The 141,346-nt window shown below is 36.8% G+C and overlaps 20 protein-coding genes, 1 long non-coding RNA gene, 1 other non-coding gene and 2 pseudogenes across 25 annotated transcripts; 15 read left to right on the top strand and 9 right to left on the bottom strand.

The window, feature by feature from the left end:
• The first annotated feature begins 4,385 nt into the window (after positions 1-4,385).
• LOC120008084 (60S ribosomal protein L8-like) lies at positions 4,386-6,927 on the top strand. Its single transcript, XM_038858593.1, has 2 exons — positions 4,386-4,911; positions 6,415-6,927. The coding sequence occupies exons 1-2, from the start codon at positions 4,472-4,474 to the stop codon at positions 6,755-6,757; spliced, it is 783 nt and encodes a 260-aa protein (XP_038714521.1). The 5' UTR covers positions 4,386-4,471; the 3' UTR covers positions 6,758-6,927.
• Positions 6,928-18,810: 11,883 nt separating this feature from the next.
• LOC120007178 (probable terpene synthase 12) lies at positions 18,811-21,799 on the top strand. The gene is made up of 7 exons (XM_038857370.1): positions 18,811-19,058; positions 19,153-19,408; positions 20,045-20,423; positions 20,524-20,742; positions 20,818-20,956; positions 21,045-21,293; positions 21,407-21,799. Exons 1-7 carry the CDS (start codon positions 18,873-18,875, stop codon positions 21,704-21,706), a joined length of 1,728 nt encoding a protein of 575 aa, XP_038713298.1. The 5' UTR covers positions 18,811-18,872; the 3' UTR covers positions 21,707-21,799.
• Positions 21,800-22,688: 889 nt separating this feature from the next.
• LOC120007237 lies at positions 22,689-24,086 on the bottom strand. The gene is made up of 3 exons (XM_038857443.1): positions 23,954-24,086; positions 23,746-23,845; positions 22,689-23,394 (listed from the first exon to the last, which is right to left on the bottom strand). Exons 1-3 carry the CDS (start codon positions 24,084-24,086, stop codon positions 22,689-22,691), a joined length of 939 nt encoding a protein of 312 aa, XP_038713371.1.
• An 18,005-nt stretch (positions 24,087-42,091) lies between these two features.
• On the top strand, positions 42,092-44,990 carry LOC120008122 (annotated as a pseudogene).
• A 3,433-nt stretch (positions 44,991-48,423) lies between these two features.
• On the bottom strand, positions 48,424-51,633 carry LOC120007896 (BTB/POZ domain-containing protein At3g22104-like). The gene is made up of 3 exons (XM_038858374.1): positions 51,242-51,633; positions 49,187-50,293; positions 48,424-49,040 (listed from the first exon to the last, which is right to left on the bottom strand). Exons 1-3 carry the CDS (start codon positions 51,302-51,304, stop codon positions 48,582-48,584), a joined length of 1,629 nt encoding a protein of 542 aa, XP_038714302.1. The 5' UTR covers positions 51,305-51,633; the 3' UTR covers positions 48,424-48,581.
• A 4,336-nt stretch (positions 51,634-55,969) lies between these two features.
• LOC120008129 lies at positions 55,970-56,649 on the top strand. Its single transcript, XM_038858658.1, has 2 exons — positions 55,970-56,305; positions 56,417-56,649. Exons 1-2 carry the CDS (start codon positions 56,010-56,012, stop codon positions 56,469-56,471), a joined length of 351 nt encoding a protein of 116 aa, XP_038714586.1. The 5' UTR covers positions 55,970-56,009; the 3' UTR covers positions 56,472-56,649.
• Positions 56,650-59,307: 2,658 nt separating this feature from the next.
• On the top strand, positions 59,308-71,882 carry LOC120006791 (histone-lysine N-methyltransferase ATXR3-like). 2 transcript variants are annotated; one of them, XM_038856879.1, is made up of 20 exons: positions 59,308-59,547; positions 59,750-62,125; positions 62,259-62,315; positions 62,421-63,563; positions 63,796-64,169; positions 64,282-64,839; positions 64,927-65,027; positions 65,598-66,648; positions 66,781-66,852; positions 67,588-67,695; positions 67,790-67,890; positions 68,422-68,521; positions 68,611-68,706; positions 68,850-69,017; positions 69,101-69,226; positions 69,361-69,414; positions 69,858-70,105; positions 70,200-70,308; positions 70,405-70,707; positions 71,399-71,882. In XM_038856879.1, the coding sequence occupies exons 2-20, from the start codon at positions 59,866-59,868 to the stop codon at positions 71,573-71,575; spliced, it is 7,206 nt and encodes a 2,401-aa protein (XP_038712807.1). In that variant the 5' UTR covers positions 59,308-59,547; positions 59,750-59,865; the 3' UTR covers positions 71,576-71,882. The 2 variants fall into 2 exon arrangements, with proteins under 2 accessions (XP_038712807.1, XP_038712806.1); XM_038856878.1 differs by having other exon boundaries at positions 62,421-63,569.
• A 1,973-nt stretch (positions 71,883-73,855) lies between these two features.
• LOC120007236 lies at positions 73,856-75,522 on the top strand. Its single transcript, XM_038857442.1, has 2 exons — positions 73,856-75,410; positions 75,509-75,522. The coding sequence occupies exons 1-2, from the start codon at positions 73,856-73,858 to the stop codon at positions 75,520-75,522; spliced, it is 1,569 nt and encodes a 522-aa protein (XP_038713370.1).
• A 3,111-nt stretch (positions 75,523-78,633) lies between these two features.
• Positions 78,634-79,778, top strand: LOC120006840 (transcription factor bHLH117). Its single transcript, XM_038856945.1, has one exon. It carries the CDS (start codon positions 78,728-78,730, stop codon positions 79,748-79,750), a length of 1,023 nt encoding a protein of 340 aa, XP_038712873.1. The 5' UTR covers positions 78,634-78,727; the 3' UTR covers positions 79,751-79,778.
• Positions 79,779-81,882: 2,104 nt separating this feature from the next.
• Positions 81,883-82,914, top strand: LOC120006945. The gene is made up of 3 exons (XM_038857070.1): positions 81,883-82,217; positions 82,292-82,497; positions 82,588-82,914. Exons 1-3 carry the CDS (start codon positions 82,119-82,121, stop codon positions 82,775-82,777), a joined length of 495 nt encoding a protein of 164 aa, XP_038712998.1. The 5' UTR covers positions 81,883-82,118; the 3' UTR covers positions 82,778-82,914.
• A 31-nt stretch (positions 82,915-82,945) lies between these two features.
• Positions 82,946-84,627, bottom strand: LOC120006944 (annotated as a pseudogene).
• Positions 84,628-84,810: 183 nt separating this feature from the next.
• LOC120007179 (formin-like protein 3) lies at positions 84,811-90,870 on the bottom strand. The gene is made up of 6 exons (XM_038857371.1): positions 90,793-90,870; positions 88,238-88,998; positions 87,698-88,160; positions 87,400-87,599; positions 86,798-87,033; positions 84,811-86,570 (listed from the first exon to the last, which is right to left on the bottom strand). Exons 2-6 carry the CDS (start codon positions 88,866-88,868, stop codon positions 85,707-85,709), a joined length of 2,394 nt encoding a protein of 797 aa, XP_038713299.1. The 5' UTR covers positions 88,869-88,998; positions 90,793-90,870; the 3' UTR covers positions 84,811-85,706.
• A 2,554-nt stretch (positions 90,871-93,424) lies between these two features.
• On the top strand, positions 93,425-93,497 carry TRNAA-AGC. The gene has a single exon. It is a non-coding gene; the product is annotated as a tRNA-Ala (tRNA).
• A 905-nt stretch (positions 93,498-94,402) lies between these two features.
• On the top strand, positions 94,403-95,588 carry LOC120007041 (geranylgeranyl pyrophosphate synthase, chloroplastic/chromoplastic-like). The gene has a single exon (XM_038857206.1). The coding sequence runs from the start codon at positions 94,480-94,482 to the stop codon at positions 95,509-95,511; it is 1,032 nt and encodes a 343-aa protein (XP_038713134.1). The 5' UTR covers positions 94,403-94,479; the 3' UTR covers positions 95,512-95,588.
• Positions 95,589-95,650: 62 nt separating this feature from the next.
• On the top strand, positions 95,651-98,948 carry LOC120007040 (pentatricopeptide repeat-containing protein At3g26782, mitochondrial-like). Of its 2 annotated transcripts, XM_038857204.1 has the most exons (3): positions 95,651-98,002; positions 98,206-98,430; positions 98,577-98,948. In XM_038857204.1, coding segments are annotated over exons 1-2 (2,163 nt in total). In that variant the 5' UTR covers positions 95,651-95,840; the 3' UTR covers positions 98,207-98,430; positions 98,577-98,948. The 2 variants fall into 2 exon arrangements, with proteins under 2 accessions (XP_038713132.1, XP_038713131.1); XM_038857203.1 differs by having other exon boundaries at positions 95,655-98,430.
• A 4,566-nt stretch (positions 98,949-103,514) lies between these two features.
• On the top strand, positions 103,515-104,340 carry LOC120007234 (splicing factor 3B subunit 4-like). Its single transcript, XM_038857441.1, has 2 exons — positions 103,515-103,961; positions 104,200-104,340. Exons 1-2 carry the CDS (start codon positions 103,515-103,517, stop codon positions 104,338-104,340), a joined length of 588 nt encoding a protein of 195 aa, XP_038713369.1.
• Positions 104,341-105,963: 1,623 nt separating this feature from the next.
• Positions 105,964-106,982, bottom strand: LOC120008110 (peroxidase 65-like). The gene has a single exon (XM_038858628.1). It carries the CDS (start codon positions 106,946-106,948, stop codon positions 105,965-105,967), a length of 984 nt encoding a protein of 327 aa, XP_038714556.1. The 5' UTR covers positions 106,949-106,982; the 3' UTR covers position 105,964.
• A 2,059-nt stretch (positions 106,983-109,041) lies between these two features.
• LOC120006963 (transcription factor ILR3-like) lies at positions 109,042-112,077 on the top strand. The gene is made up of 5 exons (XM_038857087.1): positions 109,042-109,288; positions 109,867-109,929; positions 110,195-110,272; positions 110,361-110,523; positions 111,555-112,077. The coding sequence occupies exons 1-5, from the start codon at positions 109,140-109,142 to the stop codon at positions 111,828-111,830; spliced, it is 729 nt and encodes a 242-aa protein (XP_038713015.1). The 5' UTR covers positions 109,042-109,139; the 3' UTR covers positions 111,831-112,077.
• Positions 112,078-114,271: 2,194 nt separating this feature from the next.
• On the top strand, positions 114,272-115,246 carry LOC120007233. Its single transcript, XM_038857440.1, has one exon. It carries the CDS (start codon positions 114,272-114,274, stop codon positions 115,244-115,246), a length of 975 nt encoding a protein of 324 aa, XP_038713368.1.
• A 6,783-nt stretch (positions 115,247-122,029) lies between these two features.
• LOC120007945 lies at positions 122,030-122,854 on the top strand. Of its 2 annotated transcripts, none has more exons than XR_005470272.1 (2): positions 122,030-122,240; positions 122,319-122,854. It is a non-coding gene; the product is annotated as an uncharacterized LOC120007945 (long non-coding RNA). The 2 variants fall into 2 exon arrangements; XR_005470271.1 differs by having other exon boundaries at positions 122,048-122,240; positions 122,339-122,854.
• Positions 122,855-125,213: 2,359 nt separating this feature from the next.
• Positions 125,214-126,157, bottom strand: LOC120007885 (cysteine-rich repeat secretory protein 38-like). The gene has a single exon (XM_038858360.1). The coding sequence runs from the start codon at positions 126,062-126,064 to the stop codon at positions 125,333-125,335; it is 732 nt and encodes a 243-aa protein (XP_038714288.1). The 5' UTR covers positions 126,065-126,157; the 3' UTR covers positions 125,214-125,332.
• A 1,596-nt stretch (positions 126,158-127,753) lies between these two features.
• On the bottom strand, positions 127,754-128,622 carry LOC120008074 (cysteine-rich repeat secretory protein 38-like). The gene has a single exon (XM_038858584.1). It carries the CDS (start codon positions 128,613-128,615, stop codon positions 127,869-127,871), a length of 747 nt encoding a protein of 248 aa, XP_038714512.1. The 5' UTR covers positions 128,616-128,622; the 3' UTR covers positions 127,754-127,868.
• Positions 128,623-130,860: 2,238 nt separating this feature from the next.
• On the bottom strand, positions 130,861-131,781 carry LOC120007703 (cysteine-rich repeat secretory protein 38-like). The gene has a single exon (XM_038858099.1). It carries the CDS (start codon positions 131,727-131,729, stop codon positions 130,998-131,000), a length of 732 nt encoding a protein of 243 aa, XP_038714027.1. The 5' UTR covers positions 131,730-131,781; the 3' UTR covers positions 130,861-130,997.
• Positions 131,782-140,134: 8,353 nt separating this feature from the next.
• LOC120007702 (cysteine-rich repeat secretory protein 38-like) lies at positions 140,135-141,061 on the bottom strand. The gene has a single exon (XM_038858098.1). It carries the CDS (start codon positions 141,018-141,020, stop codon positions 140,289-140,291), a length of 732 nt encoding a protein of 243 aa, XP_038714026.1. The 5' UTR covers positions 141,021-141,061; the 3' UTR covers positions 140,135-140,288.
• Positions 141,062-141,346: the final 285 nt, after the last annotated feature.

Here is a 141,346-nt window from a genome sequence, read left to right as displayed (position 1 = left end):
CAGAAAGTGTGATAAAGAACTCTCCTTCTTCTCCCGCTCTTAAAAAGAAAGCGTTCGTTTTAGCTTTTGTTTGTTTTTACTCGTTTGGGTGATGGCAGAGCCAGCTGGAGAGGTACAATCGCACTATGCAGTGTCACATCCAGGAAGTAAAATAAAATTATTTTCCTCGAATTCTGTGCCATTGAGAATTTTGTTTAAATTATTGGAATGGGCAAGTAAGGTTAGAGAGGAACGGGCCCGTGGGGGTCCAGTATTAGGTAGTGACAGAATTCAGAACCCCTAAAGTGGATGCCATTGCATGATCGTCTTTTATAATTACAACTTTGTATAATTAGAATTTTGTACTTAGTAATAGTGTATTATTATTATTATTATTATTATGCATTAGGTTTGCAGCAACATTTGTAAGCAAAATTTCCTGTTGGTTTTTTCTAAATTGCCCATGTTTTGTGGAAGAATCGGGGGCATCTTTTGGAATTTCAATGCAATAATTAGGATGGTAAAAAATTGATTCCGATTCGGATAACAATATATATTTATGGAATATTTGCATGTCCGAACTCTAATCCGGATTGAATTTTCGAAAGTACTTAATTGACCAAACCCGAATTGATTCAAATTCAGACAAATAAGTAGTACAATAACCTAATCCGAGTTAGGATTCGGATAAATAAATCGAACAAGCATTATACGTTTGGACCCTAATAGTTTTAAACTAGACAATAAATTTATGTTTGGACCCGAATTTCAAACATATAACTTATATCTAACCTTGATTTAATTTTGATCGGATAAATTCGATCATCTAAATCCAACAAACCCATTATCTTTCTTTGTGGATTCTCATCACATCCCTAGCAATAATGGTATGTCCATACTTAGGTGAATAGCTTTTTTAACCATGCAAGATACAAATGAAGGGCATGCACCAAATCCAGAAAATATCTTGTTGTCTTTATATAGTACCTCAGTCTGACAGTCTAATCAGTATTCTCCACGTGACAAAGATATTTTGGAGAATTTATCAGCCTTTCGTACACTGTACCGTTGGGTGGAAAAGAATTTTGAATTGGATTTGAGGATTGGCCTTGAATGCATGGATCTCTCATTTTGGGGGACGGACGTTTCGACTGGGCATTTGCTCTACATTTACAGTCGCAGAGCAATATATTGATGAGGAGGAGGAGAACCCAACATTGTGAAAGCAACAAAATGATTATTATGTCACCCACTAGCCTCAGAGTCGAAATGATTACTATAGACTTGCCTTGCTACAGTGGATAATTCAGCAGCTCACGGAAGCAACAAAAATGTAATTCAGAAAATGAGAGGATTAGAGGTGGTAAAAAAAATCGGTTTTGAATCGGATGACATTATGTGTTAATAAAATATTAATCTATTTGCATCTTAATCTTGATTAAATTTTAAACGTACTTAATTAATCGAACAGGAAATGGTTTAAATTCGGATAAGTTAATCGGACAATGATCTAATCTGGATTAGGATCTAATCATAATATATAATTAATATTCAAATTTAATTTAATAGATTGAATAAATTGGATCATTCTACCGTGACATAATTCCACCGTCCTGTACCATGGCTGATACACGCATGCTAATGTGAACATGTCTTATCGAACTTCATGACTTTCTCCTTTTTTATATTCCTGCTTTTTCATGGGATGAATGAAATCTGGGATAGGGGGCTGGAGTTATTCCAGTAATTTCATCTCATATTCACCATCCAATGCAACAATATATTGATTTGACAATACTACACTTAATGCATTCAATGGTGGAGATGGTGTGAAATTGCTGGAATTATTCCAACAAATCATTTTCCATGAAATCTGTGATGTTCTCTGGTCGAACAGTATTTTTTTGACAATTGATAACATCTCTATTAAATAACAACTACATTAATATCCCTAACATAAATTTTTAAAACATTAAAACATTACTTGTTTAGATTAAAAATTCTTTGAATATTGTGTCCACCACTGTGTGAGGATAGAGTACTATTATATTAGAATTTATGTTTCAAGATTGTAATAGTGATGTAGTAGTTCCTGACACGGGTGTCTATTCAATTTTCGATTCGGTTTTTAATCAAAATAAAAAATGTCTGAATTGATACATTTATGATATTTTAAAATCCATAATCGAATCATATATATTCGGATAACCAAATCAAAGTAATCACAATTTTCGGATCGGATCGGTTTTCGATTTTTGAAGAAATAGAAAAAAATATGATAAATCTCAAATAAAGTGAGAAAATAGCCCATGATCGACTCTAACTCCATCTAATAAAGTTTGATAAAAATTCATGATAATGATAATAAATATATTATCTCATCACAATTAAAGAAAAATAAATTGACAAGACCAAGAGAAATAATATGAGCAAGAAAAGAAAATAAAAGAAAGGAAAAGAAAACATACATGAAGATGTCTTCCCACTTTTACTTTAGTAATAATCAATCTTAATTTATATGAATTTTAAAATGATAAAGCTACCATGAGTTTTAAGTAATCAATCTTAATTTATAATTTGTGTAATATTAGGTTAATTGGTATCTAATTTTATAATTTATTATGAAGATATAATCAAAGTTTTACAAATACTATTTGACCTCCAATAGTCCCATATCCCAATATGTAACTTATATAAATATATATTATATAATATAATATATCATATATGATATATATATAATATAAAATATATTAATATTATTCAGTTTTTTGGGTTATAACTATAACCATAATCGAAAAAACCATAATCGTAAAAATATCCATAAATTTACTAAAATCATAACCGTATCCGAAAATCGAATAACCACGGTTACGAATTGATTTCTCGGTTGAGAATCGGTTGTGGACACCCTAGTTCCTAGAGATTATCATGGTAAAATATCTATTTTACATATTCATAACATATTCTAATGTAACATCATTTTTGGTCAAATCTCTTGTTTTGAGTCTCTTACAGATACTAAATCAATTGCTCTAATGCCAATGGCGGCGTGGCGCATTTCATTGTTTTAATTTTCAAATATATTTTTTACATATTATCCATATTTTCAATAAAATGATATAAAAAATGACAGTTAATACACCACTTTTGATATTATCTATATTGTTTTATTATTAATATTATTACTCTGTGAATGATTTTAAGATGATTGTTCTAAATTCTAATAGTTTAGTTTTAACCATTTACAAATTATTATTAACAATTATTTTGATAGTCGTTGGGTCAATTAATTTTTACGTAATTATTAATTATTATGATAAGATTGATTATTTTAGACAATAATTATTATTAATCATCAATATTGAAATTTAATTAGGAGTTTTTTTGACTGTTTTTTTTTCGTAACATTTTTATTATATGATAAATGTTAAAATTGGTATTATTTTATGATAAAATTAAGAATAATTTTCAATAAGAAAACATTTTCCAGCAATAAACATAACATAATACAATACCAATTACGATAATATATCATACAAACCATGTTGCACCAATCAAACAATAAAATACAATATAATTTTATGTTGATATTTCAGTAGTGTTAGGTAACCCATATAGTGGTAGCCTAAATCTTCTAAACTAAATTTTAAAACGGTTTAACTCATAAAATACACGTTAGATTTTAAAAAAATTACATATTCAGAATTAATGCATAAAGTTATTTTTAGCAAGACCCATTGCCCATGATTTTTATCGGGTGAATCTTAATTCCATTGTTTTTTCAATGAAATTTCAAAAATAATGGATTCAAAATTAAAACAATGAATTATATAATGCGCTTTTAAAAAACAATGTAATCTATATTAAAATACTAAATTTTTGACAATGAATTATGAGATAAAATAGTGTAATAAAACTATTCTATGGACTATCAAACTGAAGGGCCTATATGTCATTTTCGTTGATATTTTGGACTAAACGTTGAGCGTACAAGTGGGCCGGGCTTGAATAAAAGCTTGATCACCAGGCTTACAAATATGAAAAACAAGCCCAACATTTCAAAGGAGCAAACTGCGCCCAACACTTTAAAGAGAAATACCGGCAAGAGCTAGGACATTGGGGACTGAGTAACCAAAAAACACCAGAAACTTCGAGAGTTGAAGGAAGGAGATGAAGCCATCAATTATATTAAGCCGACTGAAAGACATCTGTCTGGGCTTGAATTTCAAAAGCGCATGGGCTGGTCAAAGTAATCAACAATTGTACACATAACTGGGCCTGGACATAAAAAATGAGCCTTTTAACTGATTGGGCTTACACGAAGCCCAATAGGAGGACATATCTGTAATTACATTATATAAACACCCTACTAATCTGTTGTACTGTACTTCAGTATAAAAGCCCTACATCGTCTCTTTCGTTTCGCGGCCGCTCCCCTTTCGCTCACCCTCTCAAAAATCCCAACCCTAGACTCTCAGCTCCCGCGGCGATGGGTCGCGTTATTAGAGCGCAAAGGAAGGGTGCCGGGTCTGTATTCAAGTCTCACACCCACCACCGCAAGGGTCCCGCTCGTTTTCGCTCGCTCGACTTCGGCGAGCGCAACGGTTACCTGAGGGGTGTTGTCTCCGAGATCATCCATGATCCGGGTCGTGGTGCTCCGCTTGCTCGTGTTGTGTTCCGCCATCCCTTCCGTTACAAGCATCAGAAGGAGCTCTTCGTCGCTGCTGAGGGTATGTACACTGGCCAATTCATCTACTGTGGCAAGAAGGCGAACTTGATGGTTGGAAATGTTCTTCCTCTAAGAGGTATTCCCGAGGGTGCCGTCGTCTGCAATGTTGAGCATCATGTTGGTGACCGTGGCGTTCTCGCTAGGGCTTCTGGTGATTATGCTATTGTTATCAGCCACAACCCGGATAATGGTACTACCAGGTAATCACTTTTGATTCATAATTATGTCTTATTGCAAAGCTTTTACTGGCGCGGCATACTTCTTCTTGTTTATTTGCTTTACTGGATTCGTTTGTGTACGAGCATTTAAACTGGTTCAGTTAAGGTTATATGTTTCCAAAGAAAATGATATGCCAGTATTGCTTAATGATCTTGAGCATTTTGTTAGATTATTTTGGATTTCTAGCTAAAAGATGTTTGTTTAAAGAAGGTAATGTTAGTCTTTGGGAACAGTTAGTAATTCTCACCTTTTAATGCTACTAGGACTTGGTAGACCTGGCAATTTATTGTTTTGGCATATACAAATGATCCTGAATATGTTGATTCTATTGTTATATGTTTACCTAGGTGTTCTTTTCGTTTTCCTTGCTGTAAGTGGCACACTTTATTGTGCTTGCAGGAGCTTTTACATTCAATGGATCCATTTTTACCCATTGATGTAATCTTTGTTGAGTATATAGCTTTTGAATGCTCTTCAATCTTATTTTATAATTTAAGTGATGTCATAATATGATTTGCCAGTGACTACATGAGTGATAAATGTTAGGTCTTGTTGTATGAGATGAATGGGATTAAACCATAGGAAGTCTTAGTCGTCAGGGAGAGGGCCAAAGAATATTTTTGATTGGAATTTCAATAAATTGAGAGCTAGCCTTCATGGGCTTGAAGTCACTATTTTGGAACAAATGAAATATATTCATGTTTGTACTTTGAAGGCATGACATTATCTGTGATATTTTATTAACTTGTTTTCTCTGGCATAGAAGTGTAAGCAGTCGATTCTTATTGTGATACAAGTGACCTTCACAACTACAAGGCAAAGATCTTAAAATATACGAATGCGTGTAATGTCGCCCAACATAGCCATTTTGCTTTCTAGTTTTGGTTGTCACACATGATAAATTGATAATTATAAATATATATTTTTCTCCTTCACGTCTGTGGATTTGCTTTGCTTGCGTTTATCTGCCATAGCAAGTGAATGTGGGTGTAATCTGAAAAGGCTGTGGCATCTGATAATCATTTGTTTCTTCTTTTTGGGTATTGTCGATTTTCCATGCTTATTAAGCTATCCTTTTGTGCTAATTAATTCTTAATAACCTGGTGTTGTAGTAGTTCATCAAAAAAATAAAATAAAATGGTGTTGTAGTAATAATTATAACCACTCCTTTGACTACATGCTTCTTTAAGTTCATGCAATCTTGAGAGCATTAATCTAGATTATGCGTGTATTATTTAGTTGGCAGTACCGTCACTGCTATTCTGTACCAGCATTTCAATGTGTAGTCAACTTTTTTTGGATCATGATATTGTTATAGATTGCATTTTCTTTACAGATGGATGTGCATTAGCTGTGGATTCTTTGTTTTGAGATTTAGTTTTTAGTCAATCCCTTCTCTGCTTTAACTGTTGAATTCTGAATTGCTTTGGTTTTTTTATTTTTTCCTGATCATTGGCTCTTCCTTTTATAAATGTACTTTGCAGAGTCAAGCTTCCTTCTGGGGCAAAGAAGATTGTGCCAAGTGGGTGCAGAGCTATGATTGGCCAAGTTGCGGGTGGTGGCAGGACTGAGAAGCCAATGCTGAAGGCAGGTAATGCTTATCACAAATACCGTGTGAAGAGGAACTGCTGGCCTAAGGTTCGTGGTGTTGCTATGAACCCTGTGGAGCATCCCCACGGTGGTGGTAATCACCAGCATATTGGGCATGCAAGTACTGTTTGCAGACACGCTCCTCCAGGCCAGAAGGTTGGTCTCATTGCGGCCAGGAGGACAGGTCGTCTTCGTGGACAAGCTGCGGCTGCTGCTTCAAAATCAGACAAGGCCTAAATTGTTTTGCTTCTATGATTTTATCTTTCCATATTTTTGACCTCTCAACGAAATGCCAATGTGGTTCCTATTGTTCTTGTTTCAAGTTTAGGACTGATTTTTGCTGTCTTTGGGATTTAATGGTCTCTTTTTTAATAGATTATTTTGAAGTTACCAGTTTTGTTCTCTAATTTTTATGGGCGTGAAATTATATTGATTGGTTTTGAAGTGTTGCATTCTTGTTTGTGAGTTTTGGAATGCAGGAAGTTTTCTTGCTTCCAACTCTAGTAGCCTACCGAAGGGTAATCTTGATTTTGTAATATTAATGGGAGAAGAGTTTAGGTGGTCGGCCCTTTTTTTTTTAAAGTCTTATGGCATTCATTTACATGGGGATCTCTGACTAAGAATGGTGGAACCCTCGCGTCTGCCCCTTATATAACATTTTAGAAAGCCAAAGTCTAAATGCATTCATATTTTTACTCTTTTCATCCTCTCAATTTTTTAATTTTTTTCTCTATACACCTCTGACCCCATCTTTTTTATAATTATTTTTATATTGGTATAATTTATATTTATATTTTTATAATTTATAATTTATTTGGTTATAATTTTAATTTATTTGATAAAAAACAATATTATTAAAAAACAATGTTGTTATCAATACAAGCACATTAATCTGAGGTTATGTCTACAATGGGTTAAGATACATTTATTGAATGAACAGATTTCTCTTAATTACGGAGTTGTTTCTTCTATGGTGTCGGACATTCTATTGTATAATCATACTTGTATTAAAACTACTAGATCATAATGGGGGGTATCGGATAATTCTCACTCATAAATACCCAGACAAAGTGGTTACCATTCACATATCCAATAGTGATGACCCTACATTCTGCATGTGGAGGTAGGATGGATCGCAATTGTAAAAAAGTCAAATTGTATATCGCTTATGAGATGCAAGGCGATATTGTATCTTATGCGATAATGTGTCATATCAGACATATTCATTCAACAGTTGTTTGGTACTCGTTCATTTTTCTCGAAAAATGCAAGAGCATTGTGAATATAACATGTCCACTCATAACTGCTAAACAAAGATACATACTCGTCCCAAAATGCCCTTACCTCTTCAATTAAATCACGCATAGTAGAAGACCAAGCAAGTTCACCTCATTCGAGACTTAACAAGCCAGGAATAGCTCTGGACCCACAATTACCGTCAACTACTTCATCGATGACATTCACGACGTATCTTCTCAATATTAGGGGAAATTGGTTGATATAACTTGGTGATGGAACTTGTTGTCCTCGTCTTGATATAGTTAATGAAGCAATGTTAATTGATGAGCAACTAGGATGATGAGGTACGTATGAAGTCTTCAAAGAAGCTTCCACATACTCAAATGCAGAGGGATCTCTACGACTTGATTTATCCTTCTTTCTCAATAAGGGTCGACCACGTGTATTTTGTTTGATTTTTGGTTCCAAAAGTGAGGTAGTGGACGGTTTGATTATCTCTCGTAACTTCCTCAATAGTCCAAATTTACCAGACCGTGGCTTCATTTGAAACTGTTCCACAATTTGCTCCATCTCAATCGTACAACTAAGATCATCATCTTCTAATAATTCGCTTGGCTTGAAGTCAAGTTTTTTCAAAAAAGATCAACATAATATAAAAGATCTATAATTTCCCTGTAAGTTTTGTCGAATATTTCCAGGATCTATGATTTCCACTACGCTCGCATGCCATTAACAATTTGTGACGCTTTCCAGGACCTCCAATTTCCAACCGTAAGATGATAGCAATGAACCCAAGATTTCGTCCAGTATGACCTGTCCATTGGATTAATTGTTCTCGAGATTGGAATATCTACACATATTATAAAATAATTAGTATTTTACAATATAGTGTTTGTAACTATACCATTTACATATAAACATACCGTATCTATTGTAAATTCATCAGTAAAAAATCTTGCTCAACTTGCTCGGATGTTGATCCAACTTCTTCTCGGCTTGGATTATCATGCTTAGAAATGAATTAATATTAACATTAGAAATATGTATATACATATATATGTGTGTGCACGTAAATTTTTTTTAATAAATTGTACAAACAATAATGTATGAAAATACCTCACTTGATCCTCCATTGGATAATCTTAAATAGTCGGCCCATAAACCTATATAATTATCCATAACGTTAGAAAAATATTATAAATAAGTTACTTAAATTATAGTGGATGAGTAACTTAATCTACAACCAAATGTAGAGTAAAATATATCAAAAAAAAGATGTAGTGAAAATGATACTAAAAACATATATTTATAATACTCGAAAAGGGTATTATAGTAATTTAGCATACAAACTAAAACAATTACAAACATACAAAAGATTTCACATCATAAAAATTATAATTCATAGTGAAATGATTACAAACCTATAAAAAATTTCACATCATAAAAATTCAATGTAAGATAATTACAAACATACAAATGAATTCATATCATAAAAATTATAATTCATACTGAAATGATTACAAACCTACAAAAAAATTCACATCATAAAAATTCAAATTAAAATAATTATAAACATACAAATGAATTCACATCATAAAAATTATAATTCATAGTAAAATGATTACAAACCTACAAAAAATTCACATCATAAAATTCAAACTAAAATAATTACAAACATACAAAAGAATTCACATAATAAAAATTATAATTCATACTAAAATGATTACAAACTTACAAAAAAAATTCACATCACAAAAATTCAAACTAAAATAATTACAAATATACAAAAAAAATTCACATCATAAAAATTCAAACTAAAATTATTATTAATATACAAAAAAATTCACATAACAAAAATTTAAATTAAAATAATTATAAACATACAAAAAAATTCACATCATAACACAAAGTATTAAAATAAAAATTCTAATATTATATTTTCAATAGTATTATTTTTGAATAATATTGTATTTTAATAATATCATTTTTTCAAACAAATAAATTTTAAATTATAAAAATATAAAGGAGGTGGGGTCAATGGTGGGATCGGGGGGTGTATAGAGAGAAAAAACAAAAAAAGGGAGGGGGTGTATAGAATAAAAGTATGGGTGCATTTAGATGAACCATTTTAAAAATGGTAATCCCATCCCTTCAAATTGGTAATCCCACCATTCAATTGATTGAATTGTATATTTTAATATTATTTTATATATGATTTGATATTTAATATTTTTTAATATTAATTTTTCCACTCCTTAATTGGGTTTCTCACCCATCAATTAATTAAAGTAAATTTATTATATCACAACAATGTAGAATCAAATGTCAAATCACACGCAAATAACATATAAATAGAAATAATCAACCATCAAATTATATATAAAATAATATTAAAAACTAAAATTCAATCATTTGGTGGTAGGATTATCAATTTGAGAGGTGAGAATACTATTTCTCATATAGAAGCACTACACATCCATAAAATAAACATTTATAAACTTACATAAACATGTGGCATGCATATGTGACTTTTTTAATAAAATTTGTTTATTTTTTTTAATCTATGTGGCATGCCTTTTTTGCTTGCCACCTAGATTATGTAAGTTTATGGATGAGAAAATTATGGACATATATCATTTTGGTTTCTCATAATGTTAAAATGCTAGATTATTGCAAAAATAATGCTCCATCAATATCTGTAAAACCTAATTAAAATCGATACTTGCAATATCCATCTCAGACTCTCTACACAAAAATTTTAATGTAAATAAGTAATATTTTACTGTTGTAATGTAAATAAATAATATTTTAATGTCGTAGAAATTTAAGATAGAGGTATTAATACAATTGTTGTTAAAGAATCTGTTAACAAACTCAAATGTAAAGCCTTCTTAAGTTCAAAACCCCCTCCCCATCCTCAGGGGCAGACCCAACCTCATGAGAGTATGGGGTCGGGTTTATACTGAAAGTGAAAAAAAAAAAATTCTAGGGGTTACTGCCCCTAAATTTTGTTTTAGGTTATTTATAAGTTCTTAATTTTTTGCCTAAATATAATACATTAGCTCAAAGAATAAATTATTAGTTTTGGACCTTTAAAATGGATTACCCCAGTTATTTATAAGTTATGGCCTTATTGGCCTACTAACAAGTAACAATTTACAAGAAATATTAGTATTAGTGGTGTCAAAATTGAAATTTTAATGGCGTCAAAATTACAATTTTAGTTATATCTATATGAAAAAAAAAAAATTAGTGGTGTCAATTGACACCACCATCATAGGCATGGGTCTGCCGCTGCTCATCCTAAAGAAAATACCCATTAGCTCCGGACCAAGGTCGTGTGGTAGCCTTATCAATACCCATAGCTTTCCTGGGGTAGCCTTACCATTAGACTATCCCTCAATCTCATCCTGCATTTGATTTTGATTTTAAACTTTGAACACTCTCAATTGTTTTCTAAGTATTTTTTTTATTTATGAGTGCCTCTCTTGACTATAACATAAATTTTGGATTTTAATTTCTGGATAAATAATGCTTGAGACCCCCAAAATGTTATTTCAATTTGACCTTTAATTAATGTGGAGTGTTGAATGTCAAATAAATCGCACATGTGTTTATAATCAATTGTCTATGAATCATAGATTTAGGAATAAAATTAAAATCTTGTTTTGAGTGGACGTAACATTAGTTTTTTAGATTAAAAAAAATAGCTCACAAGGCATGCGCATCCCAATCTTGATGGTTTCCGGTTCGCATCTGGGTTTGGGCCAGACATAGACTCTTGGGGCAATTGGACAGTCTGCACTACAAAAGTCTACTCTAATCACATGTGTGTTTAATATAACTGATTTTTAAAAATATTTTAAGTACTTTAAAAGTTGATTTTTGGCATATCATGAGTATTGGTTATTTGTGACACCGAAAAATATTTTTAAATATTAGATAAATAATTTAAATTTTGACATAACCGGATTTGTAATGGGTTCGAGTTTTGACATTTCTTAATGAGCCAATCCCAAGTTCAATTTTCTCAAATCCTACAAAGCTCGGTCTCAGGTCAAGCCCGACAAAAATGGAGCGAGATGAACCTTTACCATGCCAATACACTGCTCTAGTTAGTCCATTTACACCACTATTTTGCAGTCTTCAACAATTTTCCCCCTTTTAAAGGTCTTCAACAAATTGTTTGTGCAATTAATCCAAAGAGACAATGGTTGCATCAAATTAGGTCAATTAGAAATATCTCACACTATTACACAGCTCTGGTCGGTCCATTTACACCACTATTTTGCAGTTCTCAACAAATGTTCCCCCTGAGAAAAGGAGATAGCCTGGTTGGTCAGGTTGTCTGTCCAGGACCTTGAGGTCCAGGGTTCTATTCTCACCAGGGGGTTTGGATAGTTTTCCATCCGCAGTGGTGGCCTTCATGCCCCTCGGGCATGGTTTAGCGTGTGTGTGACTTGTGGGCCTTTCAAAAAAAAAAAAAAAAAAAAAACAAATGTTCCCCCTTTTAAAGGTGGCCAACAAATTGTTGGTGCAATTAATCCAAAGAGACAATGGTGGCCTCAAATTAGTTCAATTAGAATATGTCACACTATTTCACTTCTGTTAGGCAACAACAGTGGGCCTTCATGTTTGCTCCAGGAATCAATCGTGGGTTCGGGGGTAATACTCTCGAATTTTTCTTTTACAATAATATAATCTATAAAACCTATTTATAAGGTCTGTTCCAAAAAGATGCATGTGTCAGCTATCTGGACATCTTGATGTCTGTCCGGACAGAGCTAGATCTGGTCTATTTTGAATATGAGCCGATGTCCAGACATGCCTTCATGCTGGCCGGACAACACCATCTGATTTGAACCAAACTCTACAGAATATGATTACTGTGTATAAATACCTTTGATGAGCTTCTCAGGGTTAAGAGCACTTGCAATGGTGTTATTTTGTCTGGGCCAACAAATATGTATGGGGTTTTATATTTTGTTGATGTGGTTGTATTGAGTTTTGTGTTTTGTTGACGTGGCTATATTGGGAGATGTGTTTTATATTGAAAGATTGTGTTTTGGTGTAGTTTTATTGGGGAGAACATGGAGGGGAAGAGAATTTGTTGGCCACCATATTGGGTGGGAAGGAAAATGTATAGAAATTTGTGTTTTGTTGATGTGGTTATATTGGAAGATTTGTTTTGTTGATGTGGTTGTATTGAGATATGTGTTTGACTTGACTTTTTATGTAATAGAAGTGGGACCCAATATAAAATTTTATTGACTCAGCAAATTATGACTACTGCAATTACTCTTATGGCAAATGCAATGGTGAAGTGGTATTGGGCCAACAAAGATATTGTCTTTTGCTGATGTGGCTGTATTGTAAAATGTGTTTTGCTTATGTGGCTGTATTGGGATAAGTGTTTTGCTGATGTGGATGTATTGATATTTGATGTTTTGATGTAGTTTTGTTGTGGATAATATGGAGGAATGAAATGTTGTTGGGTTAGGTGGAAAGAGAAAGTGTGTGGGAAGAAAAAGTTTATAGAAATTTGTGTTTTACTGATGTGACTGTATTAGAATTCGTATTTGACTTGACTTTTTGTGTAATAGAGGTGAGACCAAGCCAACAAAAATGTTGACCCAATAAATTAATTACCATTACATTTGCCCTTAGTATCAACCCCAATAATCTTTGATGCCTCTTGCTCCTGCACCTTCCGCAGCCTTCAACGAATATCACACTCTTTCTTGCAGATTATTCAACAAATGTTTTTTGCGTTGTTGCAATAAATTTTGTAGGGTCTTGTCTGCTGATATTAGAGTCTTAAAGTTTCTATGTTTCCCCCATAGGCCCCACTTGCCTTTGCAGTTGAGGGACCATTTATTATTGAAATTGATTTGAGGATATCCATATCTAGTTTGACTTCAAAGTCAGAGAACTAGTAAAGAAGAAAAAGCTCTCTATAAAAGCATTCGTATTGGTATATCTTGACAAATTATCTAATTTATCTATAAAAGATCACTTTTTAACAGTTTATAAGAGCATCCACATCAGATTACCTAAACATGAGTCTGTCTGTAAAATTTAGAGATTTTGTCAAAATAGAGCTCTGCATCAGATTACCTAGAGGTTCCCTATTTTACAGAATATGAACAGTAGTTCCCTACATCTAGAGAACCACTATTCACTTCCCTAAACATAAAATAATATTTTTTACTACTTTATTTTCTCCTCTCTCCTCTCTCCTCATTTTTTCCCTCCTCTCTCTCCTCACTCCTTTCTTTCTCTCTCTTCTTTCTCTCTCATCTCTTTCTCTCTCATCTCCTCACATTTTGACTCCTTTCTCTCTCCTCACTTTTTCTCTCTCTCTTCTTTCTCTCTCCTCACTCTCTCCTCTCTCTCTCCTCACTCCTTTCTTTCTCTCTCCTCTTTCTCTCCTCACTTTTTCTCTCTCTTCTTTCTCTCTCCTCAATTTTTTTTTTCTAATTTTTAATAACATTAATTTATTATTTTAATTAATATATTGTTTTAAATGTAACTAATTTATTATTTTAAATAGAAGTAGTTTATATGAATAGAATAAATAAAGGAAAGAGAAATAAATATTATTTTAATGCAATAGAGAATATGATAGGTAATCTGATGCAGTGTTGATTGGATAGGGAATCTGTAAAATAGGGGAAAGTGACATTTTGTCTGTATTTTAGGGAATCTGTTAAGAGAAACTGATGCAGATGCTCTAAGTTCTTTATTCAACAATCACTATATCAATATCTCTATTTCAAATCTTTATAGTATTAAAATATTAGTTTCTTCTTATTTTATTATTCTTTATGAATATTATATAATTTTAAGTAACAAGTAAAATATTAACACAATATATTATAGTTTTTTAAAATTTTAGACAAAATAATTAATATTAATAAAAATAAAAATATAATAGTAACACAATATATTTTAGACAAAATAATTAATATTAACACAATATATTGCATAGATTTTAATATTTTAATAAAGATTAAATATTATATTTGATAGTTTTAATGGATAAAATCAAATACTTTGAAGATATTATTTGAGTACATGTCTTTTGCAAGTCTCACCAAAACTGAATATAATATTAATATTTCTTGTTTCAAATCAATTAAAATGTCGCTAGAGTTGTTGAGTCATTAATGATTGTGTGTATTATACGTATTCGTAACAGACACCAATGCAAGTGTGTTTTGGATAGAATATGTACGGGTCAAGCGATAATTTATGGACAGATGAGATTTTATAGAAACCAATGGGAATGCTCTAAGTAGTATTTTTTTTTTTTTAAGATTTAGGCTACAGTTTAGTTTAGTGTAGTCCCCCCCTCCACCCTTCCGCTATCAATTAATAAACCAAAATGATAATGATCCCAACAATTGGTATTCTAGTTATCTCAGCTGTTGAATTTGACCCACATGTTCCATATCAAATCATGCACGTAAAACTCAACAGTAGAGATAATTGAAGTACCGACTGTTGAGATCCCTATCGTAACTGATTAATAAATTTGTTGTTAGAAAGATGTGTATATATACTTGACTTAACGCAAGTTAACGACAATTTGATAATTAACATCTCTTTGGACAAGTTGCTATCCTAAACACAACAAGACGAACCGTGGCATTTCTTCATCATAAGATACGTGTGTGGTGATTAGTTTTTATTTTGCTCTCTCCAAGCCTCACCCAACAAGTCAATTACAATTTGATAACTAACATGTCTTTTGGTTCGTGTATCTCACCATCTCCAACTCATTCTTCTCCGCTCCGCTGACTTCTATTATGTAATGACCAAATGCATAAAAAGAAAATTCAAGTACTAGGCTATTTGGCAACAGTTTTAGTATTCAATATTCTTTTTTGTCTCAATTATCTTAAATGTTCAGATGGATCATATGATTTCATTCTAATCATGTGGAGCCCACAACTTCTATGGATCATGTGTGTCCATATTAACTGTGGATTCTATTTTCTGTACAACTGACACGTCGACACTTGAAGAACAGGCGGCTCTTCATGGCCCGGGAATACTCTCGATACTCAAGTCAATATTCTTCAGAGAGGGTCAAAGTACGATTTTTTGTGCGAACCTTGTTCACAAGTTTGATGCTCCTTTTATAGGTGCTGTGGAGTGTGCTAGTAGGGATTTTCTTATCCCATATTTCTCATTTGGAATTTGAATAGTGATCTATCTTAATCTATCTTCACTTGATTTGAATTCGAACGCTTTGAATTTCAATCCTCCTTGATGTGAGGAAGGTTCACTATCCGCCTGTTTGGTAAGGCGTCGATGTCCGCATTTTTGCTTTGCGGCACGCTGGCATCGAACGTCTCACCAAATGGCATAGCGTCATCACCGGAAGTGCTGTCCACACGCCAGCGCTTCTGGCGACAGAAAAAAAGCTCAGGGTAGGAGCTTTAATTTGAGCGGTTACAGCGTTTGGCGTGGAAAAGTTGGAGCAACATTTTCTTTTTCAATTTATTTTGGGCGTGGGTCCCACCTTTTTAATGGTTTTTTTATTAAAAATAGACGGGCCCACATTTTAACATTTAGTTTAAAATATTTAAAATACATACTTAACATTAATATGAATAATAAATTATATTTATTAAATTAAACTAATTACAAAAATTATTATAAAATCATAAAATCTAATATTTAATAAAAAATAATGATTTTATTTATTTTATTAATAAAAATATTATGCATAAAATTAACTTTAATAAATTATATTTATTAAATTAAAGCTAATATTAAATTTAATATAAAAATCATAAAGTCTAATATTATAATACTTTAATTCAATAGTGTTTTGCTAGCGTCAACTTTTAGTTCGCCAAACACCTCACAACATATTACACAGCTTTAAACTCAGCTTTTTTTTCACAGCTTTTCCGTTAACATTGAAAATCAACCAAACTGCTCTATCAAACAAACCTATAACTCTCCCCTTGTGCTGGAATTTTATCCATCCTCATCTGCATTTGCGATTGTTAAAAGACAAAAATATTATTTTAGAGTATTTGGTCCCATGAAACTATTATAGGGCCCACTTGGAAACTGGTTTCATTGGTGTGTGTTTTTTTATAATTATTTTTATTTAGGGAAATCCTGTGTTTGGCTCAAATGAGTTGGGGAGACCATTAGACCATGAAAGATTTATCAAAAATGACATGTAACCTATCAATTTGGTAGTTCACGTGAGTCCAACAGGTTTATTCATTGATTTAATCAATGTAATAGTTTCATTTCCACTCTCTTATCGAAGAATTCATGGTCCAAATATATTGTTTTAATATAGATTCTATTGTTTTTTTAAAGCACAGTGTATAATTCATTGTTTTAGTTCTGAATTTATTTGTTTTCGAAATTTCATTGAAAAATATAATGAAATTAAGAAATTCCTTTGAAAAAAATAATGGAATTAAGATTTACCCTATAAAATTCATTGACAATGGATCTTGTTAGAAAGAAATTTATCTGTTGATTCTAAATATGTAATTTTTTTTTAAAATCTAACATGCATGTATTTTGAGAGTTAAAAAGAAAGAAATTTATGTGTTGATTCTATATATGTAATTTTTTAAAAAAAATCTAATATGTATTTTGAGAGTTAAAACATTTTAAAATTTCATTTAAGAGACTTAAGATCTCATGGATAAGATTTATATACTTTCTTACCAAACATGACTTTGTCTTTTTAAAAAAAAAAGGACTTCTTCAGTAACTTTCTTTGAACACAGTGTGTGATTAATGAGCTCAGTTCCGTATGATGATCTGTAATATATCTACACACTAAGGATGTGAACATCCCAACGATCCTCTCTTTGTCGTCACTCACTGTTGATTCTTGAGGTCGTCCGTCCTCATCAAACATTGATACTACTTTTCTCTCCTTAACGATTGACAGGGAGGGAGTCAAGAATTTATATGGAGACCGGAAGATTGGCGGGGTTCAGGGACATTGTTTATAAAAAATTTTTATCGTTATTTACGAAAAAACTATTTAATTTTTTTTATTAATCATAGTAAAATCAAAGTGAAAAATAAAAGTATCATTAAATGTATAAAGACCATGTATTTATTAAAAAAAATTATAACGACCACCATTGAATCCATTGGTACAGATTATGCATATGCAAAAAAAATTTCATAAAGTTTTGTAATGAGTTTTAGTGTTGTGTTGCTTCTTTTCATACACACCATGTTTTATAGGTTGGGAAAACAAATAAGAATCACATAATCAAACCACAAAAAGAGATCAAACAAACGATGACAATTGATTCAAGATAACTTACTCTGACAATCCCCTCTTGTTAGCCATTTCTAATCCTGCTAAATCAATGACTTACTATATTATACTTAAAAAAAAATTTTAACAAAATTTAAGAGGCCTGAGCTCCACTGATCCCCAGGGGTGGTTGGGACTTGATGTACAACAGGTCCCGTTGTCTTGGCTCTAAGGCCATTATAATTTTTTTATTTTTAAAAATTATGGATAGATTTTGATCGGGATTACGTGTCTAACGATATTTTTTTTGTATCCCAAACAAAAATCAAATTGAACATGAAAAATATATGAAAATTGTGAACCGTTGAATATAGACCCAAAACACCCTTTGTCTATTTTGTGATGAATTTTATTTTTGTTTGGGACAAAAAAAATACCGTTAGACTGATAAATACGATCAAAACTCATTTATAATTTTATTTTATTTTTAAAAAAATCTTTAGAGATTTATATTTATTAAAGTGGGGTCAGCTTTAGAACAAATTACAGCAGCCGGCACCGGTTCCCCATGTGACTCCGTCCCTAGATATTGATAAAACATTTGAACATCGAACTAGCTACGTATCTTCCAATGTCTCTATCAAACAAGACCGGTACACGTGGTACATGTCTCATTTCTATGGCCAAGCTTGCCCAAAAAAAATTCTCAATTCGTGGCTTCTCGACCAATTAGAGACACCAAGATTTACTATAAATAGAGGCATCCCTCACAAGATGATTACGTATAGCAAACGGAGAGAACGATAAAAAACATAAAGTTGGAAAGTAGGGCGATTACTTATCAACACCCAAATGGCACTTCATCTGATCAACGCCAGCTTAACCCCTCTGCAGCTACTGAAAGGTGATATTCCTCAACAAGTTCCTCCGCCAAGAGAAGTTCCTACGACTCCGGTAGCGAACGAACGACGCTCCGCGAATTACGAGCCAACTAGTTGGAGTCATAAATTCTTGCAGTCCCTAAAAATTGATCAGATGGTAATTTTTCGTGAGTTTAGTTGGTGATATATATTTACAATTATATATATAGTTTTCTGTGACTTTGACTGGTTTGGTTAATTTGGCATTTTAGGATGAAGAATACAAGAAACTAAAAGCTAAGAAGCTGAAGGAGGAAGTGAGGGGTATGATCAACGATGAGGGTGGAGAGGTTTTGACCAAGCTCGAGTTGATCAATGACATTCAACGCCTAGGATTGGGGTACCATTTTGAGAAGGATATAAGGAAAGCTCTCCATAGATTTATATCTTCCAAAGAAGAAACTTCACTTCATGCCACTGCTCTCAGATTTAGGCTCCTTAGACAACATGGCTATCAAGTTTCACAAGGTAACATGTTTTATGACACAAATGTTGTGTCAAATACTTGGTCTTTCATTTGATTAATTTTATCGAGAATGCTAATTATTTAAGTGTTTTTTTGTCTCAGATATTTCAAATGTTGAGATGGATACACATGATCCATGTGAAATCATGGTGATGAAAATCTTGATCTTAAAGGAATTAAGAACAAGATTGGATTGAGAGAAATCTCTCGATTTTGAAAACAAGATCTCGTTTTTTGTTTAATTTTATTGATTGATCCAAATAAATACAACTCTATCGACTTATAAAACCAAAGCACAACCCAAAAGCTACTCAAATTAGAAGACCAAAACTATATAGAAAACTATGTTATACCTTAACGGAAACCCAACTCTTAAGCTAGTCTAATTAAAAGCAAATACGAATAAGAATATAAATACTAAACAAATACTAATGGAAAATAAATACTAATAATATAAGAAACTAAACTAACTAGGACTTGTCTTTCCTTGGTTCTCATCACATGGGCCCCACATGATCCGTATGGAATCTTAGACGTCCATTTTAGTATTTGGGATAGCTGAGACAGGAAACACTAGGATCCATAAGACAGTTGTAGTTATATAGCTAACAGTAGTAATTTTTATTTGGTACGTACAGAAGTTTTCAAGCATTTTGTGGACGATAATGGTGGCTTCGAACGAGGTGTTCAAGACGACATTGAAGGAATGCTGAGTCTGTATGAAGCTGCATATCTTGCCTTGGAAGGAGAAGACCTCTTAGACAAGGCCTTGTTATTCACAACTGAACATCTCAAGGACTTTCAGGGGAAAATGGAGAACGACTCTGGCATTGCAGAACATGTGAGTCACTCTCTGGAACTTCCGGTGCATCGCAGAACGTCGAGGCTCGAAGCGCGGTGGTTCATCGAAGCTTTAGGTAAATCAAATTATGTAAACTCAAAGCTACTTGAGCTTGCAAAGCTGGATTTCAACTTGGTACAATCAGTATTCCAAAGAGATCTTCGAGATTTGTCAATGTAAGTATATGCAACACTACACATACTATATATTTACCATTTAATCGGTAGATGATCTATGTTTTTGACATTATTTTTTGTATTTCTGATTAATTAACAGGTGGTGGAAAAATTTGGGACTATCAAACAAGCTAAGCTTCGCTAGAGATAGATTGATGGAGTGCTTCTTTTGGACAGTAGGAATGGTGTTTGAACCACAGTTTCAGCAATGTCGCAAAGGACTAACAAAAGTTGGTTCTTTTATTACAATTATTGATGACATCTACGACGTTTATGGAACCCTAGATGAATTGGAGCAATTTACCAATGCTGTTGAGAGGTTTGTGACCTTTTTACTACTGTAATTCTTGTCTTCTTTTTGACATTTTTGTAATTTATATGTGTGTGTCGGCAGATGGGACATCGGCGCCGTTGCAGATCTTCCGGACTACATGAGATTATGCTTCCTAGCTTTGTATAATACTATTAACGAAATGGCTTATGACACCCTTAAAGAACAAGGAGAAAACATCATTCCATACCTAACAAAAGCTGTACGTATACATATATATACATATATACAATTAATTGAATATCGGCCTTTCAAGATATTAAAGAAATTCTGGGGTTTTCACTTTTCAGTGGTCAGATATGTGTAAAACATTTTTGCAAGAAGCCAAGTGGAGTCACGGCAAATGCATCCCAACATTTGAGGAATATCTTGAGAATGGATGGCGATCGGTATCAGGAGTTTTGATACTCACTCACACATATTTCTTGTTGGGTCAAACAATATCAAAGCAGGCACTGGAATGCCTAGAAAATTGTCACCAACTCTTGCGTTCCTCTTCGATGATTTTTCGACTTTGTAACGACATGGGTACATCATCAGTACGTATTATGATATTATCCATTTTGGATTTATCGGTTCCATTTCAACGTTGTAAAAGAACAATTGGTCATTCATCTAATTTAATTGACTAACTATGTGTGGTAATTTTCAGGCGGAGATAGAGAGGGGTGAAAGTGTAAATTCAATAACTTGTTACATGAACGAAGCTAGATGTTCTAAGGAAGTTGCACGAGCACACTTAAGTAGTTTGATTGACAAGGAATGGAAGGAATTGAACAAAATCCGAGTTGATGATGATTCACCTTTTGAGAAGATTTTTGTAGAAACAGCAATTAATCTTGCTAGAATTTCACAATGCACGTACCAATATGGAGATGCCCATGGAGCCCCAGATATTACATCGAAGAACCGGGTCAGAGCGATTATAGTTGAACCCATTTCATTGGCTTAGACATTAAAAATATGTACAATTATTCGCTTAGACATTAAAAACATGTAAAATTGTAAATAAAATAATTGATATATACATATGGAACTTCTTGTTTCTCTTTGAGACAATTTTTGGTTCTTACATGTGGGATGCGATGATTGGTTATGAGTATCAAACGTGTCACGTGGTTCGGCTAATCTTATCTACTTTCATGAGTATCAATGATAAATCTTATTAATGAAGTTACGAGCTCTTTCTCACAAACTCTATTTGCATGCAAGAACTTATTATCTTTGGGGTTTTTACAATGAAAATATTTATAGTTCGGATAATGACAAAACATCCTGAGCAGGACTCCTATTAGGTGGCTGGTTTCGCCCGCTATAATTCAGAGGCGAAGCCTCTTGTTTGTGAGGGACTCTAAATTTTTTAAGTAGGCCTAGTGTGTGTATATATATATACCCCTTGAATTTTCAATTTAGTCTCTCTCCCTTGTTATAAAAAAATCATGCTCAAGTGGTTGAAACAAAAAGACATGTGACAATTATTACTTATCCTATTTTATGAACTTCCAATTTTTGTGTTATTTTTTCGTACTTTTAAAGGTTAAATTAATAGATAAGCCAAAAATAAAATTCTAAGAATATTGTCTCTTGCATCTTACTTAGCTTTGCACATCATAACATAAAATTCTTCATCCACTTCCAGCCTACCTAATATAATGTCATGACTTCACCCCTGATCCAAATATGTCTAATCCACTGTCTTTTTTTTGATAAAACTTCAATTTATAACTCACCCAACCGAAAGCTGTCCAAAAGGACCCCTGATGAAAGTTCTTTCCTCCCAAAACCCGGGCCGTAAGACTATTGCCATTCTAACATAGCCTCCACCCTTGTTTAGCCAAAAGAGCTAGGCTGAAATTGTTGAGATCCCGAAACCCCAGGCCCCCACCTGCCTTTGACTCACACATGCGCCTCCAACTCACCCAATGAATAGAATTCTAGTCTCCATTATCCCACCAAAACCTTCTAATCATTGAAGAAATACGATGACAAAGAGACTGAGGCAGCCTTGAACGACTCATTATATAGGTTGGAATTGACTGAATTGCCGCTTTAATCAACACTTCCTTACCGGCCCTGGATAAGCACTTGCTACCCCAACTGTTTAATTTCTTCTGGACTCTATCCATGATATCGTCAAAAAAGCCCCCCTTTGATCTCCCACACATAATAGGAACACCTAAATACTTATCCACTCCCATGACCAACGAAATACCCAAAAAAGTTTGGATCTGTCTCCTTATAGCTGTTGGAGTATTAGCATTGAAAAATAAGGAAGACTTTTGTAAATTCACTTTCTGACCAGAAGCCTTCTTATAGCGCTGAAGGATATTCTGAATATTCCTACATCCCTTCCACTCAACCCGATCATAGGCCTTCATCATGTCAAGCTGTAAGGCCATAAACCCTTCCCTCCCTTTTTTCCTATTCTTTAGAAAATGCATAGTCTCTTGAGCCACCATAATGTTGTCAAAGATCTGCCTACCGGGAACAAAGGCGCTTTGGTTGTCCGAGATGATAGAAGGGAGAATAGATTTTAGCGTATTCGCTAAAACTTTTGCGACCAGTTTATAGCTCACGTTGCACAGACTTTCTAATCCACTGTCTTTTAAGTTATAGCCATATGCAACAAACATTATTTGACTGAATGCAAAATTGAATGGAAATAGAATTGACAAGACCAAAAAGTCGTAGTATAACGTGAAGTATATTTTAAAGATGTTTCACGAGAATCCGTGCATGGATCAATATTGAGCAAAACGTTTCGGAAAACTATCACCTAGGGCTGCACACGGGTCGGATTGGGTCGGTTTTCGACCAATACCTCATCCGACCCATACTAGTTCGGATTACATTGACCCCAACCCTTAACTGACCGTTGGTTATGATGGATTGGGTCGGATCAGTTTCATATGGATTGGGGTCGGGCATATAAGGGTTGTGGTCGGATTGGACAAGAGTGAATTTTATTGACAAGAAAAAAAAATTGCACACCAAAGGAGAGACTGTGGGCAGCAGCAGTAGCCAAAATAGTGGAGGAAAACAAGAAATCCAGCTCCAGCTTCAGAGGCAAAAACAAAAACCCAGAAACCAACTGCCCAACATCAACCTACACGGCTACACTTAAAAAAAACACATAATCCAAGTCCACTCCACACCAAAAGACAGTACATTGACATTGAAAGCTTAAAAAGTAGCAAACCACCAACCTCCACAATTAAAGAATCGCCAACCACTAACCAGCTACCAAAAATCCAAGCAATGAAGGAGGGAAACGTAATTTGGGTTATCGATGTGAGTTGTGATACTTCCACAGCTAAATTTTCAAGTGTCATTTTTCACCCATTGTATGCATATAGCGCTATATTTATCAAAAAAGTAGCATTTCAAGTATTTGAAATACACTCCATTATACCCATTGTGAACATCTAACACTTAACTTATCAAGAAAGTAACATCTCAAGTACTTCAAAATCATCCCATTGGGGATGCTCTTATCGTCTTGTCCTGTGGTGATTTACAAGCTACAGGTTTGGGTTAGAGACGAAGGCGATAGGTGAGATTGTGAGACTGTGAGAGTGATACACGGTGGTGGGGTTGGTAGAGTTGTGAGTCTAAGAGAGAGAGATTGTTAGGGTTATTGAAGGGGTGGATTGTGAAACGTCGATGTTTATGTGTTGTGTATGTGTATTTCATATAAAACGACGTTGTTTTGTTTAAGTAAGGTCGGATTGGGTTCAAATGGGTCGGGTTCGCTTAAATTTATATCCGATCCGTTATATAAATGGATCAGCTATTTCAACCTATATCTATAATCTGATTTGCGGGTTAGGGTCGGGTTTAGGACGAATAGGGTTTTGAAACAACAGGCTTGAAAAACAATGAAGTCGCCACCAATTGATTTTTAGGATGCAATTGGACATCTATTTTGGTCTACGAGAAAAGTGGATAAGAAGGTCTATTGAGCATGGGGAAGGTGTTAGGCACCCCACAACTCCCGAAAACGGTTACCATCAAAAAGTTTTCCTATTTGGCTTTACTTTGTTTTAAGGAATGATTGTATGTCCCAAATGTTTTAATGAGTTTTCTATATGCCCGAAAAATCATGTATTATCAAATGGGTGGAAATGTTCCATTAATGTTAGACCAAGATTTGACTTTAAAACTCTTATTTTTATGGGTTTTGATAAAAAAGAAGGAAAAAGAGTGCACGGGATCACTATGGTCATTCCCGATTTGGCCAAAAATATTTTAAAAAAACTCCACTTGAAGTGGTCTTTGATAAAAAAAAGGGTGCACGGGATCACTATGGCCATTCCAGGCTTGGCCAGAAATATTTAACTTGGTCTTGGATGAAAAAAATCCATATCGGAGTGGGTTTTGATGTTTTTGATGATTTGGAAAAGAGGCTATTTGGATAGGAACATTGGAATGAGTATTGGAATGGGTTTTGGAGAAGAGATTTTTGGGAACTTGGTTGATGCACCAAAAAGGCCCACAATCAATGAAAAAGATTCAATTCAAGCCTTACTCACAATTATGTTCTTCACGAGAAAAGAAAGAATCCATTTAAGGCCCATCGGACAGGCCAAATATCTTTAAACCCCTTTTGGGTCCTTAAATAAATTCTCCTAATCCCTAAAAACATATTTGCTTTCCGGGTCCATGAAATCCAAATGTTTTGGATGAATGCCAATGGAACCCCAATATCTTGAAGGCTCCTTGGTATTTAAACAAAACATAAAGGTTCCATTAGTTAATCTTGGTGTGTTTATTAAAGTGAGACGGCTTGGATTAATTCTAATGACTAACGTGTTGCATTTATTTTCATGGCATTCAAACAATCCTAGCAAATATCTAAGCATCATGGCATAGTGTGAGAAATCAAAGTCCTAAGCATGCATTCTAATGCAATCATTATTCATAAAATCAATTCCTAATTTCTATATGCTTCTAGCATCCTAGAATATCATGTATGCATTTTCTATTTTTACATCCATTATTTTTGCTACACTATTACAAGACTTACATTTTACAAGAATACATGACAAATAATAAAATTAAAAAATGAAATTTATACAAATGTACAAAAACCCAATATTGTCCGCGAGGCCCATTGCTCCAATTCAGCCCAAATCCTCTAAGTATTCCCTTCGGCCCAAGTAGTCCACTCGGTCCAAACCCAACATCAAACACAAAAAATAATGGGGGGATTAAAATGGTGCTCAAATATCATAGAAACTCAAATCAAATTAGGCCCATATATATTATAGATATATAACCACCTATACAAATATGCAAAATGGTATATATTCATATACAAACACATATACAATATACACACACACACTGTATATAGATACACGCACACCACATATATGTACATATACCCACCATACATATATATATGCACGCACAGTGCACATATCATATATATATGCACATCCCATATATATATACACGCATACTGCACATATAAACATAAATATTCTGAACCAAAAAAAAACTATACAGCAGATTCCTAATGTTGTCAGGGATTGAACAAAACAAAACATATATACAAAACATCAAATATCAAATATACTCAAACCGAACATAAAAAAAACAACATATACACTAAGTATATTAGCATACCATATTGACTGATTATGAACAAGTCAAATCCAGATCCAGTATTGCAAAGCCAAGTCCAAATCCAATACTAGTACTACCGATTATCATTCTATATAGAACTTGATAATTACAAGACCAAATCCAGCACAAACCCAGCAAATTAACTACAACTAGCAAGGTAAAAACAGGGAATAACCTCAATCAATCATTAGCAACATCGAACAAAACAAAAACCCACATCATGAACAAGATTTATGAACAAAGGGTTTGAGCAATAACAATGACATATTAGCAACGAGTCCAGACAATCACATAAAAATGAAACCAGATTTGAATTGAGGTATTTGAGTCATTACCTTCTCAAAGAAATGGAAATGGAGAAGATGAAACCCCTTTTCTCTTTTTCCTCTTTTCTTTGTATTGTTTTGTCGCTACCTTCCTTCTTTTCCACCTCTCAATCACTCAAAAACCCTTCTTCTTATCTCGACTTTTTCTTCTCTCTTTTTTCCTCCTCTGCCGGCTGCTCTCTTGTGTTCTCTTTTTTATTTTGTTGTGCGGCTGCTTCCCCCTATTGTTGGCTTTTTCTTTTACAAAAATCTCTCACTTATCTTTATATAATGACCACATAAAACCCTACTTTCTCTTTTTACCAAAATGTTCCCACAAACCCTACTTCTTCTCTCCTTAAAAATACTAAGAAACTAATATTTTGATATTTTCCAATGTTTTTTTGCAAAACCCTAAAAAGGTGTCACCTTTCCTTTTTTAAGGTTTTATTTATTATTTATTTAATTTTCCTATTTTTTAGATATTTTCTAGGGTTTTGTTATATTGGGTTTGGGTTGGAATTTTTATGGGCTTATGGTCCAAGAAATAGGCTTTAGGATTTTTTGCATGCTTGTGGGTCCAAGAAACAGGCTTTGAATTTTTTGTGAGTTTACGGGCTCCAGAACGGGCTTTTGAATTATTATTATTATTGTATTTTTTAATTTTTCTAATTTTTCTATTTTTTTTGGGCCGGACAAAAACCGGGTACTACAGCTGCCCACCTTTGTATGTCTTTTATTTCATAAAAGACAAACAAAGGTGTAGTCAACCGGGTTTCAAACGGGAACTGAAATGCGCGGGATCACTGTGGCCATTCCCGGCTTGACCAACTGTTTGTGCAAGAAAATAAAGGGCACGGGATCACAAGGCCATTCCCGGCTTGGCCAAATATTTGTGCAGAAAAATAAAGGGCACGGGGTCACAAGGCCATTCCCGGCTTGGCCAAATGAAAAGAAATGCATGGGATCACTACAGCCATTCCCAGCTTGGCCAGAACTGTTTGTTTGAATTTATGCAAGAAAGTATCCATGAGTGTATGAATGCATAAAGAAAATTGTATTTTCTTTTATTTTTCTTATTTTGAAAATTTGATTTTGGTTAATTGTCGTAAGCACCATCACCCCTATCATCCTGCAATCATCCATCATGAGAAGACTGCATCTTTTGCCTCCATCCCATCTTGAATCTACCATGTTACACTTATTCTTGTATCTTTCATTATTGTTTTGTCTTGTCTGGTCTTTCCATCGATTTACTGTTCACATCTGATTTCCACCCTTTCATCCTACAATCATCCATCATGAGAAAACTGCATCTTTTGATTCCATCCTATCTTCAATCTACCATGTTAGGCTTATTCTTGTATCTTTCATTCTCTTTTTGTCCAATCTTTCCATCAATTTACTATTTACATCTGATTTCCATCAAATCCGACATGCCTTTAACGCCGAACGCAATCTCTCTAGCTCCAAAATCTCTCTGGCCCCACTATGCCTTTTAACGCCAATTAATTTCTTTTAGCTCTCTTAGAGTTAAGAACACCACACGCTCTTCGGCTCCACCATGCCTTTTAGTGCCATTTAATTTCTTCTAGCTCCTTTACAGTCAAGAACACCAAAATCTCACAGGTTCCTGCTAAGAACAATGTCCTAATGCACTTGTCATAATTCTTTTATTACCTTATTTAACTTCCAAATAAATTCAATAGTATGGCAATGCTTGTACTACACGAGATTTCTGAAGGCAAGATATATAAGCAATAAAAATCGTGAAGAACACAAGCAATGAATAAGGAATTCGAAAATGAACTGAATAACCTCAGAGAGTTTTATTTAGAATAAATAGATAGCAGGAGATACTGATCGAGTATATATATGATTCAAGAGGGTTAAAAATAAAGGAAATAGCGTAAATCTTTACAGGATATAAAATGAGGTAACTTTGATTCCGCACAAAACTGCCCCAGTTTTGTGTGCCCCCATTTTGTAATTATTGAATCTGACTACTTCCATATGAAGCTTCTCCTTCATAGACTCATCATGCATACCCCTGAAAATAACCAATTCACCCGTGTACAGCCTTACTATCTGTCATTCACTGTATTGTCCCATATTCTTCTCAAATCCTCTTAATGGCCTCTGTCAGTTCCCCGTAATTGCTTTCTCCATGCATTTTCTGATCTCAATGTTACTTGAAGCTCCCAGGAAGGGTTTTCACTTTAGTAGAGACTTTTCTATTTTCCTTAATTTTTGCCTGAAGCGCCCACGAGGGGTTTTCACTCCAGCGGGATTTTTATTGCTCTAATTTTTGCCTAGACCGCCCTTTCGGGTTTTCAATTTAGCGAGTTTTTTTTTTGTTTTTTTATTTTTTGAAACTCTAATTTTTGCCTAGACCGCCCTTTCGGGTTTTCACTCTAGCGAGTTTTTTTTTTTGCTATGGGTAATACTTTTTGATGGCATCTGCATTCACCGAATTAGGCAATTCTTCTCCATCCATTCTTGTCAAAATTAATGCCCCTCCTTCAAAGGCTTTCTTCACCACATATGGTCCCTCATAGTTCGGTGTCCACTTCCCTCGGTGATCCTTTTGAGGCGGCAAGATCATCTTCAACACTAAATCTCCTTCCCTTAAACTGCGAGGTCGAACTTTCTTATTATGTGCTTTCATCAATCTTCTTTGATACAATTGCCCTTTACAAATTGCTCTTAGTCTTCGTTCTTCAATCAAATTCAACTGCTCATAACGCATTCGAGTCCATTCTGATTCTTCCAAACCCGCCTCCAGAACTACTCGAAGGGATGGAATCTCCACTTCGATAGGCAAAACCGCTTCCATACCATACACCAAGGAGAAAGGCGTCTCCCCGGTAGATGTCCGTATTGATGTCCAATAACCATATAGAGCAAAAGGAATCTTCTCATGCCAATCTTTGTAATTCTCTGTCATCTTCCCAATGATCTTCTTGATATTCTTATTCGCCGCTTCGACAGCCCCATTCATCTTCGGACGGTAAGGAGTCGAATTATGGTGATAAATTTTGAACTGGTCACAAAAATCCTTCATCATTTTGCTATTGAAATTCGTGTCATTGTCAGTAATAATTCTTTCCGGGACTCCATATCGACAAACAATTTCTTTTCTCAAAAACCGAACAACCACGTTACTCGTCACATTAGAATACGAAGCAGCCTCCATCCATTTGGTAAAATAATCAATAGCAACCAAAATGAAACGATGCCCATTAGAAGCATTCGGCTCAATTGAACCAATGACATCTAATCCCCACATCGAAAAAGGCCATGGTGATGTCAACACATGCAATGGATTGACTGGAACATGTGTTCTGTCTGCATAAATCTGACACTTGTGGCATCTGTTTGCATAACTTATACAGTCTCTCTCCATGGTTAACCAATAACACCCTGCACGAATAATCTTCCGTGCCATTGCATATCCACTGGAATGAGTCTCACATATTCCTTCATGAATTTCCTCCATTATTTGTTTAGCCTCAGCAACATCAATACAACGTAAGAAAACTATTCCATCATTCCTTTTATAAAGAACATTTCCACTCAAGAAGAAAGATTCTGCCAGTCTCCTGATGGTACGCTTATCATTCTCGGATGCCCCTGATGGATATGCTTTCTTTTCAATGTACTGTTGAATATCATGATACCACGGTTTACCATCAGGCTCTCCCTCCAAATTTGAACTGTAACCTCGAACTTCTCGTCTCTCGATTTTAATCACCTGCACTTCCCCTTTTGGGTCTACATCAAACATTGCCGCCAAAGTTGCCAAAGCATCCGCTATTTGATTCTCCTCTCTGGGGATATGATCAAACTCAACCCAATCAAAAAACTTGACTAACTTTTTGATATGTTGGTAATATGGAATGAGCTTGTCATCTTTAGTTTCCCACTCATCATTCAATCGCCTAATCACCAACTGTGAGTCACCATAAATCTGTAGCCTCTTAATCCCCATATCAATAGCAGCTTGAATTCCCATCGTACATGCTTCATACTCAGCCACATTGTTAGTACATTCGAAATACAACTTAGCTGTAAACGGTATAACATTCTCTTCAGGTGATATCAACGCTGCACCGACTCCGCATCCTACGATATTAGAAGTACCATCGAACAACATAGTCCATTTTGCCAAATCCTTCTGATTCCCCCTTCTATCGACACAGTCATGACATCAATATCTGGAAATTTCATATCCATTGGCTGAGTATCATCAATTGCTCCATCTGCCAAATAATCTGCTATTGCACTCCCTTTGATTGCCTTCTATGTGACATACAAAATATCATATTCTGATAACAATATCTGCCATTTAGCTATCCTCCCTGAAAGAGAAGGTTTCTAAAAAATGTACTTGATAGGATCCATCCTAGAAATCAACCATGTAGTATGATAAAGCATGTACTGTCTAAGTCGATGTGCAGCCCAGACCAAAGAGCAACAAGTCTTCTCCAACATCGAATAATTTGCTTTACAACTAGTAAACTTCTTGCTTAAGTAATAAATGACATGCTCTATCCTTCCCGATGAATCATGTTGTCCAAGCACACATCCCATCGAACTATTTGAGACAGTCAAATAGAGAATAAGCGGTTTGCCAGCCACAGGAGGCATAAACACTGGAGGACTTTTCAAGTATTGCTTGATCTTTTCGAATGCAATCTGACAATCTTCGTTCCACTCAGTAGAGTTACTCTTACGCAACAATTTAAAGATATGTTCACAAGTAGCTGTCAACTGTGAAGTGCATCTGGCAATGTAATTCAATCTTCCCAAGAAACCCCTAACTTCCTTTTCTGTCCGAGGGGGTGGCATCTCCAAGATCGCCTTCACTTTATCAGGATCTACCTCAATTCCTTTCCTGCTTACAATAAAACCTAACAACTTCCATGAGGTTGCCCCAAATGTGCACTTAGCTGGATTCAATTTCAATTGATGCCTCCTTAATCGATCAAACAACTTCTGGAGATTCACAATATGATCTTCACCTTCTTTGGATTTTGCTATCATATCATCGACATATACTTCAACTTCTCTATGCATCATGTCATGAAACAAAGTGACCATAGCTCGTTGATAAGTAGCACCGGCATTCTTCAGACCAAACGACATGACTTTATAGCAAAAGGTTCCCCAGAGGGTAATAAAAGTCATTTTCTCACGATCCTCTGGTGCCATCTTGATCTGATTGTAACCCGAAAATCCATCCATGAAAGAGAAAGTTGAATGTCTAGCAGTATTATCCACCAAAACATCGATATGGGGAAGAGGAAAATTATCCTTCGGGCTTGCACGATTGAGATCTCTATAATCGACACACATCCGAACCTTACCATCCTTCTTGGGAACAGGTACAATATTTGCCACCCATTCAGGGTATCTAGCCACATCTAAAAAAACCAGTGTCAAACTGCTTCTTCACTTCATCTCTTATTTTCAAAAGCATATCTGCCTTTAATCTCCTCAACTTTTGTTTCACTGGGGTACATTCTGGAATCAATGGCAACTTGTGCACAACAATACTTGTATCAAGACCGGGCATGTCCTGATAAGACCATGCAAAGACATCCTGGTAACTATGCAATAAATCTATCAATTTCTTCTTATTCTCTCCTTCAAAGGCAGCTCTTACCTTAACCTCTTTTTTCTCCGTTTCAGTTCCCAAATTAACAACTTCAGTTATCTCTTGGTGCGGCTTTATTAGTTTCTCTTCCTGATTGACTTGTCTTAGCATTTTTGGTAAAATCTCAACTTCTTCCTCTATTTCATATTCAGATTCAACATTGCTAATATGTGCATCAAAATCTGGTTCATTAAGTTCGTCATCTTCGTTATCATCATTTTCAATCTTGTTGAAGAAGTGAATAAAAATGGCTTTGAGAATAGAGAAGAAACATGAATATGGATAACTATCAAAAGATTATCATTTCATGGAAAAAAGAAATATGTACAAAGATAGAACATGCAATCGCCATACTATAAAATTTATTGAAAGCAAAGTAAAGCATGCTCATTACAAAAGACCCAAACGAAGGCCGTGAGCTGGGCCCACGATGGTAGTGCACTCGGGATTACTCTTGCAGATTCTTGAGAGATATTGGGATCTCCAGACTGGTCCAGTTGCCAAGTTTGAAATTTGAAGGACGCGAGATGACAAAGCAAGGTCTAGCAGTTGAACTCTCTTCCTCTTCCACCATAGCAACTTGAAACTCTCCAAACTGATCACATATGTTTACCAACATTGCCCCAGTTACATCAATCGAATTTTCAAATGGCAATTTTCCAAAAACTGCCCCAGTATCGGTCAAACTTATCTTATTCTACATCCCTCCATACACAAAACTATCATAAAACAAGTCTGATAGGGGTGACGATGGTGCTTCTTGGGTGCAATGATTATTTATGATTTTCTGTGCATTATAAAAACGACATTAGTTCTCATTTATTTTAGAAATGTGCATGTATGTGGCTATTATTTGTGCAAATCCTATTTCAATTAAAAGATGTCTTGAAAATTTTACCAAACCAAATTCCAATGACTATACCTATGTGAAGAGTATGAGATACGTATGAACATGTACGGGTAATTAACAATTATGCAAGTATATATGGACATGTATGGGTAATTAACAAGTATATATGAACATGTATGGATGATCAACAAATGTGCAAGTATGTATGGATATGTAGAGATAATTGGCAAGTGTACAAGTATATATGAACATGTATGGATGATTAACAAATGTACAAGTATATATGGACATGTATGGATGATTTAACAAGTATATATGAACATATATGGATAATTAACAAGCATGTAAGATCATAACCTAGGCTAACATATTCATGGCAAGTGTATAAAAGATGTACATGTGTGTTTTGATGAATGTATATAAATGTAAATGAAGAATAAAAATAAAAGAAATAAATAGAGTCAAGGATAGGAGAGTTCCCCATTGTTCCTAAAAAAATCAGGTTCCTACAAACTTCTGAAGGTCTCGAACCAGATCTAAGGGTTATCTAATGTGCATATGGGTGGCATGTCTAACTATAACGCGGCTACGCGAGAGGCCACTGGATCAGGTTAGTTCACACCCCATATCTGGAAGTGGAACCCATCCCCCAATATCTTAAAGGGACGTCAATCCAGGAGGATGTTTTTCCTTGCTTACGTGAGGACAAAATCCATCAAAAGCAAAGATCAACCCTCACTAATCACTAGTAGGACCCGATTTTTATGGGCCATTTATATGCATGTGAATAGTGATGTGTGTGCGGGGGAACATACCGTATCTTTAACAAACACTCAAATTTTATGAAACCAAAAACCTGTTATTTTATCTACAATCATGAACAAACACATTAGATTCCTCAAAATGTTGAAAGACTATTATACAACAAAATAAACTGATCAACCAAATAGGAAAACACCAAGACAACAAGGCCCGACCCCTTTGGTGTAACAACCATGATCCCCAGTGAAGTCGCCAGCTGAAGCAACCGACTTGAAAAACAATGACGTCACCACCAATTGATTTTTAGGATGCAATTGGACATCCATTTTGGTCTACGAGAAAAGTGGGTAAGGAGGTCTATTGAGCATGGGGAAGGTGTTAGGCACCCCATAACTCCCGAAAACGGTTACCTTCAAAAATGTTTTCCTATTTGGCTCTACTTTGTTTTGAGGAATGATTGTATGTCCCAAATGTTTTAATGAGTTTTTCATATGCCCGGAAAATCATATATTATCAAATGGGTGGAAATGTTCCATTAATGTTAGACCAAGATTTGACTTTAAAACTCTTATTTTTATGGGTTTTGATAAAAAAGAAGGAAAAAGAGTGCACGGGATCACTATGGCCATTCCCGGCTTGGCCAAAAATATTTAAAAAAAACTCCACTTGAAGTGGTCTTTGATAAAAAAAAAGGGTGCACGGGATCACTATGGCCATTCCCGGCTTGGCCAAAAATGTTAAATAAAAGACTCCACTTGAAGTGGCTTTTGATAAAAAGAGGTGCACGGGATCACTATGGCCATTCCCGGTTTGGCCAGAGATATTTAACTTGGTCTTGGATGAAAAAATCCATATCGGAGTGGGTTTTGATGTTTTTGATGATTTGGAAAAGAGGCTATTTGGATAGGAACATTGGAATGAGTATTGGAATGGGTTTTGGAGAAGAGATTTTTGGGAACTTGGTTGATGCACCAAAAAGGCCCACAATCAATGAAAAAGATTCAATTCAAGTCTTACTCGCAATTATGTTCTTCATGAGAAAAGAAAGAATTCATTTAAGGCTCATCGGACGGGCCAAATATCTTTAAACCCCCCTTTGGGTCCTTAAATAAATTCTCCTAATCCCTAAAAACATATTTGCTTTCCGGGTCCATGAAATCCAAATGTTTTGGATGAATGCCAATGGAACCCCAATATCTTGAAGGCTCCTTGGTATTTAAACAAAACATAAAGGTTCCATAAGTTAATCTTGGTGAGTTTATTAAAGTGAGACGGCTTGGATTAATTCTAATGACTAACGTGTTGCATTTATTTTCATGGCATTCAAACAATCCTAGCATATATCTAAGCATCATGGCATAGTGTGAGAAATCAAAGTCCTAAGCATGCATTCTAATGCAATCATTATTCACAAAATCAATTCCTAATTTCTATATGCTTCCAGCATCCTAGAATATCATGTATGCATTTTCTATTTTTACATCCACTATTTTTGCTACACTATTGCAAGACTTACATTTTACAAGAATACATGACAAATAATAAAATTAAAAAAAGAAATTTATACAAATGTACAAAAACCCAATATTGTCCGCGAGGCCCATTGCTCCAATCCAGCCCAAATCCTCTAAGTATTCCCTTCGGCCCAAGTAGTCCACTCGGTCCAAACCTAACATCAAACACAAAAAATAATGGGGGATTAAAATGGTGCTCAAATATCATAGAAACTCAAATCAAATTAGGCCCATATATATTATAGATATATAACCACCTATACAAATATGCAAAATGATATATATTCATATACAAACACATATACAATATACACACACACTGTATATAGATACACCCACACCACATATATGTACATATACCGACCATACATATATATGCACGCACGCTGCACATATCATATATATATACACATCCCATATATATATACACGCATACTGCACATATAAACATAAATATTCTGAACCAAAAAAAAAACTATACAGCAGATTCCTAATGTTGCCAGGGATTGAACAAAACAAAACATATATACAAAACATTAAATATCAAATATACTCAAACCGAACATAAAAAAAACAACATATAGACTAAGTATATTAGCATACCATATTGACTGATTATGAACAAGTCAAATCCAGATCCAGTATTGCAAAACCAAGTCCAAATCCAGTGCTAGTACTACCGATTATCATTCTATATAGAACTTGATAATTACAAGACCAAATCCGGCACAAAACCAGCAAATTAACTACAACTAGCAAGGTAAAAACAGGGAATAACCTCAATCAATCATTAGCAACATCGAACAAAACAAAAACCCACATCATGAACAAGATTTATGAACAAAGGGTTTGAGCAATAACAATGACATATTAGCAACGAGTCCAGACAATCACATAAAAATGAAACCAGATTTGAATTGAGGTATTTGAGTCATTACCTTCTCAAAGAAATGGAAATGGAGAAGATGAAACCCCTTTTCTCTTTTTCCTCTTTTCTTTGTATTGTTTTGTCGCTACCTTCCTTCTTTTCCACCTCTCAATCACTCAAAAACCCTTCTTCTTATCTCGACTTTTTCTTCTCTCTTTTTTCTTTTTTCCTCCTCTGCCGGCTGCTCTCTTGTGTTCTCTTTTTTTTTTTGTTGTGCGGCTGCTTCCCCCTATTGTTGGCTTTTTCTTTTACAAAAATCTCTCACTTATCTTTATATAATGACCACATAAAACCCTACTTTCTCTTTTTACCAAAATGTCCCCACAAACCCTACTTCTTCTCTCCTTAAAAATACTAAGAAACTAATATTATGATATTTTCCAATGTTTTTTTGCAAAACCCTAAAAAAGGTGTCACCTTTCCTTTTTTAAGGTTTTATTTATTATTTATTTAACTTTCCTATTTTTTAGATATTTTCCATGGTTTAGTGATATTGGGTTTGGGTTGGAATTTTTATGGGCTTATGGTCCAAAAAATAGGCTTTAGGATTTTTTGCATGCTTGTGGGTCCAAGAAACAGGCTTTAAATTTTTTGTGAGCTTACAGGCTCCAGAACGGGCTTTTGAATTGTTATTATTATTGTACTTTTTAATTTTTCTATTTTTTCTATTTTTTTTGGGCCAGACGAAAACCGGGTACTACATGTTTGATTCACGGTTTGGGTCAGGTATGAAACGGGTTATGTGTAGCCCTACTATCACCCTCAAAACACAAAACACGTGGTCGTTTGAGATCTGAGAGCTTCGAAATTCGTATAAGATTGTAGAGTCTACAATTGAATTTAATAATTTGGGAAGTTGTGTCACATCATACAACTTTTTTATTTTTGTATTCTTAAAAGATTTTTGAATTTTTTTATACTATATTTTTATTTTTAAAAATTTTCCGAATTTTTCTCCACCATTATATTTATTTGAATTGCAAAACATAGGAAATTGCGGAGTCTAAACGTGCGGCCCTTTGTTCGGATCTTACTTGGGCCCTTTGTCGGATCTTTGGTCTCTCTTAGTTGTTACCGATTAGTGCACCGTGCACGGATTGAATTTCCTCCACACCTTTCAACTAACTTTCCTATGTGGAAGGACACGATTCTTAATTCCATCGAAGACTTCGCACCATAACTACCATATTGATAACGATACTACACCAAATCTTTTGCTTGTCGGGACTCGGGACGCCTGTCACAACAGTAGCAGAAGTAGACCAGTCGATGGGCGAAAAGTTATCTCGGAATGGATTGAAGGAAGAAACAAATGTATCCAATTAAAATTGATCATATTCTAACAATTATAAGTCTATAATTATAATATAGTCTCATAAAACTATTTTCAAACATTATTTAAAAGTTTTTTATTTTTCAGAAGGGGTTTAAACCCAACACTTCGTTGTATTGTAGCAAATGTTACACCTAACGCTACGATATTAACGGCCTAAGAATTTACAAACGCTAACAGAGGAATTATAAAATAGAAGAACAAATACCAAGATGTATCAAAATAACACTGTTCCCGGACTACATCCTGACAGACTAAACAAAAACATAAAGCAAAACAATGCACATGGATTGAATCATGATTCTTGACTTCCCCTTCATCAAGAAAGACCATCTTCACCAGATCTAGGAGCCCTATCACTGTGCACCAAATATGTTTCGCTGGAACATGCTAGCAAAATCAGTGTTGTGAAGAATCCATGACAACTGGATGAGAAGAATCAGATTTCATCTCCATAGGAGACGACGGTGTGGTAAAGAAACCTTATGTATTCCTTTTTGAACAGAACATAGATTGTAGACTAGATCTATGAACCAGCGACAATGCGAGAGAGAGAGGAGGCGGCTTATCTAAAAGTTTCAGTTCCTTGTAAATATCAATTTAACTTTTTCAGATTTTGGTTAGAATTATTCTCTATATTATTCAATAGAACTAGTCTTATCGTCTCACTATCTATGTTCAATTTTTTTTTCTCTTTGAGTTTCTATGTGAAATACAATAAAAGCATTGGATTTTAATTATATAGGAATAGAAAAAAGATTTATGTCTACAAGGCACGTGCATCCCAATTTTGCTGGTTTGCGAATTGAAACTGGTTTCCTACATGTATTTAGGGTTCCGTACAATTTTAATTCAATAGTTTGGGAGGTTTGACACACATTGCAAATTTTTTTTAAAAATTTTTAAAATTTGTTTGATTTTTTCTCTATCATTAGATATGAAGAATAGATTCTTGTTAATTTGTAAAGCTCGTGAATCTTTACAAATACTGAAGTATCTTTTTTTTTTTTTTTGGAGGTTTGATATATGGAGCATCTTTCTAGTACTACATCTGATCACTCTCCTATCCTGTTAACTGCTGGTCAAGGAATTTCTAAATGAACTACTTCATTGCCAGGAAATGGGCTGGAAACAACGCTCTAGACAGGAGTGGCTATAGGCCGGGGATCGTAACACTCGGTTCTTTCATCAAAAAGCCACCCAACGCAAAAGAAGAAATTCTATTACTGGACTTTGTTCAGCTGATGGGTCTATGGCCACTGATTTACCTCAAATTGAGAGTCTGATTATCTCCTATTTTTCTGACCTGTTCAAGTCTGGGCCTATTGAGCCTATGCCCAACTGTTTTGATGGTTTTCCACGATCTATGACAGATGACACGAATCGCCGCCTCTTGAATCCTTTCACCCCTGATGAGGTTAGCGTTGCTCTCTTTCAGATGGCCGCTACGAAGTCCCCGGGGCCTGATGGCATGCCAAATTTGTTCTCTCAAAAATATTGGCATATAGTGGGGGAAGCAGTAACCAAGGCAATTCTGGATTATCTAAATGGTGGAAGACTCTGTGACAATATTAGTCATACTCTTATTGCCTTGATACCCAAGGTGAAGGTGAATAACCCTAATTCAGTCTCCCAATTCAGACCGATTAGCCAGTGTAATGTGATCTATAAAATCATATCTAAATGCCTATGCAATCGTATGAAAGGTATTCTCCCCAAAAGCATATCTGATTCTCAAAGTGCCTTCGTATCGGGGAGACAAAGTAGTGATAACATCATTGTGGTGAATGAATGTTTGCATTACATGAAGAATCTTTAGGCTAGGAGGCATGGTTACATGGCACTGAAATTGGACCTTAGCAAAGCCTATGACAGAGTTGAATGACACTTTTTAGCTGGGATGATGAAATTTATGGGCTTTGCCCAAAAGTGGATTGACCTCATTATGCAATGTATCACTTCGGTCTCCTTCTCAGTTGTTATCAATGGTTCAATCCATGGCTATTTCAAACCAACTCGTGGCTTGCGACAAGGCGACCCACTCTTGCTAAAGGCTTCCCCCATCTCGTGCGGCAATCTATGGCCTCCCAAGCTCTCCATGGCATCATTGTGTGCGGAGGTGCTCCAATGATTTTGCATCTCCTGTTTGCGGATGACAGTCTATTATTTTGCAAAGCCAACACCATGGAAGCTACTGAAATTCTGAACATCCTTTCCTCCTATGAAAGAATATCGGGGCAATGTATAAACTTGGAGAAATTGTCTGTTTATTTCAGTAGGAATGTCTTTGTCTCTAATCAGAACCTCCTCCTTACTCAACTTCAGATGACTGGTTTTACGGAAGATGCTAAATATCTGGGACTTCCGACCCTTGCAATGAGATCTAGAAATGCAATGTTTAGCTATATCAAGGAACGAGTTTGGCGGAAGATTTCAGGATGGAAGGAAAAGTTCTTATCCCAAGCAGGGAGGGGAGTGTTACTCAAGGCTGTGGTTCAAGCAATTCCATGCTATGCCATGAGTCTATACAAATTTCTTGATGCGCAGTGTAATGATTTGAATAGGTTAGCGCAAGTTTTGGTGGGGTAAAAGAGATGAAGAGAGGAAAATAGCTTGGGTTGGATGGAACACAAAGTGGAATCACCAAACTTCTGGGGGTTTAGGCCATAGGGATATGAAGGCCTTCAATTTAGCCTTACTGGCCAAACAAGGTTGGCGACTTATTCAAAATCCGGAGTCTCTATGTGGAAGGATTCTAACAGCCAAATACTTTCCCTAATCCTCTTTCCTTGAAGCTCGCTGGGGTTATTCTCCATCCTTTATTTGGACTTCCATTCTTGCAGGGCGAGAGATTCTAAAAAAGGGTCTGATGTGGAGAGTAAGAAACGGTGCATCTATCTCGATTTGGCATGATAAGTAGCTTCCAACTTCTCCAAATGGCCAACCTGTAACATCCATGGGTACAAATAATCCTAACATGATGGTCAGCCAACGTATTGATCCTACAACAAAATGGTGGAATGGTACCATCATTAGTGAGATTTTCACCTCTGCTGAGGTGGAGGGAACAACCCAAATTCCCTTGCCTGGGCTGCCTAGGACTGACTCCCTATTTTGGTCTCAGAATAACCATGGTCAAGTCTCTCAAATCAGCTTACTGGATAGCTACAGAACCCCTTCATATTAGGCACAGCAACCCAAATGGTTTGGCTTGGTCTCGCCTTTGGAAATTTGAAATGCCAAACAAGATTAAATTTTTTGCATGGAGATTATGCCATGATAGTCTTTCTACAAAGTCAAATCTGGCTCAAAGAGGTATTGATCTCCCCCGTCAATGCTATCTTTGTGGTCTTGAGGATGAAATTTCTTTGCATCTTTTTAGAGATTGTGTGGCTCTGAATGAAGTTCGGAACCAATGCCCCTCTGCTTGCATGGCTCGATCCCTCCCAGTGCTCTCTATTAGTTCTTGGATTAATAACATGCTGGAAATTGTTCTCCCAGGTGATATGGCTAAGCTGTTTTGTACTTTTTACCAAAGTTGGTTCTCTAGAAATGCCATTGCTTTCAATCTCTCTTTGGCAGCTAAGACAGGTTGTGTGCCTTGCCTCAAAGTTGCTCCTAGAGTTCTTGGAGTGCAAGAACAACATTCAACCTATTGGCATTGCTAGTTCTCAGTCTAATGGGGTTGGTAGGCCTCGCCGTCTCTAGACCCTCCTCCACATGGGTGGTATAAAATCAACGTTGATGGTTCCAGGGAGATAAAGGGTTAGTGGACACAAATAAAACGTTTATAGTACGTCTCAATTCTATGGCTAACGTTGAAACGTTGTACTATCTCAATTTGTAACACACCCCACAAAAAAAACCTCAATTCGTAGCTTCTCGAATAATAATTATAGACACTAAGGGCACTTGCAATGGTGCAAGTGCTAATGTCCCCAACAAAATTAATGCAGGGTCCGACTTCTATTACACAAAAAGTCAAGTCAAACGCGTATTATAATACAATCGCATCAGCAAAACACATCTTCCAATACAGCTACATCAGCAAAACACAAATTTCTATACACTTTCTCTTCCCACCAATGTGGAGGCCAACAACATTCTATTCCTCCATATTATCCACAACAAAACTACATCAAAACACAAAATATCAATACATCCACATCAGCAAAACACTTTTCCCAATACAGTCACATAAGCAAAGCATGTTTCACAATACAGTCACATCAGCAAAAGACAACATCTTTGTTGGCCCAATAACACTTTACCATTGCAAGTGCCCTAAGGTTTACTATAAATAAAGGCATCGCTCACAAGATTCTGTATAGCCAACACGGAGAAGCAAGAAAAAAACATAAACTTCGAAACTCGAGTGATAACTTATCAATACCCAAATGGCACTTCATCTGATCAACGCCAGCTTAACCCCTCTGCGGCTACTGAAATGTGATATTCCTCAACGAGTTCCTCCACCAAGAGAAGTTCATACACCTCTGGTAGCCACCAAAGGACGGTCGGTGAATTACGAGCCAACCACTTGGAGTCATAAATTTTTGCAGTCTCTAAAAGTTGATCGTATGGTAATTTAACCATGTAGTCATTAAATTTTTCTTGAGTTCAGTTTGTAATTAATTTATACAATTACGTACATAGTTTGCTGATATTGGTTTGGTTAATTTGACATTTTAGGATGAAGAATGTAAGAAACTAAAAGCTAAGAAGCTGAAGGAGGAAGTGAGGGGTATGATCAACGATGAGGGTGCAGAGATTTTGACCAAGCTCGAATTGATTAATGACATTCAACGCCTAGGATTGGGGTACCACTTTGAGAAGGATATAAAGAAAGCTCTCCATAGATGTGTATCTTCCAAAGAAAAAACTTCACTTCATGCCACTGCTCTCAGATTTAGGCTCCTAAGGCAACATGGCTATCAAGTCTCACAAGGTAACATGTTTTATGACACAATTTTTGTATCAAATACTTGAGCTTTCATTTGATTAATTTAATCGAGAATGCTAAGTATCTAAGTGGTTTTTGTCCAGCTATCCCAAATATTGAGATGGATGCACATGATCCATGTGAAATCGTGGACCCCATGATCCATATGGGGCCCCACATGATCCAAGCAATATAGGGATCCGTAAGACTACAATAGTAATTTTTATTTGTTACGTACAGATGTTTTCAAGCATTTTGTGGACGATAATGGTCACTTCAAACGAGGTGTTCAAGACGACGTTGAAGGAATGTTGAGTCTGTATGAAGCTGCATATCTTGCCTTGGAAGGAGAAGACCTACTAGACAAGGCCTTGTTATTCACAACTGAACATCTCAAGGACTTTCATAGGAAAATGGAGGACTACTCTGGCATTGCAGAACATGTAAATCACTCTCTGGAACTTACGGTGCATCGCAGAACGTCAAGGCTCGAAGCATGGTGGTTTATCGAGGCTTTAGGTAAATCAAATTATGTAAACTCAAAGCTACTTGAGCTTGCAATGCTGGATTTCAACTTGGTACAATCAGTACTCCAGAGAGATCTTCGAGATATGTCAATGTAAGTATATGCACTGCATGTATAATATTTGTGGTTACTATTTCTTGGTGTTAGAAAATCCACCCAAACACAACCAACTAATATTGTTCATTCTTGGCCAAAGGTTCGTGCGATTTTGTTCTTCTTACGTCGTCGCCTATGTTACTTAAGCCTAAAAAAGACATTGAATGTGTGAGAGGCAGTGGATATTTACTTATAAACTACTCGATTAAGTTATATTAATCCAATATTTGTGACATTATTTATTGTATTTCTGGTTAATTAACAGGTGGTGGAAGAATTTGGGACTATCGAACAAGCTAAGCTTCGCTAGAGACAGATTGATGGAGTGCTTCTTTTGGTCAGTAGGAATAGTGTTTGAACCACAATTTAGGCAATGTCGCAAAGGACTGACAAAAATTAGTTCTTTTATTACTATTATTGATGACATCTACGACGTTTATGGAACCCTAGATGAGTTGGAGAAATTTACCAATGCTGTTGAGAGGTTTGTGGCTTTTTTACTACTATAATTTTTGTCTTCTTTTTGACATTTTTGTAATAGATATGTGTGTGTGTAAGCAGATGGGACATCGGCGCCGTTGCAGATCTTCCAGACTACATGAGATTATGCTTCCTAGCTTTGTATAATACTATTAACGAAATGGCTTATGACACCCTTAAAGAACAAGGAGAAAACATCATTCCATACCTAACAAAAGCTGTACGTATACATATATATACATATATACAATTAATTGAATATCGGCCCTTCAAGATATTAAAGAAATTGTGGGGTTTTCACTTTTCAGTGGGCAGATATGTGTAAAGCATTTTTGCAAGAAGCCAAGTGGAGTCACGGTAAATGCATCCCAACATTTGAGGAATATCTTGAGAATGGATGGCGATCGGTATCAGGAGTTTTGATACTTACTCACATATTTTTTGTTGGGTCAAACAATCTCAAAGCAGGAACTGGAATGCCTGGAAAAATGTCACCAACTCTTGCGTTCCTCTTCGATGATTTTTCGACTTTGTAACGACATGGGTACATCATTGGTACGTATGATATATATTTCACCACATTCAATCTAAGCTTCTAAATTATTGAATTTTTTTTAAAAGAACAATTGGTCATTCATCTAAATTTAATCGAAAATACTAAAGATCCCAGTGTTTTGTTGCGACTATCTCAAACATTGAGATGGACATACATGATTGATATGAAATTGTGGGTCTCACATTTTCTACATGATCCTTGTGAAATCGTGTGTGCCCATCTCAACATTTGGGATAATTGTGACAAAAAATATCAGGATCCATAAATTTAATATACTAACTATGTGTTTAAATATTCAGGCGGAGATAGAGAGGGGCGAAAGTGCAAATTCAATAACTTGTTACATGAACGAAACTGGGTGTTGTGAGGAAGTTGCACGAGCACACTTAAGTGGTTTGATTGACAAAGAATGGAAGAAATTGAACAAAATCCGAGTTGATGATGATTCACCCTTTGGGAAGATTTTTGTAGAAACAACTATTAATCTTGCTCGAATTTCACAATGCACGTACCAATATGGAGATGCACATGGAGCCCCAGATGTTACATCCAAGAATCAGGTCAGATCGCTTATTATTGAACCCATTTCACTCGCTTAGACATTAAAAACATGTGTAATTAAATTTGAGACAGATTTTGGCCGTTACACATGGAATGCAAGGACTGGTTATGAATGTCGTGCATGTCAGAAGTGTCTGATATATACTTCAATCGTAATGAAAATATAAATTATATTGCGGACGAAATCTAACTTCAAACAAAATATTGTACGACTATTGAAGTGACCTCAATGATAGTTTCGATTCAAAACTTTCACCAGTAGCAATGGTTTCAGCTAATGGTAACTTCTATCAAAGAAAATAAACACAAGAATAGCTACTTGTGAGTTAGTGAATGTAAGATATATAACAAATTGTTGTGCGTAAACAGTCTACGACGTTCACAGTCAATACGATTAGCGAATAAATAGTACAAAAAATAGAGAAATTGAAAAACTAGAATAGACGATTTTACGTGGCTCAGTAATCTTGTCTACGTCCATGGGTATTGATGGTAAATCTTATTGATTAAGTTAAGAGCTCTGCCTCATACTCTCTCTTTGAATATTAAAACTTGTTATCTCTAGGGTTTTTCAATGAAAGTATTTGTAGTATGAAAAATGGCCAAAACATTCCGAGCGGGTTTCACACTATATATCGTTTGATTCGTAAAACCGATCAAAACATAAATATAATTTTTAGAATATTTTTAAGTCATATTAATCTTCTACTACAGTAGCGGCTGCCCGTCATCTTAAACAATCACCCTCAATTCAAAACGTGGGTCTCCTAGTTATCATCGACAAGTGCACGGAGTAAATTTCCTCCACACCTTTCAACTCACTGTCGAATGTGGAAGGGCATGATTCTTAATTTCATCGAGACCTCATACCATAACTACCATCTTGATAACGATATTTAAACCAACAAAATTTATTTGAAAGGGACGAGTCAATGATCTGGAATCAATTGGTTTCTTTGGTTACTAAATAACACATAAACGTGCGTTTCAAGTTCAGTGCAAGGGAGAGACAAGATGATATGATCCAACTTAAATTGATGGACGAAATTAAAACGTTTCTTGTAATTTTTGTGGTTGTGATGAAGGAAATTGATGGACAAAAAGTTATGTCAGAATGGATTGAAGAAACAAATCTGTCCAATTAAAATTGAACAAATTCTAAGTATTTGTAATATGTTATGAAACATTTAAGGTGGATGACCCACATGAAGAGAATGAAAGCTACAACGGCTTCATTGAAGATTGAATGTATTATAACATTCAATGTAGTCTTTAATAAGTAATTAATACTTCCATTACGTTTTATATTATTTTGTATATAAATACATGTAATGATCATTTGTTGAAGTATGAAGAAAGACGAGAAAGAAGTATTCTCTTCCATTACTCTTCCATTTAATAACTAGATCAATTAAGTTCTATATTTATTTATATTTACAACACGTTATCAGCACGAGTCTCTACCATTCTACTGGCATTAAACCTTGTTTCTTCAGACAAGGAAATACCAAATCCCAGCAGGATCGGCCAAATGCAATGATTTTCCTTTGTCACCACCTTCATGAGGATTTAAAATCTGAATACCTCATGATAAAAGATCATCTACGATTGTGGAATAACTTAAAGTAGAGGTTTGAACACTATAGAACTGTCATCCTCCCAAAAACTCGTTATGATTGGATGCACCTGAGGCTGCAGAATTATAAAACGGTTAGTGAGTATAATTATGTACTACACAAAATTGTCTCACAACTTGAACTATGTGGAGAAACTATCACTGAAGTGGATAAATTGGAAAAGACATTTTCCACTTTCCACCTCTCGGATATAAACCTACAGCAACTGTATCGAAACCGTAATTTTACTCAGTGTTCCCAATTGATATCCCCCATACTTGTAGCCAAGCAAAATAATCAGCTTCTATTGAAAAACCGTCAGTCTCGTCCTATGAGTATTACACTGTTCCCTGAAATGAACACGATTGTATATAATAATCATGGACGTGGATAGAAGAGGACGAGGCCGTGGTTGTCAAAATCGTGGAGGTAATTATTTTCAACCATACCATCAGAAAAGGTATCATGTTGAAACAAGTCATAAAAATAAAACATACCACCAGAAAAGGTATGATCCTGAACAAAGTCAGAAGAGGTATGATCATGAACCGATCAAAACATAAATATAATTTTTAAAATATTTTTAAGTCATATTAATCTCCTACTACAGTAGCGGCTGCCCGTCATCTTAAACAATCTCCTAGCTAAGTGCACGGAGTAAATTTCCTCCACACCTTTCAATTAACTGTCGAATGTGGACGAAATTTAAACCAACAAAATTTATTTGAAAGGGACGAGTCAATGATCTGGAATCAATTGGTTACTAATAACACATAAACGTGCGTCAAAAGTTCAGAGCAAGGGAGAGACAAGATGACATGATCCTACTTGAATTGATGGACGAAATTAAAACGTTTCTTGTAATTTTTGTAGTTGTGATGAAGGAAATTGATGGACGAAAAGTTATGTCGGAATGGATTTGAAGAAACAAATCTGTCCAATTAAAATTGAACAAATTCTAAGTATCTGTATAAGTGGTTTGAGTAGATAAAATAGAGCGAAGAGAGGAGAGTATATTGTAACGAAAACTCTTTGTATCCCTAACAATTTCTTTCATAAACGGCCATAATAGTATTACGTTATCTAATTACATTAAATTACGTTATTACGTTGTCTAATTACATTGATTTTCATTATTATATTGTCTAATTACATGTTATGACATAACTTGTTAGAGATACGTAACGTTGTCGATATTGTAATAATAAAAATTTCGAGAGTAGATATTTATGGTATAAATATTGATGTAGTATCATTTGGAGTAGAGATATTATTTAACAAAGATAATGATAATGTAAATTTTATAGGTAAAATAGAGAATCTGTTTAGCACCATTTGGACTTTAGGACTTGTAAATCCAACCTGTACATTTCCTCTGCAATCTTCAAACAATTCTTTTCTTTTCACTTTAAAGGGTCTTCAATAAATTGTCTCCATGAGAATCACGAGTAACTCAAATAACACTCATATGTGTAGGATTTCATAGAGGTCTCAAATTCAAGCCTCCTCCATCCCCTTCCCCTGTAATTAAAAATAAAAAATAAAAAAATTGCCACCATGTAGGGGCCAAATAGTGCTGTTTTATCCACTTGTCCAGTCCAAATGGTCGAAGCAGGGCGGCAGGCTATGGTTTTCGTTTGGGCCAAATTATAGACGCTGGACTGAATGACAGATCCAAATTAATGCCCAATTCTGCCCCACTGATAATATATATGGGTTTGATTTTTTTTTTGTTTGGGGCCCAATTTAGAGCCTGTTTCAATACAACCCATATAAAAATATAAAATACAAAACCTGGAAACGAAGCCCAAAATGCAGTAAGTTCTGGGCTTTTATGTCTCCCTTAACTCCAATCGTACAAACAACAAACACAGAGAATAAACAGTAACAACTCAAGAGGAAAAAAAAAAGTGAAAATTCCTTCTTTTATTGTAACTGTACAACCAACTACCCGGATATCCTTTTTGGTTTCGCAGAAAAGAAAGAACCACAGCTAAGAAAAATCATGCATTTTGCTATACACATGTACAGATAAGTTGAATAAGGAAAAATATTGAGCAAAATTAAATCATGAACACAGCCTGGGTAATGATCTAGCAGTACCATGGCTTGGAGTTTTTGATTTCGCGTTTTTTGACATCCGGGTTTGCATTTTCCTGCAAACCTTCTCCAATTCAATCACCCTCAATTGCATTCCTTGAATATGTTCTCTTAGTTGTTCTTTGTCATCGGTCGAATAATCAAGCTTCCGAGAATAGAGCACAATCTGTTCACTGGCTTCATCTTTCTCCTCCTTGTTTCTTATTTCCTTGAATTGACAAGGTGAGTCAGTGTAGGATTTGGGATTATTGGTGTTCTGGATTAAGCTCTTAAGTTTGAGCTGTTGAGATTTGAGAGCTTGGACTGCAAGTTTTGATGGAAATCTTGTATTCTGAGAAAGATGTACACAGGCCTCAGAGGAGAGCTTGTCATAATTCAATGCAAAACATATTGTATTCTTTCCCTCTTCTGATAATCTTGCATGTACCTATTGAAAACCAGATACCCAAATACCCCATAATCAATCAGGAGAGCTAATCAACCACCAATTCAAATAGTTAATTTCTTAGTATCGGCAAATCAGTTTGTTCCAAAAAATCTAAGAAATAGAAGTTCTTAAGAGTAATGTATTACCTCCAGATATATGTCTATGGCACGGTAGATTTCGTCATGAGATTCTCTAGCAGAATCCGGAAGGGCCAAGGCTAAAGCCAAGAACTTGGAAGGTTTCAAACCGGGATCAGGGGCTACTTCTGCCATGTACAAATCCATCAAGCTAGAAACTTTTCTCAGTTGCTCGAGAGATACTTGACGGTTTCCTCCGTGCAGAAATGCCTTAAAGATTCTCAGAACAAGATTTACATCATATAAGTAGTTCATTCCATGTGGAGATGGAACAAGCAGATTATCTAATGTTGCTTGATCCAACTGAGAACCGATCATACTCTCCAACTTCCTCCTGCAGCATTTGCTTATTCTCAAACTTAATGCCACTTGAAGAATCCCAAATAAACTCTTACATGAAATGGAGTTCCATTCAAGAGTGTTTAGGATATCGATGATTGTCTCAATAGCCTTACACTTGTCGGATTTGGCTGCGAAAATTTTGGACCTTTGGTAGTAAAAGAGGAACTTGCTGATGATACTATGATCGAATTTACACCCAACCATTGATTTGATGACCATTTCAACCAGACTTGGACTCAATACTAGAAGATCCTCAAACCACCATGTTGCTCTGGAGAAGCTGTTCTTGAAACTCTCAGTGCTTCTGGTGCCACAAGAAACCCGAAAACTTGAACTCTCTGGGGACGAAGTAGACGGACACGGGCTTAATTCACTGGCAACAGCCATCTTTCCCACAAGGGAATCAATAAATTTCTCTATTACACATGAAGTACTCTCGACCATCGGTAACTCTTGACAGTGCTTCAAAGCAACTAAAAGCTCAGGCCATGTCCAATACCCAATCTCATCAAGCGACTTCTCCGTTTTTTCCAACAAATTATGCTTTCCAGATACAGAACAGTTCATTTCCATGAATTGTGCACCACAATATAGGAGATAGATATTAGAAGGATTTATATTAACCCTTCCATTGTTATAGCAAAACATTGAAATAAGCTCAAAACACTCTGCCCCTCCTGGAAAGTCATGAAATAGCACTTTCAGATTTTCCGCAGTCCCAGCTGACTTACCAAACAATTTTCTTAATCTGCCTGAATAGGAAGAAATAATTTTCTGCCAATATCAAGGACATTAATGCATTAGCATCAAAGTATGGGTGCATATATGTTACATAAATTTCCACAATTCTGGAAGATAATTGAAAAACTTCAAAGTAGGATAAGTTACAACTGTCATCTAGTAAACAATTTCCCAGAAACTGAAAAATAAAATGATAAAATTGGATTCATATGATCAAACAATCAAGTATAAGGAACAAAAGTTCGAAGGTAATCTAAAGCATTTGAGGGCCTAATAAAAATGCTACTGAAAGAATGAATCATGGACTTTACCAACAAAAAAAGAAGAAGAGAAAAGCAAGATTAAAAGGGGAATCTAGAGCTAAACCTCCAAAAGAATGGTGTAGGGTCGTTACCAGACAATAAATTCTGCACGGGCAAATTATGAAAAGATGTCTGCTAATGAATTACACCAAAGAAGGTTAAAGAAACAGTAATGAATGAAAAAGATGTCTTTCTCAAAAGGACTGAAAAAACAAGAGAAGGCATGCCAAATTTAAAGTCCATAACAACAGCATTAAATGAGAGAACAAGAACACAAGAGAAAGGGCTGCAGAATATGGTTTGGTTGGTGAATGGTGGAGCCGAAACAGTACTAAATTACGAAAAATTATGTCCCACATCATTACATTCTTGATGTAAATTTATACCCAATTGAATACAGCAACGGGAAAGTGGAAACTACATAATAGAACTTGAGAATAAGGAAGCTACACGATTTTGGATTTATACGCACAGACATAAAGAATTACTTAATGGAGCATGTGCATTAACATAAATAAACCAGAGCAGAACAATAAGAACCAGATCAGCATGTCTCCCCAGACAATTTTAACATCCTACGAGAGGAAACACAGTTGATGTACAAAAAATTAAAAGAAAAAAGAAAAAAAGGAGAGGAGAGGAGAAAACTGGGACCTAATCGTGTTAGAGCACAAATTACCTTGTCCACCATGAAGATCTCTTCCCCATTGACATCCACTTGAAGATCACAGCAAACTGCCATGACCCAATTGAGAAAATCGAGAACCCACCTCAAATCAAGAGGCTTTTTCTTCTTGAAACTTGAAATCAGTTGTAATGAAAGAAAAAAATATATGACTTTGAACAACCTGATAACAGAGACAGAGAAGGGAGGAGGAGGTCAAATGGAAAGTGGAGAACAGAACACAGGATCTTCTTTGAGGAACAATGAGACAAACACATAGAGGGTGGCTTACTGACTGACTGACAGTCTTTGGTTCTGCAAACGATTGAGATGGTCAATCGGTCGTACAGAAGAAGCAATGTAGTGGTTCTCAAATGTAGACGGAGAGAGAAGAAAGAGAGGGGGAGAAGAACACTACCCAATAAAAAGTAAGATAAAAGGAACAATGTGGGTGTTTGGCAGTGCGTTTGTACTTCGTTCAGTTGCAACACACCTCATAGCACCATAGTTTTTTGTGACACGCCAAACAGCTTTTGCGTTCCAACTCACCTCACAGCACCTCACAGCACTCCCAAACGCTTACAATGTATGTTGAATTGTCCTACGTAATCAAATTAGGTCAATTATTTTATTTTAGATTAATGTACAATATAAACATTAAGTGATTTTATATTAATATTATTAGTCATCTAATATAACCGTAATTTAGATACGTCAAACGCACCTCACAGCACCACACCGCACCGCACCACAGTTTTAAAAGTGATGCGCCAAACAGCTTTTTGCGTTCCAACTCACCTCACAACATCATAATTTTATAACTCACAGCACCACACCACACCTCACAGCACCTCACAGCATTCCCAAACAAGCTCAATATGTACACAACTACACATAGTCCATACTCCATAGAGCCTGTGAACAGAAAATATTTCTATTAGATTAGGAGTAGTTTACTTTTTTTTTTCAAAAAAAAAAACAAAAATATATATAACTTTATCGAAATTAATTTATTGCTTTTTTTAAAATGTCATTGAAAAATATGTTTCATATTGAAATCGAAACATGAATACACATATGTTTAATCAAGTTGATTACCAATCAAATCCCCATTGGTAATTAATTTATAGCCTGGCTTAGAGGTGAAGCGTTGAGCATCCACAATAATAGTAATATAATACAACACTTCAAAATTATTCTCTCTCTTCTCCTATGTGGCACAATTTAATTGAATGAATGGGTCTTATAATAAACACTATTCATCAACACTCCATAAATTCCAACACTCTATATTCATTTTCTTTATTTTCCCTCTCTTCCTTTTCATCATCCCTCTCTTCCTTTTTATCTTCCTTCTTTTTCTTTTCATCATCGCTCTCTTCTTTTTAATCTTCTATTTCTTCTTTTTCATCACCTCTCTCTTCATTTTTGTCATCTCTTTCTTCACTATTCATCAACTATATATATACTCCAACTCTCAAGTATCCTTTTTCCATAACTAAATTTTCAAGTGTAATTTTTCATTCATTATGTGCATGTAGCGTTATATTTTTCAAAAAAGTAACATTTAAAGTACTTGAGATATACTCCATTATACCCATTGTGATGTTATAGCACTATATTTATCCAAAAGTGTTGTTAACAATGTTAAATATAGCACCATTGTGGATGTTCTTAGCTTGGCCTTCCTTTTTATTCCACGTTGCAATGACATAATTGCCCCTTTTTAGAACTTTGTATAATGTATAATTGCATAGTAAAGATGGGGGCCCATATTTCCTTTGGTCCCAAAATCGGGCCCACTATTTCACCATCTTTTCACTTTTCAGACCTCGTGATCACGGATGGTTAGCCAAAAAACCGTACCTGAAAAATCATTAGCCAATCATCTCTCTTTACAACTCAAAGGAATCAATAAAACGACCTCGTTTCTTGGAGCCCCCTGTAGAAAATAATCCTTTTAATGATATCTCTCTGTCTGTGGGGCCCATCAAGAGGCCCATTGGGTTCCATGAACATTGAGCCAGATTGAGAAATTGTTTTTGATTCCCTCTCTATGATTCATTTATTGAAACCCGCCAAGGATTTTCTTTTTTGGTTTTATAATGTCTGTCTCTTCTGATTTATTGGAACAAAAGAGAACAAGCAGGACCAACTTTACATAAAAAATGCAAAGTTCGAACAATTTTCATCTTTTTTTTTCTTTTGAATTTTAAATTTGAACTTCCTAAAGCGATCCTTCTCTTGATATTCAATTGATTTTATCCCATTGTCATATCATATGTAATGGGTGTAGATTGTCGGATCTACAAGTGATTGATATGTGGAGGGGGCCGTGGAGAAAAGAGAGAAATTGACGGCCGTGGGAGTTTTTGACACAGGAGGTGGTGCCACTCAATGAACATCTAGCAAAGATAAGTTAAGAGACAAGTTGAGAATAAAAAGAGACATGTAAATTGTATAGAGTTCACTATGATCATCATAGTGGCGCGACGTAGAGTGCTTCTGGGAAGCATCTATGTGTTGATTGGTGACAATCTAACGACTAGCAGTGGCGGATCCAATGCATGTCTAGGAACCAACCCTCAACTTTTGACAAGAAATTATTAATTATACTACTAAATGTTTCAAATTTCAAAATAAGCCTATTTATTTTTAATAAAATCCTAATAGTTTTTTTAAAAAAATTTATTTAGTTGTTCTTTTGTACTTTGGAGTTTAAGAGATTTTATCTCTTGGACTTGGAAATTAGATCGCAAGATCCTCGTATTAATGTGTGTATTTTTTTATTAACATGTCAATATATAGTCCTAAAATAATTTTGGAGGCACTACCCCCGAACCCCGGCGCGGATCCTGTTCCATAGCACACGGCATCCCTTCCAGTCTCTGTAGACGTTCCATATACAGATCCCATTTCAGTTGGAAACCAGAGCCCTTAGTAGCGGACGCAGCTGCAGATTTAGTAGCCACGGCAGGCGCAGGAGCAATGCCCTTATTATCACAGACCACCTGTTCAGAAGCGATCTTCCTTTAACTACCATCTGGTCAAGAAGAATCATCAGGATCACCCAGTCAATAACAATACCCATCAATCTCTAGCCTACCTCCTATAAATTCCTAATACCACCACTAACTAAGCCCACTCTTAAACAATTTTTTAGATCCGCCATTGACGATGAGCCTAGGAATGCAGAGCAAGTGAGCTTAAAGTAGTAGTTAGAGAGAAGTTGAGAGATGTTGATACATGGATCTTTCTCGAATTTCCTAGTCAACCGACCTCGAAGTTCGAAATTCCAATAGTCAAAGACCCTTTGAGGGTGAGTGAGTCTAAAATTTATCCCGAAGACTCGATCTTTCAGTTGGGGGAGTGCGGAGTCTGTTCGAGATAATAGGCTTGGCATTAGGTCAGGCTTTGAGCCTGCTGAGCCCAATGAAGCATGTGAGTATCTTGAGTACACCTCTACTGGTCCAAGTGTCTCTTGGGCTACAGTAGTATAATTGGGCATGTACATTTTTTTGGCCCGTGAGGCCTTATTTGGCAATTATTTGGGACGTGAATTGTTGGGTTGGATTTGGCCTCATACTATACTCATTATTGAGACAGTCAAATAATGACATTGTGGGTTAATGCACTCTAATTCAAAAATTAAATACGCATAATTTTTTTTTTAAAAATATCGTAGAGAAATTTGTTTGCGGATGGAATTGAACTTTGAAGACACATATGCCTAAAGAGACGTCAATTGTATATACCTACCTACTCTACTTTGATGATTATAATAATAATATCAGTAACAATAATAATAAATTGCATATCAAAAAAAAGATTGATTACACTTGTCCTATAAAAGAATAATAAATTAATTATATTTTTGTAAAAGATAAAAAAAATTTTAAAAAAAAAGTGGACAAAAACACGAACAATTGTAGTTTGAGACTGTCTATTTACGAACTTACTTGAAAACGGAAAACGTGAAACTCTAAGAAGGTGTTATCTCTATGTGACACCTGGACTTCAGAGTATTTTATTGGGAGTCCACGTGGACTCTTAAAATTTCTCTATTTCTTTTGCAAGTTTTAAAAGACTTTGAAAGTAATTAATTCAAAACATTTCAATAATTAATAACAAAATAAATATGTAACAATTACTATATTTTACACAATAGTTATGGAATTTCCAAAGTAATCAATGTTTGCTAAATGAACAAATATCTTTTTCATTATATTTATTTAATGGTTATGGAATTTGATAAGGTAACAAACTAAATAATTTAACCACATTTACTAATGTTACATAGGTGAAATATATAATACATGAAATATTGTTATCAATTTCTTAAAAATAAAACCATTCATTTATTTAATACCCAAATTTTTTTTTTCCTTATTTCTATTGATAAGTCATTATTCGTATTTATTTGTTATTTTAATTAAATACGTAACTATATATACGGTCAAAGGTTTATGAATGAAGGTGAATGTACTGAAAAAAGTTACGGCTGCTAGGAACGGATGCGATTCGTCATTCTCAATGATAATTTTGTTTTATAGAATGAATTGATGCATGAGAGGCAAGTTGTTCCCTAACATGACCGAAAAGACTTGAATAACCCCAAACTCAGTATAGGGGGGAACCGCTTCAATTTCATGGAAACCAATCCTATCACATCCACGTCAGCGTCACATTATTCGCTGGCTTATATATAAATCCAGAAGATCCAATAACCACTTTTAAGTGAGTTCCTTCTTCCCGATCTCTGTCTTTTGACTCTTTCCGATCGATGAAGTTCTGCCCTGATTTTAGCTCCTGCTGCCTTCCTACGGCTGATAGAACTACCACCACCGCAACTGCCACGCAAGCGCCGAAGCTGAGCCGCACTGACTATGTCAGCGACGCGAAGCGCAACAGGTCGGAATCCGAGTTAGCACTTGCGGCAACGCATTGGCGGTCCAAGCTCTCAATGATATCCGAAGACGGCGTCGTTGTGGATTCCGATATCAAGCGTGGACAGCGTGAGAAGAAATCGTCGACTGGCAGATCCACTGTCAAGCAACGCAAATTTGGCTGCAATAATAGGTAAGAGATGGACTAAATCTGTCCAACAAAGAAGTTTTAAAAAAAACTTTAGATTCACTAAATTACCTGCTCTGTTGTGAACGATATTTTTTTTTGTATTTGTATTTGTAGGAATTCTTTACAGATGATAATTCGGGCATTCTCACCGTCGCCGTTCTTGTTTTGACAGCAGCGGAAATTATAGTTTTCTTATAAATTGTAACTAGAACTTTGAGCAATTGTATATATACTATATATTTGGCTGTTTCATTGAAGGGGTTTCAATTTTCGGCTCCAATTCTCCCTTAATTAACATGATTTTTGTTTTTGAAAATGATATATTAGGGTAGGAGTTAGAAATTAGTGTTTAGGGTTTATAATTTAGTGTTTATGATTTAGAATTTAGGGTTTATAACTTAATTTTTAGTATTTGAGGTTTAGAGATTATGATTTAAGGTTTAGTGCTTAAAATGTAGTATGTAGAATTTTTTTTTTCCCAAAATCAACTATATTTTAACATTAAGAGCACCAAAATACTTAATCACACATTTTAATTTATGATTTAACATGATTTTAAAGGAGAATTGGAGCAGGAATTGAAGCCCCTATCCCGCCTTTCATTAGCCAAATTAATTGATGAGAATCTCTCCAGTTTTTGTGGCATTTTCTATGTGTTCTATTTCTTTCCGTCAATTAACAAAAGGAAGTGGCGCAATACATCAGATATTCAGAATACTGAGCTTTACACATAGGTGAAAACAAAAGACAATATCCCACACGGCAACAAGGGTGATGGGTCTCACCGAGCCCACGCTTTTATTTTTGGGCCGGAAGAACGAAGTACCAGCAGAACACTTCATTTGGCAAAAAAAATCAATTTTGGGTCGGTTTCGAATCAGATAATGTCATGTATTTACAAAATATTTATATGTTCAGATCTTAACTCAGATTGAATTTCATACATACAAATAAACCGAACAATAATCTAATCAAGATTAGGATTTAGACAAATAAACCAAATAAGATTCATGTGTTTAGACCCATGATTTTAAACCGGATAAAAATTTAGTATGTAGACCCAGATTGTAAATATACAATTTATGTTCAAACTTGATTTAACTCGAGTCGGACAAATTAAGTCATTCGGACGGGACATAATTTTACCATCCAACAGTGACACTGTCTTTAATGAACTGTCCAGGTCCGTTTGGACAAGATAACTTTCTCAGAGTGGATTGGTGGACCATCATCACATCATGTGATGTAAAGAGGATTTTGCTTCTTCAATAAGTAGTTGATCTTGCCTGCCACCACTTCAAGTCTTCAAACTGTTGAACATACACCGTACCATAAAAGGTTTACCATACCATATATTGTAAGTACATGGAAATTGTACATGGAAATTGTACATGTTGGGTACGGGCATCAAGTCCATCTTATTATTCTATTACCTAGCTTTCGAGGAATCCCACGAAGTTTGGACTTATACCATACGACTATGATTACTCGACTACTTTTTTTATTTTTGATTGCCCCAATTGCTAAATGACAAAAAAACCTCTTGACCCTTAGGTAGAGAAGTAAAGGCAAAAAGTATGTGGATAGAAGCAAGTGTTAAGAAAATATGTATGATTTGTAGAGGGTAAAATATTGTATTAGAGCCAATAATCTTGAAAGAATTCTCATGTAATTGATTCATGATTTCACAAAAAATGTTTACAGCAGCTTGACATTATAGACATAGAACTAACAGGTTAAGTTCTCTCATAATAGTTAAGTTATAATTGATTCCTCTTTTAACGATTGTCATTTCCTTAAGAGTGTGTTTGGATTGAGGGATTTGGAGAGAAGAGAAGGGAATGGAAATAGAGTTTCCTTCAAATTCTCTTGTTTGGATAGTTAATTAAAAATTAGGGGGAGGGGATTTGAGGGGATTTGGGAGGAAGATTTTATTAAATTTTTGTTAAAATTCTTTATCTTCAAAAAGGAGTCATTTGGAGGGAAGGGATTACTAATTAAGTCATTTGTAAGTTAAATATTTATTTTACCCATGTGCATAATATTTTAACATAAAAATAAGGATAAATTAGTAAATTAAACAAATCTTCTTTCCTTCTTTTTTTTTATCTATCCAAACATGGGAGAGGGAAAATTAGTCCCTCTCCCATCCCTTCTCTTCCCTTCCCCTCCCCCCAAATCCCTTAATCCAAACACATTCTAAGAGTGTGTTTGAATTGAAGGATTTAGAAGAAGGGAAGGGGAAGTGACAAGAATGGAAGGGAGAGTATTTCTCACTCTCATGTTTGGATTGATAAAAAAAGAATTGAAAGGAATTGTCATTTCTCTTGTTTGGATAACCATTATAAAAATTAAAAAGGTAATAAAGGATAAAAAAAATTAGTTTAATTTATCATTATTTTTACATTAAAATATTATGTATAAGGGTAAAATTGGTTTTTCACTTGTAGATAACTTCTCTCCCATTCTCTTCCCTCTAAATGACCCCATTTTGAAAAGAATATTTTGGCAAAATTTTGAGGAAATCTTCTCTCCAATTACCCTTATTTGGATAGTTTATAAAAAAAATAAAAGGGGAAATTTGGAGGGAAGAGTCCACTATTTTTTTGCCAAAATGATTCATTCTCAAAATGAGGTCATTTGGAGGGAAACCAATTTCATTTTATTTTTTTCCTTTTATGATATGACTATTCCAAACCAGAGAATTCATTTCTTTTTTATCTATCCATTTTCTTCCCTTCTCTCAATCCAAACAGACCCTAAGACATGACATATAGAAAGAAGAAAAATGTTGATTGGAAAAATTGGAATTATTCCTATTATTTATCCACTACTTCCTTGGGCTGTTAGGAAAAAACCAAACCTATACCGGACAGACTTTGAGTGGCAACGGCCATATTGAGGGCCTTACGGTACTTTCCCTAAAACAATACACAAACAAAAAGGGTTAAAATCGTAAAACCAAACAAAAATAAAGATATAAATAAAACGAAAAGAAAAGAAAATAACACGAAGATTGCTTCTTTCAGACCAAAAACAATACAACGACGAACAGAGAAACACAGAGATATAGCAAGCAATAGAGGGATTCGGGATACATAGGAGAAGAGAGGAATCTGGAAATTTTATCTAGTTGTTGTTTCTTCTAGATCTCTATTGACGGGAGAGTCTCTCTCTCAGCGCTCTTCGAGTCGAAGCTCCCAGATTATTTCTCGATCTGCCATCTCAGTTCTTCCATTTTCCTGGTGAATTTCCATCACTTTCTCACTTCACTCTCTTTTCTGTTCTTTTCGAATTTTTTTTTTAGATTTTAACCCTAGGGTTTCAAGCCGCAATACTCATTTGATTTGAGTGTTTGCGGTTGTCTATTTGTATGCGTCCGCGTAATTCGTTTCAATGAAACCCTACATTGCTTTACTATTGATTTCTGGGTTCTGTGTGAACTAGGGGATTTGAATTGGAACGACTGCTAAACAGTGGACGCGGATTGAAGCATGAGCATCGACATCCCCTGGAGAGGGAAGAATTAGGGTTCCGAGTCACAGGATTAGAGGAAGGATTCCATGGGCGATGGGGGTGTTGCATGCATGCCTTTGCAGCAGCATATTATGGAGAGATTTCCAATTGCAGACACAGCGCTTTGCGTAGGCAATAATGGAAACGGCAACAGTACCACCAATGGGCTCAATTCCAATTCTATAAAGCATCCAGATAAACGACCAAAGAAAAAGATTATAAAGAAGGTAAAAAGACTGGTTCCTGTGAAGAAGGGAGTGTTGAAGAAAAGTGAATTAGCTCCAGAGAAAGAAGAGAGTACAAAGAAGGAAGATGAAGTCAGTTTGAAGTCTGTGGATAAGGCCCAGAAAGAAGATGTGGAAGAAGGTGAATTAGGGACTTTGAAGTTGCCGGAGAATGGGCAGCTTGTTCTTGATAAGGTGGTGAGAAGCAGTGAGATTGAGAAGGGAGAGATAATTGGTGATAAAGGGGGAAAAGGAGGGACGGGGGAGAAAGGTGAGATTGTTGCAGGGAAGTGGCGAAAAGGAGGGGAGCTGGAGAAGGGTGATGTGGTCCTGGAGAAGGACAGGAAAGTTGGTTCTCAGAAGGTGGAAATGGGTAATTTGAAAGGCGCCAAAGACGAAATTGAGAAAGGAGAGTTCATTCCAGATAGATGGCATAAGGGGGATTTAGCCAGGGAAGAGTACAGTTATGGTATGTCTAGAACATTTTATGCTAGTAGAGAGCATACACCACCTTCTGGGAAGTATTCAAGTGAGGACATTTATCGCAGAAAAGAACTCAACAGAAGTGGGAGCCAGCACAGTAGAAGCTCCTACAAGTGGGAGAGTGGCAAAGAGAGGAATACGAGGCTAAGTTCAAAAATCGTGGATGAGGATGGTCCATATAAGAATGAATACAGCAATGGAAAGAACCATGGGAGAGAGTACTCTTCTAGTCACCGCTTGAAGCGTTATGGTATTGATTCTGATGTCAATGATCGCAAGCGTTATGAAGACTATGGGGATTACACAGGTTCTAAAAGCAGGAGGCTTGATGACTGCTCACGCTCTTCCCATTCTGAGCACCATTCTCGACATTCTGTGGAGAGGTTCTACAGGACCTCATCTTCTACCAAAATAGCTTCATTGGACAAGATTTTATCCAGGCATCATGATTCTTCATCTTCTAGAGCATTCTATGACCGACGTGGGCGTAGCCCTGGTCGTTCTGGGCGGTCCCCACATTACAGGGCTCGTTATGATGATCATTGGGAGTGGAGTCCAGTTCGTCGCGAGAGATCTCCGTATGGTAGGGACAGATCACCTTACGGTCGTGAGAGACCCCCTTACGGTCGTGAGAGATCCCCATATGGTCATGAGAAATCTCCTTATGATCACGGCCGACATTATGATCGTAGAAACCGCAGTCCTGCTCTTGCAGAGCGTTCTCCCCTTGATCGAGGTAGATATCATGATCGGAGGGATCGAACCCCAAGCTTTAGGGAGAAGTCTCCGCCTAACCATAATAGGCCTAACAACTACGGTGAAGAAAATCATAAAAGTGGAGCTAGTGAGAAGCTTAATCTTCAAGAAAGTAATAAAGAACAGGAAGATAAGCTCACTGAGAGCTATCCTAGTGGCAGAGACTTGCAAAATTCAGCTAAAGAATCTCATGATAGAAGCAGCATGCATGGTTTTGATGGATTAGATGAGAGAAAGGGAAACTCTGAATCTCACAAAGAAAAGGAGTCTCAGAGTCCTAGAATTTGTAAAGAGTCTACTAATGTTGATGGAGCTCCTAATGAGGAGCTGCTTTCCATGGAGGAAGATATGGATATATGTGACACGCCACCTCATGTCTCTTTGGTACTTGATTCTTCCAAGGGGAAATGGATTTACCTTGATTATTTGGGGGTTGAATGCGGGCCTTCAAAATTATGTGAACTTAAGCAACTTGTGGAAGGAGGGTTACTTGTGTCAGATCACTTGATCAAGCACTTAGATACTGACAGATGGGTAACTGTTAAAAATGCTGTCTCACCTATTGTAACTGTTAATTTTTCATCTATTGTGTCTGACACTATAACTCAGCTAGCGAGCCCCCCAGAAGCACCTGGCAATTTATTGGCAGATACTGGTGATGCTGGGAAATCTGGTGTTCACTGTGGTGAGGAAGCTGCTGTCACGTTGCCCCAGTTGTTCATCAACCCAGATGACAATTCAGCTGTACATGAATCTTTAGAAGATCTTCGCATTGATGAAAGGGTTGGAGCTCTGCTAGGAGGAATAACTACTTTCCCTGGCAGGGAACTCGAAACTGTTGAGGGTACTATGCTGTTTGTTAATTCTGTTTTCCTATACTTTGTTTTAGAAAGCAGTTTTCTTAATATCAGCATTTTACTTTTTGTGTTGGGATGTTTCTGATTCCATTTCTTTTCGAATTCTTTTTCATGCTGCAGAGGCTTTGCAAGTGACATTTGATCGTGCACAGTGGGAAGGCTGGTATAACTCTGAAGGTACACATCCATAGGTGTTGCATTTAATTGATATAATCATTGATATAGATTATGTTAAGTTAGCCTTAACGACACTCCTTTTTGATGTGCCGTGATGATGTACAGGTCTCATTTATCATCAATCTAGTAATGGTGAACAGTATAATCAAAAGAGTGCTGAAACATTGAGATGTTTGAACGTCAAAAATAAAGAAGCTGCTGAATTGAGGTTAATTGACCCATCCGACAAGGATTTTGGCTTTGTTGATGATGAGTTGAACGAGTGGTTTTCTGGTCAATGGTCATGCAATGGTGGGGACTGGAGAAGAAATGATGAAGCCATACAGGATAAATTTTCTAGAAAGAAACTTGTTCTCAACAACAGCTTCCCACTGTGCCTGATGCCAAAGTCTGGGCATGAGGACCCACGATGGCATCAAAAAGATGATTTGTATTATCCTTGTCAAAGCAAAAAGCTTGACCTTCCTCCTTGGGCCTTTTCTTGTCCTGAACCTGCTGTACTGAGGGGGTTGAAGGGAACCATGCTACCAGTAGTCAGGATAAATTCATTGGTGGCCGAGGAGCAAGGTTCGTTGGTTTCAGAGCCCCGAGGCAAAGCTCGAGGAGGAAAAGAGAGGTACTTTTCAAGGTCTGCTCGGACTTTCTCTACTACTAGTGATGTCAAGAGATCATTGGCTGAAGGCCATTCTCAATTGAAATCTTTTACTAATCAAGAGTCGCTGGCTTTGTCGAAGTCTATCACATCTATTAATACACCCAAAGACCGTCTCTGCACTGTTGATGACTTGCAATTGCATTTGGGTGACTGGTACTACCTTGATGGTGCTGGGCATGATCAAGGACCTTTTTCATTCTCAGAGCTCCAGATCTTGGTAGATGAGGGTACTATCCAAAAATATAGCAGCGTGCGCAGGAAATTCGATAATATTTGTGTGCCTGTTACTCGAGCTGCAGAGATTTCTGAAGCCACTGTCAAGATTCAACAGCAGAATGTTGTACCATCTGCTGATTATTCTGGGCCTACAAAATTGCATTGTGCTGCTTTTAGTAAAAGTAACACCAGTTCCATTTTGTTTCATAACATGCATCCGCAGTTCATTGGTTATACCCGTGGGAAGCTGCATGAATTGGTAATGAAATCGTACAAGAGCCGGGAATTTGCTGCAGCTATAAACAAGGTTTTAGATCCATGGCTCAGTGCAAAACTGCCTAGGAAAGAGATTGAAAATCATATATACAAGAAATCAGGTACAGGCAAGTGCTTTCCATTAGGGTAATTTTTGTTTGTATCCATTGAGTTTTGCTAGTGATTCCATATGCAGTTTTACTGCTACTTCAATGGCTAGGCTACATGACTCGTTTATTTTTCTCATATATAGATGATAGTCTAGTCTTAACATACTGTTTTAATTTGTTTCCCCTTCTCTTTTATGTATCTTTTAAATCTTTTAACTTTATGGTTGGGCCTGGAAAACTGCAGAAATTTATCCACGCGGTGGCAAGAGAGCCCGATTACAGGTTGATGAAAGTGATGAGGACTATGAAATTGAGGAAGATTTGCAAACTTATCAAAAGGATGAGACAACATTTGATGATTTATGCAGTGGTGCTACTTTCTGCAGAGAAAAGAGTTCATGTTCTGAAGCAGAGACAGTGAGTTGGGGTTTATTGGATGGTCCCGTGTTGGCCCGTGTATTTCATTTTTTGAGATACGACATGAAATCTGTTGCCTTGGCTTCTTTGACTTGTAAACATTGGAGGGCTGCAGCCAACTTTTACAAGGATATTTCAAGACAGGTTGATGCATCAGGTGTTGGTTCTAGCTGCACGGACTCCATAATCTGGAATATCATGGTAGGCTATTATATATGTTCTTCATTAGAGAACAGTTACTCTCGTGATATTATGTTTGGGATTACTAGATGTTTGCTCTTTCTCCTGGTTTTGAGTTGAGTTTTATTTGCAGAGTGACTATAACAAAGAAAGGATAAATACAATGGTTCTCAGTGGTTGCACAAACATTTCTTCTGGCATGCTAGAAGAGATTCTCCACTCTTTTCCTTTTTTATCTTCTATAGATGTTAGAGGTTGTGGCCAATTTGAGGAGATAGCCCTCAAATTCCCAGGTGTCAAGTGGCTGAAGAGTCGAAGTTTGCATGGCTCAAAGGTCTCTGAGGAGTTGAATTCGAAGACAAGGAGTCTCAAACAGATCACTGAGAAAACTCCATCCCTATATAAGCCTAGTGCTCGTGGTAGCCGTATGGATGATTTTGTGGAGCTGAAGGATTACTTTGACAGTGTAGATAAGAGAGATTCAGCAAATCAATTGTTTCGTCGGAGCTTATATAAACGTTCAAAACTTTTTGATGCCAGAAGGTCCTCAGCCATTCTATCTAGGGATGCTCGTATTAGGCAATGGGCGATCAAAAAGTCTGAAAGTAACTATAAGAGGATGGAGGGATTTCTTGCTTCTAGTCTGAAGGACATCATGAAGGAAAATACATTTGAATTTTTTGTGCCCAAGGTACTGCTGATCATAGTTTATGTACAGGAGATCATTTTGCTTTGTATTTCCTCTCTTTCTAGTTTTATATAGTCTTTTGTTGATCAGGTTGCAGAGATTGAGGATAGAATGAAAAATGGTTATTATATTACCCATGGATTGATTGCTGTCAAGGATGACATCAGCCGAATGTGCAGGGATGCAATCAAGTAAGTATGCATATGGCGTGCATTCATTGCATTCCAAAACATGGTAACTTATTAGGACCTCTTTCTAACAACAGGATTGAAGCTAATCTTTTGTCTCAATCGCCACATCTTCTGTGGTAAATTATGCAATTCAATTGGGAAACAAATATCTATATCTATATATATATATATATCACTGGTTAATTGTATATGGACCCCAAGTCCAACTTTTTTGGGGATCTGTCCCCCAGGCTCCTGTGCATGGCTTCTGACCTGCTGCATATTGCCTTCCCTCACATCCCCATTCCTAAAGGTTGTCTTCCATTAGTTCTTATCTGGACAAGTAGAAAATTAGCCATTGTCTAGATGAGTATTCTGGCTTCCTTATTTTTATCCAGTTTGTTTGGGTGAAGCAAGGATCTTATCAGCATCTGCTTATGTGGTGATTGGTGTCATACATGCATCCTTGCTATAATCTTTCCTACACTCATGGCCCTTAAAGAATGATTTTGTCATCTTTATATCTTTTTAAAGTAGTTTTATATAGTTTATTATGCTTAACATATGATTTGTATAAATGCATGGCTGTAGGGCAAAAAGTCGTGGTGCTGGAAACATGAATCGCGTTACTACGCTCTTCGTCAAACTTGCCACGCGGTTAGAGCAGAGTTCTAGATTTTCCTATGAAAGAGATCGTATGATTAAGTCATGGAAAGATGACTTATCAGCTGGGTCCGGCTCCACTTCCTCAAAATATAAGAAGAGGCTAGATAAATTAGTTGCTGACAAGAAGTACTTAAGTAATGGATCAAACTTGTCGAATGGTGGTTTTGATTGTGGAAAGTATGCATCTGATCGAGAAATCAAAAGGAGATTATCTAAATTGAATAGAAAATCTTTAGACTCTGGAAGTGAAACTTCTGATGACCTTGACCGGTCTTCTGAAGATGGCAAGAGTGATAGTGAGAACACTAACTCAGATACAGAAAGTGATTTGGATTTGCGAACTGAAAGTCAAGCTGGGGAGTTGAGAGGAAATGGATACTTCACGGCGGATGATGGTTTTGATCCTCTGACTGATGAACGTGAGTGGGGTGCTCGCATGACGAAATCAAGCTTGGTTCCTCCTGTTACTAGGAAATATGACGTGATTGATCAATATGTAATTGTAGCAGACGAGGAGGAGGTGCGGAGGAAGATGTCTGTATCTTTGCCGGAGGACTATGCTGAGAAGCTTGATGCCCAGAAAAATGGCCTAGAAGAGTTGGATATGGAACTTCCTGAAGTCAAGGACTATAAACCTAGGAAACAACTTGGGGATGAAGTTATAGAACAAGAAGTTTATGGAATTGATCCATATACTCATAATCTTTTGCTTGATTCCATGCCGGGGGATTTAGATTGGCCTTTATCGGAAAAGCAATTGTTCATTGAAGATGCGCTCCTCCGTACTCTTAATAGGCAAGCCAGGAAATTTACTAGTACTGGAAACACTCCGATGATATATCCTCTGAAGCCTATTATAGAAGAAATTGAAAAGACAGCTGAGGAGGACTGTGATATGCGAATGGTGAAAATGTGTCATGGCATACTGAAAGCCATAGAGGGTCGTCCTGATGATAAATATGTTGCTTACAGAAAGGTATAAACATGATTCCTGTCAGGCATAAGTTTGTAATTGTCTTTCCTTGTATTGCTTAAGTTGATATGTAATACCTTCTTGAGTCATTGATTGCTTTTGAATGCTGATCCTTTGCTTTGTGATGCTGATTAGGGGCTTGGTGTTGTTTGCAACAAGGAAGGGGGTTTTGGAGAATATGATTTTGTTGTTGAGTTCTTGGGAGAGGTATGGTTTCAAAGTTGTTTGTTGGATATCTTTTTGTCTTCTTTTCATTTCTTAGTAATGCAGTAAATAGAATGTAATGTTTACCTTCTGTTGCCGCAAAAGTTTCAATTGAATTTACCCTTTCTAAAAATAATTTGAGAGGGTGACAAAGTACATGGGCATGGCGGGGGATTGACCTATGATATAACTGCCTAAATAATTGTTTCTATTACCCGAGATTTGTACATCCAATCAAAATTAATCAAATTACTTCCTAAATAATTCTTTTTTTTGCCCGAGGTTTATGCATACTATTACAACAGTTCAGACTTTATATTTCATGTGGTTTCTCATGCACAAGATTATTTTGTTCTAACCTGTTAAATGTGGTGGAGAAGCCTTTATACTCGACCTTGCAAAAACTTTTGAAGTGGCATAATGAGGATTTTTTGCCTGAGACATTGTTCTTCAGATCTTACGTACTTTTGAAGAGTTACCGAATGTATTTACTAAAATCAGAAACAAAATCTTTGAGGAAGCTTCTGCAGTCTGGTTTTATTGTCAGTGCATATAACCACTGTCAGATATCCTATCTTGACCGTAATAAATTGTATGTCGGTATGTCCATGTAAAATTATGATTGCTTGTTTGTATTTTGTTACCTTCCTTTGCTTTACCATTAATGCCTTTGAGTTTATGTTGATAAAGTTCGTTCTCTTACTAATTGTGTACTTTTCCACTAAAAATGACCCTCAGGTTTATCCTGCTTGGAAATGGTTTGAGAAGCAAGATGGGATTCGATCTTTGCAAAAAGACACCAAAGATGCTCCAGAGTTTTACAACATTTATCTTGAGAGGCCAAAGGTGTTTTCTCCTGAGCTAGTTATTTTATGTGAAATTGATGTGCTTTGTTTTAGTTGCTAGTCTAAGCATTTTATAACTTCTGTGAATTTTGCAGGGGGATGCTGATGGGTATGATTTGGTGGTTGTTGATGCGATGCATAAGGCTAATTACGCAAGTCGAATTTGTCATTCATGCAGGCCTAATTGTGAAGCTAAGTGAGTGTTCTGCTATCGTCTTCAAGAAGTTTATGATTTATGTAGTTGGGTTGCTTTGGCATTGGGTATATCGTCCTTCTTTTTTGTTTTTTGTTTATTTTTCTGAATTAAAAAGAAAAGCGGGTAAATGTAACTGATGCAAACCAAACCTAAATTGCAAAACAGTTACTACAGTGTCTTAACAGTATGAATGGCTCTACTACCCCACAAACTCTTTTGTCTGTCTTCCAAATGCAATTGGAGCAAATGTAAATTGTATGACACAGAGGTTATGGTTTTTAGATCAGTTAATTTTCCTCATTTGCATGTCAATATGATAGTCCTTTATTTTAGATTTTTTTAGTTGCTAAAATGTTTGGGCATGGTATTGGTATTAAATTTTCAGCAGTTCTAGATTATTTGCTTTCAAGTTTGATGCTGTTACATGAGAGTGGGGATGGTATTTGTGTTTGAGGATTACTCTTTGATCATGTTAAGTTAAGTGCATCCATTGTTGTTTAACATTGCAAGACTTTTCATACTTAAATGCAGAGTAACTGCTGTAGATGGTCAATACCAGATAGGGATCTATACTGTGCGTGAAATTCGATATGGCGAGGAAGTTACGTTTGATTATAATTCAGTAACAGAGGTATGTGTATTATGCCTGTCAGCCAAGTTTACACTGTTGTAAAACTGTATTCTTATAATTTTCTAGTTACTGATGAGTTCATATTACAGAGTAAGGAAGAATACGAAGCTTCTGTTTGTTTATGTGGTTCCCAAGTTTGCCGGGGCAGCTACTTAAACCTTACTGGCGAAGGAGCTTTCCAGAAGGTGCAGATTGGAGTGCCTGTGTTCTGAAATTAATATATTTTTAATCACACAAATCTTGTCTTTATGGATTTTTATGGCTGCTTTCTGTTATAAGAATCAAAAGTAACTGATTTTTTTTTGTCGGGGGTATATGTGTCTATCAGGTATTGAAGGAGTGGCATGGTATATTGGATTGCTATCAGTTAATGGTAGAAGCTTGCGAGTTGAATTCAGTATCTGAAGAGGATTACCTGGACTTGGTGAGGGCTGGTCTTGGCAGCAGTTTGCTTGGTGGGTTGCCAGCTTGGGTGGTTGCATTTTCTGCTAGACTGGTGTGTGCTTGCTGCCTACTTGTTTCGCTTTTGCAATTAACCTCTCACAAATATTTGTTCACTGACTTCCTTTTTGAATGAAGGTGAGGTTCATAAACTTGGAAAGAACAAAGCTTCCAGATGAAATCCTGAGGCATAATATGGCAGAGAAAAGAAAATATTTTACGGAAGTATTTCTTGAGGTTGAGAAAAGTGATGCCGAGGTTCAGGTAGTGATGACTATGATCTCTCTTTCTGGGTTCCTGTCACTTTGTTTGTACATGCTGCAGTTAAAAAATATTTTTAGGAGGTTTCATGGGAAATACTATTTTTACTGTTACTTTCTGGATTAATAATTTTACAGGCAGAAGGTGTCTACAACCAGAGGCTTCAAAATCTGGCTGTTACTCTTGACAAGGTTAGTTTATCTCTACTTTCCGTATTACAGATATGGATCCTTTTGTACCAGGTACTAGTACGGACTATAATAAAGTAGAACGATGCCGCTTTTGATAGATATGTTGTGGTGGTTTGCCCTTATTATGGGTGCATCTTTATGGTGGTCCGCTGCATTACAAGGAATGAATAATTCTGATTTCTGAACACCTGAAGTCAAAGATCTCGGATACACTCCATCGATTTATCACTTTTTGGAGTTATTACTCATAATCATTAACTTATTTCCTCACCCAAAAAAGAACAAAGAGATCTTTAGCTATTTCCAAAATTTCTAGTTCTTTAAGAGGAGCGGGAAAGCAAGAGAGACATAGTTGTGCTTCATGAGGTCCAAGTATAGCTTTTATGTATCTGTCCTAGTAGACGAAAAAAGGTGTTAAATTTGATTTTTGAATCCTTTCACAGGTGAGGTATGTAATGAGTCGTGTGTTTGGTGACCCAAAGAAAGCTCCACCTCCACTGGAGAAGCTTAGTCCTGAAGAAGCAGTTTCCTTCCTCTGGAATGGAGAGGGATCCCTGGTTGAGCAACTTCTTCAGTGTATGGCTCCTCATGTTGAGGAAGACATGCTAAATGATTTAAAGTCCAAGATCCGAGCACGTGATCCATCAGGTTCCAACAACATTCAGAAAGGACTTCAGAAATCTCTATTATGGTTAGGCAGCATGCATTTCTTTGCTTATGCTTTCCTTTCGTTTGACCTGATATAGCTTACAAGTTACAATCTGTAAAACTTTCTCCTGCTGAAGGTTGAGGGATACAGTCCGAGATCTTCCATGCACATACAAGTCTCGACATGATGCTGCAGCTGACTTGATCCATATTTATGCTTACACAAAGTGCTTTTTTAGAGTACGGGTGAGTGTTATAGCCTCATCCTCTGATGATTTTCTCTTCTCACGTGATCATATTATGCTCTTTTTGTCTTAATAATCCTGGAATATTTTTATGCAGGAATACAAAGCCGTAACTTCTGAACCAGTATACATTAGTCCCCTTGATCTGGGCCCCAAGTATGCTGATTTGTTGGGTGCAGGTTTACATGAGTTTTGTAAGACGTATGGTGAGAATTATTGTTTGGGACAACTGATTTTTTGGCATATTCAGACTAATTCTGAGCCAGATAATAGCTTGCTTGGAGCAAGTCGGGGTTGCTTGTCATTACCCGAGATTGGTTCTTTCTATGCCAAAGTTCAGAAGCCTTCTCCGCAGCGTGTTTATGGCCCAAAGATGGTGAAATTTATGCTGGCAAGAATGGTGAGTCTAATACACTCGTGTTATCATTTTACATTTAATCATCAACCCTACTTTTAAGTTACCTTGCTTGAACTACATTTTAACGGCGTTATCATCCAGTTTGCTTCTTCTTGTCACAGCTCTTGCTTCAATATGGCTTGGGTGAGCTTTTTTAATTACTTATGATTTGTATGTGTCTGAACTCTGAAATAATTTTGTGTGGTATGGAGAGGGATCCTTTTTTCCGAACCCTCTGTCCACACCTGTGGGTTGTGTGGGTGAAACGAAGTCCATCAACATAATCTTATGTACACTTATTCTTGTTGAGATATCTAAAATATTAGATATTGTGCCACAGTCAAACATGTGACACCATCACTTATGAATCTACCAGGCTACTTGAGCTATTTATGGGGTTTCTCTGCCTCGTCTCTGGGCAAGTGGTCTTATCGTGGAGTAAACATTTTATTACAAACTCATTATCCCCTGAATGTGGTGGAATCCTCAATTACAGCAGCAAGATTATAGCGTGCTATTAATTCTCATGTTGGGTAATTACTAATTAGCACATGGCTGCACTCTCTCTCTCTCGTTTTGCTGAGAGGGGAGGGTAGATTTCCATGATTTTTTTTGATTCAAGGTCCTAGAATATGGTATGCTCCTTGGCCTGCATATGGTTGCTTATGTGTTGTAATTGTGTTTGTTTCCACAGGAGAAAAAGCCCCAAAGACCATGGCCCAAGGATCGAATTTGGTCATTCAACACTTCTCAAAAAGTTTTTGGTAGCCCAATGTTAGATGCTGTTCTGAATAACACTTCTCTTGATGGGGAGATGGTGCATTGGCTAAAGCACAGACCTGCTGTATTTCAAGCAATGTGGGATCAGTGAGCTTTTTGCAGGGTTGTTTAGGAAGCAGTAGTTTGATTATTAACCCACCTCTATTAGTGTTTTGGAGTGAGTCCTCAATTTTAGTTGCGGCTGCCCCTCATGACAGTGGGAGTTGCAGGATCATTCCCAAACATCATTCCTTGTGCTGCATTTTTTTTTCTTCTCATTCTTGTGTACAGTTTCTCCATTTTCTTGTTTTTTTAGTGCTTAGTCCTTGTAATTTGTAATTCAATTATCAAGTAGGAAAGCAAATTTTTTTCCTCTCTGGAATGAAAAGGAAATGAAAGGGAAGAAAAGTTCTAGTGCATCTGCGGTTGTTTCTTTAGAAGTCTCTCCAACAAAGATGTGATTAAGATTGCTAATTATTGTTCAATATAAGACTTTTTTATGTATATTATTTATACAATTATGTATGAAAATTTTGCTATGCAACCAGATTAACAAATTTCTGTGGAATTACATGTAGGGTGGTAAAATTCTGTCCAGATCAGATGATTAATTTGTCCTACTCGGATTAAACTGAGTTTGTACACAATTTATGTTAGAAATTCTGGTTCAAAGACAAAATTTTTGTTCAATTTAAAATTAGGTACGACACCAAACACTTAATTCTCGTCTGATTTGTTTTTGTCGAATCCTAATTCGGATTAGGTTATTGTTCAGTTTACTTGTTCAGATTTAAATCAATTTGGGTTTGATCAATGTCTGAAATCTAATTCGGGTTAGAGTCCGAACATGTAAATATTTTGTAAGATGTGGTCCGATCTGAAACCGACCTGGACCCCATTTTTTTTCCCACACCTAATTATAGGTATATGACGGATCAAAATTTCCTTTTATATGTATTAAAGCAAGTATAAAGAAAGTAAAGACGAAATTCATGAGTTTTTTTCCGTACAGGGATTATTGGATGTTTTAAATACCAATATAGGACTCGTAAACAATTTTTTACCAAAATGGTATTTGACGCTGTTACGAACAGCGTCATCACAATTTTTTTAATCTAATGACGTTGTATACAACAACGTCAAATGTTTTTAAAAATTGCTACACTAATGACGCCTTTAGAAGCGTCTTTAAAGATTTGTTTCAATGACGCTGTTAGTAACAGAGTAATTGTAGATTGGGAAATGACGCTGTTCCAAACAGCGTCATATCTTTAAGAATAAGAAATGGGTCTAGAGGCAGAGTCATTTCGCAAAACGGGTAACAAAACCTAAAATCAGAGAAAAGGTAAGGCGCAACCCATCTGTGGACTCCCCGTCACTGGCGTGGCTCCGACTACTCCACCACGTGCGTTCTTCCTCGTCCGGCGTGCCGCAGGTGTTGCCCACTTTCTTCCTCCCCGGTTTGAGTTGCAGCATCCTTGGTTGAGAGATTTTCAGACACTTCCTCCATCGAGATAATCTTGACAGCCCGTGACAAATCCACCGAAGGTAATAGTCGGTTTTTCGTTTAGATTAATGCAATTTATGTGTAGTTCATTTAGATTATTGTGATAATATTTTTGATGGGATTGTGGGTTTAAATATAAGTGAATTTGGTATTATTGGAATGATAATTTTGGTTATGCATTGTACAATAGACACGATTAGGCTTTACATTGCTGCCAAGTTTGATATAGGTTATTGGCCTTTTGGATTTGGTACAAGATTAGGCTTTCAATTACAGTCAGGTTTGATTATTAATTTGTGGGATGATAGCCTAGTTGATATGTTAATTCTGGTATGTTTTGGTGAAGGTGATAATGACGACACCATGGAATCAAACATTTTCATTTGGATCATCCGATGAAAATGATGGTGGTAGTTCATATGAGCCACAATCACATTCAGTGAATCTCATATTTATTCCGGAGATGTGTCATGGAGAAGATGATAATCTTTTTGATTCACCAATTGCAAACAACAATTCGGAAGGTGAAGAAGATGAATATTCCTTTGATTCTGATGATAGTGACAATGATGAGTTGAACATACCTGTTTCCGGGGTAGACAATATGGCGGGATTGGATCAATCTGATATGCCATATCCAATTCCTGAATTTGGAAATGTTGGTACACTTGGAGAGGCAAGCTGTAATGATTGGGAGTACAATCGTCAAGTTGAGTATGATGACATTGCAGCTAGCCAAGTTTATGAAAATAAGAAGGAATTACTCCATGCGGTTAAGACTTGGCACATAAAAAAAATTACCAATATAAGACAGAATGTTCGAAAAGAGGGGTAGTTCAATTAAGATGTGTGAAGGAGCCAAATTGTAGATGGTATCTTCGGGCAATGTTGAAGGAACATTTGAATGTTTTCAAGATAACAATGATGAAGGGTCCGCATACTTGCACAAACGCTTCACTTAATCAACGCCATAAACAATTGAATTCAGAGTATCTATCTGAAGAGGTGTTTTCATTGGTAAAAGCTGATTTGAAGATAAACATTGCAGCTATCCAAGCACATGCCGAAACACATTTGGGGTACTCAGTATCGTATCGGCAGGCTTGGACAGCAAAACAGAAAGTTATGGAAAAGTTGTTTGGTACATTTGAAGAGTCATACAATGTTCTACCTCGGTTCTTTCATGCTTTGCAAATCTCTAATCCTGGATCAGTGGTCAATTTTCATCATAAGGAAGTTATTGGGGGAGCGGCTGTATTTGAACGGGTGTTTTGGGCATTCGCTCCTTGTATTGTTGGTTTTCAATTTTGTCGCCGGTTGATAAGTATTGACGGCACCCATCTATATGGCAAGTATAAGGGCAAATTGTTGATTGCAGTGGCATTTGATGCAAACAATGGCCTTTTTCCCTTATGTTATGCACTTGTGGATAATGAAAATAATTCCAATTGGGAATGGTTTATAGATTGTATTCGTACATATGTGACAGACCGAGCTGGTATTTGTGAGTTATCTGATCGTCATGCTAGCATTAAAGGGGCAATGCGAGAGCGATGGCCCGAGCCACTTGCATACCACAGGTTTTGTTCTAGACACTTTGTTAGCAATTTCATGGACAAGTTCAAGGATACACAATTGAAGGAGAAGTTTGACTTATGGATGTCCAGGATGAAAACTTACAAACCAGAAGCATGGACTTATCTTCAAAAAGATGGGGTTGAAAAGTGGGCATTATCATATGATGATGGCCATCGATATGGAAACATGACTACAAATATGTCTGAAATTTTCAACAGCGTCTTGGAAGGTGGGAGGTTTTTGCCAGTTACTGCCCTAGTCCAGTTAACCTTCTACCTCTCAAATAAATATTTTGTAATGCGGAGGATTGAGGTGGGAAATTCGAGGGCTGAAGGTCGTGAATGGCCACCTCAAGTATTGGCTGACATTTTTAGAGAAAGGGAAAGTTCAAAGAGGCAGCATGTGCGGATGTTCAATCACAATCCACCAACATTTCATATCACAACCAGGGTACGGAGGACAGATAATAACCAAGGTGGTGTAAGATGCCATGTAGTTTGTCTTCTTCAAGGCAGTGAATCTTGTTCATGTAATATGTGGCGCTTGTATCATCGTCCGTGTTCACATGTGTTTGCTGCATGTTCTGCAATGAACATTGGATATTCTCATTTAATGGAGGATTATTTTACATTGTCGGCGTATGCAAATTGTTATAGACCAACTTTCTATCCGATTCCAGATGAGACACAATGGCCTGAGTACACTGGTCCACGCATATTGCCTGATCCTGATCTCCGAAGATCAAAAAAAAGTCGTCCAAAATCAACACGGTTAACAAATGGAATGGATATGAGAGAGGCTAAGTCACACTACAAATGCAGCATATGTCATCAATCTGGGCATAATAAAAAACACCATACAAGTAATATTTTTACTTATATTTATATTTAATGTAATTGATATTTTTTTAAGTATTGATATAATTTTTTTTTACATTACTAATTATCATTGCTAATGCAGATTCTGAGAGTTGACATATGGCGCGTACGCGCGGTGCTCGGAGAGCCCCTCAAGGTACTAGGTCCACAGTTTCTGAATCGACGGATGGCAGTGTTTTAACAATGCAGTCTGAGCATCGATCTGAAGGTGTTTCTAGTGGCCAGGTTAGTATATTTTGTGTTATAAATTCTAACTCGATAAAATATAACTTTGTTAAAATTAAATTTCTTTTTGTAGTATGTGCGGGACTGTATCACCTTTAGACATCATCAACTATGGCCATTAGATGCACGTGTCAGACCTTTTATTATTCGGTCGGGGTTTTATGGTGTCACTCAGATTGGTCATATTAAGCTCGACCATGGATTATTGACTGCATTAGTTGAGCGTTGGAGACTCGAGACTCACACTTTTCACCTACGAGGTGGTGAGATGACAGTCACATTACAGGATGTTACGATTTTATTGGGACTTAGAGTAGACGGACCAGCAGTTATTGGGACTGGACAACATCATTGGGATGAGGTGATGATGCGATTACTTGGTCGAGTGGCTAATAGTAATGAGAGGACCGGTGCATCTTTGTCCCTGACATGGCTATGTAGGCATTTTGGTCATCTCAATCCACCTCGTGTTGATGCACCGGATGAGGTGCTACAATGTTATGCTAGGGTGTATATTATGGCCATGTTTGGAAGCATACTTTTCACCAGCACCACAGGAGATAACATTCCACTAATGTATCTACCTTTATTAGAAGATCTACAGGCGATGCGCGAACTTAGTTGGGGAGGTGCTGTATTGGCATGCTTGTATCGGATTTTATGCCGAGGGTGTATGCAGGGTACGAGACAGATGGGTGGATGTGTGCTTCTACTTCAGGTATTAAAAATATTTGTTATTTTCTCATGTTTGTTTGGGGTTTAGGATGTCCACTAATGTTTGTATATATGCAGTTATGGTCTTGGGAGAGATTGCATTTATGCCGACCAGAGGTACCTCCAATTCAGCCACCTGAAGAGGCTGATATTGCTGGAGGAGAGGAGCCATTACTACCACTTGGAGCTAGGTAATATAATTGATTTATGCTCCTGATATAACATAATTGATTTGCATTCAATCTAATGATAATGTTCTGTAGATGGAGTACTTGTAGGACTTACAGACATAATCCTCGACAAGTCCTTTTATTTGCAAGAGATGAGTTAGATCGACAAGCCCATCACCAGGTACAACAATGAAAAATGTTATTAAATTACTTAAATAGTTGTTACGTGTGTCTAAACAATATGAATAATCAAATATTTTGATAATAGGTTGAGTGGATGCCATATACTCCAGAGCGATTGACTGTTGCACCAGTGGTGTGCATTGAGGGTGCTCGAGTATGGAGATCGATCGTTCCCTTAATATGCTTCGAGATAGTCGAGCTTCATTGTCCTGATCGTGTTATGAGATAGTTCGGGCTATCTCAACATATACCTGATCCAGTGGATACCGTTGACAAGTTACATGAAATTACCCGAAGGGGTCGCGGGGATGTTAATTGGGTTGACCATCACGCGGAGTGGCTAGTCCAATGGGATGATCGGTTAAATAGAATAGCGTAGGAGCGGTTCCCGTATGTGAGTCTTGAGGCCTACATGCAGTGGTTTTCATCTATTACATGTCGATCTATTACATCTGTCGCTATAGCCCCTACTCGTCCGATATTGGAGTATGAGCCTCACGGAAGTAGACTACAGCGTGTGGTAAATCTTCTATCATTTATCCATAAATAAATTATGCATTGTTCCAAACAACTAATTACTTTATCTTTCATTGGTACGAAGACAATTTTGGCATTGGCGGGTGCTAGGAGAGCTGCTGCTTCTTTGAGGGATGCGGTTAATGATGTTGTTGCCCACAACTGGTTCGCAACTTGTCGTGATATTCTGGATGAGCTCGGTGAGGGACATCGTCTAGCTGATGTTATGACAAATGCTGAAGAAGGTAGACCACCACGAGTTCCTCAACGTACACGAGGTAGAGCAGGCGGACATGCTGGATTTGGTACTGACTTCACATTTCAACAATCACAACTCACACAGGAAGCTCAGGCTCCAGCACCATCTACTACCCCTAGCACTTGGCCGCCACGTACTAGGCGGAGGACTGGCATTTAAACCGCTTTGATTGTATTACTTAACTTTAGTGTTTGAATGAATTAGAAACTTGACTTCGTACTATATGTTATATGATGCCGTGTTATTCACTACGTGTTATTATGCCATCAGATATTGTGATTGTCTCAATTTTTTACAGGTTGGTTTGTTGTGGTTCTCATAAACGGTTTGCAGATTTCAAATTGGCATTACAATGACGCTGTTTGTGCTAGCGTCATTAATGTTTTTACTAATGACGCTATTATAAACAACGTCACTTTTAAAATATAATGAAAACGTTGTTCCAAAGAGCGTCTTTATATTTGAAAAATTACTAACACTAGTGATGTTACTAGAGACAGCGTCATTACTGATGACGCTGTTCATAACAGCGTCAAATACCATTTTGGTAAAAAATTGTTTGCGAGTCCTATATTGGTATTTAAAACATCCAATAATCCCTGTACGGAAAAAACTCCGAAATTCATATCCCCTACTAGGATCACTGCTAATCACTCTCTGCCATGCCAGGTAATCAAATAATCCGCTGGCACTAAAGCCCACGCCCAACATCGGGCCTCTTCCTAACAGCGTTGTCTCTCAATCTTCCAAATACGCCCCCCGACATCCTTGCTTTCATAGTCCCTATCTCACAATAATCATCATGGGTAGTTCAGTAAATCTACTTGCAGCTTTTGTCGTTTAAACAAACCAAGGTTATTTATGGGTGCAGCTTTCCCAAAAAGAACATCGGTACGACGCAGGAGAACACGCGACTCATAACGTATCTCGTCCCTCTGCCAGAGGATGGAGGAACACGTCAGCTCCATCCAACGGCGATTATTGATTCACCTGAAACCTCCTGTGAGACAAAGGGTAGACAGAGCAGCGATATAACGCCACCACCTCTGCCTGTCTGTTACAGCCCCCTGATCGTCCTTGATTCCAGTGACGCCGCCTTAAAGATTCGTACTCCATGCGATGACACGTGTCCACCAGAGATAGAGACAGATTTCTCTCATGGTTTCACCCGCGCCTTTTTCCCCTTCGTTTTCTCTCTCGTTCACACTAATGCACTGAAGCTCCTTCATTTCAAATGGAAAAAATCTTTAGGCCAAGTTTTTCCATGGCCGGAGATGGCTCCAGGCAGCTCTTTCCGGTGATATCCAGCGAGGAAGCAAATGATGCGACCTTTGATTCAGTCCTCTACAACGGGAGTACTCCAGAAACTCTGATCCCGCTCCCTTCAGATTTCACCGTGGGAACTTCAAAGTCACCGTTGATTGCGCACTCACTCTTTCCAGCAGGCTTCAGCTTCTTGAACGAGGAATATCCGACGCTGAACCACACTCATGAACTCTGTGAAAACACCGACTACTCCGATCCGCGATTCTGTTCAGTTTACTCTACTGGCTTAAGAGTCCCTAAAATCGAACCATTTTGGCACGAGCATCCGACAGCAGATGATTTAACCCAGCCGTTCGACTTCTTCTTCTCAAAAGCCTTGGATCTCACCGGCTCCCTACCATTCAGCCATCTCCCTTATCTTCACTCGCTGGAACAACCGCAAACCGAGCAGCTCCAACTCGCCGACTCTGCATCTCGCAAACGCTCTCGCTTCGACTCAGTTGTGACCAGCTCCCATCCCCAAACTTTTGACTCATTCGCAGTACAGAATTTTCAACCAGGAGAATCCTCCTCTCGGGGAACCTATAACAAAGAGCTTGCAAGGAAGCGTCGCCAAAACATCACCGACAAGTTACGGTGCCTGCAGAAGCTATTGCCATGGGACAAAAAGATGGACACAGCCACGATGCTAGAGGAGGCACATAAGTATGTCAGTTTCCTTCAGGCCCAGATTAAATCTCTCCAATCGATGCCTGTTGATACAAGTTTCACTCTCACCCCTCAAGCTGATGAACACAGTGTGGTCGGACCACTGGGAAGGTTAAATCGGCAGCAGCTTTTGCAGGTGATGGTTAATTCGCCTGCCGCACAGACTGTACTTTACTCGCAGGGATGTTGCGTGTTTTCGCTGGAGCAGTTGATTGTGTCTAACAAGATGGCTCAGATGAAGTCTCCTCTCAATCTTAAGCGCTTCATGTTTGATTCTTACTGAACATGGCGATTTCAGGGATCTATTACAAGGTACGGCTCTTAAGTTTTATATCAAATTAAGTAGAGAGAAGGAATTTGAGTTTGTTTATTTTTGGTTTCAATGAATGACGGCAAGTCACTGAACAATGAACATATAACAGTTTTTAGGTTTAGCAGAAGTCATGCACTCGTGAGTTCTTGATTGTTATCGCTGTGAATCTGTGATTACTCTGTTGCATCATGATTCTGTAGCGGGCGTGTTCATGTTTTCCAGATCTCATGTGGGTTTTTGGAAATTATGCTGTCTGGGCTTGAAAAGTCAAATGTAATTAGGCCCAAGAGAATTATGTTTTTGGACTCTCTTTTTTCTTTTACTTTTGGTAACTGGGTCTACGTGACAGTATGGACTCAAGAAGCCCATTTTCAAACAAGCAATTGTGTAGTTTGTACATCTAAAAAGGTATCTGCCAAATAAAATAGAGGAATTCTACTATGCGAACCTAATTTACGCATTTAAAATACGCGTCACTTTTGAAGGGTGTGGATGAGCTAAATGACAAGTGGGACCATTGTTTTGGGTCCTACATGTTTCAAATCAATGGTGAAAACATATGTGTGTATTTTAAGTGCTTAAATTAGGTGTGCATAGGAGAAATCCTCAGATAAAATAAGTGGACAAAAATAATTATACATATTATTAAGAAGGAATTATATGAAGGAATTAATTTTAGCTTTGAAATCATGCCACATGCTTGTGTGACAAATTTATATATCTATTAATGGAGAGATTGCCTGTTGAAACATTTTTTCTTTCTTCCCATGTTTGCCCATATATGGGAGTTGTGTTCAGAAGTATATGCGGGTTCAAGTATATTGATCAAATAAGATGGCATTTCCCTTCAAAAGTTGCCACTAGAAATCTTGAGCCTTTGAATTTCTATCTATGCTTCAGTTGTTGAAATCATGAAAACAATTAACCCCTAATATTAAGCGATTATTCAAATGTTACAAGAATTTTTTCATAGTAAGCAGGTTGAGATTCGAACTGGTGTCTCATCAAATCAAGTATATGCGTTAATCATCTGGTCTGAAAAGTTATTTTCACTTTTTGCATAAAAATATTTCAAACCATGACAATAGTGTCAATAATTACTCCAGGAATTTTCACACTTGTGCTACATTACTGGACTGTATTAGACTCATCGACATCCAAAGGACAAAGTGTTCTGAGTACTTTGACAATGGGATGCAGATCCACCGATTTCTAGTCTTTTCATACATTATGTAATATTTAGGGGGCCCATTCTCTTCCATAGAGTAGACTAATGTGAGCACCAAGCATTCCCTTTTTCACTCTGTTTTTTTTTTTTTAATCTGCATTTGTTCTACATATTTTTAAAAATTGTACAATTTTTTAGATCAGTCTCCAACCATAACTAATATCTTATTTTAGGACCAAGTATGTTTGTAATATAATAGATTTTGTAAAGAAGGTGGCCAAGAACTTTATTGGTGAATGATGATGAACAAATTACAGGAGCTTGAGCATGTCATGAGCTTATCATCCCTTTGTGACGACAGTGAAACCATTAGTACTCAAACATATGCACAGCTCAAAGCACTAAATGAGTGCACAAAACCATTTAAAAAGAAAAAAGAGATGCACTCAATGGGAACCAGAACCCAAAACCAGGTTCCTTAACCAGGATAGTCAAATTTTAGTCAATCAAATTTTTAAAATGTCAAGACACTACTACTCGAGACTCGGGAGATCCTAAGTTTGATTCACATTGAGATAAATATTTTTGTGGTCAGGAATATTTTTGTGTATAGACGCTAGGTTTTGGCCTAGTTCACCATTTTGTTAAGGGGAAAATTTATGTGCGTCCAGCCTGAGTTTATGTTCATATTAGATGTGTAAAAAATAAATTTATATGATGTAATTTTCCATTAAAGATAATTACTTTATCAAATAATTAAAATATTGGCAATGGAAGTCAAATCCCAAAAGATTACCCACCGATTCAACGTGGGCCACAGGCAGAGATGCCCAAGGCACGCTCCTTCATGAACAATTGAGCTGGTTGATACCCTGCTTTCCTTGCTCCTCTATCAAAGGAATCCAATGGACAAGAAAAAGAAGCTAAAGAAGACACCAAAAGCAACATAAAGTTTTCCCTGTTTAGACAAAAGAAGCTTTTTACTGGCCTATCCCCAGCTAATCTCATTCTAACACAAGTTATTACTGTTTATATATCAATTCCTCTCAGGGCCTTAACTTTGCTTGACATCCTCCATTCTCTCCACTTCTTAGAACCAAAACAGAGAGAAAGAGAAAGCTCTGTTTTTTCTCCTACTTGACACCCATTTTCCAACTCTGGAAAAGCAAAATGGTTAAAATAGGAGGTGTTTTGGTTTGTCTGGTGATTGTAGCCATGGATATAGGTGCTGGAATTCTTGGCATCCAAGCAGAAGTTGCACAAAACCAGGTAATTTATCAACCATATTTTTCTTGGCCACCGTCTCATTTTTCATGTTGGTTTTAATTTTCCTGGATTAACAGGTCAAACACTTGAGGCTATTCATATTTGAGTGTAGAGAACCAAGTCAAGATGCTTTCAAGCTAGGGTTCGCTGCAGCAGTACTTCTAGTTCTAGCCCATGTTATTACTAATTTGCTTGGTGGGTGTATGTGTATTTGCTCCCAAGAAGAGTTTCATGGAGCTTCTCCAAACAGGCAACTCTCCATGGCCTGCCTCTGCTTCTCTTGGTATGTTAAAGTAAAAAAAAAAACTCAATTAATTGATATAATGTATATAAACATGACTGAATTATGTGAGCTTTGGTTGTGTTTGATCAGGTTGATAATGGCAGTTGGATTGTCGATGCTGGTTATAGGGACAATGTCGAACCACAAGTCAAAGGCTTCCTGCGGTTTCTCACATCACCATTTCCTTTCCATTGGAGGCATACTCTGTTTTGTACATGCTCTGTTTAGTGTTGCATATTACGTCTCCGCCACTGCTGCTCTCAAGGAAGAAGGAAAGTAAAAGGGTATCCGGGTATGTAAGAAAAAGTAATTTATTGTACTCTTAATTGCTTGTAATTCAATCTGTTGTTCTACACAACTACTTCTGTAATCTATCCTTTTGTTTCTTATAGAGCCTAACCCAGAAAGTACACAGAATTCACAATGTGACAATAAGCAAATGAAGTTGTGAAAAATGCAAATTTCAATTTCATAGTCCGAGTTATATAGATCTGTAAAACACAAAACCAAAGCAGTTTCCATGACCAAAACATCCCTGCCATAATTTATCTAAACAGAGCCAACAAGCAAAACTTGCAAAAACATAATTCATCCCTACTATAAGCCAAAGACAAAATCTGAGCAGCTAAAGACTCCTAAGGAAATGAAGACTTCTTCATGGCCTCAAGCACAGCTACAGCATGTTTGTTGATTACTTCTGTTCTCTGGACAAACAACTCCAATTCATCAATAAGCAATTGGTTCCATTTCTCATTCAACTCTCTTGCCTTGACACTGTTAATCATATCCATATCCCAAAATATCCCTTTGTCAATCCTACGCCCCAAATCATACCAGTCAATCGCAAGCGACGGGGAAGAGAACTTACCATCCCCTGAAACTTCATCATTCTCTTCTTTCTTTACACTTACATTCCAACACCCATTTACAGCCTCCCCTGAAACTTCAACCTTTACTTTCTTCTTGATCCTTCCATTCACAGGATCCTTCTTGTAATCCAGTTCATTCAACAATTTATCTCCATTCAATTCATCTCCCTTGCGCTTTTCGGCGCATCCATGCACTTGACCATTTCTATCATCACCAGCACTACCACTCTGTTTGGCGTCTCGCTTACTCTTTGCGCTCTTAACTACAGCTCTAGTATTATCATTGCTCACCTCAACCCCCCAAATCTTATTTGAAAGCTCAAAAGACTTGCCCTCGTGTGGATTAGAGAAAACTGGGTCCTCGCCATTCTCACCTTTCTTCATATTGTTCTGGTACTTCTTCTTCAAGCTCCTTATTTTGGACACCAGCTAATTCTTTGTGACAGTGACATGGAGTGATTTCTTGATGAACTCATAGAATGCGGCCATATCTGCGTTCGGATCGGCACCCTTCATGGCTTTGTAATTACCCATGCCTTCAAGGACCACAATCACGTCCTCCTCGGTCCATAATCTTTGACCCGCCGAACCTTTCTTCACATCCTCCATGTTGCCGTTGCCGTTGCCGTTGCCGTTGCCGTTGCCGTTACCGATCACCACCTTCTTTCTCTGAGGAGATTCAACGACATTCTTGACGGATTTGGGCCGCGATTCTGGTTTAGATTTTTTGGGTTCAGGGTTAATGGGCTTGGAGGAGATGGACTTGATGGTGAAGGAAGCGGGGGAAGGGGATAACGGACAGGAGTTTGTTTCTGCCTCCGAAGTATATTTCTCCTCTTCATCGTCCTCCGATTCTTCTCCATCATCGGAATCCTCGTTATCTCGTCCAACGACAGCCTTCTGTTCATCGTCATGATCTTCGACGGGGTCTTCTTCCTGAGAAGATACTTCATCATCTTCAGACGAGGAAGCCGGCGGAGGATTCTCGATCAGACCCTTCGGCGCCATTTTTTTTTTCCAGAGTGACAGAGACTAGCGTACGGTGATGATTTCGTTGCTAGGTAGACTGACGATGGACACTGGAGAGGGTAAATATAAGAAACTCGGTAGGGTTTTGACCAAGAGAATTTCGTGACGTGTCACTGCAGTTATCCTAGAACGCAGTGCGTACGTGTGATGTTTCTATTGGCCTTTTGTTTAAATTAAAATAAAACATAAACGTTGGAATTTGGGCCGACGCCTCCATTCCCAAAGTGCTAAAACTTGTCGGCCCATTTAATTCTTTTTGGGGAACCCCATACCCATTAAAAAACCCTTCGGCCCATTGCTTCGGAATTCAAAAAGAACTTGCACTTCTTTTACATTTTGAAGATTTTTTTATTAAGATTGGGGAGGCTCGAACTCAATATTTCTATGAGATAGTGAGATACCACACACTAGTATCATATGAGCTACTCGTGTTTCTCATATTTTGAAGACTTGGAGAAACATCAATCAAATTATATTAACCGCATGACACAAATTTTTGAAAATTACATAAATAAAACTATCACGACACAAATTTTTTCAAGGAAGAAGTAACCTTGATAGTGGCGGTTTGGTAAGCTTATTGTGAAGCTTATAAATACCTGAGACTTATAAACTCTAATAAGTTCCGAAAAAATAAATTTCAAATTGAAACTTATTTTAGAGCTTACTTTTCACAGTTTATACGCTAGTAATTACATACAGAAAACTCATTCTTATATCTCAATCACAACATGAAATAACTTGAACAAAAACAGATCTTAATCAACAAGTTATGATCATTCTAAAGACTCTTCTCAATTAATCTAAAGATTATTTTGAATTGACATTTCCAACCAACAGACTGCCTTGCTAATGTGAAACTTATGATGGTATATAGCCCAATTGGATGCTGAACTTTTGCTGTTTAGGAGGAATCTTTCTCCATTTGTAAGAAATTCCATTGAATTGGGCACACCCCCCTCCAACAGTCCACTTCCTAGGAATAGAAGATTTGATCTGCATATACATTTCATGAACAGAATATGTACACATGAAACTCAAGCCCCATGTGTTGCAGCTACCGCGATTTTGGACTGATTGTAGGGGCATATACAAGATTTTCAAGCAATCTAGTGACTGTCAAACAAGCTGCATTTTCACAAAAAAGCATTGTAGGATAACTCCCAAGGAAATCAATCACTACATGGAACTCTGATGAAATCTACATTGTCCAAAGTGATATACAGAAGACTCTTTCCTTAACCCCATTAAAAGGAAAAAGCTGGTATTTTTCTGCGTCAAATTGTTCTGTGTACCTACTTCAAAATAAAGCTAAGGAGATGTGCCCTCATCATCTGAACTGGAGTAATCTATCCGCTGGTCTGCAATGCGATGACGAAAATCTGATGCTGGTGGACGATTATCTGGAGAAGCTGTTGCGGATGCTGATGTTGATGGAACCTCGTTCCTAAAAGTTCTCGTTGGCTTTGTCGTTGCATCATCTTTAACCTCTTTACATATCTTATCCACCATTATCAAGAATTCACGTACAATTGTGAACAAACGCAAGCCTTCATCCTTTCCTGCCTTTCCGTGAAAGTAGTCCGCGGTGCTCTTGACCAGACTTGTTATCCTCTTTTCTTCCTCTGATAGCCATGAGATATCAGACTCCATCCGCTCCACGAAGCTAACAAGCGCATGGTGGAATTCGCTATCTCCTTCCATATTCATCATCTCTGTGTCCAGGAATTCTCTTGTTTTTATCAGCGATTTTTTAAGTTTTGACACTGTAGCCGTTGTGACATCAGCATCTAGAGCTGCTGCCTTCTTGACATCTCCGAGCTCAGTGCTTAAACCTGAAACCACCTGAAGACCAAGGCTCCGATAGCGATCTGCTGATTCAGGGGAAGAATCATCGACAAAGTCCTCTGTCCTCACACTGGAGAAGCTGGAGCTTGCTTTTACTCTGCGGATGGCTTTAATGCCTTCAGAACGAATGATCTCCTGAACTACAAAGTGCAAGAGTGTAGTTCTGCCATCAATTCCCTTCACATCAGAGAGTTTCAAGAGAGTGTCAAGCTTAAATGCCTCTGCACCACCACGATAGGTGCCATTATTCATGGGGTTGCCTGTTTTAAGAACTGCTTCTAATAGCTTCAGGAAAAGCCTGCTGTTTCTAAGTTTGTCGCAAGCTACCTGTCATAAAAAGTGAATAATTACGGAACTAGAACGCATCTGGTCCGAGTTCTCGAAAATAACTTAAAAAATAGGCCATCAGAAATAGATTCAACAATTTCATAAACCATAAAGCTACTATCAGAGGCCCAGACCTCACCCTAGAAGAATACATGTACAATTTATTGAGCAAATTCATAAAACCTGTTTATTAATTATCTACACAACCTGCATATTCAATGTCTCACCTCGAGAGTTTCATAGGATTCTTTGAGATTAGAAACTTCCTCAGGTAGTGAACACATAAACAGCAATGACTCTACTCTTTTGAAAGCAAATGGGATCTCAACCAAAACTTTGAGGAAACGCTCTGCAGGACCAAGTTGATTAACATCTCCAGCAAATAACCTAAGCTTTAGTTCCTCTTCTTGCGTTGGAGCCATTTTCAACAAAGTTTGGAGAAGCTCCACTGGAAGCTCGTTACCTGGATTCAAAATAATGAACAGATGCCAAGTTAACTACCAACAAAATCCAGAATTACATGCTGACCTGCACCAAAAAGGTGAAGTCCCGTTCATTTTTTTTAGAGCATGGAACTTATCCAAGGTAGGGCCACATTGGACCCATCCAGGCAGAAGACTCATTCAGTTATTCAAAGCTTCTTTTCTGTAGTTATTTTTCCCTCAATGTGCTACGTTTGTCTTTTTCATATTCTCCTCATGACAGCCATTGGCTGATGACTACGGAGTGTATCATACAATTAAACTCTTGGGGTTATGCACGAGTGATATTACATTCCAAATTGCATACTGGCTTATGCCAATGGAAGATAAAGAGAGAAGAGGCTTACCTTCTTGAAGTGCATCAATAACTTCTTCAGTAGTCACATTCAGTGCTTTTAGAAGAATCGACAGATTTTGTGCCTTCCTAGGGTCAATAATCTTAATATACTGGATTGAATGGTCTTGAGATGATGCATCTTTCTTGCGGTCGTTTTTGCCTTTGTCTACATTATAACCAAATAGAGTCTCTATCAACTCTTCATTGAACCTGTAAAATTTGTAACATGATTTTTAGTTTAAAAGAGGTTTTAAAATATTATTCACAAAAAAGTAGGCTAAACTCAAGGTAGATTTTTTTTGTCTTACTGGAAAGACCCAGCTTTGATTTCATGCCAGACCATTGATTTATCAGGATTTGCAAGAACCTTATCCCAGAAAAATGGCTTCAACTTGGCCTTCTGTGAACCTGATTCGCTATCATCTTCTCCCTGAGCAGAACCGCTACTTCCTCGACGGTGTGGTCCAAGAAGGGAAGGTTGGCCTTTGCCGGGTATGCCTTTTGAAGGGACAGGTGGAGGGATAGCTTTTGGTGGAGGTGGTGGACGGGGAGCAGGAGGTGGTGGCCCGGGAGGTGGAGGGGCTGATTGTCCAGGGGGAGGTTTTAGAGCAGGAAGTGAAGCAGTCTCTGCTGACGGTACCACGGGCAGTGAGGAACAATGATTCTCAGACTTTATGGAAAGGGTACTGATAAAATTATTCTTTCCTCTAATTGAATTTGAGCCAAGTTCTTTACTGGAGCTTCCTAAACTTAGGGACTTCTGGGATGAACCTGGAAGATCAAACAGATTATGCGTCATGTGATTAAAAAATGATGAAACTACATGAAATGCATGCCTGAGTAATCACTTAAGCTCGAGTTGAGAAGAGGCCTGTCGTCTCTTTGTCCTCTAGGGCCCACTTTGTTGCTTCTCCCCCTGAATCTGATGCAGCAACAGATCAATGCAATGATAAGAAATGTCCCTGCTGCAGTTACAACAACAGCAACAATAGTTTCTGACTCAATGTCGTCGTGATTTTTTTTGGAATGATTTGGATTAACAGGTGGCATAGGTGGTGAATGTTTACGAGCTGCCTGAGGTGGAGGTGGATCGATTATTTCTGGTACAATATTTTCTCCTCCTGGTGAAAAATGAAACGGTTGTTTACTTGAAGATTCGGAACTTGCAGGTGGTGGACCATGATTTGATGATGCCACAGAAATGACTGGAGGCTCACCACCCGGATATCTTCTAGGAGCACTTGAACAATCAAAAAGCAACTCAATGCACTTGATAAAGCAGTGCCTATACACAGCCTCTTGACGAGAAACGTCAAAGAGGAGAATTTTATTTTTCAAGCAATCCACAACTTTTTCTTTCATTCGGAGAGGCAAAACACTGATAGCTCTTTGTATTTTCCTTCTTGGAAAGCAGTCACCGGTTGCTTCTTTAAGAAAATAGAGATTAAGATCTTCATGAGTTCCCTTCTGGCCCCTCATTTCTTTCCTGCAATGGATCCATTCCTGCTCTGCCTGTCATTAGATTGTCTCAATAAATTTCAGTGGTAACGGCTTAATATAAGTTGCAACGTTCAGAGTTTTGAAACTTCCACTTTTTCCATTGTTCCAGCTGCCATCTCAAAAACAGCAGCATTTATCATATGATTTCATATCATGGACAAAGCATCCATCAGACAACGATATAGAGTCCAACTGGTTAGTTTGTCAGCATTAACATGAGTTAACAAAAAAAATAAAAGCATAAGTACACTTTCATCTATTTCATTGTGAAACCAAAATTAATTTTCCTACTCAAGCAGCCGAGAGGACTTAAAAGTTAACTATGCTTCTTCCCTCTCAGAGCATCCAAAAAGCATAAACCTGGTCGAACTTTCATTGACGTTTAGTTTCAAAAAGTATGAAGCTGATCCATTTTCTTCTTTCAAGAAGACAAATTAGGAAAACACTATCAGAGGTATCTCTAATGACCTAAATACACATGCTCCCTAAATTACAATAACCAAAACTCGATCAGGTTCAAAATCAATGCAATTCGAATGGCCGTTATTTTCTAATCTAAATCATATAGCTATAAGCTACACAAGCCACCTTCAACAACTTAAAGCTTAAAATTTATTTTTTCTCTTTGGGGGCTGTTTAACCAACAAATTCAGCATCCCAGCTGCCAACTTTCCTTACACCACATTAATATCAATTCCTTTTTAGTAGAAGCACACTCTCCACAATTATTGAAAAAATTGCAGATGAATCAAAGCTTTTGCAAATGAAAATCAGCAAATATCAGTAATGCGGGTTAATACCACTTTTGATCACTGAAAGATTTTACATTTTCCAATTTGGTCACTCAATGTTCAAATGTTTCAATTTGGTAACTAGAAGTATTTTTTTGTTTCATTATAATCACTCGGTCAGATTTATGATATTTCGGTCGGTCAAAGTGCCTATGTGGCACTCTGACCTTGACAATACTGTTAAATTTTGACGACTTCGCTAGATGGAAAGATGACTGAGTTAAAATTGGTGATGTGGCATTGAAAGATATTCCCACAAACTCCTAAACCCTAAAATCTCATAAAAATCATACGATTTTCTCACAATTTTTTGTATATCTACTGTTGCCGTCGTCGGCCCGTTTCAATGAGAACTCCACAAAATCTTCTCCGGTCCGTTTCAAAGGAGCTTTTATCATGGAGGTATGGCTTTCAAATCCAGATCGAGAAAAGATCTCTGACTGTCGAGTGGGGATCCTTTGTTGAAAAAATGGGGCCTTGATGAAGTTCTTTTGAGGCTTTGATGACAGCTTCTGGAAGTGCTCGTAGATCTTCTTTGTCTTCTTTGTATGCTTTGTCCATGGCCTGGGTACTGCTTGGGTTGAAGCTTCAAGCATGTGGGTACAGAGGGGAGCAAGATAGGGACAACGAAGAAGTGGTAGTACCTAATTTTGAATCAATTAATCTGAATTGAACAAGCCATAGACAAACCCATAGTTGGGTTCCTTAACTGCAAGATCCTATTTGTATCATTGGAGAGTTGAAATCTGCAACGGGCACAAAGGAAATCAGGGAGGTGATTTTCTAATTTTTATTTTGGTTAAAACATTTGTTAATAAATTTATATTTCAAAATCTTTTCCCACGTGGACAAATGTCGGGACACACTAACAAGAAATCAATTGGAGATGATGGTCAAAGTGCCACATAGGCACTTTGACTGACCAAAATATCAAAAATCTGACCGAGTTACTATAATGAAACAAAAAACAACTTTTAGTTATCAAATTGAAACATTTGAACATTCAGTTACCAAATTGAAAAATGCAAAATCTTTCAGTGACCGAAAGTGGTATTAACCCTCAGTAATGCCAATGAAAAGGAAACATGTGAGGGAGTGATGGGAAAGCGTACCGTCTTTGTATTCGTCTCAGGCGACCCCTGGTGCATTTCTGAGGTCCTCCTATTGCCTACTGCACGACCCGTAGGCAACGCACAAACGAAAACCACGAAAACAGTGGCAGAACCAATTCTTCTCAATTCCATGTCTTCGAAAACCCTCTACGCGTCTGATTTTTCTCATTTCATCGGATATCAAGAAATCGCCCAAACATGTAACAACACAGTTTTGCAGGCAATGTGATTTTCTTCTTTAAAGAACAAAATGCCAATGCCAGTCCCCAATTTGAGAAAGACCAACAATTTTCCTCCTCTTTTTGACGACTCTCTATCCAATCCAGTCAGAAATCAAAACGGGACGATGAACCCGAAAACAGCAATGTGAGTGCAAAAGGTTGGGCGCAGAATCTAAAACAATAACCAAACCCATGCGACGGGAAACGCAGTGAACGTTGAACGGCAAGCTATGATCCAATTTGCATCAAATACAAATCATATTTCGAACAAAAAATTCACATTAGGAATTAAAAGAATGTAGTTTATTCGAAATTGTATGTAGACAGGAAGACGAGAGGAGAACAATGTTGGACAACCGTGAATCGTTTGTTTAAATTCATCGCGATCCGATATGATAGACGATTGCATATAAACTCAAAAGATAATTTCATTTGATGTTTCGATTGCAAATTTGATTTTAATTTGTATTTGTTATGCCAAGTAATACCTCACACATTGATCATCTTTCAAAAATTTGGTACCCCGATCATAGAATCTGTAAATAATGCACAAGTCCTCCCCGGATCTACCCATCCTTTTATATATGTGTTCTTGGATGCCAAACTGTTACTCAGCATTCCAATTTTGGGTCAACAAAAGTAGCACTAGATCCGGTCTTCTCCTCCAACTCTAATGGACATTTTTACTGACGAAATCCAAAGCTTTAACTTCCCAAACAACAAGTGTAAATGTATAATGTAGTAATTATACGGATTGTAGCAATCTTCAAGAAATTCATTCAGCATTCACAAGGATCAAACAAGAAATAAACAATGAATATTGATAACGTGTACCCTAAAGACACTTGTTAAGGATTCATTACAACAAATCATAGTATAAATGTGATGAACACTTTTACCCCTAATATTTTAAACTTAAAATACATATTTTTTTTTCAAATTCCAATGCACACTTTTCATCCTTATCCAGTGCCTTAAGAGCACACATTATCATTTTTCGTACACAAATAACTGGAAGAAGAAACAACAAATACGTGGTTTTGACAGCAAACAACTTAAGAAGTTACAGGACTTCCTTCAGTCTTTTCTTTACATAGGTATTTTGAGCATACAAGTCTTTGCTGGAGCACTTGAGCTTTTGGATGTCAAACCATTGATGTGTGCACTGCACACCGCTTTGGAGTTCCAGTGCTTTTGTTCTTTTAAGAAGTCATGCTTAGGTGAGGACCAATCAGCGGGGATGCTTCTTCATTCCGATCTTCAACTCTCAAATGAATTCCTACACACAGACAATAGTATGATTCACTAGTTTATGTTATACAGCACTCGTTTTCATCCAAGTAACCCACAAATCTCAAATATTAAAGAGGATTTAAGGCCAATACCTCAAATTGGCTAGCATTTGCAGACACTTCAACACCTAAATCTGCATCTTCGACATTGGTGTCCATGAATGTTTTTAAACACTACAAATGGAGCAACAACCACATTCAAAAGCAAATTTCCATTACTATTAGTAACTGCTCTTTCTAGGTATTACCTTAATAGTCTCATGCTCTTGTGGAGCTTCGGCGTTGTTGAGAATTTTTCCTGTTAATGAGAAAGTTGGTTAGACATGGACTTCAGTAAGATGAAGTAACGAATAGCGGGGAAGTATATATATATATGCTCACTTTTAGTTGTTCTACACGTTGAATAGCCTCAACAAGGGTTGCTCGAGTGCCTGGGCATCATGAACCGAGGTGATGCTATCAGCATTCAGATTAGTACCATCGAAGAATAGGATAAATCTTTCATGAGTTTATCAGGGCAAAATGAATAATATTCTGGGCATCCAAATCCCAATTTTATGTTCAATCTAGAAGAAAATAAGAAATAAATACACAAGGAAAAAAAGAAATTATAGCCAAAAAGAGAGAACACAATTTACTTATGGGGAACCATGTTACATATCCTAAGCTTTCTCGCATGAATTCCTTTAGAAACATTAACTTCATCCTGGGGTACATGCCATCGACAAGCAGTGAACCATTCCAATAAAAAAGCACAACAATCTGTTCGCTATTGAATGGTATGCCAAGGTCATCGTACGTACCAGTGATCAGCGCAAACGTGGAGGTGGATATCCTCGATGGGCGTTGCATTAAAATGAAAAACAAGATTAGGAGATCTCATTCCTCATTAGACTGCCCAGAAATTAAATATAAAGAAAGAACTTGACTACGTGTTCGAAATACGCAATTCACGAGCAGTAATTCGTCCTAAGTCCTTTGCAGTTTGCAATGAGTAAGGACATCGTTACACGGTTAAGAACTATCAGGTTTCAGTTGGGAAGAAAGACGAAAACTCGACTTGAATTTTCCTGAACTATTTGAATTTATTTTTTTATTTATTCCGACACTTAACAGCCTGGGGATGTAGCTCAGATGGTAGAGCGCTCGCTTAGCATGCGAGAGGTACGGGGATCGATACCCCGCATCTCCACAAATTTTTTGTCGATTATTTAATTAATTTTTATTTTCTGTGTATAATTTATGGGAATGCTTACCTCCAAGTTAATAATTCCACCCCCAATAATTGATATGTATTATTTTAATATTAATTTATATATGATTTAATATTTGTTCTTTTTGATTTGTGTGTGATTTGACATTAGATTCATATTTCAAAAATTAATTCTCTTACCCCTAACAATTAATTAAAGTAAAATTATTACATCACATCAATATAGATTGACAGATATATCTAATATATGCTACAAATTGTTCTTTGTGCCATTTCACATTCCAAAATTAATTTTTAAAATGTGAATCAAATGTTAAATTACATACAAATCGAAAAGGCTAAAAATCAAATCATTTGCAAATTAATAATAAAACATTGAAATTCAATGACTGAGAGAAAATTAATATTGAGGGTGAGAATGCCATTTCCGAAAAACTAACATTCATATGTAAATTAATAATAAAACACATAAATTCAATGACTGAGGATGAGAAAATTAATATTGAGGGTGAGAATACTATTTCCAAAAAACTAACATTCATATGTAAATTAATAATAAAACATGAAATTCAATGACTAGAGTGAGAAAATTAACATTGGGGTGAAAATACCATTTTCCATAAAGATAATGTTAGAGACCCTCAAAATTTGACTCCCAACAGCCCCCAAATATATATGACATTAAAATAATCGTTGATTAAAAACACAAGTACGACCCACTTCACATCCAATAATGGGGGTCTTTTGGGGTCTCAAACATTATTCTTTCCATAATTTATTTGACTTTTGACTTTTCACTTGTCAGACAGCTTATTCATAACGACCAATGATGGTTCGTTTTGAACCACTCCCATTATTTAGGGTATTATAATTCGAGATGGACATTTGCTTCCAAATGAGACATCGTTGAGCACCTTTCTGCAACTAGAAAAACAAATCTCGCTCTCAAAAACCATAATTCATGGCTTCTTTCTTTCTCAAAAACCTCACTCGCAGTCTCAAGAACCCACTGAGGATGAATTCATTTGGCCAACTTGCTGGCTTTCAATTGATGCAGTCTGCTCTGGTCCGATCTCTGAGCACCAAGTCAGAAGACCATGCTTTAAATTTGCTCCAATTCAAAGAATACGCGGCTTCGAAGGTAAAAATAGTGAACAGAGCACTAGACGAGGCAATCCCCCTGCAACACCCAATAGGGATTCATGAGTCCATGAGATACACACTTCTGGGAGGTGGAAAACGTGTCTGTTCAATTGCTTGTATGGCTTCATGTGAATTGGTTGGTGGTGAAGAATCATCAGTTATTCCAGTGGCTTGTGCGGCAGAGATGCTTCACGATATGGCAATCATTCATGACGATCTTCCTTGTATGGACGATGGAGAAAACAGGCGAGGCAAAAACACAAACCATAAAGTATTTGGTGAAGCAACAGCACTACTTGCTGGCGATGCACTCCTCTCACTTGCCTTTGAGCACATAGCGACCAACACGACTAATGTCTCTCCTCGACTAGTTCTTCATGCCATTGCTGTGTTGAGTTCTGCATTTGGGTCAAAAGGGTTGATGGCAGGGCAGTTTTTGGACATTCAAAGTGAAGGAAAAGATTTAAATTTGGAGGAGTTAAGGTTTCTTCATGCGCACAAAACAGCTAAGCTTTTTGAGGCATCAGCTGTTTGTGGGGCGATAATGGGAGGAGGAAGTGAGATTGATATTAAGAAAGTTGGGAATTATGGAAGGCTTGCAGGGTTGGCATTTCAAGTGGTGGATGATATATTTGATGTGACAAAATCTGCGGAAGAATTGGGGAAGGATGTTGGTAAGGATTCCGTTGGAGAAAAGGCAACTTATCCAAAGCTAATGGGTCTTGAGAATGCCAGCAAGTATGCTAGCGAGTTGGTAACTCAAGCTACTGACGAGCTCGCACATTTTGATGCTGTATTGGCTGCCCCATTGTATCAGTTAGCTCTTTACATTGTTAATAGGCCAAGATAAATTGTGCATAAGAAAGTCCTATCCAAATAATTTGTCGAGACCTACAATAAACTTATAAGGCACTTTGTTTTCTCTCTTAACTTTCGGAGATTGGACTTTTATCTCGACATTGTGAGGGGGTATTTTCTTAGTTTCTGTAACACTATTTTAGATTAAAATAATACAGCAAAAATATTAAATAGATAAAATCATAAAATTCAATAATAAAGACTCCGGTATTTTCGTACAGAGTGAAGAGCCGGTGTTCAAAGAGAACAAGACTTTTTGTATGTTAACTGAAATACCTGCCACTGCTCTTCAAGCATTGCAAGCATTCAAATTTCTCCTTCATGAATGTCGCTCTCTATCTCAAACTTGTCAAATCTCAATACCCAACTCTCTTCAAAATATCTCCCTACACCACCACCGCTATCAAGACCTCCTTAACCGAACAATGTCTTGCGCATCCACCGCTCTCCTCACTTTGGTGTGGTTCCCTGTTGCAATCGCTCACCAATTCGAAATTCCTCAATCAAGGCAATCAACTCCATGCCCACATTACCGTTTGTGGAACTCTCTGCCAGAATACATACCTCAGCACCAAACTTGCTGCCTTCTATGCTGGCTGCGGTCAAATGGATGCAGCTCAGGTAATCTTTGATGGGATTTTGTTGAAGAATTCGTTCTTGTGGAATTTTATGATTAGAGGCTATGCTTGTAATGCGGTCCCTTTAATGTCTATTGTCTTATCTCGGAAGATGTTGTATTTTGGACGAAAGGCGGATAATTTTACATACCCTTTTGTTCTTAAGGCGTGTGGTGATTCTTTGGTTGTAGAAATTGGGAGGAAAGTTCATGGTGAGATAGTGGTTGCTGGGTTTGAGTCGGATATATATGTGTGTAATTCGCTTCTGGCGATGTACTCCAAGTTTGGGGACATGGGTTCAGCAAGGAAAGTGTTTGATAAAATGCTTGAGAGGGATTTGACGTCTTGGAATACAATGATATTGGGTTATGTTAAAGTTGGTAACCCACAAGAGGCTTTGGCCATTTTCGGGATCATGGCCAAATCTGTACTACCAGCAGATGGCACGACTTTGCTTGGCCTAATCTCTGCTTGTGCTAAACTAGCTGCACGGAAGCAAGGGAAATCAATTCACGGTTTTGTTGTTACAAATAGTCCTGCACTTTGTAATGAGTATTTAATAAACTCTCTTATTGACATGTATTGTCACTGTAATTCCATTATTGATGCAAGAAGATTATTTGAAGAGGCAACATTTAAAGATTCTGTGTCATGGAACTCAATGATTTCCGGCTATGCACGGAATGGAGATGCTTTTGAAAGCCTAAGACTTTTCTGTCGCATGGTTATCGAAGGAGCAGAGACTGATCAGGTAACCTTCACAGCTGTCCTTGGGGCTTGTGATCGGATCACAGCCTTACAATTTGGCATGTCAGTTCACTCATGTCTTATTAAGAAAGGGTTTGGCGCAAACACTATTGTAGGAACTGCACTTATCGACATGTATGCAAAATGCGGATGTTTGGCTTGCTCGTGTTTTGTCTTCGACAAATTGCCGGAGAAAAATTTGGTTTCTTGGAGCTCTATGATTTCAGGATATGGGATTCATGGGATGGGGAGAGAGGCTATTTCCTGTTTTGATGAAATGCTTACAAACAATATTCTTCCAGATGACAGTGTTCTTACTTCGGTTTTGTCAGCTTGTAGCCATGCAGGGTTAGTGGCTGAGGGGAAAGAAATTTTCCGCAGAATGACAAAGGATTACGATGTGAAGCCCACAGTTGCTCATTATTCATGTTTGGTGGATATGCTTGGTCGTGCGGGTCACTTAGATGAAGCATACGAGCTCATCGAGACCATGGAAATTAAACCCACTAGTGATGTTTGGGCTGCACTTCTTAATGCTTGCTGGTTGCATCGGAATGCCAAGCTTGGAGAGATTTCTGCTCAGAAACTTTTTGATATGAGCTCTAATGAGGTGACTAGCTACATTTGCCTTTCTAATATTTATGCTGCCGAGAGAAGATGGGATGATACAGAGAGGGTGAGAGCAATAGCGAAAGGGAAGGGTTTAAGAAAAACCCCTGGATGCAGCTTTGTGGAGTTAAATAAAGCAGTTCACACTTTCTTAGTTGGAGATAGAATACATCCTCAGGCGAAGAAGATATATGCAAAGTTGGAGGATTTGAATCAGCGACTCAAGGAAGCTGGGTATATACCTGATACAAGTTCAGTGCTTCATAATGTTGAAGAGGAGATAAAAGAGAAGATGCTTTGGGATCACAGTGAAAGATTGGCCATTGCTTTTGCTCTTATCAACACAGCTCCAGGAACCATTATTAGGATCACTAAGAACCTTCGAGTATGCAGGGATTGTCACACAGTAACTAAATTCATTTCAAAGGTCATGCATAGAGAAATTATAATGCGGGATATTCGTAGATTTCACCATTTTAAAGATGGAGTATGCTCTTGTGGTGATTATTGGTGAGTGAATATTCACCTAATTATAATTGTACATTTGAACCATAAAGGGAAAATGCAGATTCTTTTATTCGAAAACCAGATATTTGGAGTAGTTCTGAAATCTCTCTGGGGACATTTTATTAGTACAAGCTTCCAGTTACTTAAACTTGATTATTTGAATTTTCTTAATTTTTATCCATCAAATTATGTTCTCTTCAAAGTAGAAGTGATCTTGCTTATGATGTTGGCTATGAGGCAACGGGGTCCTCTAGCAATGGGGTCAACACACATCTCTGTTTCTTTATCCCATGGGAATGGTGTCATTGGCTTTGTTGCTTCCAGAAGATCTTCAATTGGAATCTATGGTTTGGACAGTTGTTGTGAATGTGGTTTATGACTGTACTTGCCGGAGTCTGGACAGTAATCCTGAAAAACATTATTGAAAATCAGTAAGTTAAATTTCAACTTTCCTGTTAGAACTTATAATGCATCATAACTTCTTTTTAAAGGACTAAAGTTCCTTACTTCATCTGCATACATTTCTTCACAAATATCTTGAATAAATTGAAATTTTCTTCTTGCAATGGATCATCAGATAAGCGAACGTATGTCACCCCATTCTCAAGACAAGTGAAATTCAAGATTGCAAGTTCCTTGACAACATCTTTGCAATGGGTCTATAGCCATCTCTGTCTTTCAAGTTATAATATCCTGCAGTAATCTCTGCAGCAGGACTATCAGCTTTGTACGACCAATGTATTCCGGCTACCTATCATGAGAAGAAATTGTGAACAAAGATACATGTAGAACTGCTTTTTATTTGGAGTTAATGGTGTAGCTTATACTTTTGCGGCCAACTTCACTTTGCGGCCCAAGAAAGTTTGCTGGCTTTATCTTGGATCTGATCTCCATGACTCGGTAACTTGTTGGAATACCAAGTCAAGAAGAACTTCCCCCTTTCGGCAAGGTATGTCCCATTTGATCCAAAGAAGTCTGTTGATTTGGGTATGTCATTGTATACCCCTGCATTAGCTGGCAGTTCTCATTCTGGTTGGCCTGCACTTATTGCTGTATCTTTGAAATCTGCTTTAAGATGCTCATCATAGAACTGCAACAAGTAACATGTTTTAGGGAATTATAACCGTAGCTTAATTACAAAGATATGTTACTTTCACATATAGTTGAAACATGTAGTTACCTGAAATTCTCCGGTGCCAGGAAAAAAGCATCCTAGGCTTTGCAGATGAGAAGGGTGTCTGAGCTCCCCTGCTGGACCAAGCCCTACTTCTATATCTATTATGGCTCCAGCATCTAAAATATCTTACATGTTTTCCCTGAAGCTCTTCGTAAAGTCACTGTATATCTTATCAAATTTGATAATCTGTTATTAGCGATTATGATGAGGAGATAAATTTTCATTAGATGTAGCATCTATGGATGCCTATACTGACTTCTTTGCACAAACTTCTTTTGAATGACCTATAGAAAAATGCGCTGGACCTTACCTCAACAGCAGCTCGTCCGCCAAAGGGAGGCTGATTATCAACACCATGTGTGAGGTACTCCTTGTTCCTGTTACCTTCCCTATCTGTATAGAAGATATCAGGGTTTGTTTCTCCAACTTCAAGTAACCACTGGGGAAGTGGGATGTTAACCACATATCCCACCTTCCCACCACATTCGTGTAATGACATTATAGCTTGTATTTTTAATCCACATTTTTGAACGAGTTCAAACAAACTCCTATATTCACTCCAATCATACTCCAGAGGGCCCTGGATTCAATGATCCCCCACCATACATCTACCATCCCCCCATCTATTCCCGCAGCTCTTAGCTCCTTGAGGTTTTTCTCTACCACATCTTTGTTTCAAACTTATTATCAACTGCAACAACGCCCAGCTGATATGGAAAGCTGTGTGGGTCATGGCTGATTGATTGCAGAAATATATAATATAGGGTCCAAAGAATTACCTCAGGTTCTGTGGTGAAAACTACCTTTGATCTCACAGCTTGAGTAGTAACTAGTAAGGCCTTACATTGCTGTGTAAACCAGATGTAGCGGCATGATCCACTCCTATTTTCCTCCTCCTTCCATGTCTCACTCCTTGTAGATTTTGTTGGGCCCATGAAGAAAAGTATCTGCAAATAAAGCCCAAGTTAACGAAGGATTGAACAGCCCCACATAGTGGGCCTAGTTGCTACCACCTGCTGCGATTGAAGGCTTGCTTACATTTTTGTGTTATTGGGCCTAGCTGCCAATAGTGGGCCTCATCGCCGCCACCATCGTAATTTTGAGGAATATCAAGATCAGTTGGGTAAAAGAGGGCTACCCCCACTTTAACACCAGGTGGAATGGTACTGTGGAAGTACCCCCCCCCCCCCGTCTTGGGGTGACATGGCAGACATCCCAATAAATATTGTCTTCACCGCTTCGCCGTAATTGGCTAATTGCCTGATTTATCTTCTCACCCACTAATTATGGATTAAGATTCTCATTTCCATTTAAGCTTTCTGTGGAAATACCAATAGTGACCCTTTATGAAAAGCACAATACATTAAACCCAAACAAAGAAAAATGGTTTAAAATCAGGAATAAATCATGGCTTAGTACTTTTGTTCAGTGACTGAGAGTATCCAACGTCTACAAAATGCCAATTTACTTGAAAGGAACACCTCAACAACTTGATAATTCACAAAAAGCAAAAAGATGTTACCGCAATTACTTATTCAATAATCAATGTTTTACATAAACTAGACTCTAAGGGTCCGTCTTGTAGAGCGTGTGCCTAGTGGTACCTCTAGCAGAAAGCGTTGGGCCACACTGTGCTATCATCTCCCCATGGTTAATTAATGTGGTATTTTTGTTCGCATACAACAATCCTCCCTTCGAATAAAGGACCACAGTACCTCCCCTCAAACAATATCGGTGTATCCATCTTCCTCACTTTGGAAGGGTCTTGCTTAACCAAGGTCAACTACTCCACTTCACACGCATTACATGAAGGTTCAGAGTGTCACCAGCCTCATGCAAACATAAACACGATTCTATCGTGAGCTAATAGAGCACCATCTTTGTGAAGCCACTCGAGAATTCATCCACATAAGGCTAAGTTTGGGGCCCGGCTTTGATACCAATTGTTAGGACTATTGACAACACACATCTCCACATTGGAATAATATTATCCGCTTTGGGCCAAAATCCACATGGATTTGTTCCTAGGCTCTACCCAAAAACCTTATTCCAATGGAGATAGTCCATACTTTGTATACTCAACCATCTTTCCATGTTTAACCAATGTGGTATTTTTGTTTGCATACAATACCATGTTTAACCAATGTGGTATTTTGTTCGCATACAACACCGTAGAGGATTGTGCTTTGTGGAGCCCTAATCAAAAAGGGGTAGTGACTATGCATCGTTGTTTGGGTGGGGATGTCAAGATGGTATTATGGATTTATATTGTGTTATCATGTGATAAGGTTAAAATGGAGGAAGTAAGAAGAGTCAAAACAAGAGTTTTAATCAATCCAAACGTATTACTCATAAAAAATGTTAGAGATCGCAGTAAAAAATATCACAGTCATCACAGTAATGAATCTTGTCCTTTGATTGATGTAAGTATAGGGCCCACAAAATCTGGTGATTGAATCCGAGAGTGACGCATCCACTACTGGGATGACTAAGATGTTTTTTACTAGGATCTCTAACATTTTTGATTACTCATTAATTCAAATAAGTTATTATTATGTTATTTTATTTATACTTTATTACCAATATTTTTATTGGTGAATTGATAATATATACTCTATGTCTAGATTCAATTCACCAAACACCTCAAAAGCGTATACTCTAATGTATGCTATGGACCAAAGGGGTACCTACACTACATATGCGAATTCTGTGAGTCTTGGATAATGGAGGCAAGGGCGTACCCACGGCTTGGGTAGTGTGGTCAATTGACACCACTAATACTAATATTTCATGTATTCAGATATGTTATCTGGCTAAAAACAAATGGGCTTAATCTTCTTGTAAATGTAAATGTTACTTGTTAAAAGGTCCATAAGATCATAACTTATTACTAATCAATAAATGGGCTAATGTATTTTAAAAGCTCAACTAATAACTTATTCTTTGGACTAGTGTTGTGTTTGTGAAATGTGATGATTGAAGTTTGAATGGGCTAGTGTTGTAAGTCCTAAAGCACTTGAATTGCTGAGGATTAGGTTTTGCTACTGAGGACTATGACAACGAAGAACGCTTGTGAAGTCTGGAGCTTTGTTGACGTGCCAATGATAAGATATTTTTGTAGATCAATTTTCAATTATTGCTCACCTATGTTTTATAATATTTTGATTTTTTATGTTGTTTTTCGTTCTTTGAAGAAATAATTAATAAATAATCAAAAAAATTCCATGAACGCTATCCCTGGATCGACCACTACGAAGTTTTTGCCACTTCATATATAAACCCGACCCATATGCAGACTGGGTCTACCCTATGGAGAGGGAAAAACATAGGCATTTATGTAAAGCCAAACTCTAAATTGCTAGCATAAACACACAAATCAATCTCTTTAAAATGGCCTGAGGAAATAAATTTTTTCTCTCTAAAAAACCCATTTCTCTCGGTAACACTACAGTCCTCTTCATAGTTTGAGGAGGAGGAGGCGCATGTCTTCACTTTAGCACCACCTCCTCCTCCTCCATCATTTCAACATATATTTTAGTTTTCTTTCTCTGTCCAACTATTTCTAGGCGATTGCTTGCAGTGGATTAGTTTCTTTGGCCGATTGACAATTTCTGTTTGAAGATGAGTGATTTTGGGTATGAAGATGATAGATCTATACTTCGATTTACCTCCGGATCTAGTTCTACTTCCAGATATGTTTGGAAGATTGCTGAAATTGATAGATCAATTGATTTTCATATTATCTTAAGTTTGTTCTGTCTATGGATCTGCAACTGCAACCTTGTTTTTTCATCTCTCCTTATAATACAAATAGATTATTTTAAGTCTTATTCCATGATATATTTGCTTTGTATCTGTTTCGCTACCATTTTTTCGAAGTTTTTTCAACCGATGCGATCAAATATGTTTTCAAGTGACTCTATGAGTCAAAAGGACCACAACTCTGAGTTGCATTCCCTCTTGTCACTATGTTTTTTCACTTTTTGGGATAGATTTATCTGTGCATTTGTTTGTTTGGGGTATTTTATTCTATGGGTTGCTATTACTACACTATTGTATATTCTGCCTTATAAATATAAATAAAATAAGTTGCCAGACAAAAATAAAAGAAAAAAAAATCTTTAAAATGGCCTTCACGTGGCTTCACTCAACACTTTTTTACCAAACGACCAAAAAATTCACACTACCTATCTGCTCGGTCCACTAATTCCCTCAAGAGACCATGAGAAAGAAACCCAACCCAGCTGTACAAATTGCAAAAAAAAGAAAAATCTCAGATTTGCCATTTAGAGAGTCAGTGCTGCAGCTGTTCTTCTGCGTATGAGATAACAGACAAAAATGTGTTACGTCGGAAAAGCAACAAAGATTTTCATCTTCATAGTCACAGTCGTGCTGGTTCTTGGCCTTGTCTTTGGATTCGGTCTCCTGCGCCACGGCCTGCACAATAAATCCCACAAATGCTCTGGTGATTACTGCAATTCTCCACCTCTCATCCTCCCTAATCCAAGCCCCAATAATCCCAGTTCTAACTCACCTAGTTCGGCCCAGTTCAGTCCGCCTAACCCGAACCCTCCTCCGGACCCTGGGTTCACCCCACCTAGCCCGACCCAATTGAGCCCGCCAAGCTCCAGCCTGAGTCCACCTCCGCCTGATACTAACCCAGCTACGCCTCCTCCAAATTCTGCATCGTTGCCTCCACCTCCGCCTCCGACTGGTGGGACGGCTCTCACTGGGGCTGCGTCGCCGTATAGTCCGCCGGGTCCCGCGGTTGTTTCTCCAGGTCCTGTGCATGCGTCGCCGATTACTTAAAGGTTCTTTCTTTACACGATTTTGACAATTTTTTAGTAGAATCAATTCTTGTTTTCTTTTTTCGAATGGATTTGTATGTACAGCCTTGAGAGAATGAGAGGCCTTGTGGAAGAACAGTCCGACTGGAATTGTATTTGTATTCACTGTTCTTGATGGTTCTATCGGTCATTCATTATCATAGGTATCCGTACCTGGAATTGTATTTTGTATGCAGGTTGTAATGTTTACGAGCATTATCCCTAGTTTGGTTCGCAGATTTAGAGATGGAAATGGAATGAGTATGTCAGGAAATTCCTTGTCTCTGTGTTTGGATCGGAAATTACTTGCCAGTGTGTTTGGATTTTTGGTTGGTTAGAATAAAAAATTACAATTACTTCACATAGACATAAATTTAAAAAAAAATTATTTTGAATATTCAAAATAAAAATTCTAAATTTCTTTAATGTGATCCCTAAACCCTAAAATGAAATAATATAAAAAAATAATATTTAAAATATAAAATACATAATTATAAAATATTGTCCAAATTATAGTTATCAAATCCCGAGCTGGGTTTGTCGACGCATAACCGACTAGCGAGTAGCGAGTGATTTTCGCTCATTTACTCCCCTTGGGCAATGGGAACCTTAAGGCATGTTTGGCAGCTGGGAATGTTATACTCAAGACCCTGCGAACAACAGTTTGAAGCCCTGTGATACTCCAAACAAGAATGTAAGAGTAGCATTCAATTAAAATTAATTACTCTGCTTTTATATGAACATTCGACATTCCCAAAATTGACTTGCGCAAACAGTTATGCTAGGGTGGGTGATTTCTAAGGTCTTGTACAGAAGTAGTGAGAAAGGCTCAGAATCAGGCCTTGGACGAGGAATGTCATTTAATTTGGTGACTGGAGGTGCTGTGTAATTTTAACTTTTTTAAGGCTTGTCACGGAATCTGCAAGGCTGGAATCACATTACCAAACAAAACAAAACATTAACATAAAAGTGAATGCGTAAATAAATAAAGTTAACAAGACAAAAGACAACAACATTAGTCGAAGGCCCCTTCCAGCTAGCTTTATTAATTTACCCTCTCATATAGGACGGGGACATGCATGTGCTTCACTGACATATCAAGATGGAAGACTGCTGAGTATGCATTTCCCATTGTTTTTTCCAATCCCATTCTCACTTTATTGGTTAGTACGTGTAAGGATGAGCCCATTTACTCTAAAATTTAGACAAAAATGGAATTGTGGCGTTGGGATACTGGGTAGACCCAAGATACTTTAGTAGATAAATTAACGTCTCAGGTGACAAAAGAGTCACAGTATAGTACTCTTGAAGTAGATTATCACGAGCCATACTTGACATTCAGGTGTCCACTTCAAAGGAAATTTGTCTAAAACTTCGATCTTACAAGTGGTAGAGGCCGAGTTATTGATGTTAGATAGCTCAAAAAAAAGGTGTTCAAATTATAATCCAGAAACAATTCGTGTGTATATTTTACTGAAACGTGAAATCAAAGTAGGCAATGAAGACATGAAAATAAAGGTATTGTTTCAAAAATTTTGTCTAGACAATATATGTTTTATTTGCAAGATGGACAAAACTGTTGATTTGATCTTCAACCGATTAGGAGTACCTTCACCAATGAATGTAGGCAAGATTAAATGTTCGCTGGGGTTAGCGGGAGCTAGCCGGGAGGTATAAATTAGTAAATAGATATTCAAGGCCATTTCGTTTTCTATAAAAATTGAAGAAATCCCGGACTTAGTTGAACAAAGGCAGTAATCTATATATTGATTAGGATCGTAAAATGAAAGAGATAATATTAATGATAAATAATTTAATATTTGGCAAAAGCATCAGTTTATAGAATTCATGTACACTTTTACAATCCCTCTTCTTCTGAATAACGAGTCATCTTAACATAAACTTTCGCTGTTCATTCGTATCCCAAGCGAAGAAAAAACTAAATTGTTCTCTCTCTCTCTCTTAGGTCTTGATAGAGTTAAACGCATCACACTTACGCCTCACCTCTCCTTTCTTCCCAGTCTTGACTCCAATAATACTAACCTTCTCCATGGCACGAGCAAAATCAGCGAAAAACGCTGCCTGATCCCTCGCATAAAGCTCTACAAACGGCTTAGTCCTGGGGTCCATAAGGAGAGCACTATCCGAAGACAAAAGCCCTAACCCCCTCTGCAAGTTCTTGTAGTACATATTATCAAACTTGCCTGGTGTCATGGCATCGTTGAATGCCGACATTGCTGTATCCGTGGTATAATTTGCGCAAGTTTTCTTCAATGCCTCTGCGTATTTGGGGTGCATGTTGGGGTCAGTTGGTGTAGTTTTGCTATAACGGAATAGCCTGTTCGCGAATTCGTTGCAGTGAGAGAATCCGATTGTGTGTCCGCCCGTTAACGCGACCATTTCTTGTACTGAGAATCCCTTGGATTTGAATAAAGAGATGATCTTTGTCAATGTCATGTTAACTCTAGGGAGATTACCTTCAACACGCGAAGCTTGGGACACGAGCCCGTCCTTACGCCCCAAGCGAACGGGGTAGTATGGACCACCGACCATTGTGATGAGATCACGCGTGGCTCGTGCAAGAATGTCAGCACAAGAGACAATCCCGGGGCAGGAGAGTTCTAGAGAGGTCTTGGCACGGAGCACCACGTCGAATGCATCTCCGGGGAGGGAGAGATTGATGTCTGCATCACGCTCAGCCTTGTTGAAAGAATTGGAGGAAATCAAAACCGAAGCATCACAGCCCTCGACCATGCAGTCATGAAAGAAGGTGCGGAGAGTGGCTGCCGCAGTGGTGGGGGAGTTTATTTGTTTGGTTGTGATGGTTTCCCTCATTATCTGCTCGAAGCTTGGGCATGAGGTCTTGTAGTAGTCGACGGCGAGCTTTGATTCAGAGATAGGGATGGAGAGGAAGAGGGGGAGGAGGAGAAGGATAGGAAAAGCCATAATTAGAGAGGGGGGAAGCGAGGCCGGGGCGGTGGAGACCCTGCTTCCTTGCTCTATAGCTTCCTCAGGAGAGAATTATTGGTGCTTATTTCCTTTTGGAGGAAAAATGGAGATGAAGAGAGACAAGGAGGGAGCTAGTATCTAATAGGAGAGGAAATGGTGTGGATGGGAGGGGTTTTAGGGAGTTGTTTCTTTTAGTTGTTCATTAATTAGTGATTTCTTTTTAAAACGTTTGATCTATTGTTATTAGTTATATCTATTTTTGCACGGGAGTCTCTTGAGTATTTGCGTGATTTTATATTCATGCTAATTTTGCATGGTGTGGTTTTATAATTATGTTATTTTTCCACAAATATGTTAGAGATCCCAGTAAAAAGCATCACAGTCATCGCAGTAGTAGATCTTGTCCCTCGATTGATGTAAAGGGGCTCACAAAACTTGGTGATTGAACCAGAGAATGACACATACACTATTGGGATGACTGAGATGCTTTTTACTGAGATCCTATCACTTTTGATTTTTGCATGATTTGGTTGTATATCAACTGTATCAACCGTCTTTTTGAGTGTTGAATGCATGGAACAAGCAAACAAATAGCTGGTGTTAGAGTGTGTTGGTCTGAACGACTCGACTTGAAATAGTATTACGGATAGGGGCGGACGTAGTAATTTATGTCAGTGTGACAAAGCTAAGCATGGGTTTAGGAGCAGCACTACCAAATATTTTGTTTTTGATTATTTATTAATTATGTCCTTGACAGTACAAAAAATAACCTTAAAAATAATAAAGTTTATATAGTAGCCACAAGTACTAATTGAAAGTTAGTAATTTACAAATGTTCTTCACGATTTTTAATATTTTGAAATCATTTCTTGATAGTCTCATTTAGAATAACATCAAAAATATATTTCTCAATGTACACAACTAAACTATCATTTAACCATTGATCATTCATTCGATTCCGATGACAATTCTTGACAAGCTTCATGCAGTCCATAATATCATTTTAGCTACAAATTTTTTTTTTATCAAATAATGAAATTCAACACCAACAACGTTGTACAAATTCCAAGTTATTCTTCTGATTATTCGATAAACTAGCAAGCCCTAGGGTGGGCAAAAGACGAGAGGCAGAAATAGAACAGTGAGAGTCTGAGACTGGCTAGGGCATAGGAGAGAAAGACGAGAGGGCGAAGAGGGCAAAAGGCTGGGCTGAGCCAAATGGCATATCATGATGGGTAAGAGCCAAGCTACAGGGTGGGCAAAAGGTCTAAAAATTATGCATGGTAAAAAAAAATTCAAGGCCTTTATTGGGTTCGCCTATGTTTAAGGGCCTCAGTGTTTTCTGTATCAGCTATCCCAAATGCTGAGAATGATACACGCAATCATATAGAGTCCATAATTTCACATGGATAATGTGCCTCCCTCTCAGTATTTGGGATAGTTGGAACATAAAATCATTGTAACCTTAGCATTTTTGAACTTGAAATATCACATCTTTAACTCGTTGACCGATAATCAACCTTAATAAGTTGATAACCTAGATTGACAGGGTAATACCCGAGGCTTTAGCGAGATGGGCTTTTTTGTGGACTTCTTAAACGCCCTCAAACGTATTTGGAGTGTTGGTAAGTAGGCCCAATCCAGACCCAAAGGTGGCCCGTTAAGTTACAAGCCCGCGTTTACTCCTTTGAAACGGTAAAAAATACTTTTCATCATTCAATTATGGGTGAGTTTCATTTTCGTCCCTAAATTTTTTTTTCTTCCATTTTTGTCCCTTAATTATTGAAAAGTATCATTTTCATCATTGAAGTGAGATTGAGGTTGGAAAATGCTTGCGTGACACTTATATAGCTCGTCGGAGAAATCTGATCTGACGAACAATAAGATGTCACGTTGGATTTTTCAGTCACCAGATTTAATCGAGGGACAAACGGAGTACTTCCCCATAGTTGGGGGAAAAAAAGGGAGGAAAAAAAAGTTGAGGAACGAAAATGAAACCTGACCGATAATGATGGGATGAAAAATACCATTTTGCCCCTTTGAAACCGATGGTCTGATGCTCATACTGTGCCAAACTCAACGCTCGCATCACTTTTGCGTTTTAAATTCTGTTTCCTACCAATCCAAGCAAACACAGAGGTTATCCTTAGTTGCCCACGCAAAACACACAATTGACGCATACATGTAAATGGAGATTGAATCATCAGAGAATTCTAATTGGCTCTTCGATTACGAATTGGTGGACACCATTCCAATCGTCACCGGCGACTTCCCGGCGTCGGCCTCTGGTTGCTTCAGTTGGGGTCCTCAATCCCTCAATTGCTCCTCTAATGCAAGGTAGATCTGTTATGTTTGCCAATTTTTTTTAATTTTCTTTTTTAAGTCTCCGTTTGGTTGCCCGGAAAGTAAGAGAGCGAGAAAGTGTTAACGAAGCTGCAATTCGTTGTTTTGATTTGTGTTGGCTTCAAAATCAATGCCGAGTAGGCTTTTTTTTGGATTAGTTGAACTGATTACACTGATATGCATGTCCTATATTGTGATCAGGCATCTTCTAGCTTATGATTACAATCTAGATTTTGTGATGAACCGTGAATCCGTTATCACTTCGTGAATCAACTGGATGAGTGAAAAACTAAAAGATATTCTTTCAATCTAAATTTGGATGCTTGTGAAGGCTCACACAACATGCTGTATAGTGACGTTGAGTGAGAAAAGAGATCCAGAATAACATTAATTGATATCTGGATCGTTAATTCATTAATATTCATCCGCGAATGAAATTGAGGTTCGATGATCCGAACTCAGAAGTTACTGAACTAATTGCCAACCATAAAATGTGCGTACAGTGTTCAATTTCCTTTCTTAGTGATTTTTCTATTTTGATATATGGATGACTGTGGTGTTCTTTTGTATAGCGTGGAAGTTGACTTCTCGTTTGGCACTTCAGATAATGTCAATGAAGCTGGCTCAAAGAAACGGTAAGGGTCTCTGCTCCCCTTAATCTGCTAGCCTGCTGGTGAAGTTAGTGATGTGAATTCCACATGATTGATTGCTTACTTTTATGTGACTGTTTTCTTGGTGGTGGTAGCTTCCCTGTTGAACATGTGTTTGCCCATCCATAATGTTTTTAAACCTACTTCCATGGTTTGTTCATGGTCTCTATGGTGATGTACAGTTCTTTTCATTGATAAGTGGGGTGATGTGCTCAAACAACCATGAAGTTCTGTCGATTTATTGTTGTAGGTTGAGATCTGAATCACACAGTTCGTCTGGTTCCAAAGCATGCCGGGAGAAATTGCGGAGGGATAAGCTTAATGAGAGGCATGCGATTGCAATTGTTCTCTATCCTCTCTTGTTCACTTTGTTGGTATTTATAATATCCAAATTGACTTTTGTATTTGATTCTAAGGTTTCTGGAGCTAAGTTCTATCCTGGAGCCTGGAAGGCCTCCAAAAACAGACAAGACTGTCATTTTGAGTGATGCTGTTCGAATGGTGTCCCAGTTGCGAAGTGAAGCCCAGAGGTTCAAAGAATTGAATGAGGATTTGCAAGCTAAGATTAAAGAATTGAAGGTGTGGATTTCTGTATCTCATACATTAACTTGAAGTTACTCTTCTTTTTCCCATTATACATTTAATTATTAAAGATAAATAACAACTGCTTAGTTTGTGTGGCCTTTTACTTCCTGTTATCTAATGATTCTAACATGAAAGATTTTATTTACACCACAAATTCTACTAAGTTGACACCATTTTTTTATTTACATATATATCCCTGTTTGGAATAACACATATACCATTTTATTGAAAGTAAATATTAAATATGTATTTACATATTGAAGTAGAAACTTATAGCTTATAGGTTTACACACTAATTCTCACAAAAAAAATTTGAAATTTATGCATTAATAGTTTATTCTCTATACTGATTGTAGTCTCTATACTGTTTCGCAAACACTGATACAGACACAGAAGGGTTTACCGTAATTGTTTTGATATTTTTAGAATTTCTTCACAAGCTCTCAGTAATGCATATTATGAAAAGCCTAATCTGCAGTCAGCCTCAGAGAATGACTGACGGCCATTTTGGTGAAGAAGTGTTAATTTTGAAACCCAGACTTGTTTTAATTGTCTACTTTTCCATCAGTCACTAGTTGGTCATCAAAAATATTTGTCAATTGCAAACTTATGCAACTTTATATGCATCATGCTTCACACATGGATGATAACATTATCTAGGATAACGATTATAAAATTCCAGGTATAAACAGCAAGCAAAACATGTACTGGGAAACAAAGTAAAGCTCCCTAAGCTGCTCATCAGCAACAGACAGTCTTTGTATCAATTGATAAGTGAGTTTGGTGGTTAACATATAAGAGGGTGTGTAAACTTAACACTTTGCCAATCACAATTTTGCAAGTGGAGGGTAGTTTAGGTTATCCATTAAATATTTCGTGTAAACTTATAAAATATGGATGTAAACTTATAGGATTAAAATAGGTGATGTAAACGTAGTAGTTTATGTGGTGTAAACAAAATTTACCTTCAAACATACATACTGGGTGAATATGTGTTGACATTTATTTAATTTCTGTCCGATCAGACTGAGAAGAATGAACTTCGTGATGAGAAGCAGAGGCTAAAGTCAGATAAAGAGAAAATGGAGCAGCAAGTCAATTACATGAGAGCACCAGGCTTCTTGCCTCATCCCTCTGCAGTGCCAACTGCATTTGCCACTCAAGGTCAAGGTCAAGGTCAAGCCGCTGGTAAAAATCTGATGCCTTTCATCGGGTACCCTGGCCTCGCAATGTGGCAATTCATGCCACCTGCAGCAGTTGATACATCACAGGATCACGTTCTTCGCCCTCCAGTAGCTTAATTTGGAGATCGATCATCTTATATAGCGCATGCTACCTGAACCATGTCAGTGCTCAGATATATTATCAACTGCTTTCAAATATGGTTATTTGGACATCTTACAGGTGAAAGAACTTGTTTAAATGGGCATCCTCTATGTAGAACTTGTTTATGCTGTTCTGACCCTCTGTAGTCAAAAATAGATTTCTAAACTAGAGTTAGTATCCTTTTTACTGCAACTTTTTGATGAAAACTTGCAAATTAACTAGTTTCTACCATGTTCCAAAATATATTTTATTCCTTACCTACACGTATGTAGTGCATTCATTATTGTAGTTACCAAAAATTGTGTGGCCCCACTGGGTCATATAACGACAAAAACCAAGTTGGACTATCTGACTCCACGGGCCTAACCTGTGTAGTTATATGAGAGTCAGGATGGGTCTCAGGAATTGTGTTTCCCACTTGGGTCATATTGGATAGGATGACATAGTGTAAGAGTATGAAAGTCAAGTACCTCGGTTGTGTCAGATTTGACAAACAAAAAGTAGGATAAGGATATAGAAACATATGAAGTGAGTGTGACATGTGTCGATTGAAGTATGGGTTTTTTTGAAAAATAACCCTCGCTAATAAACAATTTTTAAATCTAACCCTTCTTTTCAAAATACTTAAATATAACCCATTTGACAAAAGAAAAGACATCATATCCTTTCACGCCTTTTCATGCATCACCTCTCTCTTAAACCCTAAAAATGGTTTTCCCTCCCAAAAAGACTCCTCTCCCTTTGCGAAACCACTCTCTCTCTCTCCTTCAAACCCAGTAAAACCGGCCATGTATACCCCTTTCATTCAAAATTTGTCACAGATCTAGTGAAACCCATAAGCCAAAGCTCAAATCTTCAAGGTTGAAGTATCGGGACGTCTAAGCACCGTAAGCTGCCATAGCGACGTCGTCGAAGACGCAAACAAGCCTAAAGTCGGCAACGCAATCTCCGTATTCGTTCCCCTAGAACATATAAGTGCTCACCGTGGTCACTAAGTGTCCAACCCTTCGTCTCATACTTCACCGAGTCTGCATTTTACCGTACAATGTCTTGTGCTCAAAAATCTTGTCATTTAAGTCGAGAAGGAAGATAGCACCAAACTAAGGTTAGTGTAGTGCATTTTATGAGTTAATATACAAGTACAAATATTTCGTTGATAAATGATTTTTCGTTGATGTGAGACAAATTTTTCGTTGGTTACTGCGTTAGTTTTCGTTTAACTCAAGCAATTTTTCGTTGATAAAACATTTATATGGTTGATAATATCATGATTTCAATGAAGTGGGTTTCTCACACGACAACTTTAATCATGGCTAGATGTATAGCGCAGAAGATGGTTCGACCAATCGTAAATGGCAGAAAGTGTACTCTTACACTTCACTATTCTATTAGTGTATTAAAAACACCAGTAAATATATTTCGTTGCTAAACTTGTGTATTTTCGTTGCTAAACGTGTATATTTTGGTTGCTAAACGTGTGTAATCTCGTTGCTAAATGACTGTATTGTCGTTGATATAGACAGCTTTTTTAGTTGATAACTGTTTTACTTTTCTTATATCATACCAATTGCAGGTATTTCGTTGATAACTGTTTTACTTTTCGTTGCTAAACATGTATAATTTGTGCCTGTTTCGTTGACAAATTGCATGTTTTTGGTTTTTAATATTTCAGATGCAAGTTTTGGTTAATAACCCTGTTACTTTTCGTTGAATTTTTTGGTTGAATACTCACTTATTTTGTGATTCAGAAATGGAAGAGGTTAGCATATTGGTTCGTTATTGTGGGTCTTGGGAAAAGGTTGGTCTCAGTTATGCATATAAGGGTGGGAAGAGTAAGGGCATGATCATTCCAAATGACATTTCCTACAACCAATTATTGGATATGGTGTACGAATTGACCAATATCGATCGTCGGACACATAACATCCAATTGAAGTATAGTTTCAATGTCCATGGTCCAACTGAACCTGTTGAGATTGAAGGTGACAGGGATGTTCATTTTTTTGTACGATGCAACAGCGACAAGAACATACCTGGGAGATCGCTATGCATTTCAAACACTGATAGAGAGGTATATGATGATGTTACCGAGGTAAATTTTGAGTTAAATGATGATCGATATGATATTGCAGATACAGAATTGTTTGATGAACCTGACATAGTTGGATTCAGCCGGAACATTGATGATCTTAACGAACCTCAGATAAATATATTAGAAGTTAACGCCAATGATCATACAACTGCCCAGGAAAATTTTTCTTCTGAGGGTAATGTTGGATTTGCCGGTTCTAATTCAATTGGTGCGTCACAAAGCTGTGGTAATATGATCTCACCTGTTGTACATGATGATTCATATGCTGTTTTGAAAGTCGGAGAAATATTTCCAGACAAAAAGCGCTAGTTTAAAAAGCTATGCATGCATGCGTTTCATATACACTTCGAATTCAAAGTGGCAAAATCGACAAAAACTCTTTTTGTTGTTCGATGCAAAGTAGGTGAATGCAAGTGGTGGCTTCGAGCAACAAGAGTTGAGGACACTTGTTTTGTCGTCATAAAGGTATATCGTGACGAACATTTGTCTTCTTCTTGTTTTGAATTTCATGAAGCTCGTCAAGCAACAGGTTGGGTTGTGGGGGAATGCATTAAGTCTAAATATGAGGGGGTTAGTTGCATTTATAGACCAAATGACATTGTCAAGGATTTTCAGAGAGTGCATGGAGTTTCAATCACTTATGGGAAAGCTTGGAGGGCTAGAGAAAGTGCCTTACATTCATTACATGATATGCCAGAACAATCTTTTGCTGAACTTCCCTCTTTTTTTGCACAATTGGAATCAAACAATCTAGGAACGATTACACATATTGAGTTGGATTCTATCAAAAGATTCAAATACTGTTTCATGGCCATTGGACCATCATTAAGAGGTTTTCGTACTTGTATAAGACCTGTAATTTGTGTTGATGGAACTCATTTGAAAGGTAAGTATCTTGGAACATTATTTGTTGCCACATGTTTGGATGGAAACAACCAGGTTTATCCTTTGGCTTTTGGAGTAGGGGATTCAGAAAATGATGATGCGTGGACATGGTTCTTTGAAAAATTGAATGGAGCTATTGGAAGCATGGATTCACTTGTTTTTATATCGGACAAGAATGCAAGTATTGAAAAAAGTATCTGGAGAGTTTTTCCAGAGGCCATACATGGTGTTTGCATGTATCACATTGGTCAGAATTTGAAGTCCAAAAAGTTTAGTGATTCCGTCATCTCTGTATTCTACAAGGCAGCAAAGTCATACAATAAGGTGGAGTTTCACCATATCATGAACCAAATACGCAGATTCAATGCAGGTAATGTTTTCAAGTATTTAAGTGAAGCTGGTTTTGAGAAATAGTCTAGGGCTTATTTTCCTGGACAACGGTATAACATCATGACAACAAATATTGCTGAATGCTTAAATGGAATATTGAGGGATGCTCGAACCTTACTTATTACGAAGTTGATGGATCATCTGCTATCTTTATTACAACGATGGTTTCATGAGAGACGATCAATAGCTCTTGAAATGAAAGGTGAACTGACTGACTACTACGATAAAGTTGCAGAAGAAAGAAGGAATAGGTATTTAAAGTAATTTAATTCTCGTTGATAACCTTTCGAAATTTCGTTGATGATTTGTTTATTTCGTTTAGAATTTATTTATTTTGGTTGATAAAACTTTGAGAATTTTCGTTGATGATTTAAATATTTCGTTTATAATTTTGTTGTTCTAGTGGATAAAATGTTTCGTTGATAACTTTGATGATTTTGGTTGATGATTTATATATTTCGTTGAGAATTTTTTTATTTTCGTTGACTAAATGTTTCGTTGATAACTATTTTTTTCTCGTTGACTACTATAATTTTATCGTTGATAATTAAAAATTTAAAAATTTTCAGGTCTAGGGTCATGACTGTGGAGCCTATTAGTATAAATACTTTTCTTGTTAAAGATGGTGATGATGGAGGACAAGTGGATTTGGCCAGCAAGACTTGCTCCTACAGAGTTTTTGATATTGACCATATACCTTGCGTCCACGCTTTTGCAGCATGTAGAGTTAGAAAATTACCAATAATTTCATTGTGTTAGTAATATTATCGTACTGACAGGCTGCTATTGGCATACGTAGAACCAATCAACCCTGTTTTGAACAAAGGCACTAATGTTTTGACTGAGGAAGTGAGGGTTGTCTTACCTCCAGAAACCAGGAGAAAAAGTGGACGACCAAAGAAACGTCGAATTCCATCATCCGGTGAGCAAATACAAAAAAGAAAATGCAATCGTTGCAAACAAGATGGTCACAACCGTCAAACTTGTAGTGAGCCCATTTGTGTAAACCCTAGCACGTCAGCACAATGAGAGTTATCATTGAACTTGGTCATTGGTTTTTATTTGTTAGGCTATCTCATGTTTCGTTGATAACTAGTTTGCGTAACGTTGATAACTCTATTTGTTTCCGTTGGTTGTTGTTATTCGTAACGTTGATAACTCTTAGTGTTTCAGTTGGTAGTTATGTTATGGTCCATAGTTTTTCGTTGATAAATATTATTCGTAACGTTGATAACTCTTACTGTTTCCGTTGGTAGTTATGTTATGGTCCATAGTTTTTCGTTGATAACTATTGTTGGTAACGTTGATAACTATTACTGTTTCCGTTGGTAGTTATGTTATAGTCCATAGTTTTTCGTTGATAACTATTATTCGTAACGTTGATAACTCTTACTGTTTCCGTTGGTTACTCAAACTGTCTTCGTTGGTAAATATAGAATATCATATATATAAATGAAATAATTGAAATAATTACAATTGTATATATTAAATAAACATAATATGTTAATCAAATAAAAATTACATTCTCATCGTGCCCATTTTCCATGTCTCGACTGCAAATTTTTTCCTAATAAATCCCATGTCCTCAGGTTTCAAAATGGTCACGTCCTTATCGGCTGAGAGAATCTCTATAAATTTTATACAGAACATGCCGCAGTCCGAACTGAGCGAAAAAGCAAGCGAAATTAGGTCAATTATTTATTAGAAGAATATTTATTAAAGGAATATAAAACCTTACCCATTTTGTTGTTGAGGAACTTCAGGTTGACGCTCTATGGTCCATGGAGATTCATCGTCGATGACGTTGGCCCGCTTCAGCATCTTGGGGATCAATGTTGCAATGGATTTCATTTCATTACTAAATGTCTCCTGTCTGGTGTGCTTGATAAGTGAATCATAACAAATGATCCTCTTTTCTTGAAGGTCTATCACACCAGCAGTCCAATGATCAGCAGTTATATTAATTGGGAAATAAACCCTATCCAAAATGGACCAAGAGACCATATTTTCCTTAGATCCGTCAACAAAATGCAGTAGAAGATCATCACGATCCCAATGTGAAGGCTCATTGTTCTCTTCGTGCAATTTGTAACGGATGTTGAGATATGTCTGGAAAAAAAATTATATTGAATATTCAACGAAAATATTTATGTTATCAACGAAAGAGTGTATCTTATAAACGAAAAGTATAACATAAATGTCAACCTAAACATAGATAAAATCAACGAGAATTAAAATACTTACATGAAAAGGTGTATCCATAATCGCACATTTTTGTCTGAAAATATCAGTATTCTCAGACATTCTTTTACGAATGAACTCGAATGCAACGTCAAGATGCTGCATAACATATTTATATCATTATAAGAAATAAAGTAAGTTTATCAACCATAAACACCAAAACAAATACATTTATCAACCATATCTATATGCATATATCAACCTATAATTCATTCACGAATAACGACAAACATTGGATATCAACCTAAATAGAAGCAGTAGTCAACGTAAAAGTAATTCAGTTATAAACATAATTTAAAAACATTCATTAACATAATAAATAATGTATAAATTTCTATATCATTAACAAAAAATGTAATGTACAAATTAAGAGTTATAAGTGCGTACCGTATCTAATAGCCACTTACTTTGGTCGATGATTGTATCAAACCATTCCTTTTTTGCATCAATTATTTTTAGATCAATTGTCTTATCATGATTGATGGGATTCGTATAGAATTCATCCATTTCAACTTTCCATTCTTTCGGATACTCTGAAATAGGATTGAACTCTGGGAGGATCTTTCTCTTCTTCTTGGAATGGTCCGTATATGGTGACACTTGGTATGGACCCCTCTTCATCATTCTTTTACTCTGATACTGTTGACCTTCTGTTGCAAGCTTTGCCAACAAACGTAATTTATTAGCATCAGTATCATCCTCCTCATTAGCAATTGAACTACCCCCATCAACCATTTCTTCATTCTCAGTTTCTTCAATTGAGGCATCAACCAGTTCATCAGGTTGATCAACCTTAACTTCAGAGATACCAACCATAAATTCATTGGTATCAACCTTATCTGAAGTAGTTGCAACCATGTTGTCAACCATAAAAGTAAGGTTATCAACCTTACGTTCACTGTTATCAACTTCAAACTGGTAATTATCAACTTTATCATCAACCTTGATATCAACACTGTGACCCTTCTCAATTGCTACAGAAGAATTATCAAGATGACGATCATCATCATCAACAATCTCATCGACATGGGGGGCAACATAAAATCTATTTGCATCATCATCATCATCGGTTGTTTCAGTTGGCAACTGATCCACCTTCTCAATAATGTCGCTAATAACTTTATCGAAAACTTCATTGGACTCAGTTGCCAAGTGATCTTCCCCCTCGATGGATGTTATATCACCCTTCTCCAGGTGCCCAATTTCCACCTGATCAGCTCCAACTTCATCTTTATCATCATTTAAAGAAGACTTCTTCTTTATTGAAGCCTTCTTTCTCCTGGAAATCAGCTCTTCCAAACCCACTTTTTTCTTCTTTTCCAACTCTTGTAACTCTGATATTTCTTTGGCTGCTTTCGGCATTAAACGTGAGCTCCTTCTCAGAGTATTTTTCTTTACATTCTTCCCCTTTTTTATCGCCCTCATCTTCACAATCTTCCTCCTAATCCCCACATTTTCTTCCTTTTCCTCAACTTTATCATGTACAATTTTCTTTTTTTCTTCTTTTTTGCTCAACTTCTGAGCAGATTTTAGGCCCACAATCTCGTGCTCAATAGAACTGAGTCTCACCGAGATATCATTTATCTTCCCATCCAGTTTATTTTCTAATGCACCAAAAGTATCCTTGACCAATCCCCTGATCAACGAACTCACAAGCAATCCCAACTCAAATGTATCATCTGACTTTTTAACTGAACTGACATCAGAGTCAGCTCCAGGGTTCTGAATGGGTTGCTTGGCTTTCTTTGCCTTCTTTAACAAGACACCTACATTCCCTTCACAATTAAATGTATAGTCTTGCTCACTTTCTGAGTGTGTGTTGACCATTTCAAAGACTGTAACCTGAAGATGAAAAAATAATATAAATTAAAACATCTAAATTATATTATCAACGTAAATAAATAAAATACCAACGTAAATATATACAATACCAACGTAAAAAAATACAATACCAACGTAAATAAATAAAATACCAACGTAAATATTACAATACCAACGTAAATATATGCAATACCAACGTAAATAAATAAAGTATCAACGTAAATATTACAATACCAACGTAAATATATGCAATACCAACATAAAATAAATACAATACCAACGTAAATATAACAATACCAACGTAAATATCTTCAATACCAACGTAAATATAACAATACCAACGTAAAATTTCCAATAACAAATAAAACATCTAAATTGTAAATTATCAAACTTAACATTTTCATTATAAACCAGAAAAATATAATTACCTCATCCTCCTCCAGTATATCGTTGACAGTCTTCGACTTTGGTGCCTTAGTTGATGACCATTTCAACATTCTAGGCAACAAATTCATATCAACACAGTCTGCAAAACTTGCTGCAATACTGAGAATAACCTCATATACCCATAGTTGGAAAGCCCAGTAGATTGTACCATTCATAATCATTCTGCTTGGCCTTAAATTTGTCGGACCTTCCAACAAGACAATTAGTCAGGGACTGTATTGTCTTCTTGTAGGACAAAGTCCCCCATGGGTACTTGTTGAACATATCAACATAATCAACCAGATTCAAGAAATCAACATCAATCAGCATCTTCACGTCTCTACCTAAGAGTACATACTCAACAAAATATACAAGTGCCAACTTAAAGATATTTTCTGGATCTTGGCACTGCATAAAAGTCCTTCGTAACTCTTGGCAGGAAATATGATAGCTTCCATTGAAATACTTATTCTGCAAGCCCACCCTAGGTTCACCAGACTTCTCCTTCTCTTTCAAATATAAAGAGATGTCTGGTAGGGAGTGACACCTCGGTCCAGTTATGAGGTTAAATTCCCTTATTGAAAAACTAGATTCTTTTCCACCAATCAAAAACACCAACTTCCCTTTCTTTTCATCCTCTTTTGATTGTATTTGCAGAAGGAGGAGTTGGTGTACAATATGTGGAGCCCATTTAATGTTTTTCAGTTGTAAGAAAGTACCAAAACAGGTTCCCCTAAACAAAGTCAGCTGATCTTCGCTCAGCTTACTCTTGATATCGCTTATTGTTTCATATAACTTTGAAAAAGAAAGAACCTTGGCACCAAATCTCTCATTGATGGGAATCTTGTAGGCCATTTTTTGTCAAATTTGCATGTATATGAAAAGTGTAAAAGAAGTTTATCAAACATAAACACAAAACCAAAACAGTTATCAACTAAATATATATGTATTTATCAACGAAAAAGTAATACAGTTCTCAACGAAAACGTAATAAAGTACCCAACGAAAAAGTAATACAGTTATCAACGAAAAAGTAATACAGTTATCAACCTAAAAGTAATAAAGTTATCAACCTAAATAAAAGCAGTTATCAACGAAAAATGTACAAACTTTATTGAACAGTACAACACATTTCTACGTGAACTGGAAAACTGATAACAACTAACATGCATGCCTTTACCAACGAAACCCAACACCCTATAACATATATGTTACACGCATGACTGTTTCACTAACATCTTCCAAAAATCTCATACATATGAACAAATATTCAAACAAAAATAACGTAAACCAGCACCATCAATCCATGAAATGAAACTAACCTTAGTCGCGTTTGTTGTTGTTGTTCGTTGGTAAAAAACCAGCAGAAATTCCAACAAAGTAGTAGTTTCGGAAGAACGAAGAAGATGAAGATGTGAGAGAAAATTTTTTATCTTGCTCGTGTGTGAATAGACGAAGAAGAAGATGAAAGGACAGGTTTAACGCATATCGAGACGGTTACTGTTGGGTTTCAGAGTTTTCAAACGTGCAAGGGTAATTTTGTCTTTTCCTTTGTCAAAAGGGTTATATTTAAGTGTTTTGAAAAGAAGGATTAGCTTTAAAAATTGTTTATTAGCAAGGGTTATTTTTCAAAAAAACCCTTGAAGTATGGATGGTATTGCGGGCGGCAATGAATGAATGGATGTTTACATTGGCAGAAGGTCATACTTGGGGATTTGTGCCTATCACATCCATTAGTGTCGATTGTAAACAGGATTGGTTGATACTCCTTTGAGGAATGATCACTCAATGAGTTGGCGCTTGGACGTGTCAACGCCCTTGCTATGGTGGCACCATTATGCAGACGCCAATACAGTAAGGATACTTCAAAACATAGTTCTTGCCCAAGGAAGAGTTACTGTGAACATAATAAAGTAAGTAACCAAAAAGATATCAACCGTTAGTGTCAAACATGCTTTGTATGACTGTTACATTACTTTACAATGACTCAAAGGTCACATGTAGGCCTTGGAGTGGGCCTAAATGCACAGGTTAGGCCCGTCGACTCAGATAGTCCAGCTTTGCTTTTGTCGTTACATGACCCAGTGGGATCAGACGATTTTTGGTAACTACAAAACTCAAGTCAAAGACCAAGTGATGTTGGAAAATAGAACTTACTCAAATTATCTCCCACTGTAAATTGGGAGGATGCATGCCCATGTTTGCACATTAGAGGTTGTATCCCATCCACCATTTGAACCTCTAACTGTGTTGCATGGCCGCAAACGCCAATTTTATGAGCATCTTCAAGTCTTCAACATTTCCCGGTTCGTGAGTTCTGGAATATCAACCGGATTGGATAAGTGCTCGGTTACCGGTTGGACCGGTCCGTCCGATTCTGACAACTTGACACTACATTGTGTATATATACACATCTTCTCCTTTGCCTCTTATACAAAACCTAACTACACTAAAATCTACAGCTGCACAGCCAAGTAATAAGCAGCCTGTTGGAGATTGTCAACCGAGATTGGAGGTGACAAACACATTGGTAAGTCCTCTAGTTCCTCTCCCTCTCATCCATCTCTCTCACCTACTGGCTTGAGATTGAGGTTTTAATGGAATCTAGGTATTGTTTTTATGAGTCAGTGACACAAGGGGGAGATCAAGCAGGACTGCAAACAGAGCGAGAGGGGACTGCCATGGAGAACTGGAAAATCGTTTGTTGCAGGTGAAACTCATACCCTTTAAATTGTGGGAGTGGACGGGTGCCAATGGCATCCGTGGCACCCGTGACTGTGTTAGGTCACCCAGACTTCACCATATGTCTGGTGCCAGGGATCTCAAATGAATTCACTGGTCTGAGATGAACCGCCGGACCAAATTCCGGTGATGACAGAGTGATGGTGCCGTGTTGGTAACAACCACCAGATGGTGGCCCTGTGAAGCTTCGGGCCAAGCGACCACCACAGCGGTGATCCCCGGCCTGAGGTGGTGCTAACCCACCAGTGCGTGACCCGTGTTGCCTCCAATAGTGGTGGAGAGGTTGCTGATGAACAACTCTGTTGCGGGACGGGAGTAGGGCATCCCGTTGGGCTTAAAACTATTTCTGTAGCCCATTAATTGATTTTACCAATTGTCAAGGGCCACGGCCAAAATAATAGGGAAAAAAAGGGCCTTAGGCCAATTAAAACACTTTTGACAGTTTGTGGGCCGTTTGACATGTGACTTTTATGTGGGTTAATCCCTTTGATTTGGCCCACTTTGTCAATAATAGGTAATAGTATTGGTAATTCGGCCCACAAATCAGTAGAAGAAATTCATGGCTTAGACATTGTCCATCGAACGACGAACATAGTCTCATTCAAACAAAGAAGAGAAGGAGAAAATACCAGACAAAATTTTGAACAAAAAATGAACAATGAATATCTAAATGAAATAGAGAGTCTCCGAAAGAAAATTTTCCTACCCAAAGTAGTGAAGTCGAAAAAATTTAAACAGAAGTAACCCAAGACAACCCAATGTTCGCTTAATCTCCAAACTTATTACGTCAAAATATTAAAAACAGCACAAAAAGCAAAATCCAGATTTTGAAGCCTGTCACGACCTTGAGGGCGAATTATACAATAAATGTGATCATGAATGATCAAACAACAACATAATCCCTCGTTGTCATATCGATGAAAACCAAAACAATTGATAAAAGAAGAAGATAATATTTATTTTCCCTTATTTTATCCCCGCAAAGAGCTGATCCAATAATGTATATATATACGTTATTTATTTGAGCCATATCTTCGTTGAAATAGTTGAAATCTTCTGCTAAAGAAGTTGTATGTCATTTTTGTTGGTGTATTGATAAAACATGCTATGTCATGTGTGTATTTGTAGAGGTGAAGTGACACTACTATGATGTATAGTATCTCTCTTGACAATTTGGGTAACACATATCCATATAAATAATTTGTTTTGTTGTTTTTGTATTGATAAAAAAGAACTTGTAACATGTATGGTCACATATGCATATATGTCCAAACTTAAATGATTGCATAAGAGTATAAGACTGCCTGATGGGCCGGGTCTGATAAGACTGCCTCAAACATGATAATCAGTATCCTGCACTCTGTAACTGGTTTGATATTATTAGGCTTGTGTATCTTGACAAAGAAAAGTCAAAGAAAAAGAGTTGGTTGTGTGGAGTGGTTCATGGTATCCATGTGAAAGAAGGATGACTTTTTCTTTGGAGGCATACCTAATCCAAGCAAACATCTATTTGAAAGAAGCATTCCACAGATTTACACAACAAGTGCCCCAATTCGTATGTATATAAATGATTTGTTGTAGCTACACTTCTAGTTTTGAAGAAAAAAGAAATGTACACGAATTTGTGGAGCACATGATGGAAATATATTACATGCAAAAATATTCGGTTATTGAGGGAAAATCAACATATTAATGTCGATCCCTTCTTTGATGTTAAAGTAATAGCCATGTATAGGCATCGACCCTGGGAAAGGGTTTTCATTTTAAAAACAAAATAGAAAACTAATAGGAATCCCATCGCAAAAGTTAAGCCTCATTGTTTGTAATAGTTTCGGCTTATTAATGTATCCCTCATGCAATGGTAGTGTTACTGCTGAGGCTTGTGTCTTTAAGTTTGGGATTCCAATTGCCCTATTAGTTTCGGCTTATTAATGCATCCCTCATGCAATGGTAGTGTTACTGCTGAGGCTTGTGTCTTTATGTTTGGGATTCAAATTGCCCTGGATAATTGTTTTCCCAATTTTATTCTCGAAGGTGATGCTTTGGAAATTGTCTTAGCCCTCAGAGCAACTCATTTCTGAACACAAACTATGGTTTTGTCCGTGAAGATATGCCAAACCCAATAAGGGTAGTTAATTACATGTACGGTGTATATCTTAAAATCTGCAATCAACTTATTATCGTCGATCAAGGCATATGACAACCCTACAAGATCAAATAAAGGTTGACTGTCAAACTTGGACATCGGTGTGATGTCTGCAGAACAACCTCCGACAGTTAAGTCAGTCAACGATAAGAGATATTTAAGGGAGAGAAGTGAAAGGCTTTTAGAGAGAGATACCAGGTAGTTCAGATAGTGTTTGAAATCACATGATCAATACGTGTTGACCGTAGACGACCCTTTCATTGTTGGGTCGTGATTGGCCTGTGACCCAATTCATTACTTAACTAATACCGTGGGCCTTGGGCCTTGAGGTGTCTGATATTGCACCCAATCCAGACATGGCCCTTGGGCTTCACTTCGACTTGGACTAGATAGGCCTTCGGATGCATATCTGGGCCGATCTAACAATGTACCAATTTACCATTCCATAACAATGTACCAATCGGCCTAAATGTATAAAGGTGGCGAACTGTTTGCTCCAGACCTTATATATTTACGTGCTTATTTTATCATCTTTTTCAAGCCATGCAGTTGTCCAATCAAAACACTTGAACAACATTTCAGAGAAAATAAATTAATAATAAAGGAAATTAAATATTCATAATTAGGTTGGCAAAGCAACACTACTCATACCATTAATTAATAATTAATACAAATTAATTATTTATTTATTTATTTAGTGCTTAACCCATTATGAGGGTATATACTATATAGATCTATTGATTAATAAAGGGATAAAGTTCATATCCAGCATGGCAGCTCCCACCCACAATCCTCCCTCCTCTCTTTCCAGAACAACACCCTGGGAGTCCATTCATTGCATCATCAAGACACTTCTTACAATCAGCACTTGAAAGATCTCTTGTACACTGAACAATTCCGTACAACTTCTCATTTTTATTCAACTCAAGGTCCCCGGGCGCGTACAATTTCTCTGTAGCCTCAGCTTTATTAGCCAAACCACTCAATAACTCCTTCACTTTTCCATAAAACACCTCTGGATCACCTTCCACATCCTTCACATTGGACAATAAGAACTTGTTGTCGTAGTCGATTTTACCGAAGAACTTGACGTTTGAGTATTTTAGCAAGCAATTTTCGTACCAAATGATTGCTCCTTTGTTGTTAGGGCAGCGTTGGAGAAGCTCTTTACTAGCATCATTGATACAAGTTTTACAATCTGGGCTCGAGACGTCTCCACGGCATAGAGCGAGCCCGCTTACATAATCTTGGACTTTTCCGACGGATCCAAGCCCAAATCCGGTCAGAGAAGCTTTGTAGGCTAAGATACTTAGTAAATCATTCAAGTTGTTACGATAACGGTTGTTGGTGGTGTAGTTGTCTTTGTTAAAACAGATATTGTATAGTGGGTTTCCTGCAGTGGCTGCATGAAGAAGGGTCTTTGTTAAAACAGATATTGTATAGTGGGTTTCCTGCAGTGGCTGCATGAAGAAGGGTAAGAGAGAAGAGTAAGAAAGGAAGAGGCATTGATTTTGTGCAATACATACTGAATTAACGAAGCTGAAGATGGGTTTTGTAAGGATTTGTTAATTAGTAGAAGGTCTAGCTAGCTACTTATATAGAGAAATTATTTGAGCTGTTTGGGCGAAGTATGGAGTTGAATTTGCTGACTTCTAATTTTTCGACACTGTATTGTCAGAAACTGATGAGGAATATGTGAATTTGATTGGTCTGTGAAAGAAGTAATTTCAATGATATATATATAGGTTGAATATTCCATGGCCAATTCAAACGTACGTGCGGTATACTAATTAGTCACAATTTTCGCTGGGTTTTATATTTGATTGCGTTGATGTTAATCCCAAGCCAGCTGGTACTTTCAAGTGGATAATTACCCTACAATTAAATGATAATGATGATATTGATTTTAAACCTAACAAATAATTAACCATTGTAGTTTACTCAAAAAATTTCTCACTTGATGAGCGCATTTCCACAAGGATATTGTTCTTAGTGGAGATCGAAGTCAAAACCTCTCGAGTCCATACAATTCACCTCCAGATAAATTCACCTTAGACTATCAATATGGTTAAGAGTGGACAAAATTACATAAATAAATATCTTAATTAGGCTCTCCTCCACCGATATTCACTTGGAAATATATTTGATTATATTGATAATGAGCTTCTTGATCGTGCACGCATGGTGGTTGAAACATGAAAGGTGTTTTGTTCCACTTCCTTAATTTCTAAGAGGTTGAAAAATCAATAAAATTCGAGCCAGAAGCTAGTGGTGGTGACACTAGTGATCGTGGGTTGATGCCTTGATGGAGCATTTTCTCTCGCAATTAATGTTTGTTTATGCTTCCAAAACAGGATCAGAATATATATGAAGAGTATATTAATCGTGGCCAATCTTTTACTATATATTTTACCAAGTAAGTCCGAAGTCTAATCGTGGGCGGGTGTGACCATTGTTTTGGAAAGCCAACCCAACATTGAGAAAGGAACAGAGAATCTAATCTAGCCTAATCTAATACACAAATATAATATTGAATCTAATACACAAATATAATATTGAAGCTGAAAGAAATTTTAGGAGAATTCTACGCTGCCACATCAGCATGATTATAGCTTCACAACAGTAGTACACATGTAGCTTCCTTAATTTTGTGAAGTTTTAATTTACTTTTAAAAGATTTTTATATGTTGCTTTGGAAATTGTCTTCGCCCTCAGAGCAATTCATTTCTGAACATAAACTATGGCTTTGTCCTTGAAGATATACCAAACACAATAAGGGTAGTTAATAACATGCACGGTGGTACACACAAGGCGTGACAATGATAATAGCATATGCACTTGCCTCTCTAGACTCTAGTATAGGTATAGATACCGAATCCATAGTTATTTTGATGGAGGAGCTTCTACATGAACTCTGTCATGTTTACCTTATTGAATGTACTAGTGCTCCCGATTGGTTTTGAAATTTATATCATCAAAAATGGTTTAAAGACTCGATTTAGTCATGCGTCAATTTTCAAATTTGAATAAATTAAGAAAAATAAACTTCAAATATACAATTGTTTCAAAATCACTAAACCTGCAAATGGAGGAACTTTAAATTGGAGAAAGTAATTCTAGTAAATTGTACATTTCAAAAAAAAAAAAAAAAACTCTTCAACATCAAAAGGTATGATAATACCTCTATTTATTCATTTATTTCAAATTGTAAATCCTAAATCCTAAAATACATAGTACTCATTAAGTAATTATTTTTCAATAAAACTTAATTTAAGCAGTACTGACAAAAGGATAAATCTCATATCTAACATTACAACTCCCACCAACAACCCTTCCCCCTTTTTTCCCATCACAACAACTCGGAAGCTCCCCTATCACACCATCAATACACTTCTTACAATCAACACTAGTAAGATCCCTAGTGCATTGAGCCAAACCATATAATTTCTCCGATCCCTTCATCTCCATCTCTCCAACAGAGTACAACTTCGAACTCGACGCGGCTTCCATACCTAATTTCCCTAACAACGCCTTCACATTCTTGTTAAACACAATCGGATCACTAACATTATTTGTGTTCCACATATAGAACTTATATTGATTATCAATTTGTCCAAAGAACTCCTTGTCCATGTACTTCAACATACAATTATCGTACCAAATGACTCCACCTTTGTTGTTCGCGCAGCGCTTTCGGATTTCGCTGCTTGCCTCTGCAACGCAAGTTTTACAATCCGGGGTGGAGACATCACCTCTGCATAGAGCAAGTCCATATGCTTTGTCTTGGTTTTGGCCTAATTTGCCAAGACCAAAACCTTTTGAAGGTGTTTGGTGGTATAGATAAGCCATTAGGTTGTTCAAGTTTGTCTCATAAGGGCTATGAGAACTGAAGTTGTTTTGTGAAGTTGAACAAAAGTGATAGAGAGGACCAACTCCATTAACGCTTATTGGGAGGAGGATGAGAGTGAATGATAAGACACAAAAGGAGGTGGTGATCAATGTTCTTGACAAAGACATGTTGAGAGCTAGCCAATTAATGGGATGATAGATACAACCTTTGTAGTATAAGTAATGCTTTATATAAAGCAAAAAAAAAAAACAAAATTAGGCTGGCTGGTATTGGTTTGGCATGAAGTAAAAGGTTGGAAAAGGTCTCATCATTAACAAAGGTTGACCTTTTGGATTTGACTAAGCCAATTGTTCCAGATGCATGGCAAAAGCAAGATTTGATATTCAATTGTATGAGATGTTTGGTAGATGCATAAATGGTAAGCTAGCTAGAAGAGCATTTGGTCAACCTTATCCTCCTGCAAACAAATCAAAAGGGTGACATTGATTGAAGAAAGGTTCAAGAACAAAAGTTCAAACGCAGTACATTAATTAATACATTGAATCATCGACTTAAATACATTGAAGATATTGACGACTTTGGATCCCATGTCCACACGAATTTGTTATTCATGCATCGTTACCATTGATCATTAGGTCCAGAACACACTTCTTCAATGTGAAAGGAGCATTACTTTACTTATAAATCACTCGGATGGGTTATACTAGACAGATGTGAAATTTTTAGTCTTGATATTTGAAATGCGTAAAACGACTAGAAGGAATTGATGATCTAGAAAAAAAGTACCTGTTGGCACACGTACATCCTGAACATCTCAAACATTGCGAGAGAGAATTGTATGCTGCAAACCTTTCAATATTGCTGATGTAGAGTTTAATACTATATATTAATTTGGGATTTGGTGGGTTTGAATTTCTGATGAGAGAACCTGTATTAGGAGTTATCTGGAACGTATTTTGATTTTTAAAAGTTATATATTGTCTGCCTTTTGAGTTTGTAAAAAGATAACCAATCACTGAGTCAAACAATCCGAGTGAATAACTCCAGGCCATTGCCTGCTGACTTGCTGAGTCAATTGCGGCCGAATGATTGGATCTAATTTATTTGCAATGGTTGATTATATGTTATGCTTTATCCTATGGCCCACAATAGTTGAAAGTTTAAGCGGTAGACAGTAAGTTTTGGTAATAAATTAACTGGTGTTGATATAGTTAATATGCACTCCGACCAATTCGGTTGAGTTATGTCAATCTGATGTGAGATATATAATAAGTATTGACACATAAGACCACCTCGTAAAGAGGTCATTGGAAGAGCTCCACCGCAAAAATTAATAGTCGGATCTTCCCTCCTCCGTCTCAAACATATGGTGGTAACTAGAAAATTTCTAGAGAAAGGGGCTCTGTAGTAACAGTTTGTATATATTTTAAGTAAATTAAAATTAAAATATAAATATATTGAATTTTCTTTTGATGAACTGACTGATTTTATTCAAAGAAAATGAAGATAAATACACATAATAGACACAAACCAAACTAAACCAATCAGTCGCACATCAGTATAATAGATAGCCGCCCACTATGACTAATCCCCTAACCATGCAACAAACCTAGCATTCCTCACAGCGCCCTATATTGAATTTGTCTCTGCTCTACTATTAACCTAACATTAATTATTACTTGGGTGCACGATGAGCATTATTTTTATTAGTAATATTGTTTGACCAACCGTTAACAGTAGTGAGAGAATATTAGATACTTATTCAACAAGTGATTATGAATTTTTTTAAGATAATTAGAGTAATTACGTGTGATATGAGATTTGACATAGTATATGTGTGTGCATATACTGTGTTATTACGTTATTACATTTGACTTTTGTTATTACGTGATCTAATTACATATTATGACTTATTATAATTGAATTAGTTAAGAATATACAGTGCTTCCGTTATCATTTTAACTTTTAGTTGGCCAAACCTTGGGCAAGCATGCACTACACCCACAGCTTCATATAAAAGGGCCTAATAACGTGTTTTTTTTTTAAAAAAAATCTGCGTTTCTATAAATTAAATAGACTAAGAACTCGTTTGGTTGCACTTTTATTGCAATGAGAATGAGATTCCTTTCAACATTTGGTTGGCTGATATCCTCTCGCATGCGTGTAGATTCAAGTTTGTCATCCAAACAATTGCATATGATTATCTTGTAATCTTAATACCACAATATGATTACTGGTAATTTCCCATTGCCAATTTACCATTGCATAACAATGTACCAATCGGCCTAAATGTATAAAGGTGGCGAACTGTTTGCTGGAGACCTTATATTTTTACGTGCTTAATTTACCATCTTTTTCAAGCCATGCAGTTGTCCAATCAAAGCACTTGAACAACATTTCAGAGAAAATAAATTAATAAAAAAGGAAATTAAGTATTCATAATTGGGTTGGCAAAGCAACACTACCCATACCATTAATTAATAATTAATACAAATTTTTATTTATTTATTTAGTGCTTAACCCATTATGAGGGTATATACTATATAGATCTATTGATTAATAAAGGGATAAAGTTCATATCCAGCATTGCAGCTCCCACCCACAATCCTCCCTCCTCTCTTTCCAAAACAACACCCTGGCAGTCCATTGATTGCATCATCAAGACACTTCTTACAATCAGCGCTTGAAAGATCTCTCGTACACTGAACAATTCCATACAACTTCTCATTTTTCTTCAACTCAAGGTCCCCGGGCGCGTACAATTTTTCTGTAGCCTGAGCTTTATTAGCCAAACCACTCAATAACTCCTTCACTTTTCGATAAAACACCTCTGGATCACCTTCCACATCCATCACATTGAACAATGAGAACTTGTTGTCGTAGTCAATTTTACCGAAGAACTTGACGTTTGAGTATTTTAGCAAGCAATTGTCGTACCAAATGATTGCTCCTTTGTTGTTAGGGCAGCGTTGGAGAAGCTCTTTACTAGCATCATTGATACAAGTTTTACAATCTGGGCTCGAGACATCCCCTCTGCATAGAGCGAGCCCGCTTACGTAGTCTTGGGCTTTTCCGATGGATCCAAGCCCGAATCCGGTCGGAGGAGCTTTGGTGGCTAAGATACTTAGTAAATCATTCAAGTTGTTACGATAAGGACTGTTGGTGGTGTAGTTGTCTTTGCTAAAACAGATGTTGTATAGTGGGTTTGCTGCAGTAGCTGCATGAAGAAGGGTAAGAGAGAAGAGTAAGAAAAGAAGAGGCATTGATTTTGTGCAATACATACTGAATTAACGAAGCTGAAGATGGGTTTTGTATGGATTTGTTAATTAGTACATGGTCTAGCTAGCTACTTATATAGAGAAATTATTTGAGCTGTTTGGGCAAAGTAGGGAGTTGAAATTGCTGACTTTTAATTTTTCAACACTTGTATTGTCAGAAACTGATGAGGAATGCGTGAATTTGATTGGTCTGTGAAAGAAGTAATTTCAATGATATATATATAGGTTGAATATTCCATGGCCAATTCAAACATACGTGCAGTATACAGTACTAAGTCATAATTTTCGCTGGGTTTTATATTTGATTGCGCTGATGTTAATCTGGTACTTTTAAGTGGATAATTACCCTACTGAAGCAACCGGATATATGAACAATGAAGTCGCCACCAATTAATTTTTAGGATGCAATTGGACATCCATTTTGGTATACGAGAAAAGTGGGTAAGGGGGTCTATTGAGCGTGGGGAAGGTGTTAGGCACCCCACAACTCCCGAAAACGGTTACCTTCAAAAATGATTTCCTATTTAACTCTACTTTGTTTTGAGAAATGATTGTATGTCCCAAATGTTTCAATGAGTTTTCCATATGCCCGGAAAATCATGTATTATCAAATGGGTGGAAATGTTCCATTAATGTTAGACCAAGATTTGATTTTAAAAATCTTATTTTTATGGGTTTTGAAAAAAAAGAAGGAAAAAAGGGTGCACGGGATCACTACGGCCATTCCCGGCTTGGCCGAAAATAAACTCCACTTGAAGTGGTCTTTGGTAAAAAAAGGGGTGCACGGGATCACTATGGCCATTCCCGGCTTGGCCAAAAATGTTAAATAAAAGACTCCACTTGAAGTGGTTCTGGATAAAAAGATGCACGGGATCACTACGGCCATTCCCGGCTTGGCCGAAAACATTTTACTTGGTCTTGGATGAAAAATCCATATCGGAGTGGGTTTTGATATTTTTTGATGATTTGGAAAAAGGCTATTTAGATAGAAACATTGGAATGAGTTTTGATGGTTTTGGAGAGGAGATTTTTGGGAACTTGGTTGATGCACCAAAAAGGCTCACAATCAATGAAAAAAAAGATTCAATTCAAGCCTTACTCACAATTATGTTCTTTATGAGAAAAGAAAGAATTCATTTATGGCTCATTGAATGAGTCAAATATCTTTAAACCCACCGTTGAGTCCGTAAATAAATTCTCCTAATCCCTAAAAACACATTTGCTTTCCGGATCCACGAAATCCAAATGTTTTCAATGAATGCCAATGGAACCTCAATATCTTGAAGGCTCTTTGGTATTTAATCAAAACATAAGGATTCCATAATTTAATCTTGATGTGTTTTATTAATGTGAGACGGCTTGGATTAATTCTAATGACTGTTGCATTCATTTTTTATTGCACTCAAACAATCATAGCATACATCTAAGCATCATGGCATAGCGCGAGAAATCAAAGTACTAGGCATGCATTCTAATGCAATCATCATTCACAAAATCATCTCCTAATGTCTATATGCTTCTAGCACCCTAAACATTTATGTATGCATTTCCACTATTTTCCACTATACTATTACAAAGATTTACATTTTACAAGGATACGTGACAAAGACGAAATTTATACAAATGTACAAAAACCCAATATTGCCCTTGGGACCCATTACTCCAATCCGGCCCAGATCTTTTAAGTATGTCCTCCGGCGCAAATAGTGTCCAGCCCGGTCCATGTCCAAAATCAAAGAATGGGTCAAATGGATGTCCAAACATAACATCAAACTAAAACCCAATATTTAAGAATTCGCATGCACGTATAAACATATATGGTAATATACACATACATCTACAAACCACATATACATATATATAAACACATAAAATATACACACATAACCCACGGTCTATATAAACACCCATACCTACAGTGTATATATACATTCAAGCAAATCCATTCATACACAACATAAATATATATATATATATACATACAGCATAGATACACGTACAAACACACATGAACTCATAGACACGCCATATATATATATATGTATATATATATATATATTATACACTCCACGTAACATATCATATATATATATATATACACATCACATATGAACAGATATAAACACATACAATATATATATGCATACAGAAATCAAGATATGTCTACATAAAAATGCAAGGGCACAAATACAGCGAACAAATCCAATATACCAAATATACAGAAACCACATACATGCATACAGGAGGAAGAGTCTCAAATATGGGCAAAATCTCAGTCATTCATCAACATAGAACAAACATGACAAACATGAAAGGGAAACAGAGACCAAGAACCCAAAGAAATTCAGAAAATGAATCTAGAAAATGAATCTGCAATAAAACGAAAACAGAGCTGAGGAAATGGAATCCAGAGAACCAAAGTGTATATGAGATATTACCTTCTTACAATAATAGAAAGTCCTCCTTTTCTTAGAATCAAAGTTCTCCTTGAATGACGAAAGGTTTTCTACCCCACTCTCCCTTGATTTTGGCTCTAATTCTCCTCCTCTCCCTCGGCTCCTCTCCCTCTTTTTTTTTTGGCCTCCTCTCTTCTTATTCTTTTTCTTTCCCCAATTTGTGCCCTCTTTTTCTTCCTTTCACACCCGATCCTACTGCCTCCTTTTTCTTCTTCCTTTCCCACCAAAACCTTTCTTTTTTCCTTCTTTCCACTACCTTTTTCTTTTACCCCTCACTTTCGGCTACTTTACCCTCTTTTTGTTTTTTTTTTTTGTTTTTTTTTTTTGTTTTTATATATTTTTTTTATATTATATATTTTGTATTTTTTAGCCAGACGAAAACCGGGTACTACACCTACAATTAAAAGATAATGATGCTATTGATTTTAAACCTAACAAATGATTAACAGTTGTAGTTTACTCAAAAAATTTCTTACTTGACGAGTTCATGTCTGTAAGGATATTGCTCTCAGTGAAAATCGAACTCAAAACTTCCCGAGTCCATACAATTTGCCTCTAGAGAAATTCACCATAGACTATCAATATGGTTAAGAGTGGACAAAATTACATAAGTAAGTATCTTAATTAGGCTATCGTCCATAGATATTCACTTGGAAATATATCTGATAATATTGATAATGAGCTTCTAGTTCTAGATCGTGCATGGTTGTTGAAACATGAAAAGTGTTTTGTTCCATCCAACTATCTTCCTTAATTTCTAAGAGGTTGAAAAGTCAACAAAATTCGCAAGCCAGAAGCTAGTGGTGGTGACACTAGGGATCGTGGGTTGGTGCCTTGATGGAGCATTTTCTCTCGCAATTAAATTGTCTATGCTTCCAAAACAGGATCAGAATATATATGAAGAGTATATTAATCGTGGTCAATCTTTGACTATATATTTTACCAAATAAGTTATAAGTCCTAGTCTAATCGTAGACGGGTGAGCCCATTGTGAATGATAAGACACAAAAAGAGGTGGTAATCAATGTTGTTGACAAAGACATGTTGATAGAGCTTCGTAGTATAAGCAATGCTTTATATAGCTAGAGAAAAACAAAATTAGGCTGGCTGGTATTGGATTGGCATGAAGGGAAACGTAGGAAAAAGTCTCATCATTAACGAAGGTTGACCTTTTTTATTAGACTAAGCCAATTGTTCGAGATGCATGACAAAAGAAATATTTTACATTCAACTGTATGAGAAAAACCTTCGGATGCATTAAGGTACAACAAGAAAAATCAATGCCTTGCATAAATGGTAAACAATTGGTCAACCTTCTCCTCCTGCAAACAAATCAAAAAAGGTGACATTGATTGAAGAAACGTTCAAGAACAAAAATTCAAATGTAGTACATTAATTAATACTAACAATGTGTATGGATTGAGGAATTTGAAGGGAAATAAAGTTTGCTTTCAATTTTTTTGTCTGGATAGTTTATAAAAAATTAAGTGGAGGGATTTGAGAGGAAAATTTCATTAAATTTTTGTCAAAATTCTTCCTCCTCATATGGAGTCATTTGGAGGAAATGGATCACTAATTAAGTTATTTGTAAGTTAAAAACCTATTTTACCTCTATACATAATACTTAAACATAAAAAGTAAGGATAAATTAATAAATTAAACCGTCTTCCTTTACTCTCTTTTTTATCTATCCAAACATGAAATAGATAAATATATTTTTTATTCCTTCCCCTTCCCTTCCCTTCTCTTCCCCTCCCCTCCCCCAAATCTCTCAATCCAAACACATTCTAAATAATGACATTATTCATTCGTATGTTATGTTTTTATGTCATTAGTTTTTAGAATTTTCAACCCAAACATATTAAAGATATTGTTCATTTTAGGTCATGTACCTACATGGATTTATTATTTATGGACTACCGCTATTGGTTATTAGTCCTAGGACACGCGTCTTCAATGTTAAAGGAATTGGATTTTACTTAGGAACCACTCGGATGAATTATACCACACTGATGTGAGATTTTTAGTTTTTGACATTTGGAATGTGTAAACATCTAGAAGGAATTGATGATCTAGAAAAAAAAAGGTACCTGTTGGCACACGTACATCCTAAACATCTCAAACACTGCCAGAGAGGATTGTATGCTGCAAACCTTTCAATATTGCTGATGTAGAGTTTAATACTATTAATTTGGGATTTGGTGCGTTTGAAATTGTGATGAGAGACTTTGCATTATGAGTAATCTAGAACGTATTTTGATTTTTCAAAGTTATATTTGGTTTTCTTTCTGAGTTTCTGAAAAAGATCAAGGTGTTATTTAACCCCCATTTTTTTTTTTTGAGTACAAGTATTAATACAATATACGACACACCACCAGATCAAGCCTCTGAAAGTACAGGTGTCAACAGGCCCCACGCAGGAGGCACAAATCAAGCCCACGCAGGGGCAGACTATCAAGCCCACGAAGGGGCAGATGAAGCCCACACACCTCCTTGTAAATATTCGGAGGAGGTGAGACTAGAACCCATGACCTCAGTCAGGGACATGCAAAATCATTGCCACTCAACCAATGGCTCATTTGCATTTAACCCCCATTTTTACTATATACATCACCTATTGAAAGGACAAGTGTCTTTGGAATTGAATCAATTGTAAAGAAAGCACGCAAGGTATTGGTGATCAATTATATTCTACAATAGTCTGCCTGACATGCCGCCATCTTGTCTAAAAGGAATATATATATATATTAAAAAGAAATATGGACGGTAGAGATTGAGTGATAATGTCATTGTGATTCAAAAATAATGACGTGTGACAAGGATGACTTTGCTTTGACACTACCCCCAGAAGGATGACTTTGCTTTGATCATGCCCCCGGCCCCCTTGATCTTATTCGTTCTAGCGACAAATGTCCCCCAATCCCCTTGGATGAAGGGACCATATGTGGTTAACCTTCACCATCTCCTCCCATAAGAGCTAATAAGTGTATCCATTGTCTCGTTACTTTAACTTTTCACATGTTAAAATTGCCTGCAGCACTTATTGTTCGCCAAACTGATTCAATAAGCATTTTTTCTTCTAAATTTAATGACATGTCGTGGCTTTTGAGGTGATTTATGTTACCCTTTTTTTCTTGGCAGTGTAGTGCTCTAAAACTTTTCTAAATGATTCAAAATTCTTTGGTCAAAATTTAAGCTTTTTTCGTTCTTCTAGGTACACATCAAGGAATAGGGGATCGAATCAGTCTAAGAGACTGGCCTTCATAGGTTATCATGGTCAGGAGATGGAAACATAAACATCGCATTACAACGAGAGATGTCATATGCTAAGAGTTCAGGTTAGTCTAGCCAACCAACCAGGATGTTATCTGTCAATTTTCCTTTATTTTCTACTCAAAACTGTAATAAATTAAAGACCTAAACACTAGAAAACAATAAAAGCCATGGATTATAAAAAGAAAAAATAAATTGAAGAGAGAACATAAAAAATGTTAACTCCATTTATATGTATATAACTTACTCATTTTCTTGTCTCCAGCTGAATGAAATCTGGATTTTCTACTGGCTGATGAATAGATTGAAAACCAAGTACTAATGTTGATGCCTCTTATCTACATCCTGCTATCTGACTCGATATTTACACTAACAATGGCTTTTGTCTCTGTGGCTTTAGGAATTGAATCTGCCCCATACTTTCAAAGCAGCCCAGTGCATCTGGTATTGTCTAACTCAGAGAGGAAGATAATTTTGCTATTTACTTTCTAGCTTGAAGCCTCTAGAAAAACTTCACTAGTTTCATTTTTGTAAAGTCAACCATATCTCCTATGGATCATTTGAAATTATGGGGTGAAAAGCTAAGACTGTCAAGTGGTTCTAGTGATAAAATAAATATATCAATTTTTATTTTTTTTAATAATTATTTTGATTAATTATTTATATTAAAGTGAATTTGTATTGTTGACAGGATGATATTGATATAAATGAAATAAAACAAAAAGAATAACATAATATTGTAAACGAAGGTCAAGAAGACATTGAAGTGGATGTTACAAATAAATTTTTCACCAACATGGTATGCTAAAAACTTGAAAAATATTTCTGAATGATCTATTTTTTACATTTTGAAATTTAGTTTATGTGTACGTTGAAACATTTTTATGTGTATGTTGAAACATTTTTATGCTGTGGTAATAAAAAAAATAAAAATTTTAATTAAATAAAAAAAAATTATATACGTGTGTGTATATATATGGTGGGTTTGCCATGACCCTGTTGTCCACGACACTATGCAAACACTTTCTCTCTCTCTAGAGTGGCGATATTTAGCAGTAATTTTCTTTGAAAAATTTAGTTGATCGAATTATATTAGTGGTTGAAGGTAACAATTGAATATCTAACTTAAATTCTTAGGGAAATGTGAACAACAAAAAAGAAGTGGGAGTGGTCAACAATTTAAGGTGGAAAACTGACATATTTTGTCATCATTATCTTTATTTGTTGTTACTCAATGCCAATTAAATTATTTATCACTTGTTAATGTCAATAAGAGGTTTATATAACAAAAATAAAGGATGTCAATAATAACGTCGAAAAGATAAACCAAACATTGAGTCAAACAATGCGAGTGATTAGTTCAAGGCCATTGCCGACAGAGTCAATTGTGGCAGAATGATTGGATCTAATTTACTTTTTTTTTTTATATATTATGCTTTATCCTATGGCCCACAATAGTTGAAAGTTTAAGCGGTAGACAGTAAGTTTTGATAATAAATTGACAGGCGTAAAAAAATATATATTGAATTTGTCTCTGCTATACTGTCAATATAAAATTAATTTCTTGGCAGTTGGGTGCATTTTATTAGTAATATTATTTATTCAACAAGTGATCGTGAATTTTATTAAGATAATTAGAGTGATTACGTCTGATATGAGGATTTGACTTGGCATACAAATGTGTTTGTGCTTGTCAACCTTTAGTTACAGTCAAATGCTTCCAGAGAGAACCTATTTTTGTGATAGTTATTTCACATTTGACCATTAGCTTAGAAAACCTTTGCCAATAAATATATCGAAATGCAAGAAAGTGGCTGGTTGATGATTAAGCCCAAACCTTAGGGGAACCATGCACTTTTTTTAACCGAAAACGATATAATATAATTTTTTTTTTTAAATATTAGATATGAGTCTAAATTCGTTCACAAAAGTTTTCCATTTGATAACATTGTAAGTTCAGCTAAAAGTTCATTGCATGGATATAAGAATATTACTTACAGTGACAATCGAACTCAGTATCTTTTGAGTCCATAAGATTTGACAGTAGATAAATTCACCACTAAACTATCACCCAAGTGATTGTAAATGTGGACCAATTTTTTTTTTTAATTTTTTTTTCTGAGTTGTAAGCATGCACCACATGACCAACTGCTTTGTATATAACTACTGATATATAGATATAATATATAGGAATTCTCCTATGCGGGTGTAAAATGCATATCAATCTTTCACAATTAATTTGAAACATGTGATTTCTAAAACGATGTTCTCACTTGTCATTTCATTTATTCACACCTTTAAAAATTGATACATATATATAGAAAATTCATATATATATATATATATATTCAGGAACTCTGACTTAGTATACTGCTGTGCAGCCCACGTGTTTGGACCCCAAATCCAAGCTAAAAATTGCACGCCCGTGCATTTGAAAATCACGGGCCCCTCTCTCTCTCTCTCTCTCTCTCTCTATATATATATATATATGTATATTATTTTCATGTGTTTGTCTCATCATTTGCCGATTAGTGTACGGATTCGTAAATTCACATGCAAAAAAACAAGGTCCAATAATTGTTTCAAATCTGAGTTCTTATAAATTAAATACACTAAATAAAGGTAGCGCACTATTTGCTCGATACTGGACAGTTTTCCAATCAAGACACTCGAACAACATTTTTGAGAAAAGGAAATTATGTATTCATCAAGCATTAGATTGGCAAAGCAACACCAGCCATACCATTATTTAATAATCAATACATATATTTATAAAATATTTATTTATTTAGTGCTTAACCCATGCATTATGAGGGTATATACTTATATAGATCTATGGATCAATAATGGGATAAAGTTCATATCTAACATTGCAGCTCCCACCCACAGTCCTCCCACCTCTCTTTCCAAAACAACACCCTGGGAGTCCATTCACTGCATCATCAAGACACTTCTTACAATCAGCGCTTGAAAGATCTCTCGTACACTGAACCAATCCATACAACTTCTCATATTTCTTCAACTCAAGGTCCCCGGCCGCGTACAATTTCTCTGTAGCCTGAGCTTTATTAACCAAACCACTCAATAACTCCTTCACTTTCCCATAAAACACCTCTGGATCACCTTCCACATCGTTCACATTGTACAATGAGAACTTATTCTCGTAATCGATTTTACCGAAGAACTTGACGTTTGAGTATTTTAGCAAGCAGTAGTCGTACCAAATGATTGCTCCTTTGTTGTTAGGACAACGTTGGAGAAGCTCTTTACTAGCATCGTCGATACAAGTTTTACAATCTGGGCTTGAGACGTCGCCGCGGCATAGAGCGAGCCCGCTTACATAGTCTTGGTCTTTTCCGACAGATCCAAGTCCGAATCCGGCCGGAGGAGCTTTGGTGGCTAAGATACTTAGTAAATTGTTCAAGTTGTTACGATAAGGGCTATTGGTAGTATAGTTGTCTTTGCTAAAACAGATGTTGTACAGTGGGTTTGCTGCAGTGGCTGCATGAAGAAGGGTAAGAGAGAAAAGTAAGAAAAGAAGAGGCATTGATTTTGTGCAATACATGCTGAATTAACGTAGTAGAAGATGGGTTTTGTATGGATTTGTTAATTAGTACAAGGTCTGCTTATATAGAGATTATTTGAACTCATTGGGCCAAGTAGGGAGTTGAAATTGGCAAATTGCTGACTTTTTATTTTCTAAAATGTGGACATGGGAAATAGAGGGTTTTTACTTTTTTGTTTTTTCTAGGGCGATCGGAGTCAACCAGTGGCGGAGCCCATGAGGACTTGGGGGCTACGACTCTAAATTTTTGAAATTTTTTTGAAAAGGAGATTTTTGAAATTTTATTTAATATCTATATATACATTATAATTTGGTATACCCAAATT

The sequence above is a fragment of the Tripterygium wilfordii genome, chromosome 10, assembly GCF_013401445.1.
Source record: "Tripterygium wilfordii isolate XIE 37 chromosome 10, ASM1340144v1, whole genome shotgun sequence".
Lineage (NCBI taxonomy): Eukaryota > Viridiplantae > Streptophyta > Magnoliopsida > Celastrales > Celastraceae > Tripterygium > Tripterygium wilfordii.
This window is presented reverse-complemented; position numbering and strand designations above follow the sequence as displayed.

Bases quoted from the DNA above. Each gene is read 5' to 3' on its own strand.
- LOC120008084 (XM_038858593.1), top strand. From the start codon at position 4,472: ATGGGTCGCGTTATTAGAGCGCAAAGGAAGGGTGCCGGGTCTGTATTC. The intron at 4,912-6,414 runs GTAATCACTTTT...TGTACTTTGCAG, and splicing joins CCGGATAATGGTACTACCAG to AGTCAAGCTTCCTTCTGGGG.
- LOC120007178 (XM_038857370.1), top strand. From the start codon at position 18,873: ATGGCACTTCATCTGATCAACGCCAGCTTAACCCCTCTGCAGCTACTG. The intron at 19,059-19,152 runs GTAATTTTTCGT...TTGGCATTTTAG, and splicing joins CCCTAAAAATTGATCAGATG to GATGAAGAATACAAGAAACT. The intron at 20,957-21,044 runs GTACGTATACAT...TTCACTTTTCAG, and splicing joins TTCCATACCTAACAAAAGCT to TGGTCAGATATGTGTAAAAC.
- LOC120007237 (XM_038857443.1), bottom strand. From the start codon at position 24,086: ATGACACTTGAAAATTTAGCTGTGGAAGTATCACAACTCACATCGATA. The intron at 23,846-23,953 runs GTTTGCTACTTT...GATGTTGGGCAG, and splicing joins TTTAATTGTGGAGGTTGGTG to TTGGTTTCTGGGTTTTTGTT. The intron at 23,395-23,745 runs GTGTGCAATTTT...TTTTGCATTCAG, and splicing joins TGCCCACAGTCTCTCCTTTG to TCAAATAATGTTTGTTGCAT.
- LOC120007896 (XM_038858374.1), bottom strand. From the start codon at position 51,304: ATGGCAGTTTGCTGTGATCTTCAAGTGGATGTCAATGGGGAAGAGATC. The intron at 50,294-51,241 runs GTAATTTGTGCT...TGATATTGGCAG, and splicing joins AGATCTTCATGGTGGACAAG to AAAATTATTTCTTCCTATTC. The intron at 49,041-49,186 runs GTAATACATTAC...GGTTTTCAATAG, and splicing joins CCATAGACATATATCTGGAG to GTACATGCAAGATTATCAGA.
- LOC120008129 (XM_038858658.1), top strand. From the start codon at position 56,010: ATGAAGTTCTGCCCTGATTTTAGCTCCTGCTGCCTTCCTACGGCTGAT. The intron at 56,306-56,416 runs GTAAGAGATGGA...TTGTATTTGTAG, and splicing joins AAATTTGGCTGCAATAATAG to GAATTCTTTACAGATGATAA.
- LOC120006791 (XM_038856878.1), top strand. From the start codon at position 59,866: ATGGGCGATGGGGGTGTTGCATGCATGCCTTTGCAGCAGCATATTATG. The intron at 69,227-69,360 runs GTAGTGATGACT...ATAATTTTACAG, and splicing joins AAAGTGATGCCGAGGTTCAG to GCAGAAGGTGTCTACAACCA. The intron at 70,708-71,398 runs GTGAGTCTAATA...TTGTTTCCACAG, and splicing joins AATTTATGCTGGCAAGAATG to GAGAAAAAGCCCCAAAGACC.
- LOC120007236 (XM_038857442.1), top strand. From the start codon at position 73,856: ATGTTGAAGGAACATTTGAATGTTTTCAAGATAACAATGATGAAGGGT.
- LOC120006840 (XM_038856945.1), top strand. From the start codon at position 78,728: ATGGAAAAAATCTTTAGGCCAAGTTTTTCCATGGCCGGAGATGGCTCC.
- LOC120006945 (XM_038857070.1), top strand. From the start codon at position 82,119: ATGGTTAAAATAGGAGGTGTTTTGGTTTGTCTGGTGATTGTAGCCATG. The intron at 82,218-82,291 runs GTAATTTATCAA...CTGGATTAACAG, and splicing joins CAGAAGTTGCACAAAACCAG to GTCAAACACTTGAGGCTATT. The intron at 82,498-82,587 runs GTATGTTAAAGT...GTGTTTGATCAG, and splicing joins GCCTGCCTCTGCTTCTCTTG to GTTGATAATGGCAGTTGGAT.
- LOC120007179 (XM_038857371.1), bottom strand. From the start codon at position 88,868: ATGAGGGGCCAGAAGGGAACTCATGAAGATCTTAATCTCTATTTTCTT. The intron at 87,034-87,399 runs GTAAGCCTCTTC...TTTTGAATCCAG, and splicing joins TATTGATGCACTTCAAGAAG to GTAACGAGCTTCCAGTGGAG. The intron at 86,571-86,797 runs GTGAGACATTGA...TTTTTATGACAG, and splicing joins AATCCTATGAAACTCTCGAG to GTAGCTTGCGACAAACTTAG.
- LOC120007041 (XM_038857206.1), top strand. From the start codon at position 94,480: ATGGCTTCTTTCTTTCTCAAAAACCTCACTCGCAGTCTCAAGAACCCA.
- LOC120007040 (XM_038857203.1), top strand. From the start codon at position 95,841: ATGAATGTCGCTCTCTATCTCAAACTTGTCAAATCTCAATACCCAACT.
- LOC120007234 (XM_038857441.1), top strand. From the start codon at position 103,515: ATGTGTTACGTCGGAAAAGCAACAAAGATTTTCATCTTCATAGTCACA. The intron at 103,962-104,199 runs GTGCATGCGTCG...TTTTGTATGCAG, and splicing joins CGGTTGTTTCTCCAGGTCCT to GTTGTAATGTTTACGAGCAT.
- LOC120008110 (XM_038858628.1), bottom strand. From the start codon at position 106,948: ATGGCTTTTCCTATCCTTCTCCTCCTCCCCCTCTTCCTCTCCATCCCT.
- LOC120006963 (XM_038857087.1), top strand. From the start codon at position 109,140: ATGGAGATTGAATCATCAGAGAATTCTAATTGGCTCTTCGATTACGAA. The intron at 109,289-109,866 runs GTAGATCTGTTA...TCTTTTGTATAG, and splicing joins AATTGCTCCTCTAATGCAAG to CGTGGAAGTTGACTTCTCGT. The intron at 109,930-110,194 runs GTAAGGGTCTCT...TTATTGTTGTAG, and splicing joins GAAGCTGGCTCAAAGAAACG to GTTGAGATCTGAATCACACA.
- LOC120007233 (XM_038857440.1), top strand. From the start codon at position 114,272: ATGCATGCGTTTCATATACACTTCGAATTCAAAGTGGCAAAATCGACA.
- LOC120007885 (XM_038858360.1), bottom strand. From the start codon at position 126,064: ATGCAGCCACTGCAGGAAACCCACTATACAATATCTGTTTTAACAAAG.
- LOC120008074 (XM_038858584.1), bottom strand. From the start codon at position 128,615: ATGTCTTTGTCAAGAACATTGATCACCACCTCCTTTTGTGTCTTATCA.
- LOC120007703 (XM_038858099.1), bottom strand. From the start codon at position 131,729: ATGTATTGCACAAAATCAATGCCTCTTCTTTTCTTACTCTTCTCTCTT.
- LOC120007702 (XM_038858098.1), bottom strand. From the start codon at position 141,020: ATGTATTGCACAAAATCAATGCCTCTTCTTTTCTTACTTTTCTCTCTT.